The sequence below is a fragment of the Ochotona curzoniae genome, unplaced genomic scaffold (genome assembly GCF_017591425.1).
Source record: "Ochotona curzoniae isolate NIBS_2020 unplaced genomic scaffold, NIBS_Ocur_1.0 contig_1482, whole genome shotgun sequence".
Classification (NCBI taxonomy): Eukaryota; Metazoa; Chordata; class Mammalia; order Lagomorpha; family Ochotonidae; genus Ochotona; species Ochotona curzoniae.
The window spans coordinates 2703955-2844968 of NW_024465100.1; the positions used below are offsets into that span (position 1 = coordinate 2703955).

Genomic DNA, 141014 nt, shown 5'->3' on the forward strand with positions numbered 1-141014 from the left:
GAGCACCTCGGCTGTAGCTGTATCCGGTCAGCTCCTAGTCAAAACAAGGCCGCAGCTGCTGGCCCTGGCAGTGGCCGCCGACAGGAGTTGCTTTTCCCTTTCTCAGCAGCTAAGGAAATAGGGGCGGCCTGGCTGTGGATGCCGGCGCCCTTGCCTGTAACTAACCATCAGGCAAAAGGAGCTGCCTCTCTTGCAGTGGTTTAGGTCCACTTGTTTGTACTTCCAGTGTAGAGACCCCTTAACTACAATCGGCTTGTTTGCATGCTGATCAAGGAACCGTTTCTCTTGAATTGATCTTTTCCTGTGTGTCTTCATAGGGCAAGAATGTTGTGTAACTTATGATTTCTTGCATTCTGAATAATAAACCATACTTGAAATTTGTCTTGTATTTGCATATAGTTAACATAAATTTTACATGCCTGAACTCATGTATTGATAAATACCATGATCACACCTGCCCTTCTTCCAAATTCCTGTCTCCCATCACCCAGACTAAATGAAAGACAAAGGCAAGAAAAGTCTGTGATGTGGTCTTTTCAGTGGAGCCCCCTGATCCTAGAGCTGGACAAACACCAAGTGCTAAGAAGGGATTTGGAGGGACCGACTTGTTAGCTGTTCGGATATAATGTGAGCAGGTGCCCACTGCCTTGGGGGAAGAATGTCATTGGACCTGTCATGGCATGTCAAATGCAACTCCTTTTTAAAAGATATATTTATTTATTTCAGATTTATTTATTTTTACTGAAAAGGTTTATATACAGAGGAGGAGAGAGAGAGGAAGATCTCTGGTCCAATGGTTCACTCCCCAAGTGGTCGCAATCTGAGCTAATCTGAAGCCAGGAACCAGGAGCTTTTTCCGGGTCTCCTACATGGGTGCAGGGTCCCAAGGCTTTGGGCCGCCCTTGACTGCTTTCCCAGGCCACAAGCAGGGAGCTGGATGGGAAACGGGACCACTGGGATTAGAACTGGAGCCATATGGGATCCTGGCATATTCAAGTCGAGGACTTAGCCGCTACGCTATCACACCAGGCACTACAAGTTGTATTTATTTTTATTGGAAAGGCAGGTTTGCAGAGTTTTAGCAAGAGAAAACCTAGCAGATGGAATTTCGATGGTTCCTGAAATTTTCTTAAAAGCATTGCTTAAATAGAGTCTGTGCAGGTTATGGAATCCAGCCTGTTTGCCTGCGGATCCTGCAGGAGACGCCTTGTGAGCGATACAAAACTGTCTCCCGGCTCTTCCGGCCGCAAGAATAGGAGCATGGAGGGTTCGCCCCAACTTTTCTTAAGTCTACTGACTGGTCCTAGCTCATCCTTACTGTAACTGCAAAGCACACTGGGAAATGCGGGAGAGTAGATGAAACATTTTGGCGAGTGCACTGTTGGTGTTCCTGGGAGCACTGTTGCTTAGCTCTTATTCTTAGCTTCGCTTTATTTAACCAGCTTCTAACATAGAGCCTGCCAATCAAGCAAGGTTCTTTTGAGTACAAGAACGACGCACAGAAGGCACAAATGCTTATCCTGGTTAGCGCATACGCGCGAGGGGCTCCTAATGCTCCCGGGCCGAGAACTTTATAGTTTTTGCCAAAGGAATCTTGTGGGTTGCGATAGGGAATGAAAATGGAATATTTCTGTCGTCTTGTAACAGTTAGGAGTTTATTGCTTTGAAACTCTAAATTCAGTCTTCAGCACCTGTGCTGACAGCAGAACTGTTGTAGGCATCTTTCTATTGTAGAAGACCTGAGGCTGCGTTTTCTCAGTGTTGGGGGGCACTGCAGGAACAGGTGTCTTTCCACTGGGTATCAGGTAAAAGGAGTCATTTTTCACCTTTTCATAGTAACTCAAGATTTTTAAAAATCACTATCTGGTAAAAGAACTCTCCAGTACAAATATGGATTTAAAATACCTTCTACTGTGATCTGCTTAGAGTGCATTTAAGAAGTCTTTGGAGTAGGCCCAGCACAGTAGCCTAGCGGTTAAAAGTCCTCACCTTGCATATGCCAGGGAACCCAAACGGGTGCTGGCTGCTCACGTCCTTTCCAGCTCCCTGCCTGTGGCCTGGGAGAGCATTCGAGCACAGCCCAAGTCTGGGGACCCTGCACCAACATGGGAGACCCAAAAGAAGCTCCTAACTCCTGGTTCTTGGGCTTCGGATCAGCTCTGCTCTGGCCATTGCAGTCACTTGGGGAGGAAACAAGCTTTGTGTCTTTCCTTCTCTCTGTAAAATCTGACTAATAAAAATAAGTACATCTTTTAACAAAAAAAAAGTTTTAGGAGCAGGATTTGGATTTGTTCTTGACCCGTGTCCTATTTCCTTCTCATTCAGGACATTGAACAGGATTCTTCATTTTAGATTTGTTTTTATTGGAAAGGCAGATCAGATTTACAGAGAGAGGAGACAAAGAGAAAAGATCTAACATCTGTTCACTCTTCAGTTGCCAGAGCTAAGCCAATCTGAAACCGGGAGCCAGGAGCCTCTTCCAGGTCTCCACACGGCTGCAGCGTGTCCAAGGGTAGAAGCAGGGAGCTGGTTGGTAGTGGAGCAGCTGGGACACAAACTGGTGCCTATATTGGATCCCAGCATATGCAAGGTAAGGATTTAAACAATGCGCCATCATGCCAGACCTGACGGGCATTTTTTGAAAGTGTTTTCTTTACTTTGGAGCTACACTTCTTCCTTCTGTATGCACAAACTTTGGCTGTCACCTTTTCTCTATTCCATTTTCTAGTATCGTGGTTGCTTTGGCCAGTTCTATAATACTATAGCTAATTCTCTTTATCCTTGAATTCTTATTTTTGAGATTCTATGGATGAAATATATTTTTTCCTTCAGAATAGTTATAAAACCAAAACTTTCTTTTTTTAAAGATTTTATTTATTTTTACTGGAAAGGCAGATATACAGAGAGGAGGAGAGATAGGAAGATCTTCTGTCTGATGGTTCACTTCCCAAGTAACCGCAACGGCTGGAGCTGAGCCAATCCGGAGTCAGGAGCTTTTTCTGGGTCTCCCTCAACATGGGTGCAGGGTCAAAAGGCTTTGGGCCATCCTCGACTGCTTTCCCAGGCCACGAGCAGGGAGCTGGATGGGAAGTGGGGCTGCCAGGACATGAACTGGTGCCTATATGGGATCCTAGGTGTGCAAGGCGAGGACTTTAGCCACTAGGCAACTGTGCCGGGCCCACCTTGCTTATTTTTAAGGTCAGGATATCTAATAAGGGAAGCACAGTGAACAGAGGGTCAAGGAAAAACTGTTGATGCATTGTGTCCTCTAAGTAGGCCTCTTATTGCTGTAGGGCCATCAATCCAATAGTACATATTTTAATATGCTACAAAAACAGGTTAAAAAAAGGGTTTTTTTTTTTAACAGGCTTATGACAGTTGTCAGATTATATTCCAATTACCAACTAAAAATGTCAGCATTGCGAAGGATAGTATTTAAGATTTCTACAGATTATAATTAGACTGGGCATTTCCGACAGAAAACCTCCCATGAGGCGAGATGGGTGTTTCAGCACCCCGCCCACAGTGGGTCCTCAGTTACCACCTGCAGAATTCACCTTATCCCGCTCCTGCCCCTCAACCTTCAGGTGCCTGCTCCATCAGTTACCCTCTCCTCCTCCACCTTCCCCTTCTCTTGTCGGCTAATGCCCCTCGTTTACCAAGAGGCTGATCAGTCCTGTCACCCCGTCCTGAGCCTCCTGCCCCGGCCTTTGTGTTCCACTGAACTCTCCCAGAATGCACATCGGAAGAAGCTAGAATCAGAAAGGGGCTTGAATCCAGACTTGAACCCCAACACTGGATGTGGGTGTCCCGAGCAGCGTCTTATTGCTACACCAATCGCCAGTCCCCAGCACCTGCTGCTTTTCTGCCAAGAAACAGGTATCATATTTCTGCATTAACAGTAACACAGACCATTTTGGTGTAGAACATGTATTTATTTGTTTTCCTCGAAACACTCAAGTTTAAGTCAGTGGGAAATATTTTTAATCAAAGAATTGTACATTTTCTTCCCACATATCCTGCTTTGTATTAGGAAATGACATTGTGACCCATTTCACTACAAGTAAAATATTACAAAATATTTACAGGAAAATATTAAAAATAAACACAAAGGGCAAGATGAGATAAACTGGTTTTCTGGGAATCTCTATTCCAGTGCCCACAGCACGCAACAGTCAGAACAAATAATAACTACGATTCCCTTGATCACACATTTCCAAAGAGCTGGAGAAAGGGAAAGACGGGGTGACGTGGTGGCGTGCCAGGGAACGGGTGCCAGCAGCACTGCTTTGACAGCCCGTTATTCTGAGCGCAGTACCCTCTCTTACATACGCAGCAAATTCTGAAGAAGGCTAAATTTCAGGATATTCCTTGTACTCAAATTAGAAAATACCCTGACAGTGGAAGCAGCTCTTTACCCCAAGTCTAATAAGAGCATCTTTCTTCATGAGCCTCTGTCGTGAAGAAGTCCACTCTGGCATGAGGCTGTCACAGCAGCCCTTCCATCTCTTTCATGAAAGCCTCATAAACATCATCTTTAGTTTGTACAGAAACAGGAGCAGCAGGGCCAGACTTGGGGGCTGCTTTGGCGAGGGGCACAGCAGAATCCTCCTCTGACTTTCTTTGGGGAGCAGAAGCCCCTTTATTCTCCCGACGTACTCTCAGTGCGGTGGGAACAAATCGAGTAATCTCTGCCTTGGGATTAGTGATTTGAGGCTTGGCACTGATGGTTGCTGTGGCTTTCTTCTCAATGGTGGCTGCACTTGTATCATCCGCCTTGGGTCGCTGAATCAAGTTGGGTGGGGCACTCAAAACCCCTGGGTTGGGCAAGGGAGCTGGTGGGAAAAGCCCAGGTGGAGCAGGTCCGAGTGGAGGCACCAGAGGTGGCCGCATCATGCCAGGACGAGGTGGAGGGATGCCTGATGCCGAAGAGAACAGGCAGGATGAGTACCGTAAGAGCTAACACATTGTCACTGGTATCAACTTGCAGAAAATGAGCTGCACCCACAGTGCCTGCTATTTGGAACTGTCCTGATACTTTTACCCATTTCTAAATAATGTCCTATTTTAAAATATAAAGTAAAATCGGTGACACCAACTGGCTCCAAACAGCAATTCAGATCTGACAGCTCAAGACTGCCCTAGCTGTACAGTGCTGATTCCACCAAGACCAAGGTCAGGAAGCTGAGCCCCACTTACTTATTTCCCTTTGCAAAACAAAAAAAAAAAAAAAAAAAAAAAAAAAGAAGAAAAAAAAGAAAGAAAAGGAAATTCAACGGACAGAAAATAAAATTTTGACACTGGTCTCCAACTACAAATACAATGAGTGGTTACTTACACTCTATCATCATGGGAAAATACCTCCTATGTGCTACTGACAGTTTAGACAAAGAGTTGAACATCTACATTGGCTTTCTCAGACTGAATATTATGCACCATGTTTTACCCTACCCAAGATGTACTGACTCTGCATCTGAACTACTAAGAAAGAAAAAACATCTGAGCGGAGGCACAGCTTCACGTTAAATTCGGACCTTCCATGTAACAAACAAGAACTGCTTGCCATAAAGACCAGTCCACAGGGGACTCTGCATGTGTTTGTTTCCCTAAAAAAACTTCCCTGTGATTTTGAACTTTAGGTTAGAACTCAAGCCAATGCCTAGAACAAATTTCCTAATTACAATTATGCTTCTAGAAGCACACAAATACATAAAGCCTCACCTGGAGGTGCAGGGGGAGGTAATCTTGGTGGGGGTCCCCGAGGCGGAGGGCCAGGAGGAAGACCTGGAGGTGGACCTGGGGGAGGACCAGGAGGACGGCCTGGTGGGGGTCCTGGAGGTAAAAGTCTCGGTAAAGGCCCTCGGAGTCCTGGCATTCCAGGTGGTCTCAGGAATGGAGGAGCCCCTGAAAAGAGAACAATGACAAATATAAAACACAATAGAATAGTAGATAATAAGTTATTATCCACAGTAATAAAAGCAATATTTGTGGCATAAAAGTAACTCAAATGTGACTTACCATTTACACTTACACCTGAAGTCAAATAACTTCAGTAACTTACTGAAACATGTATGATAGAATTCATTCAACAAACACCTGAACACTATGAAAAGGGCATTAGATTTACCTTACATCATTTCTCTTTATTTACTAGCACTGAAAAAGGCATACTCCAGATCTGCTGGATTGGAAATATAAAAATATAAGAATTCTTAAGTAATTCCATTAGAAGCTGAAACTAGAACTGAAAGGTCAACACTTTAAGGACTCGCTGTAATCCAGTGAGAGTTAAGAATCACTGAGAAAGACAGACAGGTAATTTTGCTTTGTACCACTCAGAAAAGGGTTCATTCAACTGAAAGAAATCTGACTATAGGATGAAAAACTAAACTTTTACATTCTGAAGTTGAATACTTTGATAAACAGACTGATCACATTGGTCTCTATGAAGGAACTAAATGATCCAGATTGCACTGGCATTTATCAACCCCTAACCGAAGAACAACATGAGTTATTATTAATACATTTCAAAATATCCACGGAAAATGGAGTTAAAGGATGTTTCAATGCACTATTTTCTGAAATCTGTGCATACATAGGGCATTCAAAAAGTTCATGGAAGATGTTTCATAAAAAACACAAGATGGGTTTAAAACTCAGTGAACAAGCTTGTCTTTCAATTCCACTTTCTGCATACTTTTTGAAATACATATAACTGTGCTCTAGTGTCACTCGTTTCCAGTTTAGAACTAGGTCAACCAATCAAATTAAAAATACTAAGAAAAGCACAGTCATATGTTCAAGTTTCTGCCTGCTATAATCAGAAGTCAGAACCCTGAATAGGGCAGAGCTGTGCAGAAAAATAAGTGGCTATCAAAAGAACTCAGAACTGCAGAGTGTTTTAGGAACAAATTTGACATATGATCTGAGAATCTTGATTACCTTAGGGAATTTCATCAGGAACAAAGAAAAAATATTACTGCTAGCAACGCACAATATTTTTGGAATGGTTTCACTCCAGCTTCATTTACTGTTAAATACTTCTTTGTATTACAGAGTGCTAACCTGGAGGTGGACCCGGAGGAAGGCCAGTAGGTGGTCCAGGAGGTCGTAAGGGTGGAGCAGGTGGTGGTCCAAGAGGAGGGGGTCCTGGCATGGGGGGTGCTTGTATCTGAGAGGGAGGAACAGACTGGGGAGGAGCCTGCTGCTGCGAAGATGCAGACGTGCCATCAGAGTGGGAATCTTCTTTATGCTGCTTTTGTGACTGCTTTTCTGCTGCAGAATCTTCAGAATCATCATCATCGTCGTCCTCGGAAAATTCCTCTACTTCTCTACCCTCCTCAGGGATTTCCTGACCTGAAACACATTTTAAACCAGGTAGGGCCCGGCGTGGTTGCCTAGTGGCTCAAGTCCTAGCCTTGAACGTGCCAGGATCCCATATGGGTGCTGGTTCTAATCCTGGTAGCCCCACTTCCCATCCAGCTCCCTGCTTTGTGGCCTGGGAGAACAGTCGAGAACAGCCCAAACCCTTGTTACCCTGCACCCATGTGGGAGACCCCGAAGAGCTCCTGGCTTCGTATTGGCACAGCACCGGCCATTATGGTTACTCTGGGAGTGAGTCATTAGATGGAAGACATTTCTCCCTGTCTTTCCTCCTCTCTCTATAGATCTGCCTTTCCAATAAAAATGAATAAATCTTTAAAAAAATAATAAACCAGGTAAAGAAAAGCATTCTGAAAATTAATAAGCAGACTCCGATCATCTATTCTCCTGGATTCTAGTGGAATAAACCCAGGCATTGGAATCAGATGGACTTGGATTTAACCAGGAACTGAAATTAGAGAAAAGCTGTGCAACTCTGGGCAGACCACCTAATGCTGTCCACCCTCAACTTTGTAGAACATGGATTTAAATGCACTGCTTACTTTGGTAAGGATTGTTTTGTTAAATGGAAAAATCTACGCAAAGATACTGTGATGACGAAGTGGCAGGAGGCAACTGTCTATTCACTCCCAGTCGTACCTGCCATCCGGAGCATCATGGCTTGGACCGGCGTCAGCTCCTTCATGTTCTTCTTTTTCTTCCTCGATTTTCCAGGCATATCAGCAAACCGCACACTCAGACCTAGGAGAGAATACATGCTTATCACATAGTAAACACTAAAAGCATGAGATGTGGCCATCTTCCATTAGTACGCATTAGAATTTGTGAGGACTGTTAAGAACTAGCTGGAGGGCCTGTTTGTGCACAGCCAAGTGGAGCCATTCCATGTAGAAGTGACGAATAGAGTGCTGGCTCCCCACTGCAGTCGGGGAAAAGCAGCAGATGATGTCCCAGACACGCGGCCCCCGACGCCCAGGCCTGGCCACTGAAGGCACTGAAGGCACTGAAGGCACTGAAGGCACTGAAGCCGCTGAAGCCGTGTTCTCCTTGGCTCTCCCTCCAACTCTGCCTCCCAAACAAATAAATCCTTCAAAAAAAGCAACAGAACTTGCCATCCCTATAAATATTCATTATGAATAAATCTGCATGGGTTTCAACATTTTTCACACCAAAATATTCTTTTAATTCCTTTCACAAGTTCTTTTTTTTTTTTTTTAAATACTTTCATACTGTTCTGTAGGATACGGAAATGGTGCCAAAAGAAGTTCTAGAACTGGAGGTCTGACAGATCTGGTATACTTTTTGCTTTATTCAGAATCTATTTCACTATGCTGAAAATTTTTAAATGTCAAAAATTACTTTTTTCCAAAGAGTACATATTAGCTCATTCTAAATATGTGATAGACAAAAAGCATACAAGTTGGATTAAACACGGTCTCATGACTCTATTCATGGGCCACCTGAGTTACAATTACAGTTCTGGTTCATGTAAAAGACTCATGAACAGGAAGGCAAAGAGTTTTAAATGCAGACATTTAAATGCCTGTTTAAAAAACAACAGCATAAACATGGTTTTCTAAGTATGGTTATGTGATTTCCTTTCCTTTCTGTAACACAGCCATAATAACCTATCTTTTAAAAGATTTATTTATTTATTGGAAAAGCAGATATATATAGAGGAGGACAGACAGAGAGGAAGATCTTCCCTTCGCTGATTCATTCCCCAAGCGGGCACAATGGTTGGAGCTAAGCTGATCTGAAGCCAGGAGCCTAGAGCCTCTTCTGGGTCTCCCACACGGGTCCCAACCCGTTTGGCCATCCTCCACTGCTTTCCCAGGCCACAAGCAGGGAGCTGGATGGGAAGTGGAGCCATAGGAATTAGAAACGGTGCTCATATGAGATCCTGGTGCGTGCAAGGTGAGAACTTTAGCCACTAGGCTACCGCGCCAGGCCCACACTAACCTATCTTTTTATGCTGTTGACAAGCTACTGTTTGCTCAGAGGTGGATCTTACAATATAGATGTCTTCATTATGCATGCTATTCTTGAGGCTGGCTATATGGTGCAGTGGGTTGGAAGCTGTCCCCTGTGATGCCAGATCCCATGGGCGTGCTGTTGAGTCCTGGTGCCTCTGCCACCTGCATGGGAGACCCCAGTGGAGGTTCCAGCTCCTGGATTTGGCCTGGCTTGGTCTCAGCTATTTTATTTGGGGAATGAATCAGCAGAAGATACTCGTTCCCCCATAATTCTGCCTTTTAAATAAACAAACAAAAAAACACCATGCAACCGTCCTTTGCACAGACCTGATTTTTTTTCTTCATTGTTGTCTCGGTCATTGTCGTCACGATGCGCAAATTCATCCCCCTCACTCTCTCCATCTGATCTGTCGGTGTCACTGTCATCAGAGCTGTCATCGTGCTTCTCCTGGTCCATGTCCTCAGGATAGCCATCATCCTCACTCGTGCTGGAGACATCGTCGTCATGACCCCGCTGAGCTGAGGAGGAGGAGGGACAGAGCAAGCAAGGGCATTACACCTTCCACTGCGGAGCACACAAGATACGCTTTGAACCCAGAATGTTTTTAAAAAATTGTATGATCTCAGCTATTTAGAGTCTGACAATATTTTCTTTTGGCCATGATTTTAAATAGTTCTTTTTGGTAATTTAAGATTGTCCTTTTCTAAAAAAAAATTCAAATCTGAAAGCACATTCTAGTTAAAAACAGTTACTGCACGTACAATCGCAGTGACTGCACAGCAAGGCTCTGGTCTGATCACAACCACATGGCTCATAGACAGACAGTGTTCAAGCCACCGCCAGTATTCATCTGGGAGAGCCCAATGCAAAGCAACGAAACAGTCACCCTCACCAAGCTCAGGACTATACAGCATGTCTTCATCGCGCCTGCGAGGGGGGAGATCCAGGGCAAAGCCCACTTTGCGGCCATACATCTGTAGGACCTGAGGCGGCGGGGGGCCTGGTGGAGGGCCGGGGGGTTTTCTGCCAGGGGGCAAACGTGGTACACTATGTCCAAGAAGAGGAAATATAGAAACTGCCCGGGTTGTAGGTCTGAAAAACAGACACACAAACAAACGAAAAAAAAAAAAAACAAAAAAAGCAGCAATGAGATATTTCATTCCATTTACTACAGAATTTTTCAAGCATTTCATTTAACCAACAACAACGCTGCTTACATCTGCGTTGGGTTTTATTTTCCACCATTTAATCGTGGTACTTGTCAGGAAGTGTGTTTACCAAATGCTCTCTGTGCTACTGCTTCCTTACCCATAGGCTGAAGTTTTCTTTAGGATGGAGGGTGGCTGGGCACCAGGAAGTGGAATGTCCTGGATCAAGATGTTGGAAGGAGCATGTGGCATATCCGGCAGGGGAATACTCTCCACTTCCACATGCTGAGCATTCTGAAATGGAGAGAAGCTTTCAATAGCAGGATAAACATGAAATCTACAAAAGTTAACATAACAACGTCTATGTCATGTTGCACAACTTGGATTTGTTTTCCAATTAACAGAAATGCATGAAAACAAAAAGATTAGCGAAACAAGTCAGTGCTTCCAAGCTAACACATGTCTAACCTCTAAGAGAGTCCAGACTGGCTCATGCTGCCCTCCCTCATCGCCTGCTGCTGTTCTGAGTACGATCTGAAACAGCTGCAGTTTAGAAAAAAGCGAGCTGCTAAGAGCCAGCACCAAAGCGATTCTACTTAATTGTAGGTGACAAAATTATATCAACAAAACACACCCCGTGATACAGAGTGCTCCAAGTTTAAAATTAGTTTGCTTTTGTTCCTTTGTGCCCTTTATTAGCTGTCTAAGCAAGTTGCCTAAGGTTCCAGATCTATCTACAAAGGGAACCCAAACTAATTTGTCAAAAATGTAACATTTACTTATTCCGTTTAATTCTGAAGTTTACAATGAAAAATTTAAATTAAGTGAGTTTTGACAAATGCACATTCCTCACACCAGTCAATCCCTAATACTACCTCAAGGCAACTACTGTTGGAGCATTTTCCTCTCACAGAGCAGTTTCACCTGTTGTAGCATGGTTCCTAGGGTAGGTATTTATTTTCCTAAGAAACTGTTTAACACAAGAGGTCTAATGCAAATTCTCTCAGTAACTTAAAAACCTAAATATAAAGTTTTATTTCCAAAAAAAACACACAAAAACCCCTTGATTACCTTAACAGCATCAAAATACTGGCTAAGTTGAGCCCGTTTTTGTTCATATTCTACTTCTAGTTTTCTCAGTTCTTTATAAATATCTGGGTTCTCTTTTTCATAAAGTCGGAGAATACGTTCAAAGGTTTCACGCAGCTTTTTACGCTTGTCTTTCAGTACTTTCTCGTTTAACTGTGGCTGTTGCACTGGGTTAAACTCTGAGGAAAAGCAGATCATAACACAAAAGATGGTTCAACTTAGGATTTTTTTTTAGTTATACAGTAGTATGATAGCAATGTGTGCTCACTATGTGCTGAGCATGTCTAAAGTGTGCTAGGCTGGGCTAGGCTGCATATATCAAATATATTTAGACTATAATGATGTTTTTCAACTTAGGATGATTGGTTTTTTTGAAGTATAACCTATTTCAAGTTGAAAAGCATTTGATGATTTTACATCTTTGTTGAATGGCTAAGTATCTTTTTCGAACTTCTCACTAAATAAATAGGAACTACTTTATATTCATGATGGCTCAATACTGAAATTTAAATGGTAGTTGCCAACATTAAAAGATGTATCAAAGTTTCCCAAGTGGGTGTGGGTATCTGGCCCAACAGTCTAGCAGCCTGTGTCTCATCCCGTGAGGGTGCCTGGGCCCCAGCCCTCCAACCCCATCCTGATCCAGTTCACCTAGCATGCATCCTGAGAGGCAGCAGGTTATGGCCCAAGTGACCGAGTCCCTGCCACCCAGGGGGAAGATTTGGAATGAGTTTCTGGATTCTGGCTTCACCTTAGCTTTTGGGAAGTAAAGCAGCGGAGGGGAGATCTCTGTCTCCGCCTTAAAACAGCAAACCAATCCCACCATATTTCATAAACTTATTTGTTTTCTCCCCCCAAGAATGAACCGAGCACACTGGGCCTCATCATAACTAGCTTGAAAATCTATCCAAGCCACCTAGCTGATCCAGCCCAAACAGGAAGCTTCCTGGCTTCAATGCATCAAGACACTCCTCTTCACCTTATGTCACAATGCCTAATATTTTGAAACAGAATCCTTTCCTTTTTTTAGGATTCAAGTAACTAATTTACTCACTCAATGAATTACTATTGAGTGAGGTACTAGGCAATGTGGAGAGTTCCAATGGTAATTCCTACCCTTATAAAGTCTGAAAACAGTGAGCATATAAAGCAAGCTAAGGCACTTAATGTGTAGGGGTGGGGATTTGGAATATAAATGAAAAGCTAAATAATGGTTTCCCTCCTAACTCAGGCTATGAAAGGTCCAATATGCAATAGCCCTCCAATACTCCATTTTGTATCACTGATAATAAAACTAACCAAGCTCAAACTGCCATCATGCTGGTCTACCTTTCATAGGCTTAAGGTTCTTCTGCCTGCCTCATTGTCAGATTACTATAGCTGCTATAGAATCCATCCTTTATATATGTAAATTCATACCCATTTCATCCAATTTTTCCATGTCCCGGATAATCTGCTTGGGATCCTTCATCTTCAGAACCGCAGCTCGCACCATCATGCGTTGTTTCTTGTTCTTAGAGAAATGAATGATGGCACAATATTAAGAAGCTGGACACCCATGAGTTTTAACGGAAATCTGTTTCAAGAATTTAAACTGAAAATGTCCTTGTTGCAGATCACTTGTTTCGGCCACTAAGGAGAATTATCTGACAACCTGCTCTACAACTGTCTAGAGGTCAATGTCATTACATGTGCTTTCTTTGAAAAGCACTGTTTTCAGTCTTGTGAAATCTTCACCACTTACTCAAAAAACAATCATGTTTCTTTTTAAAACTGCAGATAAAATTTTAAGTTACATAGTAAAAATTTGCAGATTTAATGCTAACCAATAAAATAATTGAGCATTACTGAAATTTTGAATTCCCTCAGTCTCTTAAAATCTGAAACTTAAAAACAAATAAATAAATAATTCTTTCTTCTGTTTCACATGTTTTGTTACAGTAAACTTACTAGGAAAATGTATATACAAAGCTATGCATTATGTTTATTCCCAGGTACTAATTCAGACCTTTTTAACAAAGCAGATTAATAAGTAAATTACCTTCAAAAGTATTTTTACTCTCATAAGCCAAAAATGTTACTATAACTCATCATAAATGTATATGCCAAGATTTTTAGTTTGGCTTCTAAGCAGAGGAAGTTTTATTTTAGCAAATTTTACAGTTTTTATTTATAAAAAAGGAAGTGACTGTCCTGGTAAATAACTGGAGGTGTTATCTTGAAATCTATTAATCCTGAATAATAAGATTCAGCAAAACATGGAAATGCATGGAATACCTCTGAAATCTTACCTTTTTTAATTCTCTCTTCCGGGCTTCCTTTCCTTGAGAGAGAGAGAGAGAGAGAGAAATGAGATAACTTTCAAATCTTCAACATGAGCCCTGTCCAACTTAATACAGGTAATTCTTATGTGTGGGAGGCAAAGCTGTGCGTTACAAGCTGCTTAGTAGCACTGCTGGCCTCTACCAGACCCCAACAGTATCTTTTCAATCACAACAGCCAAAAGTGACAAGACATTTTTTTAAGTTTTTAATAACCATAAATTTTAAGGAAAGAGATATGAGAAAATGCTAATTAAGAGCATACAAAATTATTCAATTGCTCAAAACTCCCAACATTCAAGCCAAGTATACTTTGTGAGCCAATTAATTCTGAAAAAAAAAAAATAGTGATACTAATTTCTTTGTATATTTAAAGTTTTAATGATGCAAATACTGCAAAACTTTAGATGGTTTATATTCCTCCCATCATTGCTGATCTTGTAATTAAATCACGACGAAAGTTTCCCTGTCATCCCACACTAATGGGCACTTACGGGCTTGGTCTGTGGGGTTCATAAACTTTCCACTCTTGGTGGATGATGTAGATCTTCGTCCCATCTTGACAGTATGTGTGTTTCACTATCATTAAGAAAAAAAAAAAAAACCTGCAAAGACAAAGAAATAGCTCACTTCACCTTTGCAACATTTTCTCCTTTTTTAGTGTCAGTTTTGAAAAGAAATATTCTTTGATTAATTTTGCAAAACCTTAGTCTTCCTTAGTTTTTTAAGATTTACTTATTTGTTGGAATGGTAGAGTGACAGTATGAGAGAAGGGGAGGGATGAAGGGAGATAGTGAGAAAAACAGAGATCTTTTTTCTATTGGTTCACTCCTCAAATTATCAAAACAGCTGGGGCTGGGCAGGTGAAAGCCAGAACCAGGAACAATGTCTTTTTGTCCTCACTCGGGCCTCCCAGCAGTATTAGGGTGAACCTGGACTGGAAGCAGAGGCAGAAGCTGATCCCACAGGCATTTTAACCAACGATGTTGGTAACATGGGTACATCCAAGCAACAGGGTCTTAACTTTTCTTGGCCACGAAAATTTAATCTCTACTATTCTTTTTTAAAAACATTTTTAAAGATTTATTTATTCTTATTGGAAAGAGAGATTTACAGAGACAGATCTTCCATCCGTTGATCCACTCCCTAAGTGGCCACAACAGCTACAGCAGAGTCCATATGAAGCCAGGAGCCAGGAGCCTCCTCCAGGTCTCCCCATGTGGGTACAGGATCCCAAGTCCTTGGGCTCTTCTCCACTGCTTTCTCAGACCACAAGCAGACAGAAAGTGGACAGAAAGTGGACAGAGCTGGACAGAAAGTGGAGCAGCCAGGATGCGAACTGGCTCCCATCTGGGATCCCAGCATGTGCAAGGGGAGGACTTTAGCTGCTAGGCTAACATGCCAGGCCCATTTAGAAGACTAATCAGCTTGAAGATCATTTTGAGCATCATTAAGTTGTTGTTCATTTGACTTTTTCTCTAATGGATCACAGCACTGAGTTTATCAATTGAGAAAATCAGCTATAATGAAATTTGAAATAAGAGTGCTAATTTCATCTTGGCACATCATTATGAGAAACTGTTAGGTCTTGGTCATTCTTTACTTTCATATAGGATGGAAGCAAAGGGAACGGACATCTATTCTCACAAATACCTCACTTCTTTCTCCAGCCTTCCTTGACATTTGTGCCTTACTTTTCCATCTCCACAAACAGAACAAAGAGCATTAATTTAAGTATACTCAATTTGCATTCAGTTCTAATGCTGAAGAGCTTAAAAATATATAACTAAAGACGTAGTATCCAAAATTAGTATTGAATCCATCCAAAACACCGATATTTTCAGTATTAAGACATACTGTCTTACTACTGTCTTCCTGACACCTGGCTTGTATTTCCTAAGGCAATAGTAAGAGATAATTAACGTTTTGCTGTACTTTGCAAACATCCTTTTGCTATCATTTCTACTTCCCAGGTGCAATCTTTTGAAAGAATCTTTCCGAAATAAAAGCTGGAAAAAAAATTTGCTTCTTCTGGAAAGCAAACACTTTTTAAAAAGAGAAGGCCACGTGAGGAAGTTTTCAGGATGGCATACAACTGTATCTTTCTTGCAGGAAAATTTGGTCAGACCTGTTTAAGGAAATGACTGTACCCCGTCAAGTGCTCCCTTTTCAGGAGACGGACGGGCAAAATTAGGACAAAGTCTCCCAACTCGCATCGCCTGCATCTTTGGGGCTCTCCTTTCTCCATTTTCCTCAGGGTCACGTTATGACTCTCCTCTCTCATAACCGTAACCATCAAACCAGTAACAATTACAGAGAATTAAAAAAAAAAAAAAAGCCAGAAGACAGCGGAGATCTCGACTACACAAACTACTTATCTTCCCCACCACCACCCCACTTTTTGTAGCAGAGGCGATAGGGAAATCGCACCGAAAAAACTAGGAGGAACTCTCAGCAACCAAACAGGTTTCAGGGTGACAGGGTCCACCAGAACAGCAACTGCCGAAACCATAGCGACGGTTGATCCCGATTCGAGGGGACCAGAAGACGTCAAACCCAGAGCAACCGACCAACCTCTAGGGGAAGCGGCGCTAACTGACCCGATGGACGCCGCGCCCCCCTGGGCCCCGGCAGTCCCCCTAATCCGCGACCCGGAGACCCCCCAATCGCAGGAAGAACGAGGCTAAAGGGCCTGGATGTCCCAGAGGAAATCGCGCCGACTCTGGGAAGGGAGATGAGGGAACCGAATAAAGCAATCCCGCATACTCACACTTCCGCTGGGCTCCGAGGATTGCTTGAGGCGGGGGAGGGACGATTCCTGGCCTCTTTTACTTTAGAGGGGCCTTCACCTCTGGCTCCCGGTCAACCACACAGCCCCGCCATCTTGAAACCTCGCGCCCCTCCGCCATCCGTACGTCACATCCGCTCTGCCGGCTCCTAGATGAAGCAGCGTTGCCCCATTGCGGAATTACAAAGAGCAGCCAAGAACTTCGAGACAGAGTGGCTTCCGCTCCAATTCACTACCCGATTGGTTGGCTGTTGGTTAAGAGCCCGCCTCATGACGCAATACCACGTCGATTGACATTTACCTTCTCCAGTAGAAACAAAAGACAGGAAGCGACTCTCTGATTGGCCGGCCGCGCCTCTGGGGCCGGGACTTTGTGACCTAACTTCCGGCCGCTGCTCCTCTGGAGCCAGTCCCTAGCGGTGCTTTGGAGACACTGGGATGTGTTTTGCGTGGTCGGTTCCCTTGGGTTGGTGTTTTTGGATTTTTACGTTCTTTTTGACGTGAACGGATACCAGCCTTTGGGAATGTCTCCTTTTGAAAATAGGTCTCACTCGAGTCATTAAGCTAGAGTTGCTGGAGTTCTTCACGTGCCTCGCCGGCCTGAGGTACCTCGCGTGGGCGCCCAGTGCCCGTGGAGTGTCCCTAGGGGTTTTACACACGAGTGACCGCTCCTAGCCCCGAACACACACAACAGTGCCCCTGAAATCCCGAACTGTGAAATCCGCAGAGGATTCGCTTTCTTGAGGAGGATAGGTGAGGATAACGCAGTTTTCAATTTATGAGTGGTGTCGTTGAGGAAGAGGAGTTATTTCAACTATTAGGAGTAGTATTTTGAAAGGGCTGTAGGTGTGTATGTAGCAGGCAGGCACCCACGCGTGCCCTGGCCGACTGGTGTGTTCCCCCGCCCGAGTCCTCTGTGATGTCACTTTGTGCCCACGGTTTATTCGCTCACCTCTAGTCTTCACCCTTTACTTTCCCGCGGGGTCCCCTTTCCCTAGTTCCTCCCCCATCGTCTCCCCTTAAAGGTAAGTTTAAATGTTTTTAAAGTGGGACGAATTTGGTGACTTCTTATTCCAATGTGAATATCCCTTCTGGGAAAACCAGCTGAACAGTTCTATCAGTTGTAAATATTTCAAAGTAAGACGGGGATACCTACCAATGTTAACAATATTTAAATGATGTTACGGCTTCTAAGCCAGATCATAAGGCAGAAAAGATAAAGTGGAATAATTATGAATGGTGAGACAAAGAGAAAATGAGTCTGTTAGAAAAGTCCCTAGTCTTTCCCAAGCTGTGTATAAGTAGACATCACAAGTCTAAATGAGAATTTATTCCATGGGGAAAGATGTAGAAACACCCACCCACAGAGATCTAGCTGAATGCATAATTAGGCCTTGAGCTCCTCTGGGTTTGTGTGAAGTCAGGTGATGAGTGAAATTAGCCACCTAACGCTGCATTCTCTCTGGTGGTTTGAAATGAAACTCTTAAAAACAAGCCGTGTAAATAAGGTTTCTCTTCCCTTTAAGCCAAATCCTTTAAATCATTGACTTCTGCATCATAAATGCATTTTGTGTGGATATTACTGGGGTTTGCTGCTGCAAGTGACATGAATGTCCCAGAAATGGTAGCTGAATCATCACAGCTGGTCAGTCGGTTGAAATCACACTCTTTATGTTTTATATCTTTGAAAAGCCCATCCAGATGACGTTATGCAATTAGTAGAAATTGACAGATCCATTGCCACTTTTCATAATCAAAGCAGATTGTTATGGGTTTTTGTTGTCTTCAGTTTTAGAAAATTGTATTGAATCTGATGGTCAAAAAATAAGGTGGTATAAAAAAATATCAGTTGAAAGTTCAAGGTGTGTTTGGTGCAGTTACCACAAATGCTGCCTATAAACTAAGTGATGCTTGATTCCAGTGGTGAGAGTGAGCGTCTCTGCATCAGATGTGTTAAGAATTTTGATGGCAGATTAGAAAGGGAATATTGGTCATCTCTACACCTGCTATTGTCACTACACTTCCAGTGTTTACCTGGTTAAGCAGTGTAAGGAAAACGTCCTGGGATGTAATCTTGTACCTCAGAGGACCTGGCACTACGTCACCCAGTGTTAATTAAAACAAAAACTCAAGAATTGTCTAATTTCATACCTCCAGTTGTTTCCAAATGGTTTGTCCTATTTATGTACAAATTGGCAGCATATGAAACATGAGCCAGGAAGCAAATATGATGATGGAAAATGTAATAGAAAAGCTACCCCGGGGGGCAAGTCAAAGGGTCGTTCATTTCATCTGGCGTTTCACTGCATTGGTCACCTCTGTAATGGCGTGATGATATTTTTCTGAGGCTGACTTGAACTCCACCAGATGCTTCTCGTAGCTTTTGATGGCTGCCTCAAGTTGGGTTTTCTCCACTGCTCCCAGGATAGCACGGAAAACCATGTCTATGCCAAGGCCAAGAACAGCAACCCCGATACTGCCAAGAAGAGAGGCGCCAATTTGAGTTAGCACGTTGACCAACTTATTAATTATGCCAGTTGTGAGGTTGGAGCCCACAAGTTTCACAGCCACTGCACTGGCTGCAGATGTGGCTTCTCCCAGGATGACGGAAATAATCTTTTGTACCATTGCAATCTTTACCGTTTCCCTTTCCTTAATATCCTGCAGTTTCCTGTACAGGGTGGGCTCTAGTTTGTCTTTGAGTGCTTCGTCAACCTTTTGCAGTACCGATTGGATTTTTGTCATGGCTCGGATGATGATATCGCAGTTTTCTTTGATGGTCCCATCTTTCTTCATCTCAATGGAATCCAGTCTGCACCCCAAGTGCATATTTAGAACCTCGATCAGCTTATTGGTGGCCTGGAAGCTGTCATATAAGCAGTCAAGGAGCTGCTGGTGGAGGCGATTCACTTCCTGCCGTCGCCTCGGGTTCTCTGGGTAGAGGAAGTCGCTCTGAGCCATATTTCAGTTATGAACTCTGAAAAGTAAAATGATAAATCTTCATTAAGAGTTGTAAAATCTATGTTTATAGGTCTGACTAGGAAATTTTTTTTTTGTATGCATATGAGGGTGGCAGAATTGAATTCCTCAGAAAATTGGCCTCTTTTTCAGTGATGATTTTTATAAAATTTGGAGTCAGTGTGCAAAAGTGTAGGTAGCTACAGTTATTGATGCATAAATTTTGAGGTTTTCCTAAAGCAACTCTAGCTCTAAAAAGATACACAAAATTGAGATTCCTCCTTCAGCTTCAAAGAGCTCCGAGGCTAAGCGCTGTTACTTCAAAACAAAACCTTTTCTATTGAAAAACACATACACTTCACAAAAAGACAAGACAGACATGTGGCCACACAATCCAGAAACCAGATGTTGGGAATCCAAAATTTGAACACCCAAACCAGATGGACAGTACCATGTCTCGTATGGTTCGGACTCAGAAGTTAAGCCGCGTGCAGCCTTCTTGACGAGTCCCACATGAGTACTCCTAGAAATGGAATCAAGTCAGATGGTGAGCCCCAGTTATGGGTGAAACTCACCTGTGACCTGTCATGCTGAACTAGGTGACTCCTCCTAAGGATCAGTGTGAATCTGTGAGCCAGGAAGCCAAGATCAGGTGCTGGGGCCGTGTTGACCATCACAGTGGCCTCCCCAGACTACCGAGCCTGGTTCCTGATCACAGGACGGCCACTGCCCTCTGAATTGGGATCTCTAATCTCGCTGGGGCCTCCAGATGTTACGGGGTGCGAGCGAGATCACACCAGACAGATCTAAGGTTTATTAAGGAGTCTTTATTAATCAAGCTTGGTGATAATAAAGCAAATTAGAAATAGCAAGTCACAAGTCCCTGTGGGCATCCAACCAAAGGTAATCCAGCCATAACCCAACCAAGCATAACCCCAAGAGGAACAAATGGTCATTACCCTGAAGTCCGTCCGTTAAGCTGAAGACCTATGTCCCAGCTTCCCCAACAGTATAAGTTATCCTAAGAGACATGCAATGAATAACCTGGACACACTTACAAAGCTTCAGACATTCACCTTTCCCTGGCTTCTCTGCCCACATTCCATCACTGCTAGGCCTCACCTCTCCTGGAACTCCTACTCCTGATAGTACACAAACCAGAAGTGATATTGCTATATCCATTGTCCCATCTAAGCAGTACACAGGGACCATGCTCAGGGAACCACCTGTCCTGGGTCAGCCAAGAGTCAAGGTGCCAGAGCAACAGAAGCACCTGACCAGAAAGAGCGTGATGAGTATATATTTGAGACTCGAGTTTCATTTAGAGAGAAGGTGGGCAGCATACAGGGGGCTGTGCAGTTACGGACCTAAAGCATCTGAAAGAAGAAAGTGCCAGTTTGTGAAAGTTTTATTAAGTATCAAGAGTATACCATAAAAAGAATAAAATGTACCTGACAGGAAACTTCTTGTGTTGGAACTGTGGCTTACATTATTGTTTAGAGAAAAAAGGAACAGTTATGCTTTTCTGAGTTCATCTGTATAAATATGATTGCTTCAGTAACAATAATATATTTTTTTTCCAAGAGATTTTTAAATTTTTATTCAAAAGTCAGATTTACAGAGAGGAGAGATGGAAAGATCTTCAATCTGATCTGGACCACACTTGGCCCAAAAATGTATTTGTTAATATTCAAAAGTTGATTCAGCTTATCATATTCCTGCTGCTTTTACTTTTCTATTAAGCACTTGGGAGAAAATGGAATCTTCTGTTCTTATTTGTGTAGGATCCAATATATTTCATACTGGAATAAATACTTACTTGTTCTAGTGCTGTGATTCTTAGTCTGCAAATGAGGATTTCAAAAATATAGGATAGGGCCTGGCGCAGAAGCCTGGTGGCTAAAGTCCTCACCTTGCATGCGCCGGAATCCCGTCTGGGCGCCAGTTCTAATCCTGGCGGTCCCGCTTCCCATCCAGCTCCCTGCTTGTGGCCTGGGAGATCAGTGGAGATCAGTCCAGTGGCTTGGGACCCTGCACCCATGTGAGAGACCTGGAAGAGGCTCCTGGCTTCGGATTGGCTCAGCTCTGGCCATTGTGGCCACTTGGGGAGTGAATCAGCAGATGGAAGATCTTCCTCTCTGTCTCTTCTCTCTGTGTATCTCACTTTCCAATAAAAAATTTAAAAATAGGGCCTGGTGCTGTGGCTTAGCAGCTAAGGTCCTTACCTTGAACACGCTGGGATCCCATATGGGTGCTGGTTCTAATCCCAGCAGCAGCGCTTTCCATCCAGCTTTTCCTGCTTGTGGCCTGGAAAAGCAGTCGTGGACGGCCCAAAGCCTTGGGACCCTGCACCTGCATGGGAGACCTGGAAGAAGTTCCTGGCTCCTGGCTTCGGATTGACTCAACACCGGCTATTGCAGTCATTTGGGGAGTGAATCATTGGACAGAAGATATTTCTGTCTCTTCTCTCTGTATATATCTGACTTTGCAATAAAAATAAATCCTTTTAAAAAATTAAAATCTTTAAAAAAAGTAGGATAAATTAATGAAGATGTTTTTCTCTTGATAAACATGAAAACTATTCTGCTTGTCATAGATATGTACTTTGCAAATGGATAGGAGTTTGAATGAGGCACATAACTATGTTACACTAAGGAAAAACGTACTGGAACTTCTTGGTGTAGCAAGCTGCCACTGTCAGTAATGGACTTTATCCTTGAGTTAGATTGAGGACACACCCGCACAGATGATAGTCACACATTTCACTTTCCAATTCTGTCTCACTTAAAGAAATTTCATGTAGAGGTTCTACTAAATACCCCCCAAACTCACCGAAATGTCCTGCAGAATGCAGTGTTGTAGTACAAATTTAGATATTTTTTTCTTCTAGAAACTTTCTATTGAACTTGTTTTTATTCCTGATTTTCAGATCTTATCATGAAGTGCAGACTCTAGTTCCCACACTGCAGAAGACAACCAGCTTCATCACTATATGGATATTTAGGTGAGAAGAAGGATGTGGATTTTTTTTCTCAGAAAAAGTGGAGACTCTAGTGGTTGTTAGGCATAGCTTTCATGAATGGAGTGTGATTCTGACCACCTCAAGATACACGCATGGGGGCATGGGGATCTAACTTTTTTTTTTTTTGAAGGTATGATTTAGTTAATTGAAAGAGTTAGAGAGGGATCTTCCATGTGCTGATTCATTCCCCAAATGGCCACAACAGTTAAGGCTGGCTCAGGTCGGAACCGGTTTTCCGCCAGGTCTCCTGCAGGGTGCAGGGGTCGGAGCCTGCGGGCCATCCTGCACTGTCCTCAGGCACGTTAGCAGGGAGCTGTTCTGAAAACAGAGCGGCCATATGGGATGCTGACATCACAGTTAGCAGCTCCCAGAACTCGAATTCTTCAGTGCTTCCAAGTGAACAGTTGCTTTTAGGTCAATCTATTTGCTGTATCACAATATATAAATTTATTATAAACTGTATCTGAAACATGATAGGATATGTGTTTTCTTTGGGGAAAGTAATGATAGAGTGACTCCGCCATGTTAGAGCACCACAAAAGCACAGTGGTAGATAGTACTATTCAGGTACAAAAGTAATTGGACTCATGGAACAAAATTTTTCTCAAAGCTTTCTGCCTATTTAATAGTAAATATGGAACCTCCAGTTAGTATGGATGGTTAAGATGGCTTGAGTTGCGCTCATTTTCTGTTAAAGAACCTGGGTTTATACCCAGCTCTACTCCCTGGTCCCTGACTCTGTTTGTGGCTCCTATGGTCAGATTCCTGCCATCCAGGTGAGAGACTGAGTGCCTGGCTTTGGTCTCTACCCATCATGGGTATCTGGGGAGAAAACCAGTGGGGACTCACTTTTGGTCCTATCCGCCTCAAAATTATTCTGGTGTAATGTACTGGTCTTTGGAGTTAAAAGTTAATATTTATTGATGTATAAAATCAAGTTTTTTTTTTTAATGTGAAACGTTCTATACTTTTAAAATAAAGATTTATTAATGTTTCTTGGAATGGCAGATATACAGAGAAAAGGACACAAAGATCTTTTGTCTGTTGGTTCACTCCCCAAATGGCAGCAGTGGTGTGAACTGGGCCAGTTTGAAGCCAGGATCCAGGAGCTTCTGGGTCTCCCACACAGGTGCAGGCTCATAGGACTTGGGCTGTCATAGGACACACGCTGGATGGGAAGCAGGGCTGCCTGGGTTACTACTGGTTTCCATATGGGATTCTGGCATGTACAAGGCAAGAATTTTAGCCACTAGGCTACCACACCGGGCCCTCCAGTGATTTTTTACAAAGCCTAGGTAGTTTTGAAATGTGTATGGAGGGACTTTGCACAATTAAAACCTAGGAGGATAAATAGCCTGGAAAAATTTGGTATGCAAGGATGACTAAGTTAAAGAGGATTGAAAAATAGGGAGTTAAAAGAAAAATTAGTTAAAAAGTAGTGCCGTTGTTAAAGAAATCTAACAAAGCCAAATGAAGAATTCTAAACAGAATAGAATTTGTAATACAGTGTCTGATCAGAAAAGCACATGGTGAATTTTCAAAATGAAAATAATTTTTAAATTTCCCTTTAAACATCCAAGCCCTTACCATTGCAGTATAATTAACTTTCTTTTTCTGGCGTGCTGTAGACAGCAATCCACGATTTGTACCAATAACAAATTTGAGTGAGATTCATCATAATGTGCTCAGAATTACTTTCCCCTTTAATGAAAAGGGATTTGTGTTTTTTCCTGTCAGGTTTACCTTCCTAGCTGTGAGTAGGGAATAGGGAATGTTTCTCTGCAAACAGCTTCAACAGATTGGCCTCCATGCCTGCGCAGAGGCACCTGACCTCCACAGAGTACAGCTCATGCTACTTGCGGATTTCCATCCCTAAATGTAGTAAGAAGTACTAGAAAATTAAGAAGGAAAGAGGTGAGGATTGAAGGCAAAACCTCTGAGTTATTTTGGTACAGATAAAGAAGCAATTTATTCAGTCAGTAACAATTGTTGAAAATTTTAGGAAGCTATTAATTGAGCTAAGCTCCTATACTGGGGCTTCGTCCAGACCAGACTGGAAAAAATGGAAGTAGAATTACTCGTACTATAACATGCTAACTAACTGAAACTAAGATGTTTTTTTCTGCTCTTCTGTCAAGTCAGGAGCAAGATAGTAGCCGAATTGGCTAAACAGGTCAGTTTCTGTAGCCTGACTTTACTTGTCAGACACACGTACAGTGCCCAGAAGTAACCTGATGTTAACCATTCAGATATTCTTCTGTTGCTTTAGTTTTATAACCTTGCCTGATAGTGAAAGTGACTTCTACTCGACAGACTCACTTTTTCTGTTTTTGGTTTCTTCAGCTTTCTTTTTCTGTGTACAAAACCAATTTTTTTGTGCTAATTGAAATGTTTTATAGAATGAGATTTGTCCTATTCTAGGATTGCAGATAAACCAGTTAATATTTCTGAAAGCTAAATTTGTTGTAATTTTGTCTTGGGACAATTTGTCTTCTAGGGTAGTACTTTCTTGTGTGTGATGGCGTATTCTGGGTTCTGTAAAGCATACAGACATAAAAAAGCATGATCCCTGTTCTTTTGAAATTTAAAAATTTAAGACAGCTTTGTAATTTGGAAGTATGATTTCACGTAACATGAGGGAAGCTGTTGGTATTTGGAGGATGTCCGAGTGTCGGGCAGTCTCCATCTTAGTGTGTGTTGATGCTGTGGTCACATGTGGCATCTGTAAATCCTGGGAAGGGGAAGAATCTGCTCCTTCAAATTAGTACTCCCAGGTGTGTGCTTTATAGTGAACGAAGAGCTTCAACACCTCATGGAAACGTCCTTCACGGAAATATGCAGTGTCTCCACTCTTGTTCTGCATCTCTGAGTATTCCACTCAGCAAATTGAAAGTTCTGTGATGAATAGGAGTTACCCTTCTTAAGGAGCATATTTGTCACTCAGGCAAACTCCAAGTGATGTCTTACTAATAAGAGGTGCCAAGAGGAGTTCTGACTTGTATATTTTCCTTTGTCCAGCTGTGTTTTCTGTTGAGAGTAGGACATTAATTGCAGTAAATGTAATCTTACTCCAATTAACTCTGCTCTTGCTTGGCAAATTTGAGTAAGCACATGATGGTGTTTCCTGTCAGCAAACATTTCCACTTGAGAAGTCACCCATTTCCATACAGTTTGTACCATTTATATGTTTTATTGTGCAATCTCTGATGTAAAAATGCCCTGATGGAGAATTACTGACCAGCAGGTGGCAATCTTGGTCTCTGGGACTCAAATTCACCTAAGCTTTGGATGAAATAGTTTTGCCTTCTCTTGCTTTTTGCACGTTTGAGCTTTTGGGTGGGTAAAATTTATCTGATGGGAGAATTCTGTTGCTTTAAAAAAAAATCTGGGGGACAGTGCTGTGATTCAACAAGCTGATCCTCTACTTTAAGTGCTGGCATTCCTTATGGATGACAGTTCATGTCCTGGCTGTTCTGCTTCCCATCCAGCTCCCTGCTTATGGCCCGAGAAAGCAGTGGAGGAACCCCAAAGCCTTGGGCTTCTGCACCCATATGGGAGACTTCAGAGACACTCCTGGCTTCTGGCTTTGGAATGGCCCAGCTCCAGCTGCTGCAGCCATTTGGGGAATGAGTCAGTGGATGGAAGATGTTTCTGTGTCTCCTCTCCAGGTCTGCCTTTCAAATAAAAAAAGTTAAATAAAGTAAAAAAAAAAAAAGTAAAACGAAGTCTAGAGATTTCTGACTCCCGATCTTAAACAAAAGTAGCAGAAAATAAATTTGGAAGTGCTGACATGGAATCTGGAGTTGATCAGATCTCCCTGGGAAATGGAAATGAAAATGGGGTAAGCATGATTTGAACCTAGAAGTAAATTCAGTTGATGAATTGTGAAGTAAACACTCAAGGTGAAAGGTCACCTAAGAAACCGTGAGAGTGTGAGAGTTCTTCCAAGTTTGGAAAAGTAGAACTGAAAGATGAATTTATTTGCTGCAAATATTTTTTTAAATCGATTGGTTTTTATAATGTACATTTTTGAGACATTTGGTTTATTGATGATTTAATCTCAAAGCTATCATTTATTAAGCGATAAATTGTATAGTTAGTTTTTCCAGAGATGAACTACCTAACACAATGGAAAAGTATTGATTGTCACCTATACAAATAAAAATTTTTACGAAGTTTTTGTGAATAACAGTAGTCTGTTACTGCCATGTACTAAAGGAATTTAAATACAGAAACTAATATTAAGGTGATAAGATGTTTCAGAACCTTTTGACTTGTATTTTGATGGTAGAATTGTGACAAGGAAATGAAAGTGAAAATTTGATAAAGTGTTTTAAAATATGAAGCCATTATCATTTACATGTAAACTTTGTAAAACAGAGCAAGAAAACATCTATAAACTTGCCCTCTTAATTTTTTTTTGCTCTCCAGAATTTAAGTGTTTGTAAAGTTAATTAAGTTGGTTTTATATTAACTCAGATGTTTATCCATATTGTTAATTTTGAACACATTTGATTGGTTACATAAAGTGCTCCACATACCCTTGCCCTAATTTACCAAACCCTACTTATTTCATCACCACAACACTCTAATGAGCACCTCGATACGCAGATTTATTTCTTCCTCCCTCATCTGGACTGTTTCTTTAGGATAAGTAGAATTAAATAAGTAATGGGAAATAAAGTTTTTATGACTCTGGGCACATGTTACAAACCATATTTCAAGGGCTTTTACCCTGCCACCAAAATATTATAGCGGAATAATGGCTCTCTTTGAAAGTAAAAGATGGGGCCCGGCACAATAGCATAGTAGCTAAAGTCCTCACCTTGCACATGCCAGGATCCCATATGGGCCGCCAGTTCTAATCCTGGCAACCCCACATAGATACGGACACCATATATATGGGAAGGGGGTGACGGGGAGAGAGAGCAAGAGTGGGAGAGAGAAAGAGTTTTGGTTCCGCTGATTTGCTTTCCAAACAACTATTGTGGCTGGGACCAAAGTTAGAAGCTGGGGATGCAATCAAGGTGTCTGGTTCAGCAGCCAGAGCCCAGTTGTTGGAGGCACACCACTGCCTCCTTGGGTCTGCATTGTCAGGAGCTGAGGACAGGAATCCAACCCAGACGCATTGCTGCGCATTGAGGACATCACAAACACCTACTTCATTCTGATAACTTGCATAACTGAGTTACAGGTACATGGGAGTCTGTAAGATTGTTGTCTTTCTCTGTATGAATTTTCCCCATAATAACAAAAAGGAAAAATCACAAGACCCTGTGTAAATGTGGTGTTTAGTTCCTAATGTTCTTTGATGCTCATGTTTTCTCTTGCTTTTCTTCACTGTCCAAATTGGGGCCTTGTGTCAGGCTAAGTTTTTTTTATTTGGGATTGTGGAAATAATGGGGGTACGCTTAAGTCAGAAGACATACAAAAGAAACATGACAGCTACTAAGTAGAAATAGTAAAGTCCTGAGCTTTATTTTTTTTTTCAAGAATGTAAGTCTGAGCTTTCCTTAATTTAAATAAAATCATGACCTATAATTAAAAGAGAAGTTTATCGTGATGTAAATTCTTTGAAGGGCTATGTGCTAAGAATCCAATAATAAGACTAGGCTGACGGTAAAATACCAAGGTCATTCATCAGTGTTTTCAAATGCTTTCTTGTAAAGTCTCTACTGTAAGCCTTGAGGAATTAAAAAAAAAAAAATGTTTCATGCTTTCAAAAGATAATTGTCTCTTTGGAAACATACAGCAAAATTCCAGTATATTTAAATGTAACCTACAAAGGGAGTATACGCTCTACACATGAGCTAGTGTTAGAGTTCCCTGTTCTGTCTTCCCTTAGATTCTGAGTGCCAATGCTAATGTTAACAACACGCAAGGAAATGTTACCATCCAGATAAGCAGCCACATTCACCTAGGTTTCACTGCATCCTTAATCCTTACTGATTGGTTATCCTTACTGATTCTCTTCCCCCTCTTAGTCCTAGCAGTTGTGAATTTTTTCCCTTCTTGTTTTCAGAGGAATACTCATAGGAACATGCCATAGGACCTTCTAATAAAAAAGCTGTTTCACTACTTCACGGCTAAAATTCCAGATTGATAGCCTTAATTCTATCTCCCTTTAATACTGAAAATCAGAGTATTTTATCAGTACTAATAAATCCGTATTGCTTACCTTGTCGTGTCTGCGTGTGTGGGCCCAGCGCTTGTTGAGCAGCACTGTTGTGCTCTTTCATCTGGTTTCGTCTGGATGCTTCTGATGGAATGTGATGACTTTACAGGCTTTACTAGTGACTGCTGGGTCCCTCTGCCTGTCTGCTTTCCAGGCTATTTGTGTATCAGTTGGTCTTCAGAATTCTTCTGTTTCCTATATTTGTGTAAATTTGATATGTACTGGGCCTGTTACAGTAGCCTAGTGGCTAAGGTCCACAGCTTGCACACGCCCGGAATCCTGTATGGATGCTGGTTCTAATCCCAGTGACCCCGTTTCCCATCCAGCTCCCTGCTTGTGGCCTGGGAGATCAGTGGAGATCAGCCCCAAAGCCTTGGAAGCCTGCACCCACATGAGAGACCTGGAAGAGGCTCCTGGCTTCAGATGGGCTCAGCCCTGGCCGTTGTGGTCACTTGGGGAGTGAAATCAGTGGATAGAAGATCTTTCTCTCTGTGTCTCCTCTTCTCTCTATATATCTGAGTTTGCAATAAAAGTAATTTTTTTTTTAAAAAAAACAACTTTTAAATTTTATTTTATTTTGGAGAGGCAGACAGGAGAGGTCGAGAAAGAGAGATTCCCATCTGTTGATTTGTTCTCCGGCTGAGAAACACCAGGCACCTGCCTGAACTCAGAGTCAGGTGCTGGAAACAGTCCAGGTCTTCCACGAGGTCCACAGGCACCGGTTACTAAAGCTTTCCTGCTGTCTTCCAGGGCCTGTGCTGGTGAGAAGCTGAAGCCAGAAACCGCGCAGGTCATTAAACCCTGCGTCGCCCAAGTTACGTAGTTATTTAATTCTTTGATAGATGATTGAATTCCCTAGTGAAATCATCTTGGGCTTAAGGTTTTTCTTTTTGAAAGATTTTTAGTTATACTTTACCTAAAAAGGGTTAGGTTTATTTAAGTTTTCCATTTTTTTCTTGAATGTGTTATATTTGTGCCTCTTATGAAATAAGTTTTATTCAGAATGTTAAATTTATGTGTGAAGAATTGTTAATAGTGTCCTATCATTGTCCCTTTTAATGCCTTTGGGTTAGTAGTAATATTGTTCACTTTTGTCTTGGTTAATGTGGCCCAGTATTTTGCAGTTTTGTTGATTGTTTCAAAAAAAGTTTGGTTTTGTTGATTTTGCCTTTTTCTGTTTTCTGGTTTTTTTTATTTCTATGTTTTGTTATTTTGATCTTTAGTTTGCTCTTCTCTAATTTCATAAGATATGGGCTTAAATTATCCATTCTCCATTTTTCTTCTACTGTAAGAATTTTTTTTAAAGATTTATTTATTTATTGGAAAGTCAGATATACAGAGAGGAGGAGAGACAGAGAGGAAGATCTTCCATCCGATGATTCACTCCCCAAGTGAGTGCAATGGCTGATGCTACGCCAATCCGAAGCCAGGATCCAGGAACTTCTTCGGGTATCCCACATGGGTACAGAGTCCCAAAGCTTTGGGCCGTCCTCGACTGCTTTCCCAGGCCACAAGCAGGGAGCTGTATGGGAAGTGGAGCTGCTGGGATTAGAACCAGCACCCATATGGGATCCCGGCGCATTCAAGGCGAGGACTTTTAGCTGCTAGGCCACGCCGCCGGGCCCTATTTAGATAATTTTTAAAATTTCATTTTAATTTGTCCATTTATCAAAATCTGTGTTAGTTTCTTAGAGCTGTTGTCATAGACCAGAAGAAGCTTAGCACGTTGTGAAACAGCAGTTCATCCTCTCAGGGTTTAGAGCTGGAAAAAGTGTGGCACCCAGCAGACCACCTTTCCGGGGATCCAGGAGGAGCCTCCTGCCTTGCGTTCCTAGAGTCTGGTGGCTGTCAGCATCCCTTGCCTGTGGCTGCTTCTCTGCAGTCATTGCCTGCCTCATCGCATTGCCTCCCACTCTTTAATGGTTACTAGAGAGATTGTAATATCCTATAGCCCTTCATACCATTTACCTAGAATTAATATTTTATCATGTCAGGGAAGATAAAGGAGGCTTATAACTGTGGATCTGCTCACGCCCTCTTGTTCGGCATATAATTACCATATGTATTGAGTCAATATGTTAAAATACCATCACTGCTATTTTTTTCCTCTTGTAATCTTCTCTTCCCTCTGTTGTCCAGTTGTCATTTATTTCACAGTATGCCCTTTCCTAGTGCTGTGGTTGAAATGTGAGGGGTTTAGCTCACAAGCTGTATACTTGACTGTGGTTTGGTGTTCAGGGCAAAAGCAGTGAGAGGAAAGTGACTGAAGTTATCAGCACTTTCCCTGCTTCTTGGGAAGAGAGAAACAAGGTTCAGTGGCAAGACACATCCTCTTCAGTGGCCCATCGCTGGGAGCCCTCCGGGCAGACTCAAGAAAGTCAGGACTGTGAATTTCCCCTCAGATAGAATCACCCAGGTGTGCATGATACTTAAAGAAACTTGCACTCTCCTTAGCAAGCTTGTCCCTCCTCCCTACTAGTTGCCAGGAGTCCTTGTCAGGGGTGCGGAGAGGGGACAGGTGGACTCAGAGTCAGAGTGGACTGCCACAGGATTCTTCCTCAGGCAGTATTAACAGTGACACTGGTTGCTGCGTTCTCTCACTTCTCTCAGTGCAGATGGCATCTCCTCCTTATGCTGAGTATGGTGCTGGTAGTAGTGGAACAGAGGAAAATATGGTGCTCTACAGGAGTGAGGAAAGGGGAGGAAGGAAGGTGGCTTCCCTGCTCCAGGGTGGCGAAGCTGCCAGGCTGAAGTAAAAGGCAGTAGAATACCGTGGACTTCACTCTCAGCTGAAAGTGGGAGTGCTGGGCTATGCAGCAGTTTTCCTACCTTGAGGTGGTATGATGGTGGTTCTCAGCCAGCAGCTCTAACCACACAGTTAGATCTTCTTTTCAATCCCTGTGGGTGCCGTATCTTGTAGGTTTCATTATTATTGCTTTGCTTTGCAGTGCCGAAACATATTTGTTGGAGAAATGTCTTCAGAGTTAGAAAAGGATAAACAAAGACTGGCTCAAGCTGCCAGAACATTCTTCTATTACATGAGAGATCTTTCTTCCTCCATGAACACATTTATTGAGTTATACAACCAAAGTATGCATACCCAGATCCCCCCAGTAGCTGTGAAAGAAGATATTAACATCAAGGATGTATGTGGACAGATGTTCAGCGTATTGAAAGAGGTACAGTCTGTAGTGGATGCACAGCATAGTAATACACAGAAGGAGCCTATCTGCTCCAGGATTGCAACACCCATGTGTTGCTTGGCTGAGAAGAGTACCAACCTGCAAGAGTTGCAGCGGTCAGCTAAAGAGATGTTGCAGAATGTCCACTCACCAGTCCTTATCTCTGCACTGAAGAATAGTAATGTCCTGGGGAGCTTGGAGTCTTCTCTGGCCCTCCTGATGAAATCCCCCATCATGGATCTTCAGTTAAGTGACTTCCATAGAGAAGACACCAAGGGGCAAGAAGATGCCACAGTTTCTGGAAAAATGATGACTCCAGATCCTTCTAAAGGCACTGCAATAGACACTTTGAAAAAACTACAGGATGCACTAAAAACTGAGAACACCGACAATCCCGTAGGATCAGCAGCCGATCATTTGGAACAAATTGTCAAGGCCATGGAACCAACCTTAGATGTCCTTCAAAAGTGTAGAAACACTATGGAAATGAGTACTTGCGTATTTAAGAAAGTGGATGGCAAGTAGGGGTATGACAAAAGAATTTTCATTTCTGTCAGATACCTCATGAGTTTTCATACTACTTTGAAAGATGGCCTTTGTGCTAGACATGGGGTATGTTAGAACATAAGTGCAGACAGTAGTCAATTGGCAACCACTTGTAGTTTTTGCAGTGTTAAAAATAAAAAGAAAGAATGAAAGTCAGCATGGTTAAAAAATGACAGTTACAATTTCATTGTGTTAACTCCTTTCTCAGGGAGGTAGCATCTCCTGTCTCGGTAGCAAGATAGCTGTGTTAGGAGCTAATACTGCGCTCTCATTCTACTGCCAATTCAAATTCCAGAAAAGTACCTTGAGTATATCCCATGTGCCTTCCAAGAATCATTTTCCTTTCTTTGAGTCCCCATGTCCCTGGGGAAGAAATACCCTGACTGGCTAAGGAAGTGGGTTGAGCCAGCTCTGTATCAGTGGTTAGCGAGGCAGGAATAATAGCTGGGCAGATACATTCCCATTTGTAGCCAAAAAGCCAATGAAGTATTCATATTTAAATTTTTTTAGACAAAGAGACACAAATTCCTTTATTTTATGCTCCCATTTTTTCTTTTTTTAAAATTTTAGATAATGTTTACATAGTTGATGAGGTTGGGAAGGAATCAAAGTTAGGGAAAGTGGGTGTGATCATTGTTTCCAAACTTTCTATTTCTTCTCATTTCTGGGGGAGAGGAGAGATAAGGTAGGAAGCCATACCCAGCCTCCCAGCCACCACAGTACTCAGGGATGGGAAAAGGCTACCCAGTATTAACCCAGGGTCACAATGTGGCACACACTCTGAGGATTCTGCCCAGATGAATGTGATAGTTCTTAAATACTGTTGATCTTGCCAATCTGTGCATGAGGATACACTTCCAATGTCTGACTGGTTTTGACTGTTGGGTGTTGCAGCCCGGCCACACCTGGTCCATGCCTTGACATAGCTCTCACGTAATTCAGTGGGAGCTGAGACCTAGCCCAGCCCATTGTACACCCAGCTTGGCTCACTTGAGTACCAGTGGATGTGTTGGAGTCTAGCCCAGTATGACACTCCCCAGACCTAGTCCTCAACCTTGCTGGGGGAGACTGCAGCCACATGTAGCCCAGTGTCCCATTCTGGCTCTTGTGCTTGCCAGTGGGAACCCTGACCCAGCCAGGGCATTTCTTAGCTCCCCAACCAGGTCTGTTCCTAGCCACATATCTTGCATGTACCAATGGAGGTTACTGTTCCACATGGGTGAACCCACATAGTCCTGCACAGATTGTAACCCCAGAACAGATTGCCACATACTGGTTGGCGTCATGGCCCATCTTCACATTACCTATTCCCCTGTTCCAATGCTTGCTGGTGGGTTCCATGATCTAGCCTTGTAAGTACAGTGGCCTTGTCCATGGAAGAGGCTGTTGAGTCATTCCCTACTTGACATGAACCCTTAAATCCCTGCTTGTTGTACCTGTGCCACTCTGGACTTCTTGCAACCCCATATCCCCAAGTTCTCAGAGCATGCTGCCTGGCCTGAGTTTGCCAGTCACAGCAATGCAGTCTGTGGACCACAGATTCCTTTATATCCTGTTTTAGACATAGACAATGGCACTGGTAAAAAAGAAAAGCAAAGCAATAACTGTAGGAGCAGGGTTGTACTTCTTGCTGAAATCTGCAAAACAAAAAAAGCAAATCCGATGTTTTAGCTAGCAGAGATTAATGAATTCATTTCTCCTTTAGTGTCCACTTATTTAAAGAAAATTATAAATAAAAACATTTGAAATGCTGCGTGTCTTGAAATGCTACTTTAAAGTATTTCTGTTAGAATTTAACTTGTTTATTTTTTTAAGATTTATTTAATTTTTATTGCAAAGTCAGATATACCAAGAGGAGGAGAGACAGAGAGGAAGATCTTCCGTCCGATGATTCGTTCCCTAAGTGAGCACAATGGCTGGTGCTGTACCAATCCAAAGCAAGCATCTCTTTCAGGTCTCTCACACAGGTGCAGGGTACCAAGGCTTTGGGCCATCCTTGACTGCTTTCCCAGGCCACAAGCAGGGAGTTGGATGGGAAGTGGGGCTGCCAGGATTAAAACTGATGCCCATATGGGATCGGAGCATTCCAGGCAGGGACTTCAGCCACTAGGCAACCATGCTGGGCCCCATTTTCCTCATCTTAATGATGTTTATTACCGTGATGAAGGCTAACATTAAATTTGTTTTGAGCTCTTGTCTGATATTAACTCATTTAATCCTTACAACAAATCTATGAGCTATTTATTTTCATTGCCCTCATTTAAAACATTGTTTACTCTTATTTAGAAATCAGAGAGAGACAGATGGTCAGAAGTCAGAGAGGATTTCCATTTGCTTGTTCACGCCCCTCAAACCTGCAACAGACAGCTGGGGCTGACCAAAGTCAGGAAGGAGCCCTGAACTCAGTTTGGGTGTCTTTTGTGTGGCAGGGCCTTGAGCTATCACCTGTTGCCTTCCAGGGTGCACATTAGCAGGTAACTGGAATTATGAATGGAGCCAGTATGCAGGGTTCACAAGTGGCATCCTCACTACTGTGCCAAATGCCCACATATTGATGAAACTGTGACAGATGTGAAGAAACTGGCCAGAAGTCACACATCTAGTAAATAGTGTAGGTAACACTCGCATTCAGGTACTTTGACTCCACTCTATTCTTACGCATGCATTGCCAGTCCAAAAATCAGATATTCATTCACACATCTTTTTTTTTTTGTATTGCAAAATACAAGAAGCATTCACAGTGCTGACCTGCTGTATTTTGAATGTGGGTGTATGTGCACTGCCTATATATGCGCATCTCTCACAGGAAGTATGGGAAAGATTAACAGGCAGTGAGTATTGACTGTTGAAAATAAAGCTAGAAAACAAAGCATTACTGCCAGGTGTAAGCCCTGATTGAGAACACTTTGGGATGGAGAGAAGAGATGGAAACCTACAAATGGTCCACATAATGATTAGATATCCTCTTCAGCCAGTCCTCCTTGTATGTTTAGGGTAGAAAAGATGTTTGTGAGCAAAAAAGACTGCAATCTGATTGTCTTAATAACTGCTCATAGTTTTTGACAGGATTAACAGATGAATTAGAAATGTTTTCATTATTTTTATATGATGTATAAAATATTTGAGTTTCTTGGAATTTAAGTTTGGGCTTAGAATCTGTATCTATACCCATCTCTGTATCTTTAGCAATGTTCAAAACCCTGATTTTTACCAACAAGAAGGAAATTAGTAGTGGATATATCGTTTTATTTGGGATTTTGGGGAGCAAAGGTTGTGTTAAAGCTGTACAGAGTCCTGGACGCATTAATACCACTCTAGCTTGTTAGTAGAATGATTCTCAAATGTTTTTTTGGTTTTGTTTTGTTTTCTCCTCATGGAGGTTAGAGATTGCAGAGCCTTCCATATCCACCCTTTCAACTTTCCAGTAGATTAAGACTCTACTGAAGGGAATTGTCAGAAAAAAGTGATAGAAGAACAACAGTAAAAGCAGAAAAATGGCTGGGTTTGGAGGTGATTAGCTTCAGTTTTGAAGGTCTGTCCCTAGCAGTTTGAACTTGACCTTGATATTTGCTTTCATTGAGTCTCAGCATTCTCATCTATAAAACAAAAACATTTCATGGATTTTGGAAGTAGTGTTAATACTGCCACAGTTGCTACTACCTCATCCACCTCTTAACTCGTAGTTACATATAACTTACTATGTATTAAATGTGAGTACAGATATCCAGTGTTATTCTCAAGCCCCCCCCCCCAAATGAAATTAACACTATAATCTCTAATTCCCAAATGAGGAAAGTAAGGCCAAGGAGAGCTTAAGAATCTGTGTGCCCGCACAGTGACACAAAATCATGTTGAACTTCAGCAACTTAACTGTCAATTTTCATTCCTCATGGAGCTTAGGAAATTTAATAGCTTTACCACTCTTTCATCCCTGACACTTTTCACTTTGCTCCAAGGAGACCAACTCTGTTGGTTTTTCTCTTCTTGTCAGCCACTCCTCCTAAGGATTCGTTGCTTGTTTCCTCTCATCCTAGCTTATATAATTGGAGTATCCTGAGAAATGGTCATTGGGCAGCTTCTCTTTGTACTCCCCATGCAGAGCTCATCTCATCACAGGGCTTTGACTATCATCCATATTCCACTGACTCCAAATTTGTATTTCTAGTCCAAGTCATTTTAACTTTTAGGCTTATACATCCCTACTTCAACTGACTATTTCATATGTCCGATACATCTTACACTAAACCCCTATACCAAATCAGTGTTCACATCAGTACAGCAAGATCACTACACAAACTTTACATCCAGGTCTCTGCCATCCACAAGCCTCTGAACCTCAGTACATGCCAGCTCCATGTTTTTAGTTACTCAAGCCAAAACTTTGCAGCCATCTTGTACTCCTCTTTCTCTCTCTCTCCACATCCAGCATGTCAAGAAGTTCTCTTGCTTTAATCTTCACAATGTATACTGAACCAAATTATACTGCCAGTTCCACTGCCACCACCTTCATCTCTCATTGGATTATTTTTTTAAGAACTTAGGTACATAAAAGGCAGAGAGAGGATCTTCCAATGTCTGGTGCACTCCTCAAATGGCTGCAACAGCTTAGGCCGATCTGAGGCTAGGATAGTCCAACCGGGTCTTCTCCATGGATGGTAGAGATCCAAGCACTTGTTCATCTTGCACTGCTTATATATATTAGCAGGGAGCTGGATCGTAAGTGGAGCTTGAACCCATGCTAATACCGAATGCCAGGATCTCAGGAGATGCTCAAGGCACTGTGCCACAATACTGGCCCTCTTGTTTTGACTAAGTAGCCTCCTAATTGGAGACTCTTCTTTAACTTTGCAGTTTATTCTTAATGGAGATCTCAGACCAATTCTAATAAAATCTAAATGAAATCTTCTATATCCTCACCCAAAACAGTTCAGTAGCTCCCCATGTGATTAATAGGAAAAGTCAAAACAATCTTGCATTTGAGGCAAATTCTAACCATAATCTTTTTCTAGGAAACATATAGCAAGTAATGAGTATTCAACTTTTAGGATTTTACCTGGTAAAAAGTTGTCACCATGTTTAAAATACTTTCACAGAGTTTTTCGGTTTTATGGATAATGGTGGTTGAGTGCCAAGCACTGTCACATTTCTGCAAGGCAAGCACTGTTTCCATTTTATGAATGAAGAATGAGGTTCCGGTGTTGAGTCATTTACATAATGCCCCATTGCTACTCCTATATACCCAGGTCTTTATGGCTCCAAAGTCTGTACATTTTCCACATGCCATGTATTCTCCCAGTTTAGTTGTTGCTTATTCTTTCATGTGTTTATTTGAGACAGACACGTCTTCAAGGTCAATGTGATGTCACAGATAGGCAAAATTAATTTTAGAGATTTGAAGCCAATAATTAAACAGGTAGGTAGTAAACTAATGTTAGTAGTAATAACAGTTAAGATATTTTGGGTACTTAGTGTGTCACACATTGTTCTAAGGGCTTTCACATGCATTAATTTTGTCCACACTAGAATCTTAAAAAGTAATGTTTAAAAACGTGGTGTGTGTGTGAAGAAACTGGCACAGAGACTGAGCCACTGGAGTACGTTGTTATTATTTGTAATTGGCAAAGTTTACATGGAAAACAAGGCTTATTAGAAACAGTTGGTTGTATTTCTCTAGAAACATGTTAAGAATTTTGATTATGTGAAACATTTCAGCAAATAAAACTTTTCTTTATGAAGCCAACGATGCAGAACAGAGCATGTGTTTGTGGGTCTGCAGATTTTTGGCATAGATATGTTGCTGAAAGAAGCAGCAGTAAAGGGCAAATGACTAATTAACATTCTGTTAACATATTTTAAGTCTTCCAGTGTGCAAGGGCACATGTGTTTCTTTGGTAACAGGTATAGGTCATGTAGGGGTGATGGAAGAGTCAGAGGGGAAAGCCTTTAGCTTTAGATGATTTAATTTTTTCTTTTGCAAATGTACTCCTGATTTGACCTCTTGACTCTGAAGGTGAAGATTCCTGGGAGTATTTTGAATTTGATTTACAAATCCCCAGGACCAATTTTGACATAGATTGAAGCACAGGCATGCCAGCGCTCTTTAATGCACTTATCTTCTCTGGGAGAGTTACAGTCTCTGGACAGGCTGATTTAAAGGCTCACTGGTGCCTTTCTTGTGTTCTGCCTGTCAGATCCAGAGGAGAGGAAGCACAGTTCACCTGTCTTAGAGGGACTTTGAGGGACATTGCATACCTTTTGGCTTATGCTAGTGAAAAAAGAAAAAAAAGAAAAAAAGAAAAAAACAAAATTGACGAGTTGAGCAGTGGTCTGCTGAGAGGGCTAGTGTTTCAAGTCGAATGTGAGAATGTGTTAGTAGGACCAATAGCCACTAACTTGAAAATCAGGTCTGGGGATTCTACTGATCTTATTTACAGGAAATGTAACCAGGCATGAAATTATAAGCCAACATAAAGCTGGGAAGCTGGCTTCTTGCTTGCCCATGTCCTAAGGCACAGATTGCCTTATTCCTTGTCTTTACCAGGTCAGGTCAGACCATTCTCAGCACTCATGGCTTTCAAGAACCACATGGCTAAAACAGAAGCAATTCATTGTGTATGATCTAGTGACAAGCCTGGCCCCTGAAACCAGAGAACTGTAGTCCTTTTTGGCTTTACCAAACCAGAGACCCTTCCTTATAGCCCCCTTTTAAAACCCCAAAACGCCTTCATTCAACAAAATGGTAGCCCTTGAGACCTGAAAGTTGGCTATGCTCTTAGCTGTTGACAGATTGAATGTTCTCTTGCCTTCACCCCAAAACCTTGTCTTCATCATTTTGATTGGATACTAAGGACAGGGACTGAACTTTTAGTAACAAGGAGTGTTCACTTATGAGACAGACACACTACCACCTCTTCTCCGTGGTTCATACTCACTATTCCAAAGTGTTGGAATATGTTTACCCATTAATAAAAACGTTCCTTAGTTTCCTGAGAGGGGGGAGTGTAAATATTGTAGCAAGTTACAGGAAATGTTCTGAAGCCAGCAGACTTTTTGTTTTTAATTGTAGACATGAGTGGGTATTGACTGGGTCCAATAAAATGACTGTGCTAACAACCAGTCATTGAGGTTTTAGGGAAGCAAAACCCAGTCAGAGAATAGACCAGACTTCTCTGCAACTTTCAGAGTCCAGGGACAAAGACTTCCCTCCTTTAGATAATTTTGTAGCTGTTGTGCCTAGGAAAATGCTCCCGTTCCATCTCTGGGTGGATGATGTGATACATCTGATCTTTTACTTCCCGTTTCAATTTATAAAGAAAACACCAGCTTCTATGACCAGTGGTATTTTTTTTATGCTGTTTACAAGTTTTTCTCCAAAGGTTGCAGAGCTTCTAATTAGTGAATTTTCAAAATGAAAGTTTAGTCTGGTCATTTTCATTGCAAGTGACCATATTCCTGATCATCTGATGACTAAAGTGCCTAACTCTTGACTAGGGACTGAAATTGCTAGGAGATCTGCCGTCTCTAGGTCTTCAAATATTGGAATTCCTTCTAGGTATCTGATTCAAGTCCAAGTCACTTAGGGGTGTTAAAGAGAATGCTTCATTTATTATTGACCACATGGCATGAATTAACTCATGTGGCTAGAGACATGCTTTGTCCTTCTAAAACAGGGTACAGCATTTGCTACAGAACTCTTTTTCTGTGAAATCACTTGTTGGCAATATAGAAGGATAAAAGTAAATCTCCCTCTGCCTTTCTCAAGTGCCCTCCATCTGTAATTCTGCCTTTCAAATAAATAATAAACAAACATATTTTTAAGAGCCCTTATTGTAAAGTTGCCTTACTTCCCCTCAGGGAGAATGAGATCCTCGCTGCACACAGCAGCTCACTGAGTATAATGATTTTAACTATCTTGTATTGGCAAGGCCTCCTGTGACAATAGAAGATGGTTTAAGTGGGAACTTTGTAAGTCTTGGTTCCTGTTTTACTTTTAGAACCCCTTATCCTTGTAATAATGATGACAACATTGAGTTTTAGGGAGAAACAATTTTTTGTGAGTCTGGCATGATGGCTCAACGGCTAAATCCTCACCTTGCAAGTGCTTGGGTCCCAAATGGATGCCAGTTCTTGTCCCAGATGCTTCATGCCCAGCTCCCTGCTTGTGGCCTGGGAAAGCAGTAGAGGATGGCCCAAAGCCTTGGGACCACCTATACCTGTGTGGAGACCTGGAAGAAGCTCCTGGCTCCATATATATATATATGTACATATATATAAATGAAAAACATGGTATCTCTATAGTTTAATGCTCTTAAAGTATAAGATAAATAGGAGTCTTGTAATATATCCCCCCAATTTAAGGAGGAGCTACTGTAGTTCTATTACAGAAACTCATTTTCCTAGAAATAGATGAGGAGAAAGAGAGGGAAAACCAAGAAATGAAGCACATGTTCTCTAACCTGTCGGTTTCAACACTGGTGGAGACTGAGTTCCCTATTTTGAGCATTTTCCCCCTAACTACCCATCAGAAAAAAGTAACTTTTATAAAAGATTCATGGTTTATGATTCTGACAAAAGTAGATTCAATTTGGCTTAAGAATACCTTTTAGCAGCTGGCAGTTGTATGTGCTCTGGTTCCCAGCTGACTGCAGTTGCACCCAGTATCCTCTTGGGTAGTAGCTCATGTTTATGACCTCAAAGAACTCATAAGGAGGGATTAAAACTTCTTTCTTGAGGGAGAAGTCTTGCACAGGTGCACCGAGGCAGGTCTGTATGGTAAATAGTGTTTGGTTCCCAAACCTCTCTGCTTCTTCTCTTATGAGGGAGGCGGGGAGAAACTGACCAAATCGAATGGTAGCCCCTTTGTAGGCCTTGAAGGAGACATCCTTGGTGCCATGATGCACCTCGAAACACAGACTGTTGTTCTTCCCATCAGTGTTTTTCCTCAGCAACTGGATTGCTGAGGTCAGGTAGTAGTGTAGATACTTAAAAGGGAATGAATGCTCATACTGCTGTGGGGACCTGACCATCCTGGTCATGGCACTCATAAAGTCAGAGCGAACATTGCTGTTCAGTGTATAAATCAGGATGGCTACTGCATGGGAAATAGTCATGCTCTTGGGAAGAGCTTTTGCATGGTTCAACCAGGTCAAGTGGGCATTCTGCCATATCTTGGAGTAGTTCTTAAGGGCTTGTAGTTCTTTCATGAAATAATCTCCTTGTTTTAGCTCCTCCATGACCTCTTTGCTACAGCCTTGATACTGATCATCAAAAGAATCTGGTGCCAAGTCAAAGTTCATTTTAATTGCAATCTGGAAATAAAAAAAGAATCCCCATTTAAACATTCCAATTCAGACGGTCAAGATAGTAGCAACTTTGCTAGACTCTATGTAGCCAAATTTCCCTAAAACAAAGATTCGTTGATTGCACTGTATCTGTTTCTTTCTACATCACTATTAGCTAAACATGGACAAAAGGTGAACATACTCACCAAAAGGTCATCTCCTCTGGGAAGAAGTAACCCTGTTGATATCACTGAAATCACAATGCTTTTTGCATATTGAGTACATTAAATATAATTCTTCACAATTCATAGAAAAAAGAATTTTAAAAATGTTTGTGTTGGTGCAAAGAACCTGAAGTGCATAAATACAAAGGATCCTCCAAAATTCAAGGAGAGTATGTTATGAAAAACTATTCTGGATTTAATTTTTTCAGCAATAAACTTGCTTTTAAAAATGTTTATTCTTATTTCTATGAAAGGCATAGTCTTTCAAACACACACAACCAAGAGTCTTTCACCTGCTTGTTCATCTCCCAGATGCCTGCAACAGTGGTTTTGAGCTAACTGAAACCAAGAGGAACAGGAGCTCCATCCAGGTGCCCTAGGTGGATGGTAGGGATCCAAGTACTTGATCTGCCATTTCTTAACTCCCAAGGTCCGCATTAACAGAAAGCTAGATTGGAAGTGAAGACAGGGGCCAGGCATGATAGCCTAGTGGCTAAATTCTCACCTTAGAACCAACCGCTGGGATCCCATATAAGTGCCAGTTTGTGTCCTGGCTGCTTCACCTGCCATCCAGCTCCTTGCGTGTGGTCTGGGAAAGCAGTAGAGGATGGGCCAAAGCCTTAGGACCTGCAACTACATGGGAGACCTGAAGAAGCTCCTGGCTCTTGGCTTCAGATTGGTTCAGCTCTGGCTGTTGCAGCCACTTGGGGATTAAGCCAGTGGATGGAAGATGTCTCTCTCTCTCTCTGCCTTTTCTCTGTAAATCTGCCTTTCCAATAAATATCAATAAATATTAAAAAAATAATAATAAAAAGTGAAAACAGGGCTTGAATCCAGGAGCTCTGATGTAGAACGTGGGCATCCAAAGCAGTAGCTTAAGTTACTGCATCACAGTGGCCCAAACTTACCTTTTAATTCCATCTTTCCGTAGGTATTTAAATTGCATTCACGGTTTGGGTTTTCTTTCCCTTCCTTCCCCTTCATACTTTGTCATGAATATTATAGAGGTTATCTCTTTTATAAATTCATAGCATCTACATAAAATGTTTGAGTTTAATTTTAGAAAAATCTTAATGGATGTGTGTGTTAGGTTTTCCAAAGGGACTACTATTAAATTGCAACCCTCTAGTCTTCACAGATTGCTAAAAAACTGAGAACATAAGTGAAGGTTAATTGTCATTTTTATTATTGAATGAGGCTATGTAGGAGCACACATCTGCAGATTCAATATCAGGTGGGCCTGTTAGGAGTAAATTTCGGGGGCCAGTGTTGTGGCTTGTGGGTTAAGATGACTCCTGCAATGCAAGCATCCTATATAGGTGCTAGTTCATGTCCCAGCTTCTCTGCTTCCAATCTACCTTGCTGCCAGTGCTCCTGGGAAAGCAGCAGAGTACTTTGAGCAAAGCAGCAGAGTACTTGGGCCCCTGGAAACATGCGGAAAACAGAGAGAAAACTCCTGGTTCCTGACTTCAGACTAGTCCAGCCCAGGTTATTGTGGCTATTTGGGAAGTAAACCAATGGATGAAGATTTCACTCCATCTCTCTGTTCTATGTAAAAAACAAAAAAGGAAATTCCAGAATGAGGCCAACTTGCCCCTAGTTACAGGCCGTATTAGACTGTGACCTGGCCAGGTGACACTTTTACAAGAGGAATGGAGGACAAATGCCCTTTGCCATCAGATTGATGCCCATGAGGAAAAAGGAGCCCACCCCAGTGTACCCAGTTATTCCTACTGGTGCTATTCACTGAGTGCATGTCACCACATCCAAGGGAGCAGGTGAGTAAAAAGTGGATAAAGGTGCCTTCTTGGAAAGCAGGAAGGGGAAAAATATACTCTTTTCTAATAGACAGCAAGCTGAATATTAGTTGTTGACAGTACTGCTACATTGGTGTTAGGAATTTGAAAAGAAGTCCATGAAGTTTTCACATTATTTAGAGCCTTGGTTGAATTATCTAAATCCAAATAGTTACTCTTTCTTAGTAACAAAATGATGCTTTTTAGATAAACAGTGCTCACTGTAGTTAGGTTAAAAGATTCCACCTAGTCAATGTTAAGGATGTTGAGAATGAAACTCAAAAAGGATACCATTGGATGTTATTCCTGTATTGTTTATGAAACATCTTTTTGTTGTTTGACAAATTTTTAAGACAGATACATTTTAACCAGGGCTGGTATTATGGTATGGTTGGGTTACGTGAGTGCTGGCAGGAGTCCTGGCTGTTGCATTGCTGCACCAGTGCTCTGCAGATGCACCTGGGAAACTTCTTGGACCCCTGTGCCTGCATGAGAGATAAGAATGAAGCTTCTGGCTATTTGAGGAGTAAACAGCAGATGGAATTTCTCTCTGTCACTCTGTCTCTATCTGTAGCTCTGCCTTTCAAATAACTAAGTAAGCCTGTGTAAATAAATAAACTTAACCCATAATTCCCTTTAGTAGATTGTAAAATAGGTCTACCGAATCTATTAAGCCAAACCAAATGAAACCAGTCGTATCCTTTGCTATCACGTCCCATGATAAACTTCAACATTTTGTTAATGTATTATTAGATCAAAATATATTCTGTCATCTTTAATCTCAGAATATTTTTATAGAGAGCTTTAAATTAGCATACTTAAAACAAGTTGATCTCTATAGTTTAAAGAAAGATAGATCAAATTTATTTTGTGTTATTTGCTTTATGGAACCAGTATTTAACTTTAAATGAGAACCAAGAAAATAACTATATGCCACTGACTTTCATAATTACATATTTATAAATAAGAAATTTATAATTTTGATAATTGCTTTCTATTCTCACTAGTAATAATGAGGATATGTCAAAAAGTTTGTGAAAAGTGAAATTAAAATATTAATTTGGTGCAAAAAAATTTGAAATCCATACCTTCAAGGATCTTTTCTTGGAAAATGTCGTAATATTGAAAGAAAATGTATGGATTTCAAAATTCTTCTGCATCACAGTATACTTATCTTTTAATTCCATTTCCTGTGAACTTTTGCAAGCACCCTTGTATTTATTAAAATGTTTCAATGAAGTTAGATCCCAAGTGCATAAATTTGGGTCACTACAAGTTTGTTGACAGGTGAGTGCTCCATTGGAGCACTGAGCATAAAAAGATTAGACCCCCTCTTTTCCCTCCCCCACCTGCATCAGCCCCTACCTCAGAACTCTCCGTGCGACTCTGCAGGCCAGAGAGCAGCAGCAGGAGGGGCAGCTGTCCCCTAAGAAGAAAGCTTCTCATGGCTCGAGCTGCAGTGATCCCAGGAAGAATCCTCCAGCTCCTTTTGGTCAACAGGCGGCAGTGGGTTGCACTGAAAGCACTTCTTTGCTCTTGCCACTTCATCTTCTCTTGGGTTTTCTTTGAGTGAATCTCAGCCAGAACTCTGAGTGATCCTTTCTAGGTAGGAACTTCTGTTGGCCACCACCGCCAACCAGCAGCTTTTCCAGGGACTCAAAATTAACTCCAACTTCTTTGCTCGGCTAAAATTCCTGTGGAAGAGCCAGATGTGTGCACCAAATAAGGGTTTTGAAGGAGAACTCATTAGTTTGCAGTTAAACACACACACACACACCCTGTATCTGGTTTGTATTCAGGGGATTGCCAAAGGCCAGTTAAGGGTCAGGCTCTGCAGTCCAGCCTTAATTTTCTAGCACTGCAGGAAGAATGATCTGCCCAGTGTTTGGGGCCAGATCCATTATCGTTAGCCCCAGGCTTCCATTGTGAGTAACAAGATTAGAGCATGCAAGGTAGCTGGCACGATTCCATGTCAAGGTGGGACTCTGTCAGGCGCAGCTGGTACTGCTGATAGGCCCTGCCCTGAATGAACTGCCATGCCTTTTAGAGTGATTCTCAGGAAATAGGCTGTATTTGCTGCTTTTCCATGGCACATTTAAAACTCTGGTAGATTGCACCTGTTCTCTTCTGAAAATATTAGGTTCTTGCTCCACACTGTGCTAAATGAATTCTGACAGAAGGCTGGTTAGGCACCAGTACAACTGACAAGAACTGAAAGTAGGATTTGGCATGCGAAGTTAACCCAGTACAGGGTTCAACACTTGCCTTCAGGCACTTCTCTTTCTGAACATCCTTCCCCATTCCTAACTCCTGTGATAGTTGTTTTTCTTGCTAGTATTTTCCATCTCAACTTCCTGATTCATCATCTGATTGTTCAGGGAAACTGAATCCTATTTGGAAATGCTGCTACTCATTTTTTTTTTCTCAGCATGGTAAATATTTTTTAATCTAATTTTTTTAGTAATGATAGTAGTTCTGTGATACTAGCAAATATTTTAGATAGTGGATATTTTTAGAGTATCTAGAAAGCCTCAAATGAGGAAACAAAGCTTCCCATGACTCCTGACCTAGAGAAACTACCATATAGTGTTGAACCACTATAAAAAGAATGAGAATTACAATTAAAAAATTGGGATTGCGAGTGCAGTTCTATTCATAATTCTGGCCGTATTAATCTAAAGAGGAATCTGCTGAGCCTCAATTTTCACAACTTTATAGAATCACCAGAATGAACAGGCAATAGTAATTTCCTTCTGTTGGGAGAACACTGTGTTTCAAGATCCTTTTGCCTATTATCTGAAACCACGAGACACCTCACAAAGTAGCATCTTAATCTCTATGTCATAGATGTGGTTGCTGCGGCCCTTTAAAATTTGATGTCAGTTTGCATAGACATTTTTCTCTCCTTTCCAGCCCATCATTTCCAAAAGTTCTAGACAGATGGGTCCCTTTATTGTCTGTAAAGCATTTGCTTTTCCTAATGTGACTGGCACTTCCAGAGGAAGAGCACTGGAGGGCAGTAAGAACTTTTGTATGCTTGCCATTCCTTTGTTTACATCGTCAGCTAGTGGTTCTGGTGCAGAGCAGAGAAGGTGCCATACCTTTCTTCTCTCTAATACTGCTAATACCAATCCATCCACACCAAATCAGCCATTCCTAAAGCTAGTCTGCAGATAATTTCATAAATTCTTTGTCAAATTATGAAAGTTAGAGTGCAATAATGTTTGAAGACTAAGAAAAAATGGTACTAGGAACTTCTACATGCCAGATCCATATTCATCGGTTGCTGACATTTTGCCATGACTCTATCATTCTCTCTTCTTCCTAAACCACTTTAGAGTAAGTTACAGACATCATGAACCCCTAGATTCCTCAGCATTTATTTCATAAACCAAAGACCTACTCATACAGCACCATTGCCAATGTCACTTATATAATCCTGTTCTCTAATTCATAGGCTACTTTCAAAGTTCATTAACTGTTGCTCTAAAGTCATTTGTATCTCTTTTCTAGATCAGAATTTATACCCAGTGGCTTCAGTTCTTTAGCTTGCTGAACTGGAATATTTGCTCAGCATTTATTTTGCCTTTTGAACTTTACATGTTCAAAAAGTATCAGTTTGGGAGTGTCTCTCACTCAAGGCTTGTCTGTTAGTGTCTCATGATTAGATTCAGATTATGTAGTTTTGGCCAAAGAGATGTCCTGTTCTCGGGAGATACTTGCATTAATCCTTTCAGTTCGTGTTGCAACATTTAGTTGTCAGGTCAATCACTTCATTATTGTAACTGGCTCGTTAGCAATACGCTGGTCATCTCATGTGTTGCCTCACCTTTCCTATTTTCAGTTCTTTTTTAAACACGGGCTCTTAGTGCCAGGAACGAGTTCTGTCTTCCTCTGCTGACTGTGACTTACCCTCTCAGCCCTGATGACGGAACAGCTTCTGCTGCATGTGCCTCACCTACAGCATTGGCATTCAATAAATATGTTTTGTATATATGAGCACATTCATGTTTCCAGATTTTAGGACCTGGGAATTTCCATCTCAGAAAATCTATTCATTCTGAGATCGACTAGACAGAATTCCTAGTAGCTCATAAGAGACTTTGTCTCACAGGCAAGATACATGTCCAAGTCTGTGCATAGCTCTGGAGACGCAGTGGAGAGGCAAAGATCCAACTGAACTCTGGGACCACCTCAACACTTCGCTGGAGCAGAGTGATTGAGAATGCCGAGGAAGATGGCAACCATATATCTTGGCTTGTTTTCTGTTACAGACTACCATAGACTGGGCAATAAAGAAAGAATACGATTTGTTTAACTCACTGTTCTGAGCCTGGGAAGTTGGTGAGTGTAGCCGTGAACATGGTGAGAGTCTTCTTTCTGCACGCTAACGTAGTAAAGGGGCTTTCCATGGCAAGATAGAACAAGTGTTAACAGCTCCAGGTTTCTATCTGTATCCTGTGTGGATTGCCACTGCCCTTTTTTTCTGCATGGTTTCTGATTAGTCTGCTCAGAGGGTGTAATTTAGAAAGGCCAAATTTTTGATGGGTCATAGTAAATAATTTCTGTGTCTCAGAAGTCTTTTACTTGGAGCAGTCTCCTGCTAGGGGTGCCTGGGTTCACTGAGTCCTGGCTCTAGTTCTGGATTCCAGCTTTCTACTAATTAACGATGATGGCTCAAGTGGTGAGATTTCCTGTTCTCGTGAGGAGCCCTGGATTTGCCCAGTTCTTGGCCTCCGTTGGCTGTGTCCTGTTCTTGGTGGGCATTTGGGGACTAACTTTGGAGCTCTTTCTGCTTCTTGAATAAGTAAGAAGCTTTCCGTTTGAAACTTTCTTTTAAACTGTCACTCCACTCAAAATAATGGCTCTGACCCAATTCTCTACTTTCCCTGAATTCCAAACCACTCCCCTGAAATGTGAGAGTGAGCTAGTTTCTCATATCCTCATTCATGGCCCTACCTTGAGCTTCTGTCCTCTGCTGAAACCCAATGGCCTTTCTTGTCAAAGTAGGTATTATGAGCTTTGTTGTCACTGTCACTATGCCTGTAGTGGTGGCAAGAGTGAGCTGTTTCTTCGTGGATGAAAAACAGAAAAATGATTAATTCAAGCTGCAGCTATTTTCCTTAGATGTTGTATCTGAAGTAAAGTCCATTTCACCAATTTAAAACTTAATTTTCTTTAAAAAATGATATCATCTATTTGAGAAATTAGTACTCTTCTCATGAATAGAACATTTGTTTTATTCTTAAAAAAATTTAAAAACCTGGCAAGATACCACTTTTGCTCTCAGAGACATGTTGTGAATCTTACATTCAGAGTGAATCATATCACATGACTCACATTTCTTTAATCACTTGGTTTTTTTTTGTTTTTTCTTCTCACCAGAGGAGAAACTATATCAGTCTACCTAACTCTAAAGGTAGCAATACATCAAATGACAGTTACATCAGTTTCGTGTAGTCCTAGTTCACTCACTGTTAGAATAATCCCCAGCCCATGATGATCAGATCTCTCCACTGCCCTTCCCTGATACTTGAAGACTGTTCTGTTCATTCTGATTTTCCTTTTGGAGACTCAGCAGCGTGACTCAGCCGCTCCACAGAGGAATGCGACTTCCAGACTGTCAGCCTGGCCATCTTCCTTCTTCTGGGTCTCAGCAAGTCAGTGACCTTGTGAAGTGTGTGCTAAATGTTGTTTGTGTTTGCTCTTATTTAATTTTCTGACCACCTTTTTTGATAACAGTATAAACGTCACTTTGAGTTTACTAATGAGCTGAGGTTTCAGGTAACTAAAATAGCTCTGAATCCGCTTACCTAGTTTCTGTTCTCTTATTGCCCAGGTGAGTGCAGAGGAATTGGCCTTTGGTCTTCACCCCTGTGACCAGTGCCTATGACCTTTCCACCCTGGGTTTTGCTTCTCTGTTTTATTCTTGGTTATATGGAACGGTAGTACCTAATGATTCCTTGGATTTAGCTTCCTCTGAACTTGCCACATTTGCTGAGTTCACAACTACTCATTTGTAGTGTTTGTGACTATGCTCTCGCCCAAATGGTTCTAAATCCAGCTTTAGCATCTCTTGATCTATTAGCACTATTTCCTGTTGGGGTTTGCTCTCTGAAGTCCCTGCATGACTAAAAGATGCAGTTGTTTAAGAGACAAATATATCTGGACTTGAATCTGATTTTGCTTTCTGTAGTTGGATGACCTTGAGCATATAACTTAACCTCTTTGAGTCTCAGCTTACACTTCAAGAAACGGGGATGATACTGCCCATCACAGATGGCCACTATCAGCACTGATGTGACAAAAGTTTGTTTAGGATAATGTCTATTACACAAAGTATATTCAATTAATGGCAATCATTGCCATTGTTTTGTTGCTATAATTATTACCGCTTACAAAGTTGGTAACCCTAAATGGATATCTTTGATATTCTTAGTCCTATCTGCTATCACTACCCAGTCACAACCATATCTGTGCATTAACAGTTTCTTGACAAATGGACCTCACATGTCCATGTTATCTGCTCTGTTCAGTCAGTTGAGTGACTGCTTAGCTAAGACCTTGGGGAATAGGGAAGAGTGAAATAAAATTTAAGTGTTAGATGGCAGGCCTTTAGAGTTCTTTTCAATTGTAATTATATAATTCCTTTAGGTAACAACTGCTCAACATTTTTTAATTACTCAGTTTTTTTTTTCCTTTTAAGCAATCATGTAGGTTTAAGGATTATTATTTCCTCATGCAAGGAAACTACATATAGCATGCCTCACATGTTTTTGAAGAGAGCCTTTGTGAATCTGCATGTTTAATATGTTAAATTATAAAAGTGTTAATTGAAAGACAACATTTTATAAATATAGAGAACAATGAGAGTGATATTTTAGCTAAAGTGTAATAGATTTCTAGATCTGGTATATGGCTTAATTGCTTCATTAATAGTATTTATTTTCCTTAGTTTTAAAAATATGCCTTGAAATGTTATTTCAGGCTGGAACATCTTTGAGTAAAACCCTAATTGCTGTCAAGGAAAACACAGTTTTCCAGCCAATGTAATGTAACCACACAGTTGTACATTCACGCAAGTTGTGTACAGAGCTGTACTGTAATATTGAGGGGGGGGAATTTCAGTGAAGCTGGGGCTCTTGACTGTATCTCCATAAACACTGACATTTTGTGACTAATGGCAAGAAAACGGCACTCACACTCAAAGTTCGGCTCTCGCGTTGTTTATATGCTGGTCTTGCAGAACACTTTACCATACTCTGAATTCTCTCAGTGATTTAAATCATGAAGTTCCAGAAGACGCAGGGGCTGAGTGGTGGGCAACTAGGCATGTCATCTTCCTGACTTCCTTATATTCCTTAGAATAACCAGAGGCTGGGATTTTAGGCTAGCTGTGGATAAATCCTAAAGGGCAAATATCCATGGAAAACTCTGTATCATGATACACATAGTTGATTGCAGATTGTTTCCTAATGGGTGGTTGTTGATTGGGGTATGGGCTATGGAGCTTGACCCAGAAGTAACTTTTTCCTAAAAGTAAAGGTTGAAGAAACAAACCCATTTCTGTATTTTACCCTGAATTAATCCTTTATGTGATGAAGACATTAGTCAAACTTAGCTAAAAAGAATTGAATTTTCAGAAAATTCAGAGATCTGTAAATTAATGTTTTTATATCTTTGTGATATAATACAAGAAACTACTGTTTTTGAAGATTGGTGCTAAAAGTGAAAAGGATAAGTAAGTGATTTATAATTTGCTAATGGGTGGTTGACATGTATATTTTTATAAGTTCTATATTGAGAAGTATGTAATAATGTAGATAAAAGTATCTAACATGTGTCAGGAATTCTTACTATGCATATTCTATTCCCTCACATATTAAATACTCACTTAGTTCAATTTTTTTTTTTTGCTTTTCAAGTGTGGAGATTTAGCCTAACGAATTAGAAATTGGTTGGGATGCAGGTGTCCCCACATCGCAGTGCTGGCTGCTGAATCCAGTCTCCTGCTAATGCAGATCCTGGCAGGCAGCAGTTTTAACTCAAATAACTGGGTTCTTGCCACCCACATGTCCCCCATTGGAGACTCGATTGAGTTTTGAGTTTTTGGCTCCTCCCAGCCTTGGTTTTTTGAGGGCATTTGGGGTATGAACTCATGGATGGAAGCCTGTTCTCTCTGTCACTGTCTTTCTGGTTCTCAAATAAGTAAATAAATAAAATTGAGAAAGAAAATTATTTCATAATTCTCACATTAACTATAAAGTAGGTAGACTAAACATCATCGGTCCCCTCGGTGAGAAAAGAAATCTAAGAGGGTTCTGACTGCTCCACTTCTCATCCAGCTCCCTGCTTGTAGCCTGGGAAAGCAGCAAAAGATGGCCCAGGGCCGTGGGCACCTGTACCCACGTGGGAAGCTGGAAAGGAGTTCCTGACTCCCAGCTTTGATCAGCTCAGCTCTGGCTGTTGCCACCCTTTGGGGAGTGAACCAGCAGATTGAAGAGCTCTCTTTCTGTGACCCTCTTCCTCTCTCTCTAAAAGTCTGCCTTTCCTATAAAAAATTAATCTAAAAAGAGAAAAGTAATCTGAGAGCAGACAGCCCAAGTGACTTTGTTAGGCAACATATAATCCATATGTGTTAGGCCTAGACAGAAGACTTACATCTATTATCTTTGAGCCAGCTTTAATTTCTGTATATTAAAGTTTTCAGCCAAGTTTAATGCTCAGAGAGTAACAGAAATTCTTTGCTTCCTTCATTGTCAAACTCATGGTTTTGAGCATGTTAGTTTACGATCCATGACTACAGTTACAACAACATCTAAAGAATCAAGTGAGTTGTGGTCTATGCATGTTAAGGAAAAATCAAGATATTGTCCCCAAATTCTAGATAGTTGCTACTTACTTCTTCAAATATCTGTGACTATTCATTCACCTAATAACACAAGATTAATAATTTTGTTGTTTATCTACCTGTTCTCTCGGGTGCATTGTATCTGTCCTACAGTACTTAGCTTTCTCAGCCTCTTTTTGCCTGTTAAAGTACCGTAGCATCTTCTCCCAGTTTGGTGTGGAAGAGAGTTGACAGCTAATTTTGTATATAGAAGTATTAGCTCCATGTGTTTTTTTCCCCCATCAGCATCTCTAAGAATCATAAGATTTTAATGTTTCAAGGTTCTAATGATCTGAAAGACCAATCCAAGACTTTTTGTTTCTCCTTTTTTTAATCCCTTTATTCATAGTTCTGCCTTTAGGAAAACATAAACTATTTTTCTTTTCCACATGTCAGACTATTGCAGGTTTGTATTTAGAAAGCCTTATCTTCTGTGCCCGGGACCAGACACTACTAATTTTATTAACTATTGATCACGGTGCATAATTTTGAATCCCTTTTTGTGTTTATTCTTTTCCAAATGCTGTGACTGTGATCTTAAGGGTTCATTTCAGTGCTGTGAACTGGAGATATGAAATTAGCAGGATATAGATAGTTATTCTGCTTCAGGAGACACATACACCTGACCTTTCTGAAGAGGATAAGATAATAGTATGAGGTGAGCCTTCCAAACTAGCCTTCCATAAATCATATGCCAAGTAAAATCTGAGCCAGTGATGAGCCTTGGACAGAAAGCAGAGTGTCACCAACAGATAGGCACCATCTAGAAGGCTTCACACACCCAACCATCTCCTAACATTGCAGTTCCTTTTGCAGTTGAGGCATTATCAGTTCTGTTTGAACACCAACATCAACAGAGCCAAGATTACTTCTTGGAAGATGAACTATACTGTGGGGAGGTCTCTTGTGAAAGGTCTTGGAAATCTGGGGGTATGAATATGGATGCAGAAAAAGCATTGTAGAACAAATAGGGTCAGTTCTAGATCCTAAGTATTTAAAAATTTCTTCTGTCAAGCTCTTATGTAGCCTTTGCAAGTAATGCATGATCACTTTTAAAATGAAACAAATAAATCTCAGTGTTGTTTAAAATGGTAAAGTATGTGTATACCAGGCAGCCACAGATCTGAATTATGACTTTGAAGCTTTCTAACTGTAACATTTATAAGTCTAGCTCAGCCTGTGGAAAAACCATGGACATATTTTGGTTTGGCTAGGGGCCTTCTCTTCATCTTCTGGCTCACTGAGTGCAAAGGGAAAGAATTGTAAATATTTTTTGAAGAACAGGTTTATTTTTCCCTCTTGCAAAATTATTTGATTTTCTCCAAAGGACTAATTTTGTTTTAGACAAGAGACAGATTCCCTATCATGGTAAAAAAAATGTTTTTTAGACTGATTTCACCATGTGACCTTGTTATTCCAAAAAAAGTCTTATCAAAAGCTGAACATAACTGAAAAGTGAGTTTTTTTAAAGATTTATTTATTTATTTTTATTTTGATTGGAAAGGCAGATATACAGAGAGGAGGGTCTTCCGTCCAATGATTCGCTCCCCAAGTGAGTGCAACGGCTGATGCTATGCCGATCCGAAGCCAGGGGCCTCTTCCAGGTCTCCCACGTGGGTGCAGGGTGGGCTGTCTTCAACTGTTTTCCTGGGCCACAGGCAGGGAGCTGGATGGGAAGCAGGGCTGCCGGGATTAGAACCAGCACCCATATGGGATCCCGGGTGTGCAAGGCGAGGACCTTAACCACTGCGCCATCGTGCTGGGCCCCTGAAAAGTGAGTTTTACATACAGTTCAAAGACTGGCTATTTTGTACAGATCACTGACCATCTCTCATCTTATCTTTGCAAAAAAGACCCTTCAAGCTTCTCACCTATTCCTGGCTAAAAAGATGTTCAGGTATTGAGAGCTAAATTCCAGTGCTGATTTTGCTTTTATTCTATCTGTGGCTTTAATGTAGCTGACTTTCAGTTTCCACACCTCTGCACTGTTCACAATACGTGCTTTGCCTTCTCCCCACAGATGCTTTTAGAATTGCTGGGAATGACTATGTGGAATAGCACTTTAAGTACATCAGAACAGGAGTGTGTTGAACTACCACTCAGCATATCCACATCCCATTTTGGAGTGCCTGGGCCTGAGTCCTGCCTCTGCTTCTGACCTAGTTTCCTTCTAATATGCTTGAGAGGCAGCAGATGGTGGCCCATATATTTAGGTTCCTGCCACCCATATTGGAAATGAAGCTGGAATTCCTAATTCCTGGTTTTGGTATTATGCAGGCATAACTGTTGTGTTTATTTGGGTATTGAAGCAACAGATGGAAGACAGTCTATATGTCTGTCTGTCTCTCTCTCCTCTCCCCTCTCTGTTATTCTGCCTTTCAAACAAGTAAGACTTTAAAAATGCATTTATAAAAATTGGACAGTAGTAACATACGTCCAGGACACCTAGTGGAGTCGTGAGGGAAGAGTGTTAGGTTGTGTTACACTCAGATGTGTCTCCTTGTCTTCCCATCTTTCCTTCTCTCTTCACACATGCTTACACACAGAATTTCTGTTCCATGTTACGCCTGCAGTTGACATTCTAAGGTTAGACCTGATGCTTCTCTAAATCAGTCTTGATTTCTTAGGAATATTTGGTAAATAAATACAGGTGCCCTAGAAACTAGTAATTGTGGAGGGTCCAGATAATGCTTCTGATTTGTTCTTAAATAGTCTCTCAGAGACTAGTCTTGATCTAGGCTTGTTTTCCCTTTATACTCATATTAACTATTTCCTTCACCGTCAACAATTCTTGGTTTGAAGACTTGAGTCTCAGTGAAGGAATCTCTGGAGCTCCTGAGAGAAACGAGATGATTTGGCTTGCATAAGTGCCTCTGAGTCTTGGAGTTGGCCTGGGACTGACACTGTCCTTTGCCATTTGCACATTGCACGTCTGTTTCCTAAACAAATTCTGGAAGTCAGTTCAGCAAAATGAGTGTATCACTAACACAACTCCAAGATTCTGTGATGACCAATGGTCTTCTAAATTTTCAATGATGAAGCATCAAGTAAGAATGAATAATTAACATAAAAATTACATATAATGGTTATGAGAGGCTGTTCCTCATGTTTTAAAGTTCCTCGCTCTGATGTTAAAAGAACTTAAGCATTTCTTGGAAAAATGAAAGGTATTATGAAAAAATGTGCCCATAAGGATGAGATGGAGAAGATGTGACTTGCTAACAGTATGTGTTTAAAATGCCTGAAAGTTTTAATAGACCACTAGTGAGAAACGTTTATGCCAGAAACAAATGTGTTTTTAACCTCTCCATGGGTAGTGACAGTGTGTTGCACTCTAAGATCTTTGGACAAGGTGCTGTGCTTCATATTGAGTCCTGTAGGGAACACATTGATAAAGCAGAATGTTCTTAGCAAAAGATGCAGGGAAATGTGAAAATGTCTAAGCAACATACCAAGCATGGAATATTGAGAAAACAGAGGTGAATCCATAGAGTGGCCTCTTTTCTGTTGTGTTTGAGAGAGCATAATGAAGAAGAATTAAGCCCAAAATGTCTGAAATGATTGTTTAAGAAATATAACACTTAATATGTCATCAAGAAAAGTAGAACACAGAAATGAAGAATAAGAGTAATCATGAATGGGATGATCATCTTACAGTGATTTTATTTTCTGATATAACAGGTGTATATGATAAATGCTTGTTAAATGTTGTTTATATACTAGGATTGATATAGAAATAAAGATTGGTGACTCTAAGTAATATTCAGCAGGAAGTTAATCGGTGTCCCTTGAAAGGAACCTACTATTGTCCGATTATCTACCTAACCCTTGTGTAATAAGCAGGTTTCTGTACTAACAAACCCCATGGGAGAACTTGATATGTTGTCTCTATATATTACATTTATTACTTTTAGTTAAATATATTTACAAGAGTGTTGTTTAATATATTTAGTATACTGTTCAAATAGTATATATGCTTTTCAAGTTTTATATCTGCACATATTTATACATATATGTATGCATATATACATATGTATAATGAATGAAAGAATTACCAAGAGAAAATATATGAAGACCTTGCAGCTTGCATGGGTGCAGAAGTTTACAACAACGTTTGATGGGATGCTGACCAGAACATTGTTTCTAGAATGATTCTGTTGAAAACGTTATCTAGATGTGCTTTATGTATGTTTTCAAGGAGATAGATACAGATTGCCCGTATGTTTCTACTATATCATTTTGATCCCATTCTCTGGATATTATACTCTTCTCTAGAATTTTATTTTCCAATAAGTAATATCTCCCTTTTCTTATACCTATACTTTCTCCTCATGTTTAAGGTCTAATTCACTCCTAAAAGTAAGTCACAGCACTTACCATTTTCTTTGAATAATCTTATAATAATATAAAACTCTTTATCCGATAGGAACCTTTCCAAGACCCGTTGTAAAGAGGAAAGCTCTGTCTCAGCTTGATCTGAATGTATCCAGATTACTTACCTTCATTATCTGTGGTCAAAAGGAGTGGTCATTATCCTCCGATGAGATAGATAGTGAATAATTTTGTGTATTATTCTATGCAAAGTGAAGGAGTTCTGTTTTAACTAAGTGGGCAAGGAGCATATTTCTTAAACAGTGTTTTTTCAAAGCTTAACTTCATGCTTTCACAACCCTGGGTGACTTATGTTTCTGGCTTTCTTGCTCGTTGGTTAGCTTTCAATGCTTGAATTCAGAAAAGTAAAAGGTGAGGGGAAAAATCCAAGAGGTCACCAGTTTGCTTTTTAAAAGCTTTATTTTGTCTATCTGAAGGGCAGAGTTACAGAGGTGGTTAGTTCATTTCTAGGGGCAAGTAGAACACTTAATGAAAGTCAAGGAGGCAAATGAAATGTGTAAATTCATAGGATGTTCAAATATATAAATGAAACTATAAATTCATCCTGTGGGTTATAAATCATGGTAAATAGAGCTCTCTTTGCTTTCACACGTTAGTTCTCAGACCTATGTATTCTGCCTGCTGGGACGTAACACTATACAGTGAGTGGCAGTTTAAGGTGTTTAACATTCTGGTACTTTGGTCTTGAAGGGAAGGTAGAATGTATTAACCCATTTTGTTTTGAACTGACATCAAAGGGGAGTGATTCTTAATGGTGGGCATGGCAGAAAATATATCTAGCAGTGCTGATGCCATGATGTTGTAAGCTAAGCTTCTGTGGTGCCAGCATCCCACGTGAGAACTGTTTCAAGTCATGGCTGCTCTTCCCTGCTTGTGGCCTGGGAAAACAGCAGAGGATGACTCAGGTTCCTTATAAACATTTGGTAATGTAGTTTTTCTAACTTTACCTATTTGGTGGTTATGTGGTAATATTTCATTATTTTTTTTTTTTAAATTGTGTGTGTGTGTGTGTGTGTGTATGTGTGTGTGTGTGTGTGTGTGTGTGTTGGAAAGGCAGATTTACAGAGGCAAGGAGAGATAGAGGGAAGATCCGGAGCTGAGCTGAACCAAAGCCAGGAGCCAGGAGCTTCTCCCAGGTTCTCCTGGGTTTCCCATACTGGTGCAGGGTCCACCCTTGACTGCTTTCCCAGGCTGCAAGCAGGGGGCTGGATTGGAAATGGAGCAGCCAGGACTTGAGTCCGTACCCATCTGGGATCTTGGTGCGTGCAAGGCGAGGACTTTAGCCACTAGGCTACTGTGCCGGGCCCTGATCTGTTAACTTTTTAGCACCAACAGACTGACTTGCCAATGGGATGGTGACTTACTCCCTCTGTCTTGTAATCTGTTTAATAGAAAGGCTTTTGCTGCTTCTGTCATTCTCTTGGGGTAGCCTACTGCCCTCCTTTCTGTTCAATTTGGGTAAATCGACCAGTGATGGCTAGAGTCGTGTTGATGAAGTGGTCCACACAGATAGAGAGACAACTTTCAGTGCAAGAGTCCAGGCAGTGCCCTGGCTTCTCCACCCATTTATTCCAGCACAGCTCCATGAAGTGATGCCCCCGTGTGGTGAATTGCGCCTTCTGCTGTTCTGTGGCCGCTAAGCGCTGCAACTTCCCTACATCAGCCTCCCCCAGCTCAGCCGCCGTCAGCACTAGGTAAAGTTCGTTTTAATTCTGTCACCTTGACATTTATTTTCCATTTGTCTCTGCTGTTTTCTCCCCTTGCTTCTTTCTTATTTATTTATTAATTTTATTTTTGCCTTTGCTGGTCTTTTTGACCTTAATGTATGAGAGATGAGAAATAAGCGCATAGAATCTAATAATGACATTAAGTTAGAGTGGAACAACACTGGATGACTCATGGTTGAAGCAGTCATTCCCTGTGCCGGGTAACATGACAGATTCTAGCTGAGCGAGCGCATTGTAAGTTTCATGCATTGTCCAGTTAGGCTTTCAGTCAACACAAGACACAAGATTAACAGAATCTCGTATTCTGTATTAGAGAGCCATTGTTTAAATAGCTCAGCATTCCCAGGAAAAAAAAAATTAGAATCACAAAATGAAAGTACCAAATCAGAAGTTTATTATGTAATAATCATACAACCTAACACATGGTACTTTCAGTACTTATTCCTGGGGGCAGGAAGGAAGGGCGCAGCCCAGCTGAAGAGTATATTGGAAAGAAGCGCTGTGTATGTGTCTGTATATTTCAGTAATGCTATGCAAAGGGATACAAAATCAGGCACCAGACTCCAACAAAAGAGGATTCTCCTGCTCTCATTCGGCCCCTCGGCGCTGCCTGAAATAGCGATTGTAGGCAGCATTGTATCCATAAACCATGGCGTAGCGCTCACAAAGTTTGAAGTCATCACAGGCTTCCCGATTGAGCTCATAGGCAGGCTTGCTGCGTTCTCTGATCCTAGCAAGTGGAAAGGAAGGCCAACATTATGAAGTGTTGAAAGGTGAAAAAACAAGAAAAAGGAAAAAAGAGTATAATAAAATATTGGCAAAGGTTCCCTTCATTATCCACATTTGAAGAATGGGGCAGGCCAGTGAGTGGATGGGAGGAAGAACAAGAGGTATTTTTTTGAAAAATGAAAACAAGTTTTCTTTCTGTCTTACCCTCCTCCAACTCTATGTTTCTTGAGGTCTTCACTGAATGACCTTCTAAATATTGAGTAGCATTTTAAAATATTGTCTGTAAGGTCTTTATCATCAAATACGTGATGGACGCGTGTCCCTCGCTGCAGTCACATCTGTGATGCCACAGTGGAAAAACGACCCCCTCTCACCAAGTCCTGTCACCTACCTCTCTTGGGCCTTAGCCCTCCATCTCTGCTGCGGCGAAATAAAGGTGTTTGCATTTCTCCTGTTAGTGAAGGGATCTTCAAACAGAAAAGAAGGAAAGGCAGTGTTAGGGAAACAGGAGCCGGAAAGGTTTTCATGAATATCCTTTGATACAGATCTATCTGAAAGCCCCTTCATTCATGCCTTTGATGTAACCAGAGATGGTAGGCATTAAAGGGAAACATGTTTGACAAATTTCTTGATCACAAGAAACCAGTAGTAGCCTGTGTGAGTATCTTACAGGTCTGTCGTGTGGGCTGCCACCATTTTGGTTTGTTCCTTTGCCTTTGGGCAGTCCCTTTGCTTTCTCTGTTTGGAATTCCTGCTTGGTTTGTATCTGAGGAAGAATTTTCTGTCCTGAGGATTTACAAAGCATTCCTAAAAGCTTACTGCTAGTAAATGAACAGTTTAAACTTTCTTAAAAAATAATGAAGAAATAGAAACTCAAAAGAATATGCTATTTCCTGCTGTACTCCAGTTTTGTAAATCCAGATATTCAACATCATTCAACTTAATGCTGACGCCTGTGGTCTCCCAGCTGACTTGGCCTCTGTGTTTTGCGGATTTGTCATTACTCCTCGTTTTCCATCTGTGTGGTTGACGTGAGGCCAACTTCAAGTTTCCATATGAGATTTTATGACTTCTGTGTCTACTGAATGCAGCTTAAACGTTAAATTGTAGTACTCCAAACTTTAAGAGTTGTTCATTTGGCGATTCTTGCAGTCACTGGATTTAAAATTTCCTTTGATTTTCCAAAAGAAGCCCCCTTTCCCTTCCTGTCATATATTCTACCATTTTCTTTTCTTAGACATAGTGAGAAAATCGTTAATGCAAGAGATTTAAATTAGAAAGTCAAATTTTCACTTACTAATTTCATAGGATTCCATGCTCTCATGAGATTCTGGAATTAAAAAAAAAATCAGTTATATTGTCATTTACCACACACTGCAGTTGTCTAAATGTAGGGATAGAGGGAAATGAAAGTATTAAAAATATGGGCTGTATATATTTGGCATGTGGTTATTATAAATTTTAGGAATGTAGGGTCTCTTTATTTTAACTCTAGCCTCATTATAGTTGTTTCTACACTTTATCCAATGCGGGAGGAGGTAGCTGCTAGCTTTGGCTGTGACTGTTTCAAATGAGAGAATTTAGACATTTTCAGTGTTTCTTTGTAAAGTCCCTGGAGAGCTGCTTTCTTGGATGTATGGCCTGTTGGGGAGCACAGGGGAGGAGGCCACAGGAGCCTTTGAGTAGGAGAGCCCCAAAGTGGTTTCCCTGCTGCACTTCACCAGCACAGATTTCCAAGAGGGGGCTTGGAAACCTCTTAACAACGGGTGTCATCTTGGGAGCCGCAGAAGCCACTGGCTCCAGCTGATGACGCGTGCTGGGCACAAGACCAGCTCAGAGAAAGAGCTGCAAGGCATGAGTCTTCTTTGCATGTGAATTTGGGAAACAGAGACTTATGTTTGTTAGCAAGTGAGTTTGCCTGAAAAGCTAAAAAGGAGGCAAATAAATAAGATTCTCTGATACCTGAAGCTTGTGACTAATTTCAGGAATGAGAAGCAAAAGACTTGGGCTGTTAATAGAATTTAGGCTCAAACACAGCTAAAATATTCAGGCAGTGGAAGGGTAATGTTGACTTTGTTTTAAATTACCTTTTATAAGTTTGAAGAAACAACTTTTGATTAAACTGTAGAAGTCATGTAAAATTTTTTTGACAGTAGAAATTATGAAATCAGATTTTTTTCTGAAGTTATTTAAATGTAGAATTTTATTTAAAAATTAATTCGTGGACCTGATATAGTAACTTCATTATATCATCCAGTTCTTAGGATGGATATTTAATATGTCACGTGAAAACTAATTTTCTTAAAGGTAGGAGATATAATCAACATTTAAAATTTTTAGCTAAAGTCTAAATAAACATCTTCAAAAATTGCAATGCAGGGACTAGGAATTTGAGCTCTTCCTTCGGAAATGCCTACGTTTCTACTAGGTGTGTAGAGACTTACCACTGAAAGGACTTCCTGTTAAGTTGTGTCCAAGGTTCTCCAAAGTTCAAACATCAGAAAAGAAGGATGGGACAGATCAGTGTGAATGGACACTGGGAAAAGTGAAAAGCATGGCATCTCTAAGATTGTAAAAGAGAAAGGGCGAAGATGAGGAGGGGATTGGGTGAAAATACAAATAAAAGAAGCAGCCAAGCACAGAAACCCAGAGGAAGGGCAGGGAGAAAAGTTCTCTCACCATAGCACAGAACTGCCACTGCCAAGGCAGCCAGAATGGTGAAAAGAAGCAGGCTCCTCATGGTCTCTCGCTGGTCCCCTGGCTGGGTGGCAGTATCTCCTGCAGCAGCAATAGGGAGAGGCTCCTACAGGCTGTCAGTGGAAAGCTTTGGGGTTTTTATTAGAGCCAGAGCAGCTGGAAGGGGAGGAACCAGTGGGAGGGGGCTGGAGAAGGTGGGGACGGGTTGGCACACAAGAAGCGCTGGGACTTCTCCCAAATATTCATTCCTTCCAGATAAAATCGACTGCAGCTGGGCAGTTCTCCCTGACTCTTCGACCTGCCTGTGCTACAGCAGGATGCTGCCCTAAGTTGTGACGGCCCTATGTTCTGAGCCAGACCTGGGCCCATGTCCACAGAGAAGGGAGTTGCCACAGACGTATTTGCTAGTCTGATTACTGCTGTGATCTACCCTTCTGGTCCTGATCATGAGCCTTTTGGGTTTGGTCCACAGACAGAGCCAGGATGTTCTGCTTGCTCCTCCGATGATGGCTGGAAGGTTCAAGGGGAGAAACATTCTTTTTCTGCACTGGCTGTAATTTGGACATCTTTGCAGAAGGGCTGACCTCTCAATCCTCACAGGATTTCAGTTTCCTGTGCCTAGTTATCAGGTAGAGAAAGTGCTCAGTGAAAGTTTGTTTCTACCAGATGGGTCTCTGTTTGTTGGGTACCAGACTCTTCCTTGCAAACAAATAGACCTGAGCCTCAGAGCAGCACAGTGGGTCGCTGCCAGGGTGAACAGCAGAGTGTATGCCAGGGTGAAGTAGCACAAGGAGCGGGCAATTCAATTGACAATTTCAAGCAGCTAGGTGGAGCCTTCCCTATTCCTGTGTATAGGGAGGAAATTTTGCTTGTACCACCCTCTGGTGGACAGATTTTATAAATACCAAAAGGAGTCCCAATAAAGCAAGTTAGTAGCTCCTTCATAATGAATGAGTTCTGGGGGACCAGTTCAAGTTTTTTTTTTTTTTTCATGTTAAGAGATTATCCGTGATACGTACCTGGCAGGGGAGATACCATGATCACGAAGAGATTATCTGTGATAAAAATCTTAAAAACACCAGAAAAAGAATAGTGTATGTTCCTTCTTGATACATTTAAATTATAATTTCTATTAATAAAATTGATGGTCACTTTCTTTGTAATTGATTTTGTTTTTTGTAATGATTGCATGGTTGATCAGGGTGGGAAGGCTTGAGGTTTAGAGAAAAGTGAGTGAACTCATTGCTATTTCTTGTTGTTTCTGGTGGCAGGGGAAAGACAGAAGGGCAAGCTAGACACAACTTTCCAAATGTCCCAGTACCCAGGGATGAGGGACTGCTCCCTCTTATCAACCCAGAGTCTCCATGTGTACATATTCCGAGGGTTCTGCCCAAGTGGTTTGGATATTTCTGGAGTGCTGTTGCTTTTATTACTGCAAGGAGGAGGAAATCCTTCCAAGGTCCACTGGCTGACAGAGTCCACCTTCAGAGTCTTGGTTCGCCCAGATATTTGCTGACAACCCTTGGCTGGGGTAGTTGACCGATTTGTTCTGCCCTCCATCCTCTGCTATAGTACCAGATGTTCTCTATAGGCACCAATGGACAGCCGTATCCTTCATGCTCATCTGGGCATGCCATCCACTGCTGTGTCTTAGCCACTTAGGAGGCCCAGCTCTGACACATGCACTCTACGGCCAGATCACAGATGCTCTGATTTTCCCTGCGGCTGGAGTTCTGAATACAGGGATGCAGTTGGCGCGGGGTAGTCCCCTAAAAAAATCTCACTAGAGATGACCCCAGACCTCACTCTTGTCTCAGCCATCCAGTACAGGGTCCAATCCACTTTGCCACCCACATCAGTCTCTACACGTACTGGTGGTTGCAGAACTCCTCAAATTAACCTTGTAACAAAACAGTTACTTCCACTATGCAGTATTTATGTGACTAAAATACTGGCATAGGATAAATAAAGTTAGTATATTTTCCTTCCTTTTATTTATTTTACTTGAAAGTCAGGATTACTAAAGAGGGAGAAAGAAAAAAAAAGGCAGAGATCTTCCATATGATGGTTCACTTCTCACATTGCTGTTACGGCCAGAGCTGGGCTGATTTGAAGCTTGGAGCCATGAGTATCTTCTAGGTCTCCCATATGGGTACAGGGTCCCAAGGATTTGGGCCTTTTCTGCTGCTTTCCAAGGCTCGTTAGCAGAATTAAATCAGAATTGGATCAGCCAGTGCTCAAGTGGGCACTTGCAAAGGCTGCCCATGCCACGGGCAGAGGGTTAGCATGCCACAGCACTGCACCAGCCCCTATATTTTCTTTCTGATTTTGCCTTCCTCTCTCTAAAAACTCTAAGATGGCTAACCATTTTGTCTCTTTGAGGAATTTTCCTGGCTCTACTTTTTTTTTCTTTTTTTTCTTTTTGCTGTTCTGTGAGATTCAGCTTTATTTACAAAATGTTAGTTTTATGAGTTCATATCTTTAAAAAAAAATTTTTTTTTTACTGGAAGCTCTAAAACCCTTACCCTTGCCAGTAAAGGAAAAAGACAAACAAGAGAAGATTTAGAAAGCAGCAGTCCTGAAGGAAAAAAAGAGAAATCTCTTTCTAGGACATCAAAGGACAATTAACCGAGAGAGTGAAAGAAACCTTGTCCACTTTCGTGGTACAGGACTAACCTGTTAGCCTGATTGTTTTAAAGGAAGATTCTTTAATTACTTATGCATCTCCATTTTCTTAATTGACATACTTCCCAGGCATAGAAGTCATGTCCTTGGTTAATTTTTTCTTAAATGAACTGCACAAAAATAAATGTCTGTTAGATGTAGGTGTAGGAAGAATGTCTGGTGAATCATGATCAAAAATTTCGGAGGAGGTGTGGAACATCCTGAATGTTAAATACGTGGAGCTACTGGCTATGAACAGTTGTGATTTATTCCCACCCACAGATAATGTTATTTTCACCCTTTTCTTTATTATTACAAAAGTTCATTTGTATAGAAGAAAATTACACACCTATCCAAGAAGTGCCAGCTCATGTCAAGTTCTTGCTACATGCTAGGTAGTCTGGTTCTGATAATCACTTTCTCATAATGATTTTATAAATGATATAATTGCTCATTCCTCTTTTTTAAAAAAAGATTTATTCGTTTTCATTGGAAAGTCATATACAGAGTAAAGGAGATACAGAAAGATCTGTCCGCTGATTCACTCCCCAAGTAGCCTAATCGAAGCCAAGAGCGAGGGGCTTCTTCCAGGTCTCCCATGTGGGTGCAGGGTCCAAAGGCTTTGGGCCGTCCTCTACTGTTTTCCCAGGCCACAAGCAGGGAGCTGGATGGGAAGTGGAGCAGCTTGAATTAGAACCAGCACCCAAATGGGATCTGGAATGTGCAAGGCAAAGACTTTAGCTACTAAGCTACCATGCTGGGCCCAATTACTCACATCTTACACATAAGGAAATGAAGGACCAAAAAAGCTCAATAGTTTATCCAAAGTCATATGGCAAGTAAATGGCCAACATAGGATCAAAATGCAATGTCGTTTGATGTAAGAGAATATTGGTTTCATAACTAATATGCATATCACACAATATTGCTAGGGTTCTGGCATTTGTTTAAATAGGTTTGTGATTGTATCTACAAGGTTCGTTGAGTTCACTTGCACAGTTAAAGATGAAATTAAAGAAAGTATGCACATTTAAAAAGGTAATTTCTTCAATGCCCTTTAAAATAAGACAACAGAAATTAAAGACTTGTGCATTGCCATTTAAGCTTGGAAAGCTGAATGACTTGTATAGATAGAAAAAGGAATGAATTCACTGTTGGAAGCTAAGTCTTCCATTTCTATCTCCAGTTCTCTGCACACAAAATTGTCTGCCTGGACACACTCCAGCTTGTATGTATCACTTTCCAAAACCTTTCGGCTTACTTACATCTTACTTACAACTACGATTTCTACAACTATTTGGATCGCACACAGCAGAGGAAATCTAGGTTCAATTTATAAAATGCTGTTTCATCTCAAAGGAAAACAGAGAGCAGGTTCTATGTCTCCTGTCTTCCAGGAGATTCCATTTTCTGTTATTTCCCATTTATATTCAGACAACTTCATTCGAGTTTCACATCGACTTGCCTTGCAATCCTTCAGAGAAAAAGGGTAATCTTTTTAATGTAATTCGGGTCAGTGAGACAAAAGTTTCCTTATGTAACAAATCTGAAGCTGCTGTTTTATTTGTTGCATCCTCTAGTGATTACAAACTGTATAAATTGGATAGAATTCAGAAAAGGAAGTTTAGAGGGACCCTAAATATTTTCAGGCATTATTGGAGACAATATAGTGCAAAAGTATGCCTTTGCTGATCAAACTAAGAAGTGACCAGACTATGAAAGATTCTTTCCACCTCTGTCTCTCACTGATAGAACTATGTTGGGGGGAAAAAAGGCGTTGAAATGTGGGTTGGACTGACTTGCGCCCATTTATGCCAGCTCTGCCTGGTGGGATTTGTTCAAGCAGTCTTGTATAATTGATATTAGTCTGTTGGTGGCCTTACCTCTAACTCCGATTCTTGAAATTTATTCTCTCTGTTTACTGTTTTCTCATACTTCTACATTATTTATTATAGGCCTTTATGAAATTTTAAAAGAGACATTTTATCCATTATGGATACGAAAAGTTCGGTGGAGAGCTCAGCATGATAGCTCAGTGACTAAATTCTTGCCTTGTAAGTGCTGAGATCCTGAATGGGTGCTGGTTTGTGTCCTAGCTGCTCCACTTCCCATGCAGCTCCCTGCTTCTGGCCTGAGAAAGCAGTTGGGGGACCCTGCACCCCTGTGGGAGACTCAGAAGAAGCTCCTAGCTCCTGGCTTTCAATCAGCTGTGCTCCAGCCATTGCATCTACTTGGGGAGTGAACCAGCAGACAGATCTTTCCTTCTATCTTTCCTTCTCTCTGTAAATCTGACTTTCCAATAAAAATTAATAAATCTTTTTAAAAAAGTGGAAAGAAAAAAAAAGAAAAAAGTGGAAAGAAACAGGAATGCATGAAAGATTTTCTTTTTTTTATGAAAAATTTTCAAAGGACATGTTTAGTTATCTTTATTCTCACTACATTCATATGAATAATATTTATTATATAGTGTAATAATTTTTTCTATATTTCTTTCTGGTCCATCAATATAAGACTTTCATTAGTGCCCAATAGCTAAACGAAAACACAAGTCTTAGCTTGAAAAGAGAAATGAATTTATTATCTATTCATAATATCAAAAAGTGAATTCATGGGTCTAGGACAGTGACTCAACAGGCTAGTCTTCTACCTGCAGTGCTGACATCCCATGTGGTGCTGGTTCTAGTCCTGACTGCTCCATTTCTAACCCAGCTCTCTGCTTATGGAAAGCAGCAGAGGATGGCTGAAGTCCTCAGGCCCCTGTACCAATGTGGAAGACCCGGAAGAGACTACTGAATCCTGGCTTCAAAGTTGCTTGGCTCTGGCCTTTGCAGCCATTTGGGGAGTGAACCAGTGGATGGAAGATCTCATTCTCTTTTTGTAAATCTGACTTTCAAATAAAAATAAATGAATCTTTTTTTTTTTATAAAAGTTAATTTATCATTAAGAGGATGATTATCTTAAAGTCTCTCTATAGATTTTTCCTTTTCTTTCTCTATCTTCCTGCCCTCTCTTTCTTCTCTTTTTAAACATTCATAGGATATTTACTGAACAGCTGAAAGGAAGAAAATTTTGTATCACTTTCCCTTTTCCAAGAAATCATGCTGTGTTTGTTGGAATGAGTTTCAGTACTGTCTTCCCATCCACAGCTGCTGATGATGTATGAACTTTGTCTTAAGGTCAGCAGCCGGAGCTGGAGGGTTCCTGGGGATACGCATTTTGAAGCCCGAGATTCTTGAGCGTGAGTGGGAACTCCGACACGGATACTGGCAGTTCTTTCTGCCACGGACTCTGGAAAAGTGCAGCGTTAAAACACTTGAACATTTAGTTGTCAGCTATAAATCAAGCAGACAATGGCACAGAAATGAAAATGTTCCTGGAACAACTGAAAGTTGGTTTTGACTTGAACTAAATCTGGCAACTTTACTCGTAGTTCTCAGCCTCCCCGTATTTGGTCTTTGTATTGTGCTTTGTCCTAGGACTCAACCCTTCCAGAGGGGCCAGTTCAGGGTCAACTGGCTGAGCTTTTTCCTGTGTAGGCTCAAAGATAAGTAAAAACAAAACAAAACAAAATAAACAAACAACAAAAAAACACCCCAAATCATTGCTCATTTTGCCTGTGTGTCTGCGTTGCATAAAAAGGCAGCAAAAACAGGCTCTTCTGAAGAGGTTTGGCAAAGCTGATGTGTAGGAATGGTTTCTAGGTGGTGCAGGATTAGAGAAGCGATTCAAAGGGCAGTTAAGGATCCTGAGGCATCTTCAGTGCCCTTAAAGATCTTGACAAAGATAGGAAACCATCACTAGACCTCTAAGTCGATTTATATAGGTCATGGCACATGTCCTGTTATTTAAATTATCCAGACTTAAGCAAAATATTCTTACTGACAGTAATGCTAACAATCTAAAAATAAAATTATATATATATATGTGTGTGTGTGTGTGTGTGATGAGGAAGCATTTCTTATTATCCTTCTATCAGAATGGTTATAGGCATCTTTGAAGAGAGACCCAGGAATAAAAGGTGTGTTAATATAACTGAACGCATCTATAGTGAATATTCACATATGTCTAGGAATACAAGACATAGTGAAAATACCATCTTGATATAGAAAATACATTTCATTTTTATAAAATTTTGATGGGCAGATAGGGGGCTCAAAATTGTCACCTGACCTTGTGCTGAGTGACACTGTGAGTTTCTATGCTCTGGATTTTTCTACGTGTATAGAGTCGTCCTCTGTGTCAATATTTATATATGTTTCTGTGTATGTCATTTGTATTGTATTACCGATCATTGTATTGTAGATATCAGGAAAGTGAACATTATGTTCAAATCTCCTTATGTGCCTGGCAAAAAATTTAAATTTAATAATTAGTTGTCAAGTTGAATTTATAAAGGAGCACATATATTACTGATGGAACAATTTCTAAGCGTAACAGTGATATTTCATTCATTTGCTAAATTATCCTACAACTATGTATAAACTGTTTGTTGTATGCCAGATTCTTTGTTAATTAAAATGGCTTTCTGTCCTCAAGAAAATTTTGATGAGATAGGGGAAATAGGAAGGCATCTAAGCAAGGACTTAAATATACTGTGAAAAAAAATCTCTAATTGAGTAATAATGTGAAAAGCATTGTAAAAAATTATTATAATATAGTAGTAATTCTAATTAACACAAGTGTACCAAACTTACTAGCCTATTTAGAGTATATTTTTAAAAAGAAGTCTAATATGTGATCTCCAAGAAACATTTTTAAGACAAAGTATGAACATTTGAAAGAGCAGAAAAATTATATCCAGCAAAAATGAGCAAAAATCAAAATGTGGAGTATGAATCTCAGTGGTTGGAAACACATAAATTGAGGAGAAATGTTACAAAGTTAGTGGGATATGGTTTTTTTTTATTTGAAAATTTTCCATTTTATTAGAAAGCAGAAAGACAGCGGGACACGGAGATCTCCCCTTCTGTCGGCTGTCTCGACAAACGCCCACAAGAGCCAGGGGAGGGCAAACCAAAGCCAGGAGCCAGAGACTGAATTCCGGTCTCTGATGGGGGTGGCAGAAAGCCGACCTCCTGACACGCCCCCTGCCATCTCCCGGTATGTACATCAGCAGGAGGTGGCATGGGATGTGAAGCAGCTGGGACTGGAACCAGGCACTCACATACGGGATGCTTGTATTCCAAGCCACATGTTAACCTTTCCAAGCACCCATCCTGGTGTGTGTTTTATACTTGAATAGAAAAATATTGCCACAATGAACGTGAATTTACCTAAAATTTCAGTATGTGTGCATTTAACCTTTCAGTCTGTGTGTAGATCAGGCAATAAATGATACAACTTCGTGGCTAAACAAGTTCTCAAGCTGGACACTTTATCTTTCCTTGAAACTCAAACTGTGCCCCAAAGAGAATACCCACTGTTTTTCACTTTTTTTTTTTTAAAAAAAGACCTTATTGCGACACAAATGAAGTTTGTCCAAGGTGTCAATATCACATAGGCTACATATTCAGACCATGATGTAATAAGATCATAGTCTAAAGTAAAAATAATAGCTAAAGTACTGAAAGCACTAATATATATGAAGGATGAAAACATGAAAGGATACAAAGGAATGCTTGGCTTTGAATAATAACGAGTGCACTGCATAGCAGTTTGAGTGTTAATTCAATAATGCTGAAAGAAAAACCCAAGCAGCTTTACATACGTTGACTGAGAAGCAACACAGGTTGAAAACCAGTGATATAGACATGCAGCTTCTGAAGTGTGAAAAAGAGCAGAATCCAAGAAAAGAAAAAGAAATAGTAAGGATACAGAAAAATATCAGTGAAAGAGATATGTGATTTAGAAAATATTTGTAGAAGCAGTATTTAAAAGATAAACCAAAGACAACCTAAGTATTACATCCAAAATTGGCAGGAGAAACAGAAAATTCAGATAAATTAGTGATTGTGAAAGAAACAAAGGATAAAAATATAAAGACCATATATCTGATCAACAAGCAATAAAGCTAAAGATAAATATCAAAAAATTTAAAGCCACATATTTAGCAAATTTTAAACTGGATAAATTTTTGCCATGAAACAATACTTGAAATATTTTTTAAATAAAAAACTGCTTATTTTTGTAAATTGTACCAGAGAATGAGTAAAAAGACAACCTCTGTCTCATAAGACAAATGTAACTTTTCTACCAAAGCACCCAAAACAGTGCAAATTAAGTACACATAAAAGACTATTTGGAACTCAAATGTAAGACACCAAAATCAAATATTAGCAAGACATAACTAAAATGTAGCAAAGTATGCTGTAAAAATATTTTAAAATATGATGAATCAGAAACAAGACATTTTCAGTTGTTCAAGGCTAGTTTAACACTAAAAAAATCTATTATTTTAAACTGCCACTTTGAGAGTTAATTGGGAAGAAAAACCTATTTTATTAATAAAGAAGCATCCGATAAAATTCAATGCCTTTTGATGGATTTTTACAACAATTATTTTTTAATGTCTTGTTTATTTTTTAACTTGCATTTTTGATGATGTTTACATAGTTGATTTAGGTGGGAAGGGTTGCGGATTAGGGGAAGTGAGTGAGGCCATTATTTCCAATTTTCTTTTTTCTTCTTTCTCTATCCAGGAGAAGGGGAGAGAAAAAGGGAGAAGGCCCATCCAGCCTCCCAACTGCCTCAGTACCCAGGGATGGGGAACAGCCACCCAATGTCATCCCAGGGTCCCCAATGTGGAGCATACTCTGAGGGTTCTGCTCAAGTAGTTTTGATAGTTCTGAAATGCTGTTGATCTCTCAGATCCAAGAATGAAGTTCTTCCAAGGTCCACCCACTGACACAATCCACTTTAGAGTCTCCATTTGCCCAGATATTTGCTGACATGTTTCTTCTGATACTTAACCTGTGTTACATTTGCTTTATCACTTCTTTCACTTGGAGCAGCTGGCATTGGACCTTCTCCCCTCTTCTTCCACATGTCCTTAAATATGTTTCATGCTGAGCATTTATCTCTTCGCAGAATTCTGAATAGCTGCCTATTAATTCACTTATTTTCCACCTTTGGTTATTCTGTCTGCTGATTCATGTTCTTGATGGCCAATTTCGTCCAGTATTCTGTGATTTTAGATACTGAGTCTATCTTATTTGGGTTGTTATTTGCAAAACTCCTAAGCAACCAAGTCATTACGATATCTTTCCAGAACTTTTTGGTCTTTTCTGCAAAGTCCCAGGGAGTCAGAGTTTTATGTTAATTTGCCAACTTGGTGTTCTTGGACACAAAGTTAGTATAACACATGTTATACATCTGCAGAGAGGATCCAACTTTTTGATTCTTGTGGGATTAAAAAAATATTTTTTAGTTATGTATTAGCTTATTTATACATACTGCGTAACAAACACGTAAATCTGACAGATGATTTTTTTTTCTTTTTTTTTATTTACTTGCTTATTTAACAATGTCTGTGACCCACCAACTTTGTGCTATAAACTTGATGGTAGTTGAAGCGGTTTTTCAGACGAGATCAGGCGCATTCAGGGTGGTATGGCCTTAGACTGAAGCTGTTTTTCAATACAGAGATGTATCTGACACAGATCTCAAGAGTGTATGCATACCAAGCCCAGCTGGTTCCTGTACAACAAAGGCTTTTGTGTCTCATGGCAGCAGAGCCTCCTTGATGATTAGTTAGTAGGCTCTCTCTGGGTCTGGGTCTAAATTGTGCTTTCCTCTTAGGACTCTAGAGCCAGAAAGCGTTCTTTATTTTTAGCTCATACCTGGAAAGGTTGAGGTTATTTCCTTGAATAACTCTTGTTCATCTTCGTTTCCAGTTGCCAAAAAGCCGCTCTGCTCGGTTAAACCTACAGTAGATTCCGCCCCTTTCTCCCAGTTCATAGGACTGCTGCAGTGGGATTTTAAACTCAGGCTGTTTATGAGCCCTGGGGTAGTAGCCTAGCACCGAAAGTCTTTGCCTTGAACACTCTGGTATCTCATATAGGTGCTGGTTCTAATCCCAGCAGCCCTGCTTCCCATCCAGCTCCCTGCTTGTGTCTGGGAAGGCAGTCAAGGATGGCTCAAAGCCTTGGCACCTAGCACCCCTGTGGGAGATGCAGAAGAAGCTCTTGGCTCCTGGCTTTGGTTGGGTTCAGCTCCGGCCATTGCGTCCACTTGGGGAATGAATTACCAATCAGAAGATGGTTCTTTCTGCGTCTCATCCTTTCTGTATATCTGAGTTTCCAATAAAAATAAAATTTTTAAAAAGACTCAGGCTGCTTAGAATATACAAAAAGAACACAGAAGGTAGACATGGTTATAGGGGGTAAGTTCAGAAAAAGATGTGAATTAATTTCTCTAATAGTTGTTGGTTTCATCTAACAACTTAGTAATAATCAGAATCATTCAACTCTAATAGTGTAGCCACCTATTTTGCCACTGCTTCCTGTGTCCAGTAGCTATTGTAGATCATTCTAACTAGGCATATTCATTTCCTAGTTATAGACTTTCATTTCCTTTTGCTTACTCATTTTATTTATTTATTTTTGGCTCCTTACTAATGTTAATAAAAAGAAATAATGTATTTCACAATTGTGGCAAAACTGAGTTATATATAGCATTTAAAACTGCCTAAGTCCATTGGAATGGTTTGCACAAAGTAGGCAGTCACTATATGTTTGTTATTTGGACCAAGTCACACAAAAAGCATTAGTAAATCACTTTCTTAGTGATGATTTCTCCTTGGATTTGTTGTAAGATATAGGATTGTTGTCATACATATTTTTTTGCTTCCTTTTAGGAAGACAAGAGAGAGCCCTTCCCACTCTGGCTCAGTTCAGTGACCTGACATGACCTCATCTCCAAAGCTTTAGTCTTCACTTGGCCTGTGGTTGGACATAGGCCATCTCGGCTAACATAATTTGGCCAACAAGTGTTTTATTAGAGAAACCATGTGGAAAGAGCTCTGTAATTTTGAAGAAGATTTCATTAATATTTTTAACTACTCACCTTCCCAAATACCCTATTCAGGCAAATTAATTTGCAAATATCTTGTATTGCCCATGTCATTTTTCATTCTTTTTCTAGGGACTGATGGCCCATCATGAACCCTCAGTTAGTACTGCCTCATGGGATTCGAGTGAGTCATTTATAGGAACCAGAAACAGTTTCAGGGGCAAGTTCAAGTGACTATCAAGGAAAGGAATCTAGGTTTAGGACCTGAGGAACAGTGAGTGCTCTTCAAAAAGTTTATGGAAAATAGAATTAAAAGATTAAGTTACTTTGATGAAAAAACGTTTGAAAACCATTAATTGATTTTCAGGAAATCATTACCTATGATGTTGTAGGCATATATTTAAGATCTATTTATTTTTATTGGAAAGGCAGATTTACAGGTAGAGAAAGACCTTCTACCTGCTATTTCATTCCCTAGTGACCACAATGGCCAGAGCTGAGCCAATCTGAAGCCAGGAACCAGGAGTTTCTTCTGAGTCTAGTACTGCTTTGGACAAGCAGAGCTGGATGGGAAGTGTAAGCAGCCTGAACACAAACCATATGGGATGTTGGTACTCGCAGGTGGAGGATTAGCCAATTGAGCCATCACCCTGGCTACTATAGACATAATTTTAAGTTTAGGACATAACTTACCAACTGAAAGTTAGGATTCACATTTTACTTGCATGGCTTTATATACTTTCTTGGCCTAAGAATAAGATGTACAATAATCATAATATATTTTAGATATCAAATGCCCATATTCTATATACTTCACCTATGTTAATTAATATTTTCATAGGAATTCATCCAAGTGTAGTAATTATCCTCATTTTGGACTTTGGAAGGGTGATTTATTCAGCTATTGAACCAATAAACACTGAAGTTGAAGTAAGAACTCAGATTTGAACTCTCTTTACTGTTTCATGCTCCTTTAAAATACTTGCTGATTTGATTAATCTGGTTATCACTTGCACAATTTATGACCTTCATCTTCCAGAACTTCTGGGACCATATGCAGAGCCCAACCACACAGGAACCAACAAGACACAGGGAGACAGACAGACACACATTTCGTGCTCACATTTCACAAAGGGGGAAAAAGGGAGGTGGGGAAAGGCTCTGGTGTCTTATGTCTTTGTTCAGTTTTATGTGGCCCTTTTTGCTTTTATTATTCTTGGTCTTTTCCTTTGTTTATAAGCATTCCTTCACAGAAAAATATTTTTTCATGGAGTATCATACTTATAGTATTTTGTCTCAGTTCCTGGATGAAATTTTCCATCAGTGAATGCCTGATCTAAAGTTTGCTTATGATTTCCTTAAAGCTGTTTAGCTCACTAGCTAAATTTCAGAAGGTTCATTTGCTCAGAGATGGCTAATTTGTGTGGGTTTCCTGGTCCTTGGCTTTATTATTCAGGAAGGGATCAGGTATGGCACATAAATCTGGAATGATGATCATTTGTTGATTCCTCCCCATTCCGAGGGCTTTTTGGAGCAGATTGTGAGAAAAGACTGATTAGGAAGTACAAGGGAGGATGTTTGCTTTTAATAAAGAGATCCTGCCCTCACTTCCTGAACTAAAACCAGTCTAGACTTGTTTTTTCCATTTCACACAATGTCCGCAACAACAGAATTAATTTATTAAAACTAAACAAGCTGGGGGTGAGTTTTGGCCAAGAAGATCAGACAGAAATAGTATCAGCTGCTCTAAGTTGAGGCTGATGACTGATTTACAAAGCAACAGTAGATTAAGGCTACATTGGCCTTAACTAAACCAAACTTATTTTCATTATGAGGAGACAATGAGAATCAAAATGTCTGGCCTGGTGTCCAGGACATGAACCAGTTGGGCCATCAGGCTGTCGCTTCTTCAATTTACTAAGTTCGAATGTTTTTTAAAGAAAAAATCCTTAGAATCAGTTTCTTAGTCTTTGTAGGGGAAACTGGAACTCAAGAGAAGTGAAATGTCTTCCCCTCCCAATTCCCAGCATCAGATTAGAATAGTCGTTCAGTTAGACAGTGCCCATGAACGAGGGGATGCTGTGGTGGCTCCAACAGGTTGGGCAAATCACTGTGGGAACAGGTCAATATGTACACAGTGGGGAATATACGCATGGAGTCAAGGCTTTATTAGTTGGTATGCTAGGAATTATCCGGTCTCCGCTTTCTGCTTCTTAGCCATTTTAGGCTGTCTTCAGTATTTAAACACAGAGGAGTGTATGTTTACGGAGTGTTTTCTCAAAGGAGTCTCTGAGTCTAGGCCAAAGTCAATGTGTATTTTTACATTTCAGAATGCTTTCCATTCCTCATCTCATTCTTATCCATACTATATACTTGTGAAGAGATAGAAAGCTAATTTTAACCCCATTCCACATGCAAGGAAAATGAGACATGCTGATGTTCGCAGGGTTACCTACCGAGCTTCCTGGGGAAATCAGGATAGCCGATCCCTACTGTCCCCTCATTTCAGCCTCTTTGCAGCAGGCCACACCTCTCCACAAATGTCTGCCATTAACATGAATTAGAGAAATTCTACCACAAATGTATAAGAAGGATACAGGGGTTCCTATGCTTGCTTTTATGAATGATGTTTCTAGTTTATTTGCCCTGACACATGCTACTACACTTAAAGACATGTGTTATACCTGGGACTATGCCAACTCCTTCTTTTCTGGGCCCCTTACTTGAAAATGTAACTCTCCATGTCTAAAATGACATATCTTGTCAGTACCCCATCGTTATCTTTTCTAATGAACAATCAATTTTGTATGAAGGATTATTATAAAACATCTTAAAAGCAACTTTATTGTGATCTTTTAATAGTAATAGTAACTCAGGTAGAGTGACATCATTTTGGGGAAGTGACTTTATTCTTAGGAGATTTCCCCATTTCCTTGAAATTTTTTTCCTTTTTGTTCAAATGCAATTTCTTTGCTCAGATCTTGAAAGTTAAATTTCTTCATATGAAAAATAAAACCATTTATCAGGAAGGATTTTTTTTTCTGTTTTGCCAAAGAGTGTGTCCCATTTGGAAACAGGCTCAGGAATTTGTAGAGGGACATGAGAAGTTCATGTTATTTCCACAAACAAAGTAGCTTTGCTGTGGTTTAGATTCTGTTTTGTTTTTGGTGACTAAGAGCTGTAACTGATATATATGGTCTTTTTCAAGTGTGTTTCATTATGATTTTGCCTGCTGGTTATTACAGACTTTCTCCCAATTTATTAGTTGTCTAGTATCAGAGTTGTTTTAAGTTTATTTCTGAAAATATCTCTGCTAAGGATCTGAAAACACTGAGCCATGTTGAAATTTTGTGTTGTGACTTCAGCATCTTGACAATGGCTTTGTTAGGGTAGTAAATTTTAATGAGAATCACACGAATTGGGGAGTGGTGGATGTCTCCGGAAGGAAACTCTGCAGAGTTCCAGTGAACTGTAATTTGGCGGCTTGAAGAACTAGAGGGTCATAAGATGATGACAGCTCTCAAACTGCAGCCCTAGGTGCATTGCCATTTGGACACTTGCTCTGGCTTTCCTACTGATATCCGGCCTCCACCTTGATGACTGCCAGTCTTCCCACTGTCAGCTGTCCTCAGCTGGGTCATGATTCTCTTACCCCTTAGCTCCTGCTTTACAAATCAACAGCACAATATTGGCCACTGCCATTCTTTCATTTCACAGTCATGCAAACAGCTCCCCACAAACCACCCTGCCTTTCCACAAACACCTAACATTTCCACTTGTTAGCTGACTTAACTTCTTTCCTTACCCAGTTTTGGTATATCATTAGTGGTGTTAAGGGAAAAGCATGTATGTGGTGTGACTAGTCAATCCAAGGGAGGTTTCAGATCTGAAAGAATGGATCACAAGTATTTATTTTTCATTTTCACTTTTGTGTTATTTGTCAAAAAGTGTGGTGGAAGGCAGGCTGCATGTATCACAAACAAGTACCTTTTGGGTCCTGTACCATTCTGGTGATCATAATGTAAAACAAATTGCAGAACGAATGAATTTCAAAGGTTCATAGAACTTTTAAAAATGGGATTAAATTTAATTTTTTAAAAATGGAATTAAAATATACAACTCTTCTGAGGCAAAAATTCTGAATTGTATGCAATTTTCTGTTAGTATTTGTGGATTCTTAGAAAATTGCTTGTATTTGTTTTACATTATGGAATCAGATGCCTGAAGAAGGGAACGGATGACATCAACAGCATGCTTCCCAGGGTTTGATTTATTTCCTGCTACATTTTTATCTTGGTTAGGTATTCATTAAATGCTTGATGAAGGAATAATGAATGAATGAACATGGCAATGAACATTTGTACTTCCCCTGGAAGTCTACTATTCTTTTTATAAACACACACTCATCTCTAACTCAATGAGAATGCTACCATCTTTTTCTCATTCTCTTGCATATTATTGGCACAATCATTATGGTAGTTTGAACAAAGCCACTGTTGTAGGCATGTGTTGTGAAGCTGTGGCGAGTCACACAGGATACTCTGACTCTTAGCCAGTCAAGCTTGCTTAACTGACAGCTAGCAGTTCTTAGCTGAATCACAGCTCTCTGCCTCCAACCTAGAGACTGTTTTCTGCCACAGCGAACCATCTTGTCCTTGAGCATGTGCCCATGCCATGTGCAGCCCTCATCAAATGACCAACATTGGTGGGCGAAAGCCTTTGGCTTCCACTCTCCCATGTGGGGCAACTCTATCAGCTCATCTCAGCACCATATCCCCATGAAATTGAGCCTTTTTCGCTGTGACTCCATCGCAGCCCAACTTTTCCTTTGTCGCCGTCTTTCTGTCCTCATTTATCCAGTTTCTGAGAGCATTCCCTAGTGAAGTGTGTAGAAAGATTTTAGTCTCATAGTCTACGTCCTGGGAAACATGACCTATAATACAACATGTTTGTTATTTTAAAAAATTCTTATTTCACCACAGTTTGAGTTATATCAGAAGTATTCTAGCTTTTCTTCCTTAGGCAAATGTCATGTTACCATATTAAGGTCAGTAAACCCAATGTAGAAATTTAATCCTGCTAGTAAGATTCAGTACAGTTGTTTACAGAGTTAAACATTAAAGTCTGGAGTCTGCACAACTTTCCATAACCCATGTAAGTTCTTTAAGACCCTAATCCTTCTTCTTTTTTATTTATTTATTTTTTAGTTTTGAATTTTATGGTACAATTCCATAGGGTCTGCAATTTCCCTATCCCCTCCCCAGATTCCTACTCGCTCCTAAACCTTCTTACCCATTGTCTCCCACTCCTAACACAATAACTATTTTACTGTTAACTCTGCAAAATAATTGACCTCTGGTTCCAGAGTGGAAAGCTAAGAAGGAGTTATCCTTCAAGTGCTTTGAAGGAGGGAGACTTATTTTCAGATTTGTAAAGGTATGATTTTAACATCAATTTATTCAGATTATAGAGGGTCATTCAGGAAGTGTTTTGTTTCTTAATTTCCTCTTTTCTCTAGCCTCTGTGTCTCCCATATAAAGGTTTTCCAATTAGGGGCCAGGGTCAGTTCAATCCTATTACCTGTTTTAATTTTCTATGCTTAGAAAATCAGCTGTTTTTTTTTTTTTTTTGTACAAAGGTGAAATAAATAAAACTAGTTCCACAGTCAGTTGTGAAGCACAGACTATCTGTGATGAGCCTCTTTCCTTCTGTGATAGAATCCGTTCCTTGGTGGCTCCTCTTGTCCCAACTCTGGGTCTCCCCAGCCTACTTCCAGATCCAGCCCCACCAAACAACTTTTATTCTTTATCCAGGTTTCCCTGTTTTGCTGCTGTCTGTCCATGTCCCAGAGCCAGCTGGGTGGTTTCCATGTTGTTCTTGCCAGTAGAACTGAAACTTCTCCATTCTAAAGCTTACTATCTTAAGGCCTACTTTACCCTGCTTTCTTAGAAGGTAATACTGATTAATATATTCATAGTTCCGTAACAAATATTTAAAGGAATGAGTGAACATGTGAATAAATAAACAACTTTCTCACAGTATGTTACCTGGCACCCATTCTACTGCTGTTAAACAAAAGCTTGATATGAAGACCTAACTGAACGAGTCAGGAGAAGAATTCTGTGACAGGTAGGTTAATGAATTATGGTATTAACCAAGTGTTCCAGAAGTTTTGATATGCAGTGGCTTGCCCTTCCCAGGGATAACTAATTTATAGAAATAGTGAACACCTTGCTTTCTAACACATCTTTCACATACAGATAACTAATCCGGAAAGCATATTCTAACTACTCCTGCACTGGACCATGTTTCACCACCGGCCACCTGCTGCAGTCATCCAGGAAGCTGAGGAAAGCACCTATGGCCCAGAGCCTGGTGCGATTCCTCAAACCAGCTACTTCTAAACCTCCCTGCCTTCCTCATCCATCTTTCCCATGAAAACCACAATAAGGCTCTTTGTGCACACTTTCTGCTTGGTCCGTCTGCCTTCCAACTGGTGCAGGTGCTTTCCTTTGAGGTTGTGTGTGCCAGCATTCTTCCTCATTTTGAGAACTGTGAATGAATAGCTAGTTTTTCAATGGCAATTGTGTCCTGATCTGTTGACCTCATTATACTGGAATAATAGTGAGACTTGATGTTTTAAAAATAGTTACCTCAACTCTTTCTTTAGTCTCAAGTGCTAATTTATTTAAGAAATGCCGTAATGGTATCCTCTTCAAGATTTCTGATAGAGAAATAACTATTACTCATGGAAAGTGATTGGAAAAGCAAATAATGATGACTTTATTCAGTATGTATTATCACCCTAAAATCTAAAAATAAATTCTGTAAAGTATTGTGTTGTCCTTATTGAGCTGAAGTGAAGTTCAACGATAGAAAGTGGTTTTCCCAAGATTATAGAGCCACATACTCAGTAAAGGTGATGTTCACAGCCAGATTTCCCCATTATTCCTTTGAGTTCTGCCAGCTCTCATTTCTTCATTCTGTCTCTAAAAATGACTGAGATGTATGTAGATACTTTAATAATAATATATTCTTGTGGAAATGAAAGCACAAACTTAGGAAGAGATTGCCCAGAGTTAAGATTTAGAAATGGTGAAAGTGTTTGGGTCTGACCTTTAGTGAATGGTTGAGAACCTTTAGAAATCTCTACTCTCTAAAGAAAGAAACCTTACTGTTTGGACTTCAGTTTCTAGAATAATAAAGAAAAGGATCTCTACTGAAAAGCCAAGCAAAAGTATCGGGCAGTTTTGGAGAGCCACAAGATGAGAGAGAATAATTCAACTAGCACTATAAACATATGAATAAGCATAAAACAGAGTCTACAATAAAGTTGCAATTGAATTGCTATAGGAGTTGAAGTTCCAGTGTTTTAAGAAAAAAGAGATAAATGTTGGGAAAGAAGGAAGAAAGACAAATAATGAAGTGTATGGTAAAGACTAACTGTTATAGGGCCTAAAAGCAGTTCACCAGGAGGAGAGTTCATCATTTGGGGATGGGACTGGCAGGTGCTCCTGATTTTTATGAAGGGAAATGAAGAAGGAAGAGATTCCATGTCCAGAGGACCTCTGCTTGAAATCAGGAGGCATTTCTTGATTGCAAGTTTCAAGGGTCCTCATTTATCAGACCAAAGGTAGCCTTCTGGGATGGACCAGTCTTAGGGATATTTTTCATCTTCAGGCAATTCTGTGAAGCCGTGAGATGGACTGGATGACCTGCCCAGAACCTCTGGGTCTCATATTGCTGTGCATTTCTGCTTTTTGCCTTATTCTTGCCAGCAACTGGTTCTTAGCCCAGAGCCTGTGGAGTTTTTCCCATTTACAGGAACAACCAATCTTTTCACTCTCTGTTCTTCATTTGGACCAGTCCTTAGTTGCACATCTGTGGTTTTTCAGCTCTTCAGCACTTTTCCTCGGGGTCAAGGGCCTCCTGGGCACAATGTAGCATTTGTGTGTTGACAGTAAGAGTCTGTGAGCCAGGGACATGCAGCCAGACTCTCCCTTCACGCCACATGAGCTGGTTATACACCTCACCTGCAATAATCTGCTGCTTTGTCTGCCCAAACCTGCCCCAGTGCCAAGGGCTCCCTGTCTCCTATTTGTTTGTCGCCAGTTTACCTGATTTACTTCCCAGATCCTTCACCATAGTTGGATCCATCCTCAGGCAAGATGGTCTCTACCCATCACCCATCCCACCCACAGAGTGAACAATAACAGATTAGTGGCTTATGAGCTGATACTTAACAGGGGCACTAAAGGGCAAGGTACAAACTGTTTAGTTGGGCAGCTAGGTATTTACAAAAGGTTTGGCCTGCAAAGAGATGCAGTCTTTTTCTAAAATGTTCTTGGTTTTTAATTATTACATGGGTCATTGAGTTACAAGGGAAGTTAGGAATGCTAAATAGGCATACAGTTTTTATGTGTTGTGTGTCTGTTGGGTTCACAGTTTTGGAGATATCATTCAACTTCTTGTAAGAAGACAAACTCAGTAAGAGGTTTAAAACTAACTTTTTGTTCTTGTCCTTGAGTCAGAGAGAGACATGTGCATATAAGGAAAGAATTTCAATCCTTAGATAACCCTGAAAGAGCAGAAACTATGTTATGTAAATTGCATTTAGTATACAGGCTCAATACTTTCTACAAGTCAGAACAATCCAATAATACCTCTTCGTCATAGCACTGCATTACAGATGGACCTACACAATATAATTGCATAATAGGAAGTTGGGTGTACAGTGAAAGAATATAAAAATTGGAAGAAAAGAGAATGGTTGTAAATGAGATTTCAAGGAACAAGATGGAGTTTGGTGTGTGTGGTGGGAGAAGAACTGGAATTCTGGAGATGTTATGTTTCTGAAGTTTAAGTTATCCCTTTTTATTTGGCATATAAAGACACTTTGTGGCATTCCAAAGTATCAGGGAGAAATCAGAGTTCCACCTTTGAAGTCTTTTCTTCTGATTTATGATTTTCGCTCTGAAAGACATTGTAGCACTTGAAATTAAGATTTGGAATCCATGCTTGTTTACAAATTCCAAGCCTAGACAATAGAACTCATTTCATTATTCCTGGAAGCCCTAAAGCAGTCTTCAGTTACTGATCTCAAGACTCTTATGTAGAATTAGGTATTCCTTGCCCACCCCAGGAACCTTAAACAAAAGGGAAAAACCCCAAATCCAGCTCCTTTGAATATATCAAATCTTTTCAATGGCACTTTTCTATAATTTGAGTTCCATGACCATATTCTAATAAGAAACCTGCCTTTGACCAAAGTATCTTCATCTGCTCTTGATAAAACATCTTAAGAATCTTTACTGAGCCACAAATAAGAGAGAAAGCAGCTCATTTAGTCTCATGCTTACCAGCAATTTTCCTTCCAGGAATCCTTCATAAAAGTTTTGCACACGCTCAACAGAAACCTCTGATACAGGGAGAGCATCCCACTTATCATCCACAGTCCGGTAAATAGTCAGAGCAGGCAGTTGAGACTTCTTTAGTTTGAAATATGACACCGCTTTCTCATTCTCCTTCTTCCCACTGTCCACCAGAACAAAGAGAGCCTGTGGTTGGAAGAGTTTGGGAAAAAGGGAGACAGATCTGAGGTACTAGGAATGAAGAGATGGCTTGCATTAAAATGAGTTTCTTATGTTATCACTAGTGTTTTTATCTTTGATCAGATTTATCCAATTTGAGGAGAAGGACTTGTTAGTGATTGTACAAGGAAGTATGGCTTCTAGTTAAAAGCAAAGAGACAATTTAAAAATTTTACCTCTTGGTGTTTTTAAGCTGTGTGACATTGAGCGCATTCCTCCACCTCTGTAAGATCCAATTCTCCCGACATAATGAACTTTATTGGATGGGGAGATGAAGTGAAATGATACACTTACTAATTTTAGTGCAGTTTTTGGCACATAGTAAGTACTTCATGAATGTTAGTTTTGTTTCCTTTTATTCCAAGATCCCTGAATATCTGACATCACAGATAGTATTGAAACCAACCTAAGTGTGAGTACTAGAAAAAGCTGCTGAAGGGCAGTATTTGGTTGAGGGGTTAAGATGTTGCTCTGAGTACTTGGGTTCAATGTTTGGGCCTGGCTCCTACTTCAGCTTCCTACCATGGCAGACCCTAGGAGTTAGTGATTCTGGCTCAAGTAATTGTGCTCCAACACCCACCTGGGACACCCAGAATGTGTTTTTGAGTCTAAGATTTGGCCCAGCCTGTCCCTACTGCTATGGGCCTTTAGAGCATGAACCAGTGAACTGCAGACTTATGTATCCCAAATAACTAGCTGCCTAAAAATTGTCATGGAAAATTAAAAGATAAGCTTATTGTGGTGCTAAAAATTTTCAATTCAGTGCAGCTTTTTCTTCATAGTATACATTTTCACAAACTGTTTAAACATACAATGTGTGAGGTGCTTTTTCTATGCATAAATATTTATAATATAATAGCTAATTAGAAAATAGAACAATGATAATTATATAATAAAACAATATAATATAATGTACAGTAAAATAACAATAATATATAATTATGATTATATAATACATGCAATATATAAAATATAATAATAAAATAACAAATAATAAAAAAAGTAATAATAGAACAATGATAACAATGATATAATAAAAGTTTTTTAATGTAAGACATATTTCTTGAATTTTCTAAATAATGCTTTTAAATTGTGGTTGACTGAAGGTAATATCTAGTTAATGGGGGAATACTAAGTCAAAAATATTAAGTCAAAATTTCTACCTAACATGGAAATATTCTTCAAAATATTTCTATGCAACAACTATGAATTCTTCTAGAGTTAGGGATCCATCCATCAGAAAGGCAGCTGGCTTTTAACTTCAGACAGTTCTTTTAATCAAGATCTCTCTAGTTCAATGAAGCTGCCTGAATGTAGTTGGAATTTTACTGCTTCAATAACATCAGACAAAAATTCACAAAGGAGAGGATAGAAGAAAATATTCGTTGGACATCTAGGTTCTTGAGAAGTGCTTGATATGAAAAAGTAAAGTCTGAATCTTAAAGTTCTATTACAGCAAATGATGTCTCTAATGTTATAAAACATATACTTTTTACTTTCAAATAATATGATTTATTATGCCCCGATCCATATTTTATCTTCTAACCAAACCCATGTCTCTTTCTTTTTGTGTCCTGGTGGTAGCATTCCAAGGAACTCTCCCATTCATGACTTACCTTCCCCCGGAGGTGTTTAGCTGCCTTCTGGAATCTGTGCATGTTCTCTTTATACTCAGGGGAGGCTTTGTTTATCACCAGGAGAAGATGAATTTGAATATTGCTGCTAAACAGGCCAACTGCAGTCTGGCAAGTTGAAATGTGTTAGCAATACAATGAGAGAGGGAGAGGAAACATGAACAGCAACTCAGTAAATAGACTGAAACATGGTTGACAGCTGCTCCCCCATGAAACAAATAGGACTAGTTTCCATGAGGATTCTCAGTCAGTCTCATTTTGTGATTTTGTTGTGTAGCTTCTTCCTTCTCACACTGAACAGGGGCTAAACTGTGTTGCCAGGAGGATATTACAGAAATGACAGAGGATGACCTCCAAGGCCTAGTCATAAAAGACGTCTTGGCTTCTGTCTTGTTATTTATATCCCTCATTTAATGAAAAGCCAGATGCAGTGTAGGAGGACTCTCAGGAAACCCTATGGGTGGAATTATATAGCAAGAAACGAAAGCCTCCTAAGAACAGGTAGGACTGACTTGCCAGCCATGCATGACTGTGCACACTTAGAGCAGAAGTTCTGTCTGCAATCAGCTCTGCCCAATGATTGCACTCTCAAAAGAGGCCCCAGACTTGAGGCGCCTAGCTTAGCCATTCTCAAGTGGTTGACTCACAAAAACTGCGTGACGTAAGCAATGATTACTGTTTTAAGTTGTTAACTTTTGGAGTTCTCTTTTTAGCAGTAGATAACTAATAACATGTAATATATTGATAGCTCATCTTCACACCTCTTCATGTTGAAAGACTTCTCAGAGACACTTTAAATGTCTTGGACTACATATTGTCATATATACCTATTAACTGTTATTATATACAGGATTCTGTTTTCAGTTATTTTCATATAATAGCTAGTTTAAGACTTAAGGCCCAGTTCTTAAATAGGGAGACTGTGGAGCAGATAGACTCGGTAATTCCCCCAAAGTTACAGAAATGGTAGACTGGGCGTCACTGCTCTAGTGTCCATGAGTTTGACCCTCAGATGGAACTGTCTTGTGAATATCTGATGTCAAAACCTCATGTGCCCAATTCAACCATAAGTGTGACTGAGTCTTTATAGCTTGGGGCAGTAAGAAGCTGAGCTCTAAGAGATTAGAAGTACTGACTTTTACTTGCTGGTCAGAAATGGTTGTTCCCATGAAGCTGCCAGTTATTTAGCAGAGGACCACTATAGGCAGGTTCAGACAGCATCATTTTAAAGCCAGTGAGTACACAGAAAGCAAGAATATGGTGGTTGGGGAAATCAATAGGCAGAGTCACAGGATGATGGGAGTGGAGAAAGCTAGGAGGGATTCTTCCTGAATCTACACAATGCTCTCTAGGGAGTCTCCCATTCCATTAAGTGTAGGGGACCAACATGTGGACAAGAAGAGGCCAGTGGGATCTTTTCCAAACCATTGTCCTTGAAATTTAGAACTAGGGCTTAACTTTTACATTTATGAGGTGGGATGCTAAATAATTTGGCTCTTGTTATGCCAGATTTTGTTACTTACATTGAAGGCCTGCATCGCCCTTGTGAAGTAGAGATGGAGGATAATTTTTGGGATGTCACACAATAAAGCTAAGTAGCCAAGGTCCAGTTCTCTTAGCAAAGGGATTGATTTAGTCCTAGCAGACTGCAACTTTCAAGCTATGTACAACGTGTGTAACATTTGGTAGGCTAAGTACATTATGATTTCTACCCAGGTGCCCATGATGCAAGCCTCTGCACAAGCAGAGTTGAATGATCAGCCCTCCAAATGAAGAAAGTGTCATTGATGGGAAATTTTTAAAAGATCACTATAAAAATGGAACTTGTTTCTTTGAAAAAGTCACTGCCTAATTTGGTAATGTGATTTGCCTCCGTTAATAATATAGAGCTTAAAATAGGTGGGTCATTGTTCTGTAAGATGAGAGATGAACAAAACCTAAGGACTTGGATAGATCATTTCTTGTTCCTGGCATCACTGGCCTGCAGAATTCAGGGATTCTGGGAGGAGATAATCATTCCAGGAGCCATGAGATCTTTTGTGGTCCCATATGTATCCCCAGCAGCTTCATACACACAGTGACCAGAATGAAATTGATGTACAAGAAAAATGTCTTCTGGGTCACTGGTACCAACACCTCAGGAGTGTGTGTGCTTAGAATCCACTGGCAGAAGTGGAAATGCAGTGAATATTCCATAGAGATAAATGTGGTGTGTGGGATGCACAGGAATTTAGTCAACAGGAAAAGGGAATGTTTTGGCTGAGGGTAGTGTGGTGCAATGGAATAACCACAGGATTCAGTCATATGGACAACTCAAGAAAACAGCAGGAGTCAAGAGCATAATTCTCTATGAAACTCCAGTTTCCAGCCATGTGGCCTTGAGGAAGTTACTTTTTTGAACTTTCATTTTCTCCACTGTAAAGTAGAACTAGAGATATATGAGCAAATGCATTGTCAGTTGTGTTTTCTGCCTTGAATTGTACCTTTTCTGTTTCACTATGTGACTTTGAATCATATTACATGGATCTTTGATCTTGTCCACCACAAAATGAATGTCATAATTTCTGGTCTTCTACTTAAAAAAATGTGAGGATTAAATGTGCACATGAGGGTGCAAGAGCATTGTAAATTGTAAAAATCACAACATGCATGTAAAATGCTGTTTTTAAAGAATGCAAAACAGTTCTGAGCTGATGTAGATCATTAGAATTAAAACTCCATCACTCCATTGTCTATGTCTGGCAATGGAAAGTGAGACATATAATTCTGTAGACTGTAAAGCATCATGAGGCCAGGAGACGATTGAGGCTGTTGTACCAACACCTGTACCCGATTGCATACAGCATACAATACAAGAGGAAGGGAAATCTAGAGGCAAGGTGGGGACATCCTCAGGGTCTAGACACGTGCTAGTGAAAGTGGTGTTTGCAGCTGATACCAGATCAGGAACTGTTGTTAGCAAAGAGGCATATCCAGAACACAGAAATAGGTTTAGAAACTTTTATGGAAATTTGATGTTACTATACCATATGTGTGACTGACATGTGATCAGTTTGCTTTGCTTTTAAAATATGTCTAATGAATCACTTTTCTTGAACTGATCAAGGCCTTGGTCATAGTACCATAGGGGAAGCAATGCATCTTCTCAGAGGATCTCAGTGTATTCTGGAAAGTGTAGTGTGGAGTGCTAAGTGAGTGGCCCTCAGTAGGCACTCCCAGGCTGCAAAGCTCACACGTGTTCGAATCTGCTTCTTTAACTTTGCATTCTTTCTTTCTGACTAGCAGTGCAATGTATCATTTAAGTCTTCTGCTTGTGTGTCATGTTTTGTTTAATGGGGCAGATAAATCTATCTTAAAGAGTTGTAGAAAGAACAACATAAACAGCACATTAAGCATTTAGTCATAACCCCAGGAGGGCAGAAACCCTCTAGGAAGACCCGCTCCCTCCCTGACACCCAGGGCTGAGAGCAAGGTGATTGTTTACCACAGCATTGTATTCCGTCACCAGGTGGAGGTTGTTGGTCTCAATGAACTGGCTTAGTTTGTCAGCATTAAGGCTTTCAATGACTTCACCCTCTAAATTCACTTGTTCATTATCCGCCTGTGTCATACAAAAAAAGGATAAAATTGTCATTATTTCATTCATTGATGAATGTTGCTAGATTATCACATGGCCAAGTGCAAAATACAAAAAGGAATATTTTTTTAAAATGTTCCATGCCTGTGAGAAGCATTCAGTCCCATAGATAAGGAGAGGTGAAGTGGCATTCAACATGATGTGGCAGGTGATACTGCGGGGAGAATCACAGACCCCTGTGTCACTCAAGGAAGAATCCTATGGCTTCCAAGTGGAAGAAGTTCCTAAGACTGGACATGACTTGGTCAGAAAAATGAAACTGGGAAGGGAGCTTTAGATAGAAAATAGTATTTGCTAAAGATCAAAGATGTGAAATGGCATGTTCTAGAAGCTGCAGTTGGTTTACCACGGCTATAGCAAAAGCTGTGACATGAGGCTAACGGAGTACGTTGGTAAGCAAGAGCGAGGTTCTGAGGAGCCTTGAAGTCAAGGTTACTAAATTAAATTAACCCGAGAACAAAGGTTAATATCGTCAGACTTGTGTTACATTTCCGTGCTCAAAGTACACCACAGAGAAAAGTGCCAAACAGAAAATGTAAAGCTCAAGAAATTATCAAAGAGCAAGTAGTTATATGTTACTGGAAGCCCTGAAGCTTCCTATATACCTTAAACATAAACAAAAGCTTTCAAAACTTTATTTGAGAGGTAGAGAGATCAAGACAGAGAGACTGAGAGAGAGAGATCCCATTGTTAGTATGTTCCCCAAATGCCCACCGTAACCAGGAGTGGGCTTCACTCCTCAACCAGGAGTGGGCACTAACCCAGGAGTGGGCACTAACTCAATTCAGATCTCTCACATGGTTGATGAGACCCAAGCACTTGAGCCACAGTGTTCAGTTTACCAGAGTGTGCACCAGCAGGAAGCACACTGGTTGTAAACAGAGCCAGGGCTTGAATCCAGGCACTGCACTATGAGTTGTGGGCACAACTATCACATCTAAAAATTACGCCTGATGCCTCCCTTCCATATCCCTTTGTAACTGATAACTTGTGCCTCCTTTTTTTTTCTGCCAAGTCTAGTATTCTTGTATGTTAAAAATGTTCATCTTTTTCCATCTGCTAATGCTATAGCTTTGTGTTGTTTTTGAAAATATTACATAAGTTTAAAGAAATTTATTTTTGATCTGTGTATTTCATTTCTTTCACTTTAAATTTTGTTTGTCCGTTATATTGGCACATACCTGTAGTTTGATGAATTTCCTTGCTGTATAATATTCCGTTGTCTTATGCATTATTCATTTTACTGTTGATAAACACTTCAGTTGTTTCTTCTTAAAATTACACTAAAATGAACATTCTTGTTCTTGTCTCTTAGTACATACATGCCTCTCTTTTGTGTATATACCTCAGACTGAAACTCTTGATTTAGGATATGCATCTATTTAGCAAGTAGAAAATCCTAAGCTGTTATTCAAAGTGCATAATGACTTATTCTGGTACCAATACTATTTGAAATTTCCCATTGGCTTATATCCTTAAAAACATTTGGTATTGTAGTTTATCTAACTTTATCTATTTGGTGGTTATGTGGCAATATTTAATTGTATTTTTATTTTTAAGATTTATTTATTTGTGTTGGAAAGGCAGATTTACAGAGGCAAGGAGAGACAGAGAGAAGATCCGGAGCTGAGTTGATCCGAAGCCAGGATCCAGGAGCTTCTCCCAGATTCTCCTGGGTTTGCCATATTGGTGCAGGGTCCCAAGTCTTTGGGCTACCCCTTGACTGCTTTCCCAGGCCACAAGCAGGGAGCTGGATTGGAAATGGAGCAGCCAGGACTTGAGCCGGCACCCATCTGGAATTTTGGTGCATGCAAAGTGAGGACTTTAGCCGCTAGGTTACCATGCTGGGCCCTTCATTGTGGTTTTAATCACATTTCCCTTATTAACCGTTGTACATTCTTTTCTTGATGTATGTATTCAAGTCACTTGACTAATTTTTATTGTTGAATTATCCTTTTCTTTTGATTTAGAAGCATTTAAATATATTCTGGATTATGGGCCTTAACTAAATTCTTAACTATATCCCCTCTTTAAGGGATTTCCTTCTAAAAGTGACTACTTAGGAACAAAAGGTAATCTCAGTGGACTAAAGGTGGTACCCTTCCTTTATAGGTGGTCTGTGACGTTGTCCTTGTATTTTGTAAAAAGCCTTGACTATACAGCAGTCATAAAGATATTCTCATATTTTGGCCTCTGGAAAGATCTACCTGGAATTCACTTTCTTGCTTCTTCAAATGGACTCTTAGATCCTTGAGTATAGGGTTACTGTTACCAAAAACATATGTTAAAGGATCCATCTGCCTGTTTTCTTGAACTGGGACTTGGGCTTCTCCTGCTCTGGGCACTTCTGATTATCAGGCCTTCAGACTTGGCATGGGAATTGAAGCATTTGGTACTTTCGTTCATGGGCTTTCAGACTACACTGTTGGTTCCCTGGGTCTGCACCATGCAGACAGCCGGTGGTGTCTCCACAATCATATGTGCTGGTATTTCAGAATGTATTTCTTTATATGTGCATGTATAGCCTGTGTAATTTACAGTTCCCTTTTGATCATTTGTATGTGTTATATCTTCTGCTTCCTTATCATCTAGTACCTATGCATCTTCACATCATCTGTATCTATCGCCCGTCAGTTCTACTACTATGGGGAATCCTATTATGGTCTAGAATTTGTTTATTGTGAATAATGTTGCTGTGCTAGTATGCTTATTCCTATTATTGCTGTTATTGATAAATCGGTAAGTGAAAACTTTCTTAGTTGTTCCCCCCCCATGTTTAACTTTTACCTTTAACCTACTGTTTGGACTTATTAAAATTACAGACTTTTTTTTTTTTGTATATTTTGTTGGTTTTGAAACCTCACTAAATTCTGAGTAGAAAGCTTGGGAAAGAAATAGAAAATGGAGGGAAAGTTTTAGAAGTCATTGCCAACCCATCTACTGCCCCCACCTCCTTGCCCTATTCAAATCGATGACAGTGAGCAGAAGAATAAAATGAGCGTAGGCCCAAGTGGGTGTTTGCCATAAAGATGTGGTTTTCCAGTTGGCCTGTCTCTTTCATACTTAAGGGTTTGCTATTGCAACCCCAAAATCATCATTATTATAACAACAATCTAGTGTTTAATATGTCTAAATGTTTCCTGATTATTTTTCTAGAAACTCTTAGTCTTGGAGCCTGTGTGCTGCAGCTGACAGAACTGTACTATGGGCCAGAAGGCCCCTCCCTCCGTGTCTGCTTTTCCAGGCAGTCCTCACATTTCCCAGAACTGGGAGAACAGGAAACGCCACTTATTCCAGGTGTTTCTGGACTTGAGGAATGCAGCACACTTTGGGCGATAACATTCTCTAAGAAGCAACAGAGCTTTAGTGGAAACTGTGCTTCTGCAGGGTCTCCAGTGCTGTGTGCTTCATTCAACAAAACATGCCCGATCACTTCATTATTTCTTAAACTAACAAACCCTGGAACATTCATGCATATGGTTCCTGGAAGCAGCACTGAACAGGAAATCTCCCGTCTGCAAGAGGAATTACTTGGATAATGCAGCAGAAAGAGAATCTGACTCTGGAAACAAGAATTGGGAACATTTTGTTTTTTAAAATGCTATTATCAACTCATTTTAAAAAAGTTATTTATTTATTTGAAAAACAAAGTGACAGTGTGTGAGAGAGATTTTCTATTTGCTGGCTCACTCCTCAAGTGTCCACCGCAGTCAGGAACACACAATTCTGCCTGGGTCTTCCAGGTGGGTCAAATTCTTGAGTCAGTAGCTACTGCTTCCCAAAGTGCATGTTAGCAGGAGTCTGTATCAGAAGAGATACTTAGAAATGGGATGAGGGTGTTCAGAAAGCAGCTTGCCACAGTGTACACAATGTCCTCCTCAGGAACACGTTTTTAAAAACAATGTTTTTTTCTAGTTATTGGAGTGAATTTTACTTATTTATCTCCACAGAGAAGAGGCACCAGAAGGAAAGCAGAAACAATAAACTACAAGTTCTGTCATTTTAAAATATGACTTTGAGTTTCTTCCAAGAGTACATTATTCTGGTTAGACACATTTTGTATGATAAAATAAGGTTTGATCATGCAGTTCCTGTTAACTACTGTAAGTTTCTGTGGAGTTCTTCAACAATTAAGCTTTTCATAAAGTAACCTTAAATTATTAGTTTACATCACAGTTCAATATTGTTTGTGATGTAAATATCCTCATATCCTTGACTTAGTTTTTGTAAGATGCTCAGCTTATTTTCTTTCGTAAACACATGCTTGAGAAATAATGGTTAATAATTTGACAGATACTGCTGACTTAATGTGTAAAAAAAGCTGACATATCCCTCAAGCATGGATTTTTTTTGGTAACAAAATAGATTTACCTTTTAATTTTATTTTCTATGAACTTTTAAAAAGTTCTCTCATGTAATAGAAGGATATGATCTGGGGGTCTGCATGTGGAGTATAAATCAGACCTCTGTTGCTTTAATTGTATAAATTTGGGGAACTGAGTTGTGGAAATGTAGTTTCCATATTGAAAATGCAATGATGATAATTATTATTTCATCAAATTCCTGTAAGAATTAAATGGTAGAACATTGTAATAATGTCTGTTATCAGTTAGGTACTAAAGACAATCAGTCAAACAAGCAAGCAAACAAACCAGAACAAACTATGGATTTAAGATAAAAGAAAGTGGGTCTGATGTGAAGGCCTAGTGGCTATCGTCCTCACCTTGTATGCATCGGTATCCCATATGGGTGCCAATTCATGTCCCAGCTGCCCCACCTCCCATCACACTCCCTACTTGGGGCCAGGGAAAACAGTAGAGGATGGCCCAAAGCCTTGGGCAACCATCTGCACCCACATGGGAAACCTGGAAGAAGCTCCTGTCTCCTATACTTGCGGGGAGTGACCCAGTGGGCGAAAGGTCTTTCTGTGTCTCCTTCTCTCCATAAAATCTGACTTTCCAATGAAAACAAGTAAAAATTTACTGAAAAAAGTATCAGAAATTTTGCAATAGGGTCACCTTATCCAAGAATAATCTGGGCTGATGTTCCCTTTAAATGTTATTTCAAACTCCTGAATAATAGCTCTTTTAAAACTGTTGAAAGTGTAAACAGAAAAAAAATATTTATCTGCAAGTTGGCATGTCATAAGCTGAGATTCTCCCTGAAGCAGGGTAGGAGTTTGTGTGTGTGTTTTTGGTATGGTGCATAAACAGTCTTTCCCACAGAGGTCCCAAGAGTTCATTCACATTGGATTTGTCACCATTTGGTAAACAAATCGCAGATGCAGAGGAAGAGTGCAAAGCTCTGAGAGAGTCTCAACAAAGATTTATAAAGAGTAAATTGTTGGCAAAGATCATTATCCCGTTAGAGGTTATTGAACCTGTAGATGTTGGAAGCAAGAGCTCTTGTTTCTTTCCCATGTGTCTATCTTGGTAGTGTCTTTTTTTTCAGTTGTTCTTTCTCTCTCTATATATTTTTTTTCAGATTTAACACACCATTAGTATCATTTTAACCCTCAAACACTTTATAGATAATTATATTTTTTGTATTATGGATACTTGAATATTCTTTCTACAATCTTTATACGAGGGTGCTGGGTAAAGTTCTTGGAAACAGGCTGGTGGTATGGTATAGTGGTTTAAGCCAGTGCTTGCAATGCTGACATCCCATATTAGAGCACAAGATTACATCCAAGTAGTTCTGCTTTCTGTTTAGCTCTGGCTGATGCACCCAGGAAAGGAATTCAAGTTGATCTAAGTACCCTACCACTCCAAAGGGAGATCCAGATGGACTTCCAGGCTGTTGGACTTGACCAATCCCCTGCTACTGTGGCCACTTGGAAAGTAAACCAGCAGATGGAAGATTTCTTTCTCTATTTCTCACCTTCTCTTTCTGTCATTCTGCTTTTTACAGAAAAAGAAAATAAATCTTTAAAACAATTCTTGAAAAGTCATTAAAAGCTAAGTTTATTTTGATGCCAAAAAAAATCTGAAACCCATGTTAATGAGGGGTCTTAAAGTACATAGAAAATGTTCTTCCTGGAAGAATTGAGTAGGGATTTCAATAATTTTTGGCACCAAACTAAGTTTATCTTTTAATGCCATTTTGTATGAATTTCTTGAAGTACTCTCATATACTTTAACACCTATGAGAGTGGATAATATGTTTAACTTGTTTTTGTTATTAGTGTCTTGCATAGAACATAACAGTTGTCTAACAAATGGTTGATAAACAGAAATTGAGTCCAGGAGCAAGCAGTTAAGATGCTGCTTGTGCTATCAGTATCCCGTATTGGAATGTTTGGTTTTGAGCCTTGGCTCCACTTCTGATCCTGGGTCCTGATAATATGCATCCTGGGAGGCAGCAGATAATGGCTCCTCTAGTATTTAAGTCTGTTTTGCCTATATGGAAGACTGAGATTAAGTTCCAGGTTCCTTGACTTTAGCCTGAACAGGTCCTGGTTGTGGCAGACATTTGGTGAATTAACCAGTGGATGGAAAGTCCTGTTTGCTCTGTCTCTCTGTTTTACAAATAAAAAACAACAGCAAAGCTTCTAAAGCTGATTTTACGTTCAAAAATATACAATTCTAGAACTCAAACTTAAAGAGGATAGGGTGTAGTATTTTTATTTTACAGATGAATTGAAATTAAAAAATGTTAAGCAACTTGCCAAAGTCATGTGATTGGCAAAGAACAAAACAAAACAATATTATAAATCCCATTTCTTGCCTCCCAGTTCAGTCCTTTTTCAATTTTTATTACAGCATCTGCTAGGAAAGCTTGAACTGAGTCATCTTCCTTGTCTACATTGTCTCTGAATTTGGCACTTTGTCACTAATGTCTTAATGTCAAAGACAGAGTTCCTTCCAGTCTCACGAGTTTGTGAGTCTACAACCTAAGGAAAAACTAGGATACAACTGAAACCACCCACCAACTTACCAGACGAAAGAGGGAAATGGTATTGCCAGTAATGTTGTAGTGGGTCAGAACCTCAGAATTATTGCTGATTCCAAAGGATACATCTTGGAAGTTTTGCACCATATCACGGAATATGGACACTACTGGTAATTCTAAGTCCTAAAAAGAGAATAAATGCCCATTGAGGTTATATTGGAGGAGTGAGACCTACAAAGGGAAGAGAAAAATATTCACTGATGCCAGAAATCATAGACTTCATTTGATTTCCAGTGAAACATCTACCTCTAAGAATGAATGTCAAACTGGCAGTGACATTCTTGAAATTTCCACGCTGTGTGAGTTAGTATGTATCTGCCGAAATTATAGCTGATTATGAAGAACAGAAGAAATTAAAGTAGAGGGCTAGAAGGTTGTGTACATGTGTGTTTGTGTGTCTGTTTTGTGTTTTAAATGGTTGTGTTGGGGGCAAGCATTTGGCCTAGTGGTTAAGCTGCTTGGTTCTGATATGCTCCTCCTATACTGTGGGGTCTGGGTTTCATGCTTGGCTCCAGCACACCATTCTCTTTTCCTGGTTTTGACCCTGGCCCAGTCCTGGCCATTTTGGGCATATGGAAAGTGAGCCAGCAGGTGAGAATTCTTTCTGTTTAAATGTCTTTATGTCTCTCTCACTGTAGCTCTCTCTAGTGATGGATGTGGAAGAACAGTCCTTCTCCCAGTCTAAAGAAGCCTGCTCTTTGCACTTGAAAGTACTGTTCATGCATGCAGTGCTGCAGCTCAGAACTGCAGGAGGAACCAGGGAAGCCACTATACACATGCAGTATACAAAACATCACCCCTTTTCAAACAATTCCTGTCCTTTCGTGGATGCTGGTGCCATTTTCCTGCTGTGGTAGGATCTTTGCTGCTGGCAACTCTGGGAAATAACAGAAACCAACCCTGTCTCCCGTGCATGCTCTTGGCTAAAGAAGAGGATGTGCAAGGAGCGAAGATGATGACCTCTAGGGTCAGGCAAAGGGTCTTGCTGTCTGGAAAGGAGGAGTGGAGTTCAAAGAATTGCTAATTGAGACTTGCGCTTTTTAAATTCTGCTCCTTCTAATGAAATCGCTTCAGGATCCAATGAGGACATCTGGTGGCTGTTGAAGTTATTGTACATTCTTCCTCTTCCTTTTCTCCCATCCCTGTCTTTCTGAGGATGGCTGTTTCTGTCTGCAGCTTGCAATTTACATTACCGAAAATGTGCTCCCTGTCTTCCTCTTCCACTTGCCTTTCATTGTGGTTGTTTCCAGCTGTGTACAGTGTGTTGACAGGGTGAGTTAATGAACAGAAACAGACTAGAAGGTTGGCAATGAAAAAAGAGGAGTTGATCAGCTGTGAGAATGGCCAGATGTTACCAGCAAAGAAAGATGAAAACGCTGGAATGATGCTTTTCCTAGGCAGATAATCTGGAAGATGAAGGTTGACATATGCAGTATACAAAACATCATCCCTTTTCAAACATTTCAAAGAAGGCCTACCATTAGGGGAAAGACTTTAAACAGAGACACCCCCAGACTAATACTTAAGGGCTTTGACACACCATAAAACAGTGTTGCTCAGATCATAAATAGGCTTTCTCACTATTCTTCCAGTATCAGGAGACTGCAAACTAAGGACATTTAGGACGATAGTTGTGTTCAGTGGAGATTTTCATCCTGGAGATATTGGACTAGGATTTGAAGTGTCTGTAGTTGAGGAGACACAACCAGCACACACAGAACACAAGAAAAAAAATAATTCAGATACTGGGAATGTTTTGAAATTAAGAGTTCAGTTATCAAGATGTTAGCAGATGTTACTGCCCCTGCTTCTGATGTAATGTTCCTTGGTCAGTGGAGAACCATCAGGGCTCACTTGAGATAGACAATTTCTGACTCTAGGGGGACTAGCAGGTGGGGTACTTGGACAAACCTGGAAGAAGCCTATGAGGGCCACCTCAGCAGCAGCAATGAACGCCGTGGCAGCCGGGACATCTGTGAGCCACATGAGTTCCTGGGTGGCAGCAGGACCATCTAGAGTGAGAGAAGGGACCAGGAAAAGCAGCTCTAAATAGTAGGTACACCTCATAGATCTTTGCTGTCCATACCAGGGCCAAAGAGATCACAGTTACCGAAAGAGCTGTAATCATTGCAAACTTTCATATTTTATAGAACATCTGGAGGGTGACCCCACCTTCCAGTCTCTCTCTGAAGGATATCAGAGACTTCTTTTCTCTCTAGTAGCAGATCAAACATTTTCTGGAAAAGTTTCCAGGTTGAAAGAAAAGTCCCCAGAGTCTTGTCATGTTCCCATCCTATCTCCCAACCTCACTTTGATTGCATATCACCAAAGTTCCCTCTCCCATTACCTGAAGGTTCCTCCACTTCTGTGGCGACTTCTAGGGCCAGCACACACATGAGAAAGAACAGACACAGGCGACTGGGATAGGACGTGTCCATTGTTCTCTTGTTCCTGCGCCAACCCTGGACTTGGTGTTCTGTGATGCTGTTTCAGGGCAGCCTGCTCTGTGGTTAATTGCTTGTGGGTTTGTTAGTGCCCTGGGAACTTTGCAGCTGCTTCCAGGGTGGACCTTAAGCTTGTGAGATAAAAGACCAAATCTAGGGCCAAGGCCTCAGATCATAACCAACCAGAAAAAAAGTTAGGTTGACTTCATTGAAATCATTAAAATATTCTGTCCCAGGTGTTGACTTAAGCACTAGGGACACAGAGATAACTCTAACTTTCTTCAGATTGTCAGCAAGAAAAACAGATCATTCAAATATGAAAAGTGAGAAAGTCACAGGGCTTTGCAGGGTTTGGTGAGGATTTGGACTAGGGATACTGAGAGCCATGTTCACGTTCTATGAAGGCTTTCTTCCTACAGAGGAAGCAGAAAAAGAGCCCCTAGGGAAATAAGATTTTGCCAGACAAGAAAAGACAAAGTTTTATTATTTTTAAAAAGATTTATTTGTTGTTATTTATTGGAAAGAAGGAGAGACAAAGATCTCCCACCTGCTGTTTCACTACCCAAGTGACTGCAGTGGCCGGAGCTGAGCCAATCTGAGGCCAGGAACCAGGAACTTCTTCCAGGTCTCCCATGTGGGTGCAGGGTCCCAAGGCTTTGGGGCCATTCTCGACTGCTTTCCCAGGCCTCAAGCAGGGAGCTGGATGGGAAGTGAAGCAGCCAGGACTCCAACCGGTGCTCATATGGGATCTGCAGTGCATGCAAGGTGAGGATTTAGCCACTATGCTTTCACGCTGGGACCCAAAAGACAAGTTTTTATATGAAAGACATTCATAGAAGAAGCCAAAGTACAGAGATGGAAATAAAATAAATGAGAATATTGTTAGTCATTAAGAATTATGAAAAGGGTAATGCATGTGAACAAAAAGGCAGCTGGAGGCCAGTTCGAAATGAGTTTTTTACGTTAAGTAAGGTTATGATAGCCAACTTTATTCTGTAGGTGATAGGGACCCACTGAAAGGTCTTAAGTAGGAGCAAGACAATGTTTGTTGAGAATCCAAGGTGAGATTTCCACAGGCTCTGGGATACAAAGGCCTCAAACTTAGGAGGAATACTATATGGAAATTGACTATATTATAGTTTTCTACTGTATTTTGAAAGCTGTTGGCTCAATGCATCCTAATAAAGGCACTCATTGTTCCCATGGGAAAAATATCTTTGTGTATGTGTGTGTGTGTGTGTGTGTGTGTGTGTGTGTGTGTGTAAACTGTCTTACTCCTGCCCAGGGAACTTACCAGTGTGAACTATTTGTTTACCATATTTGTTCAAAGGAAAAATAAGGGAAATGAGAGTCTCAGGCAGAACATAACCGTTATTGTTTTATTCTTACTCTTTTGAATTGTTTACAGTGTGTCCCACAGAGAGCTCCAATGGCAAGGGGTGTGACAGGGAATTCATTGAGCCAGCAGCAACCAAAACAGAATCCACGGGTAGGAATGAACTACTGCAGCCTTTAGCAAAAGGCCTGCTAGTGATCAACCTGCCCATTCCTGGCCATTAGTTGATCAAATGGGAATAGGAAGAGGAAACATGAAAGGATTCTGTGTTAAGGAGGTGAACTTGGTAACTCTGACCTTGACTGGGGATCAGGGTGGTCAGAGGGAGCAGGCAAGGTTAAAGCCTAGGTTTTCAGCAGCTTGTGCTAGGGGCCACTCTGAGAGGGATGGGGATGTGGCAGTTGGTGGGGGTATTGGAGAAGGGACACGATTGTAAACAGGGAGGAAAGGAGGGCGATGAACATGGTGGGAAGAGTCCTTCCAAGTGGCCAGAGAGTGGAGAGGGACAGGCAGGTGCACTCATTCTGTCCAGTCCTTCTTAATGGACAGGTTCCATTCCCAGGTGAGGTGGTCCTGCTTGTCATCATCAGTGAAGAAGGACTTGGTGTGGTAGGTGCCTCGTGCCAGCATGCCCTTGGGAGCCTCCTCGATGGGGGTAAGAAACTCGTACTCTTCTGGCCGAGGCCCGTAGCTGCCAACCATAAAGGTTACTTTATCCACTAGGAAGAAAGAAAAGCTTATTAGGGAAGGAGTCCGATAGAGGAAATAGATGCCGTGAACTGCAGAGTTTGTGTTGCAACTTAGGACAGTCAGAGTCAAGAGCAATAGTTTTCCAGTCTAGATAAACATCAGTTTTACCTGAACAATTTCTTTTCTTAGTTAAAAAAAAAAGAAGTTAAAAAAAATGCCAAGGGTTTCCCCAAATCAATATTTTTAAGAAGCATTGCATTTTATTTTGACTCAGAAAAATTGGGGATCTGTACCCTAAATCAATAGGGACCATGACCCCTTGGAGGAGATGTAGTAGAATCAACCACTAAAAAATCCCAAATACACTGAGACCTGAGTTCTAATTTCAGCCCTGCAAAATATAAGCCCATATTTTTGTTGTCAAACAGCATGTATTTTTTAAATTGTTTTTTTTAAATAATTGTGCATATTTATGTGGCAGCGTGGTAATTTGAAGCATGGTATAATGATCAAATCAGGCTAATAAACACTTAATTTTCTATATTTATTAATTCTTTGTGTTATAAACCCTTGAACTCCTTTCTCCTAGTTCTTTATAAAATATACAAGGAATTGCTATAATTATTGCACCTTCAGCAGTATAGAAGAGAGGCGCTCATTCTTCCCATCTAAGTGTGTTTGGGTATTTATTATTAGATCTCTGTGCATTCCCTTCCTTTTTCAGCCTACAGTGACCACTGTTCTACTCCAGAAACCAACTTTCTATGTCTCCACTTGAGCAGCACATGTAGTATTCTTCTTACTGCGTCTGCCTTAATTTACTTGGCATATTGTCTTACATATGTTGTTGCAAATGACAGGATTTCATTTTTTCCAAAGTCACATGGCATTTCTGGGCCTCCATTTCTTTCTCTGCATAACAAACTCCACATATTTTATATCCATAAGCTGTCATTCTATGAACATGTCAATTGGGAGAGATATGGTAACAATTTATGGTCAGAATAGGCACAATTTGTAGGTGAAATAAGGTAATAAGAGAGGAAAAGAAATAACTTGATAAACAGTGAAAAACTATGAAAATGGTGTAAATAGCCAACCAAATCTACCTAAGGGCAAGAAATTTGAATAAATTTATATATTAAGAGTGGTATAGAACACAGCAGGTCAAGCTGGCTTCCATGACACGGGCATTTGATATAATCGCCAGCGGAGTCCCTGATGTTCCACTTTGGGTCAGGTTCCTGTGCCTAGCAAAGTAATGGGAAATGGGGAATGGCCTGTGTTATTGGGCTTCTGCCTGTGGGCCCCTACTTGTCAAGGCTCCTGGCTTGGTCTGACCTAACCCCAGGTATTGTGGCCATTTGAAGAATGAACAAGTGGATGAAAGTTCTCTGTCTCTAACTCTGGCTTTCAAGTAAATAAATATTTTTTTAAGTAGTGTAAAATAAAGGGGAGAGGTAGAGTAGTAATATTTAGTTGACCTCTAAATGGTAAGTTTGAAGTTATAGCTGCAGAAATAGAATTCTCTTGCCTATGTGAGTCAATTTAGTCTGGACATGCAAAAGGCCAATTAAAATGGAGCTGATTTTTCTCGAAACTGGGTGTTGGGAAGGCCAATCAGTATCTTTCAGGTCAACTGTCTTCCCAAGGATTTAAATGAATTGGTTCTGTAGGTCATACATGTTTATCAGACTTCTTCCACCTTGTGCTTTGTTTATAAATTTGGTGAAATTGGCCCCTGCTTTTCTTTTTCCTGTGCCTAGGGAAGAGAGTCCTGAAGATGAATAGAAACTGTGAAAGTGCTTCTGTCACCTCTCTGCCTTATGTTAATGGAAGAAGACGGAAGGAGGTTCCCAAAGCAGGATGCCAACACCAGCAGAGTAAGCAGGGCTGTGACGTTACTAAATTATCAAACGGGCCTTTACTGTGTTGTATTCGGTATTACACCTGTGATCGCCTTTTTTTTTTTCTGTTGAGGGTGTATTTATGTGCTTTATTGTGTCCCAAATTGCCTCGGTTGCTCTTCTTCTTTGTGAATAATGATGTTGGATTCCAGAAGCTGAAGGCTAGAGGTCAGTGGATGATGCCATCTCAACTAGAGCTCCTGAATGCTGGCCTGGCATTCATATCTGTGTGGGCCTTTTCCTAGAACGAGCATCCATAGCTTTTATCAGATTCTTCTGTGAGTCTGGTTGTCAGTGATTCAGTTTCAGTATCAGAGAGAAGCCGTTTTTGGGGTGCTAAGAATATGAAGTGTGAGATCCCTTACCTTTCATCCCGGTCCGGTAGGTGTGCTGAACATACTTCAGGCCCGACACGATGTCCTTGTTCACCTATAGAGGGGATAGATCCAAGCAAGTGACATGACAGAGATACCTTGATTTCCTTCATCTATCATGGCGGTCCTACCTGGCTGACTCTTCTCTGAGGAAGAAAAGGCTGAAGACTTACTTCAGGATAAATGTCCCTGTAAACAGCTGGGAGGGTAGTGAAGCACAATTGGAGAGAGGAGATCATAAGGCTCAACATTGCCAATCTGGTTTTAATTGTTGATCATGGTGATTTTTATTGTTTTAGAGGAGATGGGCATTCAACGAAGACATTGTCTCAGCGTTCTTTAGTGTAACTCTCTCTTGAGTTCCACCTTCCGGAATCCTATAGGGAGAACCTTTTTGTCTTAGGGAATATTTTAAAAATACCAATGGAACATATTGTGTAAATATCTAAAAACATCAGAGATGATCTACCTACCATGTGAAAAACAAATAACAAGGAGAAAACTTGTAATGGAAAATCAGATCTAGAATGTTCCTGTGCCTGCAGTGTAACTGTGACCAGAGGCTGGAGGTGAACAGATGGTCACTACCAAAGCACCTTTTCCCGAAAACCATGGGGGAAGCTGCTTGCGTCTCGCAAGCATTTTAGACTTGTCATTTTTAGATGTTGTCTGAGATTTTGCTACTTTCCCAAGCCTTTTAAAGAAAATTCACTAACGCACAATGAAAATATAAACAGTCTGAGAACTTTGTTGTTCCATGATTCATTTCACCTGGGACTGAACTGGGTTGTCTATTAATTTCAGAGTGGTCATGTCTGTGCAAACAAATTAAACTGAAAATTGCGTCATGAGCTGAAGGTCTTGGTTAACTATTCAGCAATATGAATCAAAACAATTTCCAATAGTTTTCCCTAACAAGTAACTAGGGCTCCCTTTTTTGTTTCAGAGGCAACATTTAAACTAGTAAACCAGAACTATCATGCAACCAGCTCAGGTTCTAGATAGTCTAGATGAACCTGTATTGTGAGCCTACCAAAACAGAGAAAATAGCTCCATTAAAGAGACTGTGACAAAATGAAATCCAGACTTTCTAGCTACTCTCAGATGTAGGTCATAGGAACAGGGAAAATAAATGCTTTCCGAAGTCCCTTAGCTATCCCCTTGTCTGATGGGAAATACAGTCTGATAGAAAAGATGCAAAGATTTGTGTCCTTTTTCTGCCACTCCATAGATAGTTCATTTAATTCAAATGCTTGGGGGGGGAGGAGTAAAATAAAATCATGAATATTCATAGTGTCCTCTTCTGCCATACCTCCCCACTGACTCCTATCCTGGGAGGACCAAGTCTTGTTGACAGACATGAAGGAAAGAGCGGCAGAAGTTTGTGATTGCACAGTTCCCTGAGAGAGAGAAGAGAAGGGTGGAGTTTGAGAAACTTAAAGAACTATCTTGTTAGAGTGGGTTTTTAGAGAGCATTATAAAATTTGGGAGAACGAGCAGAAACTTGAGAGATGCTGACAGAGAATGAAAGAGAGCTTTAGGATATGTCACTGGTATTATAAATACAGATTTTACTGGACATTTTCCACATGTTATCTGTGGAGAGATTGCTCTTCAGTCATTTTCAATTTTCATCTGGCATTCCTTGCCACTAAAGCTCCATACTGGGGCAGTCCACAAGGTTGTTGAGCTTTACTGGGGTTACACGCACGGCAGCCTTTCTCTTGTTAGAGACAGGTTAGATGTCTGCCATCGGTGAGATTTGGAGTACCATGGCTTCCTTCTCCTGAACCCCGTTGTGTAACCCTGACCAAGGGAACCACACCTCTATGCTCCCATTCAACCTCCCCACCCATGCAAAACACATGTGTTCTGGAATTTCCTTATCTTGTTCTCATCATTGTACCCGTTACCTTTCATTTGATAAAAATTGGCTTGCCATGGCATTTTAAAACATAAAAACTGAGCAGATGTGTAACACATTTGAGAAATAATTAGATACAATGCCTTATTAGCCTCCTTGATGATTCAGTAATAAATGACAGGAAACAAGTAAGTGAGCCGTGGTTCAGTGCCAGTTACAGAGTAGGTGTCACCAAGTATTTCCAGGCTGAGATTATTTTGAGACCTATCTGTATGTGGTGGGGAGGGATCATCTCACAACACTGAGTCACATCCTGCCATCTAGGGACCAGGGCACAGGGAGTTCCCCTGGAGGGAGCTGAGGCCCTGGGGGAAATAGCTGAGTGGGAATTGGGACAGCCAAAGCAGACGGAAACCAGGAAGCACAAACAGTGCTTTTCTGACTTATTTGTTTTCAGACTTGAGATATTATTTTTTTTTCTTGTAATTTCAGTCACTCATTGGGATATATATACCCATTCATCACAAATGAGTGTATTCCTTACTTAGTTTTGTGTCAGCCCAGTCACACCTGCTCCACTACTATAATAGAAAGTTCTAGTTATTTAGCAAACACCACATTTCCTGAGCAAGTCCCTGTTTTTTTTTTCTATTGAATGTTTTATTCACGTCTCTACTTCTTGACATACATTCACTAACTAGCTGCCATTTGCAAAGTTTGTGTGAAATTTGGGAAGAGGTGTGCAGGATGTCTAAATAAGGAAGAATGCATCCAAATGGCACAATAAGGAAGCAATGTGTGCCTCAGGAGAGGTAATATGAGTCCACAGAAGGAGGTACTCCTTTGCCTTTAGTAATCCTTGGGGAGTTTAAGATGTCGTGACTGTGAAAAAGCCTAAGGCTAGAGTGTGTCTCAACATGTAGAACTCAGAGTTGGAAAGAGAGCATTCCAGGTGCTGCTGACTGGATAGAAAGAAAGAAAGCAAACAAAAAGTGTGCTAAGGTCATTATCCAAAAAAGCCAGTCATTTATGATAGGGAAGATTTCACTTCATAAAACACACAGGGCAAAAATACTTACTTTGAAGTTAATCTTGACTCTATATTCAGCACCTTCCTTTAGCACAAAAACTTTTTTTTTGAGAGCTTCAAGGTCACCTGTAGCAGAGAATTTGAAAAACATATAGGTTCTCAGAAGCAAAAACGCAGGGACGTGACGAAAATCTTAGAGCCAGAGCCACTTTTGGGGCCTATATGAACAGCACGGTCTACCAGGCCCTCAATTCAGAATTTTTACTAGTAGTCCTTGAACACACACACACACACACACACACACACACACACCTCTTTCTTGTAATGCCTGTAATCTTGTAGATTATAAAATATTTTATTAAAGTAACATGATATTCTTCCCTAAATTTTATAGCAGTATTAGCAATGAGTTGTGAATATCAATCTTTTATAACTGTCAATCTTAAAAAACAAGAGAGTCTGAGCTATCTTTTTATTCTGTCAGATATGGGATCAAATGGAGAAGTGATTAAAACATGTACTCCCAGCTCTCAAAGAAAGAAATATAAGAAAATGATTAGGTAGGAATCGCAGCTTTTTTTTTTAAAGATTTATTTTTATTATTTTTTCATTGGAAAGGCGGATATACAGAGAGGAGAGACAGAGAGGAAGATCTTCCGTCCGATGATTCACTCCCCAAGTGAGCGCAACGGGCCGATACTATGCCGATCCGAAGCCAGGAGCCTCTTCCGGGTCTCCCACGCGGGTGCAGGTTCCCAAAGCCTTGGGCCGTCCTCGACTGCTTTCCCAGGCCACAGGCAGGGAGCTGGAAGGGAAGCGGGGCTGCCGGGATTAGAACCGGCGCCCATATGGGATCCCGGGCGTGCAAGGCGAGGACCTTTAACCACTTGCGCCACCGCGCCGGGCCCCGCAGCTATTTGTTTTTATGGACTTGGTAATGTCTGTGATATTTTCTAAGCTTTTAAAAATATACTATATGCGTCCTTTTCATGATTATAGCTAAATATTCTTTCATGTGCTTTTGTGTTTGTGTTTGCAATTTTATTTTTCTTAAGGAAGATCACTTATGTTACAAAAGCTTCAAGATTCATAAAATTGGAAATGGTAATGCCTTTCAGTTTTTTTTTTCCCCTCAATGGAACTCCTCGTCATTTGACGTCAAGCAGTGTGTGCATGCATGGGTGCATATACACAGCACAGTCGTGAACATAGTTGCCACCAGTGTTTATGCCAATTGGCTCTGGTTTCACACAGTTGAGCTCTGAGTCTGAGCTCTCCTGGTGAGAGCACATGCGTCCCTCCTAGGGAGATGCTCGAATGTGCGGGTAGCCAGGTGTGTATGTCTGCTCTAATGATTTCAGTTGAACAGGAAATGTATCTTCTCAGCTTCTGATTTCCTCATTCTGAAAGAAGTCTATATAAGGTAAAGAGTGGCTATGCTCTGAGAAGGGAACTGCCTTCTGCTAAGTCTACTGTTGTCAAGTCATGCTTCGCGGTCTCTGAAGAGTCCAATGTTTGAATTTGGCAACAACCTGTTTCCACTAAAGACCTGTTTTTCATGCCAGCAGCTTAGGTGCCCTGTTGCTCATTTCTTAAAGATGCCCTCTTAAGGCCAACATCCACTTTCCAGTCTCAACACGTAACTCTTAGGACAAAGCTTTTAAGGTGAAACAAAAATCATGTTAATGGGCATGCCTTTAGTAGGGGAAATCTGCTGTTTAACAGAACCCAGTGCTTTAGGCGAAAACAGTAAGCATTTAGTACTGGAATTAGTAGTCTTATAGTAGTAATTAATTAGCTAATTAATTAGTAATTAATCAGTTAGTTACTGATCTAAGACTTGGACTGCTTCTCACCTTCAAGTGTTCTATAGCTAATATGCAACTCTGACTTTCTCTCATGTCAGAGTGTATGGATAGCAGCATTTAAAAACCCATAGCTTGTTTCTCAGTATTTCTTTCTACAATCTTTATAACATGGATAGCAATTCTATTATGTGGAGATAAAAATTTGATCTAAACATGGTACAAGCAAATGTATCAAATATATATGTCCCTTCTCCAATGAGATAATCCTAGAAAATGGGCTTTTCATTAAACATGATGAATACTATACACTCTAAGAATAATAATGTGTGAATTGGTCCCAGCATATGTAAGAATATGTTTCAAATGTTCACGCAAAAACAGAATAAAAGGTTTTGACTTTGGCGTATTTAGAAATAATGTATAATTTTTCATAATATGCATTTTCCATGATTTTTTAAAGGCTCCTTGACTGTGTCTTCTATCTGCTGAGTCACTCCCCACCCCCAGATGATTACAGCAACCAGGGCTGGGCCTCACAGAAGCCAGGAGCCTGGAGCTCTTCATGAATCTCTTGTGCAGATGTATCTTTAGCTGCTTTCCTAGGCACATTAAAAGAGAGCTGGCTTGGAAGTGCAGCATCCAGGACTATAACTGGCACTATAACTGGGATGCCAGTGTTTCAGGCAGCAGCTTATCCTGCTGTACCACAATGTTGGCCCCTATATATCTATATATATAGAATATATATATCTATATATATATAGAATATATATATTCTTTTTTTAAAAATTAAGAATTATGACTAATTTTTCAGGCTGGGTCAAGTTAAACCCAGGAGCTAGGAAAACTGTGAGGAGTCTCCCACAGTGATGACAGGGACTCAAGTACTTGACCCATCATTTGCTGCCTCCTAGGGTATGCAACAGCACAAGCTGGGCGGGACCTCAGTCCAGCCAGGCATTCTTACATGGGAGGAGGACATTCCCCAGCAGAAGCATCATCTGTTGCACCACAAACTGCTGTTTCAAACTTGTCATTCCATCTCTCACAAACTCCCTTGTAGCTCTCGGAATTAACCTTTCTAGAATTTCCTTTTGCTAGGACAAGGGAGAGAAATCCCACTCTCCATGGAATATCTTGGGCTTCCTCTGAATAAGAAAGATGTATCCACTTACCAGTAAGGTCCATGGTGATTGGTCCTGGAGCACTCTCACAAACAAGGGTCAGCCGGGTGACAGTGACGTTGGGGGCTGTTGGGTCTGCAGGATTAAAAGGGAAAGTAAGTACAGGGAGGATGTGTGTGTGTGTGTGTGTGTGTGTGTGTGTGTGTGTGTGTGTGTGTTGTGTGTTGTGTGAGTGTAATGCATGCACCTTGAATGGGAGAAGAGGGGTATATCAACATAAATGTGACACACTATCTTGAACAGAAATGGAAATACCTGCAGAAGTATCAGATTCACCTGGTTTTGTGGGGGATGATATTGTAAATGATGATTCCCTTGCAAGTGATGTTGACCTTAATGATCAACATCAAATATTTTAGGGTAAGATACTCTACTAGGTAGACATTGTCTATTCATCTCTTTGGGCCATGTCTTGTTATCCCATTGTGTATATGGGGCAGGTGAATGCATAGGGTGAGACAGAGAAGAGGAAAGGGAAGCCAGAGAAAAATGTGAGAGAATATGGAGAGACGGGCATACCGTTCTAAGTGGTAGTCTAGAATTCTTTCTCATGCCCATGACTTGCATCTTAATTCCAAAGTAGATTTAATAACAGAAACCATAACCTGATTCAGCATATATACATCGTGCCATGCCCTCTTAATTCAGGAAGTATTTAGAACTCTTTTCTGTTGCATGGATGAAATAAATGTCTTATCTGAAGCCTGCCACTTGCCACCAACCCCGCACACACACACACACCTGCTACCACAGGGCCATCTCCCAGCAGTGTTTTCTTGTACTTAGTTAAACTTTCGTCATCTTTGTCCATCTCCTGCAGTTCCTTCAGAGACTTCTGCGGCGGAGGCTTGTAGTTGAGCTTGCTGTCCAGCTCATCATCATCCTCCACCACCTGGGGCTCTGGGTCATTCTCAGTCATTGTCAATCTGTTTCAGAGAAAGCAAAGATGATAGTCCTTTAGCCAACAGTCAGTGGATACGAAGTGAGGCTAATACTATACTAAGTGGATACTTAGTGAGGCTGCTATTGGTGCCGCTCTTGCCCTAGTGGACTTTTATAATCATCTCTGAGGGTTTATGTTTTTCCTTAACTCGGCCTCATTGTGTTTCATGAACTAATGGTGTAATGTATTCCAGTCATTTCTCTGAACTGCCTGGATTTCTCTGTACTCGATGGGTATTTCTTAGTCAATATAATAGACAAGAAAAGGAAAAAAAAAAAACTCAGCTGTGAATCATATTCTGTGAAGAAGAAATATTCTATTTATTGTGAAGCAACACAAGAAATCCCAAATAGCCAAGATCAAATAGTTAGAGAAGTTGTCTGAGTCCTTCAAAGTTAGCCAGTAGTCCAGTGTCAGAGATTTCAGTGTGTACTATCTCAGTTACTTCGTATAGAAATGGACAGAGCAACAGGCAAAGGGGGTAGCTCTTTGCATTAACGGAAACACCTGGGAATGTTCTCACCTCAGGAAGAGAGGTGGAACTCTGAGAGCTGCCTGAGAGTCAGAATGGTGTGCAGACCCACCCAGCCAGCACTGTGAAAAACTCTTTGGGCGTGCACAACAGATTCCTCTTTTTTTTTTTTTCAATGTCCCACAACGCCTGGATAGTTCAAACATTTGGTAATTTTCATTCGACTGATTTGTTTAAAGATCAGTTCGTATGAAATACAGCAAAATAGCTAAGGACTCTTCACGCTGCTCTCAACAAAATTGCAAAGTTTTGTCCTTTGCAGTCTTCCTTTTATCTTCTCTTTCTGGACTCACTTCCCTCTGAAACTGTACCTTGTCTTCTGAGGCTTTTAAGGCCACACCCAGGTGAGACCTAGAGTTTTCTTTCTTCCATCATCATCTACGCTTGCTTTGGTTGAAGCATTGAGAGGAAAATCTCAAAAAACAAAATCTTTATATAATTATTAATGATTGAATAGTAGATACACGCCCCCCCCCCTTTGGACATGTATAGTCACAGCTTCACAGAGCTGATATGAACCCTTAGAGGTGATAGGTTCTTATTGTTGCCTCTCAGTGAAAAAAATTGAAATCCACAGGCTGAGAGTGTTGTCCAAATTCACACAACTGGATGAGATGTAGTATGCTAACCAAGAGGAAGAAATCCCTGCTGGAAATCCCAGGCTGTATTCCTGTAATCCTGGGAGGGGGTTCCAAGGAATTATCCAGGCCAAGAGATCATTTTGTGATTTCCCTTAGTTCTAATTTAGGAGTAACTCTCTTCCTTGCTTTCATTCCTCCTAAGACAGTATTCCTCTCCTATGATCCTGAGTGACTTGGCAAAACTCTATCAAGTCCCCTGAGAACGATGATATCTCCAGCCAAGTCACTATTATTGACAATAGGTAGAAAATGATTTGGAAATGAAGTCAAAACAAAACAATTTCAACAGAACCCAAAATAGCAATAATAAACAAAGGAATAAATGAAATCCCTTGGCTCATCAGTTCTCTTCCAGGTAAATAGCAAGCCAATTAACTGACTCCGAAGAGTGTTGCAATGTCCAGGTCCCAGGTCTGCTTCCTGAACAGGAAGGAAACACGTAGGCCGGTGCCATGGCAACTTTTGCTTATGATGAAAACCTAGCACCATGCAAACTGGCAACAGCAGAATAAATTCAGTGACTAACTCAGCTCATGTTCCAAACCACACTCAGAGAAAGTGAATGAACTGGCTGGAAAAAAAATAAATCAAAGGAAGCAATGGGTGGATGTTGTGAAAACATTAGATGTAAACCAGATAAAACCAGTCAGAGAAGACTGGGCCTCCTCTGTGACCTCAGGAGCCCAAGGAGGTAACTAATGCGGTGATCACATAAAAAACATTCCAAACAGATCATCAATCAGGAAGGCTATTGATGGATGAGTGCATCTGATCCCCAGGGGCAGCTCTTCCTGGTGTATCTTGATGCCAACAAGTCACCCTGCTTGATTTTTGGTCATCGAAGAGTCAAATCACACCAGAACACTGGCGCAGGGTGATTGCATTAATCTGCTGGGAATTATAATTATGCAGCTTCATATCTCAACTTTGAGAAGAAGGAATGAGGAGATAGATATATGGAGATGATAAATATAGAAAGGTGATCTAGGTAGATAGGCAAGTTGATAGTTGATACAGAAAATCCAGTCTAAGAAAATTGCTAACTTTATGTGACCATCAGCAAATCATTTTAACTATCATCTAGGTCTTCTTCTCATTTCACATCTGGGATTTTTGTCCATTCTAAGTTCTCTTGATTCACTGAAAATAGATTAACAGTTGCTTCATAAAGTGACATTGAAGGGTGGAAAAGAGTGCAGTATGAAATTGATTATATCAAGAGCAAGACATTCAGGACTATATTAAAATGACTTGGCCTAATTGCAGCCTAAAGAAAAGAAATCTGAGTCCAGCTAATCCCAAAATAGCTTACCCTGAAAGTTAATTTTAAAAAGACAAAAAATGTATTAACACAAAAAGTAAAGGACTGGAAAGTGGTTCTCCAGGAAAGCCTTTTAAGGCAACAGTAAGATCATAGCTATTTGATTAGCACCTACTCTGTATGAGACTGTCTGCTTCATTGCACACTGATGTTTAAGTTCCTCTTTAGAGTGGAGAAGGGGCTGAAAGTCAGGTAATACAGTCGTAATAAATCAGTGGCTCCTAATCTTTCTTGGAGATTACAGGTCTTTAAAAAAATCTGTTAAGTGGGGCCCAGCATGCTACCCTAGTGGCTAAAGTTCTTGCCTTGCATGCACCAGGACCACATATGGGTGCTGGTTTGTATCCTGGCTGCTCCACTTCTCTTCCAGTTCCCTGCCTGTGGCCTGGGAAAGCAATTGAGGATGGCCCAACGCCTTGGGACCTGGAAGAAGCTCCTGGCTCTTGGTTTCGGATTGGTTGAGCTTCAGGTGTTGTGGTCACTTGGGGAGTGAACCAGCGAATGGAAGATCTTTCTCTGTGTGTCTCTCTCTCTGTGTAAATCTGACTTTCCAATAAATAAATCTTAAAAAAAATTTGCTAAGTATCATGGTCCTTAGCTTAAGAAAAGCAAGGAATAAATCCATGAAATGTGTGCTCCACAATTTCTGAAGTCCTTCATGGACTTTATTGGAATCCTTGGTCTCCATCTTAGGACTGCAACCATGAAGCAACTTCTGGAAATATGAAGCCAAGTTAGGTGTTGTGGAAAGAGGTTATTTCTCCATTAAGCATGGTCAGGTTAGTGTGACACAACTTAGCTGCCAGCTCAGGATCATGTCCCTCTATCCCAAATGCAGACTATGTAAAAACAGAGGGAATCAGGTAACATCTGGCAGAGGTAAGAGAGGTGTGTGTGTGTGTGTGTGTGTGTGTGTGTGTGTGTGTGTGTGTGTGTGTGATACAGCCTTACAGAAGAGGAGCCTGGGTGCATAGCGAACAGTCCCTTAGGGACTGTCTATCTAATTTTATCAATCTATCTAGTTTTGGATAATTATCCCTTCCCAGTGCTTAGCCATGCATGCAATTTGCTTCTAGCTCTCCTAACTAAGCTGTGCCTCCCCTCCTCCCCTGAGTAAATGTTGCAACCATTGTGGGTCTTGCTCTTCTCATAGTGGTCACCAAAGATGAGAGGATATTATCTCTAGATACTGTGCTTGTCTAAGACTTCTATCTGAAGATTTCTCCTGACTCACAGTCACATGGCACCTAAGTTACTAGATGTCTATTAATCTTTTTTCATTGGTGAGTATGAGAGTATCTTGCATAACATCTATCTCTTTTACTACTTAAAATGTATGTGAGGGATAGGTGTTCAGTGCAGCAATTAAAATGCCACTTGAAACCTACAAATCAGAGTGTCTAGGTTCTGGTTCTTTCTGGCTCTTCTCTATATTCTAGTTTCCTGTTAACATTTACTGTGGGAGACTGTAGGTCATCGCTCAAATACTTGGGAACCTACGACCTATGTAGGAGGCTTGGATTGAGTTCCTGGCTCCTCACTTCCTATTGTGGCCATGTGTGTACTGAATCAGTGGAAGGCAGATCTCCGTTTTTCGCTTTTCAATTAAATAAATAAAAATTTTGAAAATAAAATGCATGTGAATTCCCAAAGTTCTGCATTTTGATTTTTTCCCATAGTTATTTTTTTCTACTCCATCAGCTTTTTTTAAGTAACAAAGGATATAATAAAGATGGTTACTGAACCACCGTGAAAACAAACCTTAGCAATTATGTGCTACATACTTTATAGGCACTGTGGCACTAGATATTTATGATATTATAAGGAGGCTATCACTTTTGCAAATGCAGGATCAGCTCAATATGGAAAATTTCAGCTACACAGGCACTTAAAGTTTCTATTCACAATATGATCCTATACATAGTGAGAAGGGAATGGTTTACACTATAAGGACGAAGTATTTTTTTTTTAAGATTTATTTATTGTTATTGGAAAGTCAGATATACAGAGAGGAGGAGAGATAGAGATGAGGATCTTCCATCTGATGATTTAACTCCTCAAATGGTCACAATGGCCAGAGCTGAGCTAATCTGAAGCCAGGAACCAGGAGCCTCTTCTGGGACTCCCACTCGGATGCGGGTTCCCAAGGCTTTGGGCCATCCTTGACTGCTTTCCTAGGTCATAAGCAGGGAGCTGGATGGGAAGTAGGGGCTGCGGGGATTAGAACCAGCACCCATATGGGATCCTGGTGTGTGCAAGGTGAGGACTTAGCTGCTAGGCTACCACGCCAGGCCCAGGACCAAGTATTTTGAAGGCATATATTTAGCAAGAGAATAACATTCATAATATAAAAATGCCTTCAGTGAATCAATTTAAAACATTTTCTTGCATACATGTAATCTGTAAAATGTTTTGATTCACATATAGAGGGTTGAAAGATCTCTATGATTAAAAAAAAAAAGACAAAACATGTTTGTCATTCAGTTACCACCTCTTTAAAAAAAACAAAAACAAACAAACAAACAGACCAAAAAAAAAAAAAAACCCAGAAGTTGGGGCTGGTATAATGGCTTAGCCAGCTACTCCTCCACCTCCAAACACTGGTATCTCATATGGGAGTTGGTTCATGTCCCAGATGCTCCACTTCCCATCCAGCTCCCTGGTTATGACCCAGGAAAAGCAGAGCAGTATGGCGCAAAGCTTTAGGACCCTACACCCATGTGGGAGACCTGAAAGAAGCTCCTGGCTTCAGATTGACTCAGCCTGGTGCTTGCAGCAATTTGGTTAGTATCAGTAGCTGGAAGATCTTTCTCTCTGTCTCTCCTTATCTATATAAATTAACCTTTCCAATGGAAAGAAAAAATCTACTCTTTAAGCACAAATACCAAGTAGAATATTATTGAATATTTTACTGAACTTTTTCAAAATTTACCTCTGGGTAACCTCAGATTCTTTCAAAGCCCTAGTCATAAACAGTGTAGAGTTTTACAATAATTTCTCAAACTATATGGATAGGTATGCATACATATGTATATATGTGTTTATATATAAGGTTTCATATATCAGTTTTCTTGTTTTATCCTCCCATTTTCTGGGTGTTGCAGAAGAGAGAATAAGAACTTTAAGTGAAATTCTAGGGTGTCTTCTAATCCCGTCATCTAAAGAAGGACTGATTTTATTACTGATACTAATTATAAAAGCAGGTGCATATCGAGTGCCTTCTTTTAGTTTTCCAGACAACTTTCTGGTCAGGCATTGCCATCACTCCCTTTTTACAACTCACATTCAGCAACTATCATAAAAGGACATGTCCTGGGGAAGGGGAACAATCCATGTCTGAGCCCAGGTGGTCTGACTTGGAGGCATCCTGCTCTATGCTTCAGTCAGCAGTTATGATGACATCAAAGCGTGTTTATCATCTTGGGACTCCACCTGGAGCTGCACAATCGCAGGCACATGCTTCCTTGTAGTCTACAGGGCCAGCTTTAGCAAAGCAGGGAAATGTCACTGACATTTGTCACAGGACAATTGCAGGACAACTCTGTCCTGGGTTGCCTTGTACAAGTTGCTTAACTTCTCTGGGCTTCAGTTTCATCCTCTGAAAGGAAATCATTACACTCAATCACTGAAGCCCCATGTTAACCCAACACTGTTCATGCAGTTTGAAGAAAATGGTGATGTGAGAAAGAAGAGGAAGTGAAGGTTGGGGAGAAGCCAACGCATCTGCACAGAACATTGTGGCCAGGCTTTTCTCACCTCCCTCTGCTCTAACAGAGATGGTTTGTTTTTGATTGTGGGTTTCTTCTTGATTTTCTCAGAACCAAAGGAAAGGTGAGAATGGAGGATTATGACTGTCACGTACACAGCAAGATGAATGTGGAGCCTCCCTCTTGGGCTCCAAAACACACATTGCTCTATTTTCATGTACTTAGTGGTCCATCTACCTCTATATTTTACTTCATCTCTATATTTTACTTCTCCCACCCGCATGTTTGCTCTTTAGCAAAGCTTTGTTGAGCATTTAGGTGCTCTGAGATGGGAATTTAATTTTCTCAGGCCCAATTAAGATGCCAAAGCAAATTAAGGTGGTTACTCACTGCATGCACAGGACACGGGACAAGTCAGGATTTTGGCTTGAAAATTTAGTGACATTTTCAAGACTCTGAAAGTGAAAGACACTGGAGATATAACACACCTGTCTGGTTCATTAACACGGTTCCAAGTGAGCTGAGGGGAAGAACAGACAAAACTCTAGTGTTTCAAATGAAAATCAGATGGATTGAGTCACCTGGCTATAATTCAGACATAAATAATTTTCTGTCTTCTGGAAAATAAACAATGAGTCAAATGAACCAGGTTTTAAAATCTTCTGAGCAATAAATTTACTACAAGCCTTGAGCAATTTATTTACCTTGTTGGGTCTCAGTTTTACCAACAGTGAAGTGGGAATGAAGATTCCTTAAAGGGCTGAAGGGTTGGCGAACACATACAAAAATTCATGGACTGTAATGCTCAATAGTAGATGTTCAATAAATGCTCACTCCTGTTCCTTTTACTCTTCTCTGCTTCAACACTGTTCTGCAGCACAGACTCAGAGGATCTAGGCAGCTGGCCACCTAGATACAAATGCTTTCTCCAAGATAAGACCTACCTACGATCACTCCTTCCTTCTCAAAATAGGTTCTACCTCTTTAGGAGTATGAAGAGACAAGAAGTTCTGGGAATTGCAAGATTTTTTTTTTTTTATAAATCAACTCAATCCTAAAGGGAACTATCGCTATTATATTTATTTTTAAAACTTCCACAGAAACAATTTGAGTTTAGATTTTATTTATTGCTCCCTTTCAGGATGGAATCCAGATAGTTACTTTGTGACTGATGAGGCATATCATATAGGAATATATTGTAGGAATATCTCTGGCAAAATGCTGTGGACACTTCACTCTGATCCCCAAGCTCAAGCTCAGAGACGATGCTCTATGGTGTATGTGGACACACAGCCCTGAGTATCAGACTACGAGATAGAAGTGGGAAAGGGGAGCGAAAGAGAAGCAAGGGCAGGGAGAAGACAGGAGGGTAGGGGGACAATAAAAAGAGAAGGAAGGAAGAGAAAAAAAGAGGGGAAGACACAGTGATTACAGGGGATGAAGGAGTAGAAAAAGAGAGGAAAAGAGGAAGAGAGAGAGGGAAGGAAAAAGAAGGAGGAAGAAATGTAGAAGGAACACAGTAGTGGGATTTCCCAATCAATAGTACCTTAGAAGCATCAGCATTCGCTGTCTCCTCATTCCACCCTATTATCTTTTGTCCTGTCCTATTGGCCGGTCCAGGGCAGATCACAAGGAACTCTGAAAGTCTGGTGATATCTCAAGGTCATTTGAAACTTGAGTCTGCTTTGTTGCCTGCCAGATGCTGTGGAGCATATGAGCACTCCAGGTTGATCTTTCAAGAGAGCAGAAGATGTCCTGGTACAGTCCTCTTTGTACCCAATACTGCCCAGCGGCAGTGCAGCTCTTTTTGGGCTGCTCAAGGCTGCTCCCTTCCACCACGGCACCAAGAAGAACATCCACACTTCAACTGTGGCAGGGAAAGACCTAACCAGTACTTGAGACCACAGTATCTTGTTAGGTGCAACAGACACAGTCATCAAATCCAGCGTCAATCCAGCAGAGGATACAAATCATTCCAAGCGTAATTTCAACATTTTCCCCTTTGTTGCGAGAAAATCCTTTCTTGCCTGTGCATTCACAGTGTACCCTTCTAACCAAACTCTTTTGCAAATAATCCTAAGGAAGAGTGTGTGAAGGAAACTAGCACTAGGCAAAAACAAAACAAACAAAAAACAAAACAAAAACCCCAAAACTACAATTCAAGAACTCAGTGCAGTTATAAAAGCTTTATTTTAGCTTGAGACCTTAGACAGAAGTTAAAGATAATTTTTAGGATCACTTGTGATCTTAGAGAATCAGAGTTTGAAAGTCCAAGTGAATTTTACCAGCCCTGGCGGTGAAATGCACAGTATAACACATCAGAGTGACTCAATGTACTGTACTGAATGAATTAATTAATGAATGAATTAATGCTATTGAAGTTTCCAGGAGCAATAAGAGACTTATCTCTGGTTATGCCAGTACAGACTTTAGTTCAAAATCCAGGAAAAAATATTTGTCCAGGCACAAGGACACTCAACATGTGTTATTGGAGAAAATTATTTCCATGAGACATTTCCTAAAAATGCCATCCTGTGGTATTATAACTGTTGATGCTCTTTTTTTTTTGTATTTATCTCCTTTTGCTGGGTCTAATCAAATCACTTAACACTTCTGAGCTTTGATGTTTTCTGTTTTTTCTTTGATTTTTCTTCATGTTAATTTGAGAGGCAGATGGAGGGGAAGAGAGAGTGAGGAGAGAGCAAGCTACCCTATCTGCTGGTTCACTCTTCCAATATCCATAGCAGCCAGAATAGAAACCAATAGCCATGGAAGCCAGGAACTTAATCTAGGTTTCCTCTAAGGGCATCAGGAATGTAACTACTGGAGCCATCATCTCCTGTCTCTCTCAGGATCTGCATCGGCAGAACGCTGGAGGAGGAGCAGAGCCAGGACTCCAACCCAGGCACTCTGAGAGCAGACACTGTGGCCCAGGGGGCATTTTAACCACTGGGTCAAATGCCTGCCCCATGATTACAGTTTAAAAGCTTCAAATGGCAACCCTGACACAGACACTCTACCAAGGTGTCTCTCTGCTTAATTATATTCCCTAGGGCTTCTCCTTTCCTGCTAGTTGGACTCTGTAATATATCATATTGCCCGTAAAATTTTTTTTTTCCCCAGAATGACTTGGTTGTGCTGAGCTTCAGTGAAAACAGACCCTTTATGATGCTCCGTGCTCCTCCCTAGGGACCAACTCATGATCTCTATAATAAAGGAAAGAATCCAATGCGGTATCTGGAAGATGCCTGCCAGTGTTTGGCTGGCATGGTAGTTCGACATGTGTTGAATGTATACAATACAGATATAGACTGAGTTTAGCTTATTTAAAAATTCCACGCATTTCCCGAAAGAATGAGACACTGTCTTTAGGGAATTTGTTCTGTGCTTGGTATTACGAGGGATATCTTCCAAATGAAACAAAACAGAACAATGAATGGATTAATGTCACCTGCAGGTGACTGGACACCCCAAGCCAACAGATCAACAGCAATTTGTTGATTTTCCTGGCTTGATTTCCCTTGTTGATCATTCCTGCAGTAAGAATGCAACAAACTGACCCTAATTCCAATGCTTCTGAAGCTTTGTGACAGATACGTATGTCAGCAAGTCACTGAAATATAATATACATAACCTTGTAAACTTGCATAAAGGACTGTCTAAATGTTTCAGACTTTTGCTGCAAGTTGCTCTGGGTGTATAGTTACACTACAAACCATCGTTGTAGAATTACTGGCTGAGTACTCTCAAAGGGAAGAAAGTATTTCAAGTCACTTCTGAAGCATGTCTCCAAATGGCCAACATCCAGCATGTCTTAGCTATGCCCTCTTGATTTTTTCCATCACATGCCTCTTTCAGACATGATTCCTTTTCTGCCATGTTTGCTTTTAGTTCTCGGAGATGCAAAGGATTACTTGTTGGCGACAACAACGATTGTCTTTCTTCCCATCCCACTTTAGGAATTCAATGCGCAGTTTGTGTTGAAGATAGAAATCCCATCGCGTTTGGCACTCCCCCCTTGATAATCAAGTCCATTTTACTCTAAGGGAGAGCTTCATTATGCAACTCCATTATACCACCAGTCGTTCTTTAGCAGAAAACAGTTTAATGTTTGACAGCTCTGAACTACTTTTTCACCCACTCTTTAAACAGCCTGCTGCAAAACAGGAAACCACACATCACCACCCCAGCAAAAGCCACCATCTACCAACGCCTCCCCTATCAGTTGGGATCTGCAGCGTCTCTGCTTCTGAGCCTAGCCAGATGCCTGCTCCCACCTTGTAGGAAACCCCTCGAGGCACTCCCTAGTGGCTATGTTCCCAATCTTTCTGTAAAGCATTCAGAATTTCAGCTACGGCAGCTCGGTGTGGACCGTGCCCTCTTTCTTGGAACTGTCTGCCTGAGTCATCGCGACCACTCCTTGCTCTGACTTCCTCTTCTCTCTTCTCTGCAGTTTTAGTACATTCTTATCACAAAGTTTGCTTAAAAATAAACTGGAGAAGGCAGCTGCCTCATACACAGATTCCCCGCATTGCTCCTGCCCACCAGGAGCTTCCCTGACCCCAAATGTGTCTCAACTTACATGTTCAGGACTTCGCGTCTCTGTCCGGGATGCTTCTGTCTCTCAACTCTGACTTCTGAGTGCTGGCAGTTAGAACAGGAAGGAAGTTAGAGAAAAAAAAAAACTGTTATAAACCTACTTGAAGAGGAAGCCCTGGACTGTCTCAAATCCTGTTCGTTTGTACTGCCTATCTCTTCATCAGCCAATTCAGAACAGCGTTCTTGTCAATTAATGGCACATGTGGTAGCATGGCAGCCCATGTGACATGGGTAGGCATGAATGTGCCTGCTCGGGTATGGGGCCTCTAGCCATGAGGATTATGAATAATTGTACAGCTATGTCTCTGATTCAAGTTCTTTCAGTGCATAAGGCTAGGAGGGCAAGCAATCTCAAACTAGTAGCGAATATTCACGTGGGTTCTATTTTGTATCACTGACTTCTGTGCCTGCTGGGCTCCCGCCAGCTTCTTTATCAGCCAGATATGTTGAAAGTTTGCTGGCAGAGAATGTGACGTGAAAATGAGTGTGAACTGCATATACTTGCTCCTAAATTTAGGAATTTGTCCTCAAAACAGATTTTTTTTTTCTTTTGAGTTTTGTTGGTTATAATTTCAAGATGAAGTTCTTTATTGTGCCACAAACAACCCATGTTGTTTGTTAGTGTTTGGGTTTTTTTTTTCTTTCAAATGAAAGAGAAACAAAAAGCTAACGTGCTTAGAAATGTGGATTGCAAAATAAAGTAAAATTTCATTAACTTACAGTTCTCTCAGAATTGGAGCTAAAATTGATTTTTGTATCACATTTGAGGAAATGGCATATGATGTGACTTAAATGGGAACAAGTTACAAGGGCCATATTTAAACCTTTTGAGGAAACTAAGAATTTTTAATGCCCAAATCACATTTACTCTATAAATTTTATTCTGTATTGCTGTTGCCAATAAGAAGTCATTATTTGTACTAATAGATGATATTTGCACTGTACTGATGCATGAAAGTATGTGGAAAATGCAAATTACGAAAAGAACAACTCAGCATGGATTTTGAAATTTTTTGCACCAAAATAACTTATCTTTAATTCCCTTTCCCATAGACTTCTTGGAGTTAAACCTCTGAAATATTTCCTTGCTTTTCTTTGCCATTATTATAGATTTAAGTGAGGGGCCTGGTGTGGTAGCCTGGCAACAAAAGTCCTCACCTCGCATGTGCCAGCATCCCACGTGGGCGCTGGTTCGTGTCCTGGCTTCTTCACTTCCCATCCAGCTCCCTGCCTGTGTCTTGGGAAGGCAGTAGAGGACGGCCCAAAGCCTTGGGACCCTGCACCTGCATGGGAGACCCGGAAGAGTCTCCTGGATTTGGATTGACTCAGCTCTGGCTGTTGAGGTTTCTTTGGGAGTGAACCAGTGGATGGAGGATCTTTCTCTCTGTCTTTTCTCTCTCTGTAAATCTAACTTTCCAATAAAAGTAAATAAATCTTAAAAAAAAAAATAGAAGTGAGGCTGGTACAATGGCAGTGTATTAAGTCTCTGTGTACTGTGCCAGCAGCCCCCTGTGGGCACTGGTTCCAGTTCCAGCTGCTCTACTTCTGATTCAGCTCTCTGCTAATGTGTCTGGGCCCTTGCACTCACATGGGAGACTTGCAAGAAGCTCCTGGTTTTGGCCTGGCCCTGCCCTGGCTGTTGTGGCCATTTGTAGGGTGAACCAGTAGATGGATGATCTCTGGAAAGTTAGAGAGAGAGAGAGCAGAGAGAGAGAGAGGGAAAGTGAATGGCAAATTCTAAGTAAATCTTTGGCAATAGCTGGAAAAAGGAACAAGTGACAGCCGATTGTTGAGACTTCCCTTTTTTGCATAGACATATTTTGTAGAGGCTACAAATAGACAGTCCATGCTCAAAGAAGGTGTTCTTCCCTGAATGCTATCCATTCTGAAATGTATCCACACTGGATTCACAGTGGCCTTGGGTGGGTGAGAGACCTGCTGCTCAGAAACGCACCCTGGTGCAGGCAGTGTATTCGTGGACCTGTGGTCTTAGTTCTTAGAATTCTCTCTTCCAGACAAGGTGACTTTAGCATTCAACCTTGCTGGATGGATTGGAGAAAACGTTGAATAAAGAACTCAGCAAGGAATATGCTTAATAAGTGCTTCAGGCTGAAAAATGTCAACATCATAATTATTTTCATGTTGTATTTTGTTTTTTTAAATTGCAGGTTAAATATTAGAAGGGTTGATTAGAGTCCGTTTTCACCTGAGTTCTCACAATAAGGTCACATATGGAGGTATCTCCAAAAATTTTATAGAAAAATGAAATTAAAATGTTGGCCTATCTTGGTACAAATTTTTTTGAGATCTGTGCATGTATGAGCATCTTCAAAAAGTACATGGAGATAAGTATTTATTATAAATGTATATTTAGTCATGATAACACCTTACATGGATTTCAAAAATGTTTTTACCTGAAATGAGCTCATGTTTTTAAGTCCATATTTTCGCCACAAACCTTTGTTTGTTTGTTAACATTTATTATCTAGTTGAAAGATAGAGTTGCTGGAAGAAAGGAAAAGATAGTGATAGAAATTTTCTATTGGTCAGTTCAAGCACTAAATGACCATAATGGCTGGGGCTATGCCAGACTAAACCCAGGAGCCTGAAACTTAATTATGGCCTTGGCAATGGATGCAGGGACCAAAGGCCGCAACCCATCTTCTGTCACTTTGCCAGGCTTATTTTGCAGGTGACTGGATCAGAAATGGAGCATCACCGACTTGAACTGGTGTCGATATTGGGTTTCAGTGGTGCAGATTGCAGGTTAACTTACTGTGTCACAATACTGACTTGCCATAGCCTTTTGCAATACTCTGCTATTTCAAAACGTATTTGAAATACTCTGATATCACCTTCTCCTTTTTCCTTTCTTCTTCATATTCTCATGTATACAGCATATATTGGAGCATATTTTGCTCTATTTCATAGGCTTGGATAAGAGTTTAGTATTAAATTCAACAGACATGTATAAACTTCTGGTTACATGCTATGATCTTTGCACAAGTGCAGATTTAGACATGACACTACTGAAGACCTTAAGTTTCTAGAATGTAAAAGAGGGAAGGTGGAAACAGAGTTAAAACTTCTTATAAACATAGGAAGAGAAAATATTCCCAGTGTATTGTGAAAGCACCAGTAAGATTATCAGGAAAGCTTCCTGGAAAAAGTGAGTACAGTGCTCAATCTCAAGAGACAGTGGGTTATTGGGTAGTCGCAGTGGGCAGGGTGGGAGTGAGAGAGAAACCATGAGAGGTGGGGAAGCGTGAGCAATAGTATGGCAGGCTAAAATGTTGTGGCATGCGCAAGGTGGTATATGGGCACGCTCCAAGTTTACAGGAATGTGACGTGCACATTGCTTAAAAGTGAAGAGGGTGCTTGATGAAGGACCCAGGGTAACATTAAAAAGGAACTCACTTTTGATCCCATTTGCATTGAAAATTACTGAAAGTAAAGGAAGGACATATCCAGTTCCATCTTTTCCATAATTTATTATGGTAAGTAAGTATGGATAAATTTTATGTGTACAAAATCAATTAGGAAACACTTTCAGCCTCACCTAGACTAAGTAAAATACAGGGAGACAGAATTGGTTAGGTTTGGGAAATCTTTGGTGAGAGTGTCATGATGTGGGGAATGATAGTAGACACGGGGTGAGAATGACGAAAAATGAGGAACAGCAAATGACCTGTGGATTTCTTGTTAGAATGACTGTGTCGTTAGTGGCACCACCCCCTGAGCTAGAGAATAGGAAAGAGGGAACAGATGGATTGGGGGAAATAATGACATCAGTTTACAAATGTTGAATTTGGAAAAAAGGTCAGTTCTAGGAAGTAATTTCTGATAGAGAAGACATACAAGTCTGGCATTCAATCCTAGACTAATGATTCATACCTGACCATGCTATAGATGATACTTTTGTAAAAATGTATTTATTATTATTATTGGAAAGGCAGATCAGATTTAAGGAGGGAAAGAGAGACAGAAAGATCTTCCATGCTCTGATCCACTCCCCAAATGTCCACAATGACCAGAGCCGAGCATATCTGAAGCCAGGAGCCGGGAGCTTCCTGCAGGTCTCCCACGCAGGAGCAGGGTCCCAAGGCTTTGAGCCAGGTTACCCAAAGCATAGTCTGTGCATTGGCAGATAAATACCATCTAAGAACTTGCTAGAAATATGAAGTCTCAAGGCCAACTCTAAGCCTGCTATTTCAGAATCTCTGTTGTCAGAACCATGATATATGCTTTTTCTAAAAGCTGCCTGGTAAACAGTGAAGTTGGATAAACATTGATTTAAACCATATGAATGCGTGAGATCATACAGAGCGGGTATAAAGGGAAGTTAGGCACGCGTAGGGAAATCTTTCTAGCTCTACTTTCTATGTCAAATCTGATGAATACTTCTCTCCTCCTGCGCTAAAGCCCTGGTCCTACTATCACTGAGCTTCTTCCTCACTTGTGCAGCAGCCTCCGCGTAGGTTTGGTAACTTCTCTAACACTATTCCTCTTGTGGCAATCACAGCGAGAAGCATACCATTAATCATTTCATTTCTTGACTTTCAACTCCTTAGGGCTCATTCATGTTTTTAGCATAAAATGGATAAATATCTTACATAAATAATTATTTCAAAACAACAATAGGCTCACAAGAAGTTGAAAGGAAATATACAGAAAGCTTTCTTCTTTGCCCACTCTCTCCCAATGTCAACATGTTTCTCAATTCTTTACAGTATCAACCCAAAAAAGAGAAATTGGTCAGTTGACAGAGCTTACTTAGAGTTAAAAGTACTGTGACAGAGCTTACACACTTGTGTGTGTGTGTGTGTGTTTGTGTGTGCATGTGTGTGTAGTTAAGTCCATAAAACGTCTTATAAATACCAATGCAATCAAGATTCAGAACTGTATTGTTATCAAAAGCCTTTTTTATTCTACTGTTGTATGGCTGCATTCGTGTCCTTCCACGTCCACCTCTAAACCTGGCAGCCACCAGTGTGCTCACCTGCTTTGTAATTGCTGTCAAATTTCAAGAATGTTATACAGATGGAATAAATATATATTCTTGAGATTTGTTTGAAATTCATCATAGTTGTGTGGATACTTTCATGGCTATGCAGTATTTGTGATACAAATATATCATAGCCTGTTTGCATTTACTCATTCTGTTCTCTCCATTCTACAGGTCAGCCCATCCATTTTTAACAGTTTGGGTATTAAATTTTCAAGTTCTAAAAAAATCTTCATTTTGTTTGCCTTTAAATTTCCTATTCTTGTTGAATAGAGATGAAAATTTATACTTTCCTCTTTGGTTTTTCTGATCCCTCTCTTGGCAGGGAAGAGGAGGGACACCTCAATATTGCTATTTGGAAATAAAACTTCAGGCTCCCAGGTATTGTATTCTCTAATGTTAACCAGATGGAAGAGGAGAGATTTGCATAATTATAGTCGGGCCAAGATGAAAGTGAGGATTCCATATTCAGTTTTTGCTAAATTGGGACTTTTTTTTCTCGTTTTGATTTGAATAACTGGAATAGTGTGGTTTTGATGTAAGGTTTTTTGTTTGATTGTTTATTTATTTGTTTGGTCTTTCTTGCTTGAATCTTTCCAGTCATTTTTTATAGTGGTGAATTTATTCTCTATATCTTTCTCCAAAATTAAAAATTGGCGGTGGTGGAGGCAGGCCTGTGCACAGCAAGGTAATCTGCCACCTGTAGAGGTGGCACCTCATGTGAGCCCCAGTTTGAGGCTCAGCTGTCCCATTTCTTTTTTGGCGTATCTTTTTAATTTATTATTATTTTATAATACAGTTCCATAGGCTCTGGAATTTCTCCCTCCCCCTCTCTAAATTCTTTTCCCTACTGGCTCTCCCTATATTATACAATACTATACCCCTTCATAAACAGTCATAAGTCCATCATTCTGCTGTTTAAGTGTATCCTGACATTGTAGGCATATACAGTGGCAGAAAGTCCAGCATCCTATTGTCAAGATGCATTTAACAGTTTCATTGGGAGTCCATTTTTAATTTGGAAGTGGAGATACACACTGCATTGTATCTTCACATCTGGATATGGCAATATCTATTACACAGTTACTATACAATTCACGCTCATAAGTACAAAGATTTTCAGTGCAATTATTGTCAACACTGGAGGAAGAGTGTTGTGTCAAAAATCTCTCTCCAAACAGTCATAAGAATGAGGAGTAAGAAATGGAAAGTAAGGAGACATTACAACTATATAACTTGAAAAAGATGCTTTAGAATGATTGTAATCTGGCTCTTAATTTAAAACTGAGAAAATTTTTTGTTGAGAGATAAAAGTCTATGTTTCTTCTAGTTCTGGAGTTGGGATAGAATAAGTTAAGACCCCTGGCACTCTTAAGTCATTTGTTTTCCATATGGTGAAACATTCTCAGAGAAATAGTAATCTTTCCACAATGTAGCCTGCTTATGATCTAGAATAGCACTTAAGCATTAAGATGCAAAAAACAATTTCATGGGTCTGGTTAAAGTGCAAATTTTTATTCAATGAGTCTTGAGCAAAGCTTGAGATCCTGCATTTTCTTTCTTTTTCTTTTTTTAAATACTTATTTTTTATCGGAAAGGCAGATCACATTTACAAAATGAAGACTCAGAATGGAAGATCTTCCATCAGCTGAAGCTGAGCTGATCTGAGGCCAGCAGCCAGGAGCTTATTCTGGATCTACCTGGTAGGAACAGGGTTCTAAGGCTTTGGGATATCCTCTGCTGCTTTCCCAAGCCATAAGCAGGGAGCTGGATGGGAAGTGGAGCAGCTGTGGCATGAACTGGCACCCATATGGAATCATGGTGCTTGGAAAGTGAGGATTAAACCACTGAGCCATCATACCAGGCTCAAAGTCCTGTAATTTCAACAAATGAGCAGGTGGTGATGATTCCCCTAGCTCTTCCAGTAACAGCATTCTAGAACATTGTCTCAAGTTAGAACTTTTCAGAAATTGCCCTTAGGAACTGTAGCATTTCACCAAGAAAAGGGAGAATTAAGTTTTGACAAGTGAGTGCCAAAACATGCACATGGCTGTGTAGGGGAACACTGAGAAGATGTGAACGTGAAGTCAAAGAGGAGAGTGTTTTAGGGGCCATCTGGAAGCCAAGCACGTTTCTGGCTTTGCAAGGTATTTGCTCCCTTCAGAACTGCTCTAGTTTTGTTAAAGGCCACAAGAAAGCACATAAACAAGTCTTAAGCTGTTTAGCTGCTTGTGTAATCTGCTTGAAGCTTCAGGTTAAGAATCTTTCCCTGCCAAATAAGGATAAATTGACGTGCCTGCTTCCTAGCTGGATTGCTATTCTGTAATGAGTGACACCATGGAAAAGGCACACAGTATTTCACTGGCAAGGCATGAAAGTTATCAGAAATCATGGGTCTTTGTCTATGTCTGCTTTAGACAAACGTAGATCTGCATTAGTAGAAATATAGTCAAATATGTAACTGTCCCCAGGCTCAGCCCCTGCTCCTAGCTCCACTTTCTTCACAGCCTGGAATAAGTCAGTTATTTTCTCTGATAAATTTGTCATCAGAACTTAATGACATTGGCATGTGTACTAAGATCTATTTAAAATCACCTCGAGTGATATGCAAATTAATACTAGGGGTTCAATGCAATTAGAAGATGGAGCCAAAATGTCTCAGTTGGATTTTAGCCTAGATTCTGCACCCTGGAACCTTTGGGTACAGAAAATAAAGCCATCCATTCTCAAATAAATGTCATCACTTTTAAATTCCTAGTTGTCACTTGGACCCTCGCTCTGCCAAATATCATCTGCCTTTGAGGTTCCTTCTCTCTAAGAAAATACACGTAATATTGATTAGAAAGCGATATTACGTGTTTCTCTGTATCACTGCTCCCACACAATCAGCATTCCACTTCTGTTCTCTAGAGTTCCAAGGCAACTATATCACTGAGAGATTGCATGAGTAGCTGTGTGTCAGGGAAAGGGAAGGAGTGAGGGCTAGCAAGAATTAAAGATGGGAATGCCAAGGGACAACAGACATGAAATCACACACTACGACTTGGCCCTTGGATCTCAACGTTTTGTATGGGTTTCTGAATTCAGTGCTTATTTACTGACAGTGGGGAGCCTATGTCCCTTTTGTAAGAGGATCCAATTATTGGAAAACTAGGCTGTCCCAGTCTCACCGCCCCCCCCATCTCCTTCAACTTCTCTGCTCTAAGATTATGACGGTGAGATTAAGGAGCATGAGGGGATTGCAGAGGGATAAATCAGGATGCAAAGATCCTTCTTCGTTGTGCGAAGAAGGCAGCTGCACAGCTTATAGACAACATTCAGCTCTGCTTTTCTCAGCTTTCGGTGAGTATGGGCAGGATATAATGGATGGGCATTGAAAGGTTAATCTGACTGTAAAACAAGGAATAATAGAAAGAACCTGCTGGGTCAGAGGGTCTGAACTGGGGCTGGAGAGGAACATGGGCAGGAACATAAAGGAAAGACACCCAAACCTCCTGGTAATGCCAAGGACCAGGGGAAGTTGGTTATTGCAAGGTCATTGCTGAAATGGGACCTCCCCTTTTGTGGCTTCACAGCAAACAGTTTTCTGGGAAAGGAGGGTCCTGGGGGAACTGAATGACCACAGAGGAAATATTACTGTTTGTTCCCACATGTGCTTGAAAACTCAGCCCAGGCACCCAGAAACTGAGAAACTAATGTGAGAGTGAGGATAAGGGGGAAGGAAGGAAGGAAAGAAGGAAGGAAGGAAGGAACGAAGGAAGGAAAGAAGGAAGGAAAACCCAGCTGAGTTTGAGCTCAGTGAGTATGAGGACTGACTCGAAGAATATTAGCATAATGCCATGTTGGTGCAATCAGAGTCCTTGGGCATGAGATTATGGAAGGGGTTGCATCACGGTTAGTGTTTAAGGCTATTGGGAAGCTCTCCAAATCTTTCCAAAATTTTCTTTCCCAACTGGTATCAAAGAAAGGGAGAAAAGAAAAAATATTAATGCTTAGTACATTTACTTTAAAATGTGTGTGTGTGTTGGAGGGGTTGTGTTTGGAGAATCACAATGTACATTCAGTAGCCATACATTTAGGGGACACTATACTACACAGGGTCATGATTTGGATAAGAGAAATTGCGAAAGACTTCTGAAAAATGAATGGCAGAGAAATGGAGATACAGGACAAACTTAGGACTTTATCGTCCTGCATGAGGTTCTCCATTTGCACGTGAGGATATGTATTAGGAGGTATTGAAGCTATTCTTAAGTGTTGTAACCCTGGACCACCGGATCATTCAGCTACGCAGGTGACTATGCTAATTACCCCATGGAACTCTTTTCTCGCTGTCCTAGGAGTCGGGCAGGGGAACGTCAGCCACCCAAGGACCTCAAAATGAGTGACAACAACACAGCCTTGGCTCCTCCAGCTTCCAGCCAGGGGCCCACCACGCCACGCAAAGGCCCTCCCAAGTTCAAGCAGAGGCAGACTCGCCAGTTCAAGAGCAAACCTCCTAAGAAAGGTGTAAAAGGGTAAGGCCAAGGGGGAAAACGGCATTATTTCTTTACCACAAGACGGCCTTGGCTTTGAGAGAGTAAAGCTCACCATAGTGAGCAATTTCACGAATATTTCTACCCCCACTGACTTCCTTCCAGGCTAGCTCAGTGTTTGCCAAATCATATTTGACCTGGTTGTCTTTTCCGTCTCAGTTTCAGGTCTGTCGCTTAGTTTCATGTGGCAACAATGGCCTTGGTGTTGGTCATCGTCGTGTGTGTGTGTGTGTGTGAGAGAGAGACTTCTTGTCAATATACTCTGTCTATCCTTTATCTGGTAAACTGAATTACTAACTTTTTCCAGATCATAGTTTATTTTTTATCACTTTGAATCTTATATTTTTCAATTCTTCAGGTTTCTCTTCCTCTCCTTATCAAAATCCTAATCATTTTTCAACACACAGCTCACATTTTAATTTTTTTGGAGCCACTGCTGACTTTCTTTCATGCTTGCATTCTAACTTGCATTTTTTTATATTACACTTATTTGTTTAGATCTGTTCCCTAAAATTAGTATTCTTCTGAGATTTTTTTTTTTTTTTGCAGTTAACCCTCTATGCCTCATCCAGTACATGACACACGGCAGCTGCTTAGTTAATACTTTTGAACAAGTGGCAAAATGGTTAAGATGGACAAACTAATTACTTTTATCCCTTTCTTATCAAGCTTCTCATTTCAATTTATATTTTACAAAGTAAAGGTTGACTATAAAGTTCCATTGCTATTTTTTTCTGGTTCTCAATAGTCTCCAGCTAGATTTCTACAAGAGAAGAGTATTTGTCTGGTAAACCATGATAAAAATTGCCTAAGTGACACTTTTAATGTTCTCCTTCATTTCAAATAAAGGGAACTTCCCTAATACTTACATTTAAACCTTTTCTTCTTTGAACCAAGAAACTCTCAGGGACTCCAGAATCTTTGCTCTGATCTCAATTCACTTTCTTCCTTCTTCTTTTCTTTTTCCCCCATAGGTTTGGAGATGACATTCCAGGCATGGAGGGTCTGGGAACAGGTGAGCCACTCGCAGATTTAAGTGAGAACTTTGGAGTTTTTGTCTTTTTGCATGGGGACTGTGACAGCCACAAGAAATACCGAAGGCAGCAGATCCTTTGAAAACATAGAAAGTGGGGGTTTGGTTTATATGCCTAATGAAGTACCTGGGTACCCAGGGGAAGAGCTCTGAAAGAAATCAGGATGTGTCCCGACGTGTACTGAACCTGCCTAGAGAACAGCTGGCGGTGATCTGTAAGATGTTATGGCAGTAAGGCTCTCATAGCTTGTCTAGCTCAATTTTACTTTTCAGAGGAGAACTCTGAGACTTAGAGGAATCAAGTGACAACCTGAGGCCGCAGAGTGAGGTATTGGAAATAAGAGTGGGGCCGAAAAACATTTCCCTCCTCCCAGACAAACCACATCCTCACTGATTTCCTCTTTGTAGACATGTTCAGGCTCAGACTAGAGGCCTCTACTGTGCGCACGCAATATAACTTCTTTTCGTAGGCTAGATGCTTTCATTTCTTGGATAAGGAGTGCAGTAACTGTATACTACTTTTTTCTATTTAAAAAATCCATTTTATTTCTTCAGATAGTTTTAGATTTACAGAAAAATTAAGCAGAAGATAAAGTTCCTGTTGTCTTCCTCTCTTTGCATACAATTTCTTTTATTAATAATGCCTTGGCAACGCTAAAGTAGAATATTTGTTATTTTTTAAATATATAATATTATATATTAATATGTAACATTGATATATTATTATATTAACTAAATTCATAGTTTGCATTAAAGTTTATTCTTTGTATGTATAACCAAGAGTTTTAAAAATGTATAATGCAATCGAATTGTGGTTTATGCACCATTACAGAATTGTACAGAATAATTTCACTGCCTCCTGAACTTAAGTTCTCCCCTGCCCCAACCACTGAATTTTTTTTTTTATTTCAATTGCCTCTACAGTTTTGTGTTTTCCAAAATGCCATATAGTTAGTTTCAGTTCATCTGTTACATTCATAGTAATCAACATCTTTACCGGGTGGTTTCAGTGAATTTGCTTTTTCAAGTTGAATGTGATCCCTTGGAGCTCAAGTAAGTTTTCAAGCCTCTTTGTACAGCTTATTTGCACCACTCTCTGGAAGATAGGCTTGCCTTTGCCAGTGTCTTTGGAATGATGTAAAGAGGTTTAAACAAGTATTGAGGGAGGATTTGATGACGTTGACCTGGTTCTGTCCTATCTCAAAACTCTGTGGCTTTCGTCAGTGGTTTAATCACTCTGGGTGTCAAATAGCTTCTCTGTAACTTGGGGATTAATGTGTTAATAATTAAAACAAGGGTTGGATTTGGTGATACCTAGAGATATCTCCTCCACCTGCAATTAGATATGAGTATTTTGAAGTGTATAAAAAGTCTGAGAAACATGATGAACTCATCTGAACATGAAGGGAGGGGAAAGATCACAGATTCCCAGACCAGGGGAACCCAAAGCACTCCTAGTTCTCATTTAAGTCTTGGGCCAGACTAGAATTCCACTTCCGTTTTATGCTTAGTGGTCATATTTTGGGGAGACTCTGTGGTCAGTGAGCTGTATCCCAAAGGAGAGCCCAGTCAAAAACTATGACTAACCACCCAAAGAGGAGGTGGAATGAAGACCACAGGTGCCTGGGGTCAATAATGAAGCAACTGATAATGAATGCCCCAGTCATGAGACCAAGGAAGAGGAGCCAGGAACGTCTGCCTGAGGGTGTCCTTGTGAGATGAGGCAGGTCTGCTGGTCTGCTTACGTGTTCTTCTGTCTCTTGCTCTCTGTCCCTCACAGACATCACGGTGATTTGTCCCTGGGAGGCATTCAGCCACCTGGAGTTGCATGAGCTCGCTCAGTTCGGGATTATCTGAGCCACAACAGGTTCCACTGCTTAACTGCGTCTGCTGTAGCTTCGACTACTTTTGTCCTATTGATCCTGGAATTCAGTATTGGGAAGATTGGGTAGAAGTTTCTTGGGCTCACATGATCATTTCCCATATGTGACTTCTCTATGGTTTGCAGTTTAGGACAGCTCGGAATAGTCCATCAAAATCTGCTTTTATTAGGGCACCTAAGACGTAACATTTTCCCCTATCAGTTGTTTAGAACTCATCAGTGTTTTCTCTGTGTGTGTGTATGTGTGTGTGTGTGTGTGAATCCTTTAAACCTTTTTGCTAAACATTCGTAAGAATTCATGGGAAACATTCGAGATAATATTCTTGTCACTCCCTTCCCCTTCTTAATTGATAAAGGAGAGATGTCTGCTTCTAATCTTACAGTGCAGTTGTATTAAATGCCAGATGCAAATATGTGATGGTTAGAGACCAGTAAGATAAGGAAGTCAGAGCCATATAGAAATTTGTGTTCTAATTTTGATTTGTAAAGTTGTAGATCATACACTTTCTAAGTTTTGTTGAGCTAGGTTATCCTGAAGCATCTTCCAGCTTTACATTGTACAGTTCTTAGCGGGTAGATTTAGATTGAACCTTAAAACGTTAACAATGTGAGCCTTCTTTTCAGATCCTTTTCAGACTCAGGGAGTTTCCCTTTCAATGAAATTATTCTACTCCTGGATTAAGCTGAGAGTCACCGGTTATTTGTACATTGACTGGATTTATGAAAATTCCCCCCTCCCCCCCAATCACTTTTAAGCTACAAATTGAAAGGACTCTCGTGCGATAAGATTGAGACTAATGTGAGTTGCAACTTCTCAATAAAATGATGCTTTGCTTCTCTGAAGTTGTGTCAAATGTAACGTGCACACAGCTGTTTTCAATTCATGTACTTCCTCTATCTGAATCAGATGCCTTATTTCTAACAGTCTGAACGTCTTCATTGCAGCTTTGTACTTTGTGGCAAAAAGAATGGTGTAAGTTAACTAGAAGAGCAGGAGACTAGAAAGGAAAGAGATTATAATCTTGGCCCAATTAATACATTTCTCCATTATTTTGAGCATAAAAGCTTGCCCTTAAGCTTACCTGAATTAGATCACCAAATCTTGAGTCTTTTATAAGTCATAAATTCTGTGGCTTTGAGGTCCTTGGAGTCTACGAACCCCATGGAAATTAGAAGAGTTCATCTTGTGAGAGAATTTATTTTACTGTATCTTCTGTGCTAACTGTTTTTGCACAATTGACCAAATGACCTTCTGGCCAGAGCACTGGAAGTACAAGAGTCAGATATAAATTCAGGCGGAAGCAGCATGCAACCAGGCGTGGCGGCCATGTGTGCTAACCTTTCAGCGGGAGTTCCTGCCTCCACCCAGGCACCTGTTTCCCCTCTTGCCCAAGCAGGCCCTGCCCTGTTTTAGATCAGCCGCTGCATTTAACAACTGATGCCTCTCCACTTATCCATCCCAGGCCACTCTTCCGTCAAGTGGTCCAGGTTCTTCTCCACATGGGTGAGTCTCTGGGATGCATTTGGATTTACTTGCAAAGGCTTCCCTGAACAGGAAGCATTACCTTAACAGAATAGAACACACCCAAAGGAACACATCCAGTGGCCAGGATGGAGAAGGATCCAGAATTCATGCAGTATGAGGACCTATGGAAGGGGCTGTTACTGTTTAGCCTTGAGGATAAAATGACAATTTCCAGCAAATATTTGAGAACACTTTCCTCCTAATAATCATTGTTGAGGAGCTCTTGGTAAAAGCACCCTGAACTTTGGCCTCACTCCAGAATCTCCAAAGACAGTGCAGATGCTTACCGTAGAGACTAAGATGTCCATTCAGGCCCCATCCAGGCCCCATTCAGCATAGAATCATAAAAGCAAGTTAGACATGGAAATAATTTCAATCATGAACGCACTCTTTCCCTGAAGGGTGGGGCTTCTGTTTTGAGTCTTCCAGATTCAAAGATGCAGTCCAATTCTGGATAGCACTGCCACCTTCTGTAATGAGCAAGTACTTCACCACTTGGGAGCCAACACTGAAATCCATGCAGCCAGTTCTGAATTTGTTCCCATTCCGAGCCCAATTTAAATTCTCTCAGAGTGCTTGGCTATGGAAAGGTTTTACCTGCACAAGATAAACAATATAAAGGTATGAACATTTGCATGGAATAAGGTAAGCTTTGCTTCCACCCCTTGTAGTGCTTTTGGGTATAGCTGATTTAGGACTTAATATATCTTGTTAACTAATTTCCATGAAATATAACAGTACTCCGTAATTGGTTCTTGTTTTTATACAGAAAAGCTATCCGTTTTTTTTCTAGGTTAATTGCATGCCTAGCTGATTTAATGAGTTCTTGATTATTCTAAAATTTTGATAATTTGTAAGTCTACATATATTATCACATATTAATCATTTTTATGTTGCTGTGCTAGCACACCATTTGAAGATGAACTGAAAATAAACCATTAATTTAATGTTTGACCCCTATTTATTATTTTTTAAATATACTGTCATATGAAATAGCTCCTTTGATTCGGTGAAAGCTACAGAGGATGATCTGTGGCACGGAGAGTTAAACCACCGCCGACGATGCTGGCATCCCACATGTGAGATGATTCGTGTCTCAGCGCTTCACTTGTGATCCAGCTCTCTGTGATTGTACCTGGGAAGGAAGAGGAAGATGGTCTCCTGCACCCACAGCCGAGACCCAAGTGAAGTACCCAGATCCTGGGTTCAGCCTGGCTCAACCCCAATGGTTATAGTCTTTTGGAAAGTGAACCAGTGGATGAAAGATTCTCTCTCCCACTCTTTTTGTCTCCTAATTTGATCTTTCAAATAAATAAGTAGCTTTTTTTTTTAAATGAAGGCTGCAATATCTTTTTATAAAGATCAGACCAAATGAAATGGTGGCAGGAAAAAAAAAAACCTTCAAAATTAGCTGGCACTCACCAAGGAACGAATTATGCATTCTCATTTTTTTCCAATTCTCTTAAATTCATATTACTTCAGTATGTCTGAATCATGGTGGAAAAGGCGAGACACAGACAAGGAAAGCAGTAATCAGAAAGAGAAAAGGAAGCAACGCAAATATTGGATTATATTAATTCAATAAATCTTCCAGATGAATTTTGTAGTCCAAATATGTTTGAGACCCGTGATAAACGATAGAACACTGATGCATCCAATACATACTACGACTAAATGTTGTAATTGCAAGCTAGTAATGATAGTCGTAAGCTATACAAGTCAATACAAGGGATATGCCACGGTAATGGAATGAAGGTTAAAACTCATAGGATCATCTCAATAAATGCAACCAAATTACATGATAAAAGTCAGCCTTCCTTTACAATGAAAGGTTTTCACGAATGAGTTATAGAATGGATGCAGCTCAACAGAATAAAGGTCGCATTGCGCAAAATCACGGCTGGCATCAGATGCAGTGGTTTAAAGATGGAAACTTGGTCTCTGAGGTCAAGAATAAGAGTGGCTACTTTTACCATTGCCATCCAAAAATAACACTCAAGTCCTCATTGAACCAGTTAAACAGGAAAAAGAAATAAAAGGTATTTGAATTGGAGTGTAAGAAATAAAACTTTCTCTGGAGATGATAAAATGTTACACAAGGAGTATTCAGAACATTCATGGAAAGTAATGTTCTACGTCTAGAGTTTCAAACTTTTGAGTCTTCCCTGAGCGTGGTGAAAATCCTACGTGTATTTCAACTTTTTTATACCCAAGTAATTTTTTAATTCCATTTTTTTCCCACGAACTTTTAAAGTATGCTCACATGTTCTCTTTCTTCCTGAAACATTTGGAAATTCATAAACTAGTTTAGAATTCTGTTCCTCCAGGCTTTTGAGAAGCAAAGTGTGTTACACGAATCTTTTTGATTTCTATGAAAGACTAAAGATTTAGAGCATATTAGCGCCTGCCTTTTACTTTCATAACTTACTGCATATAGAAAGAAGGATATTGAGAATAATTCATTGCAGGATTTATTTTCAGTTTCTGGTTTGGTATGTGTTGTGTCAGTTATTTAACATTTCAAATAACACCACCCAGAATGGTTTAAGTCTGACCCAGGACCTGTGTTTGGTGAAAAAATTAAAATGCTGCTGGGGGCCCGGCACAATAGCCTAGTGGGTAAATCCTTGCCTTGCACGTGCCAGGATCCCATAGGGGAGGGTTTGAGTCCCAGCTGCTCCACTTCCCATCCAGCTCCCTGATTGTGGCCTGGGAAAGCAGTCGAGGATAACCCAAAGCGTTGGGACCCTGTACCTACTGTGGGAGATGGGAAGAAGCCTCTGGCTTTGGATCCCCTCACCTGGGGAGTGAACCAGCAGACGGAAGATTCTTCTTTCTCTCCTTCTCTCTGTGAGTCTGCCTTTCCAATAAGATAAATAAATCTTACAAGAAAAAATATAAAGGATGCTGCTTGGGACGCCTGCGTCTCACATCAGAATGTAAGGTGCAAGTGCTTTATTTTCAGTTCCAGTTTCCAGTGCTTGTGCAGCAGGGAGGTAGGTTCCTGACTGGCCTGGCTCAGCCTGTTATTGTGGCTCTTTGGGGGCACGGGTCAGTAGATGGGAGATCTCTCTTTCTGTCTCTCAGCCTTTCGAGTAAATAAAAGTAATGAAATAAAACACAGGAGGCTCATCTGGTCAAATGCATCAATGCTATTATCATTCTTATGCTGATTTTTGCATCCACCCTTCGAACATCTCAGATGCTGCCCGGAGCGGGTGACATCTTCTGAACAAGCTGAGTGTGAGGGAGGAGCAGGGACCCAGAAGGCAATTGACTTCTTGCTTAAGGCTTCAGCTACTGCAACGGATTTTCTCAAGTTCTCCACAGCCAACAGAGCCAAGATAACCCTTCATATATATACAAGAAAAACAGGAACAGTACACATGAAGGTACTTCAGAAAGTTATGGGAAATGATATTCATTGCAGCATAACCAACAATTGCAAAAACATGGAAACAACCTAGATGACCATTGAAAGAGGATTAGATAAAGAAACCGTGGTTCATCTATTTTATGGACTACTACTCAGCTGTTAAAAAGGACGAAATTCTATCATTTGCATCCAAATGGGCCTAACTGGAGACCATTATGCTAGGTGAAATAAGCTAATCCCCAAAGGACACATATGGTATGTTTGCTCTAATATATGAGAACTTCCATCAAAAAATACACAACAAATCAAATAGATGATCCCATTACCAAATCATTGTGTATTTGGAAATAAATTCTTTCCTATATAAAAAAAGTTGATTTTCATGCCAAGAAAATAAAAATATATGCATGACGTTTTTTTGAAATACTGTCCATGAGTAGTTTGAAGGTCCCTTAAATATATGTGTGTGTGTGTGTGTATACATATGTATGATGTACATGTGTATAACTCCGTATTCTGAGATAGGTGGCAGAAAAAAATACTGTATAAGAAAAAAACCCCTAGTATTTATTTAACCAATTTTTGTGACTGTGATTTACATTAATCTTGAGTACTGAGAATAACAACTCAAATATATTTTTACAGATTTATTTGGTTTGAAAGGCACATTTGCAGAAGGACAGAGAAAGAGCTCTTCCATCTGCTAATTTACTCCTCAAATGGCTGCAATGGCTGGCGCTAGGCTAATCTGAAGCCAGGAGATTCTTCAGGGTCTCCCAGGTCCCCCAGGTGTGTACAGTGACCCAAGGACCTGGGCCATCTTTGTGTTGCTTTCCCAGGCACATTGCACTGTATAATTTCTACAGTTAAGATTAGAGCAAAGCAGCTAAGACTCTTTATAGAAATAGTTACACTGCCATCTTGTGGTAGTTCTAACAAAAACATCACAGTAAATCCACATACTATGATCCTATTTTATCTCAGCAGCTAACTGTATACTAAGATAAAAAATAGATTATTTGCCACCATTATGTTGAAAGGAAGGCCATTTGCTGAGATATCTCTGTTGGTTTTAAAGTTTGCCCAAAACTTTTCACTCAATCTCTTTTAAAGGGATTATTGCTGACTCACTTGGCTGTCTGTGACCCAAGGATATTCTGACACCTCAGTGTGTGGGGCTTGAGCTGATACGCATGCATATTCATTAGCTCTCCCCAGAAGTAGTAAATGTTGAGACTTTTTATCGTATTGTTCTTTGACAAACTGTTTATTTATGTATTTATTTGAAAGAGAGCCGGAAAGAAAGAGAGAGAGAGAGAGAGAGAGAGGGAGAGAGAGAGACTGTGGGGGGGAGAGAGAACTTGCTCATATTCATTGCTTTACTTTATAAATGCGACAAGCAACAACCAGGGCTGAGCCAGGCTTGAGCTGAGGTCTGGGAGCTCAATTCAGGTCTCCTGTGTGGGTGGCAGGAACTTCATCCTTGAATGAAGAAGTTGGGGAACAGCACTGGAGAAAGCTAGAGACCTCCCAGGGTCTGCTTTGGAAGAAGCTGGAATTATGACCCGGAGCTAGAAATTAAGCCTTGATAATGAAATACTGCATGTGGGCATCTTAACTGCTAAACTTATCACTGCTCTGCTTCTATTGTTTTAGGGGACGTGATGGCAGCCAGTCTGTTTACTTTGAATCTCTGGCAATGGAAACGATGGTGTGTGAAAGATAGAAAGTCAGTGTAAAGTTGTAGACCACATGGATGTGAATAATAGCTTTCTGTGAGCAATTTGTATGTTTTTCATATTAGGGAAAGAAAGCAGATGGATGGGGTTTTCCTTTATTGCCATTGGCCTTTCGACTTCTCATCTTAGCACTACTGTCATTTTTTTGTATGTCTTTTTGTTTCTCTACCCTGTTAGGACATAATCTCCAGGAAGACTAGGAAGTCGTTAATTCCTCTGCTATTAACAACCTTTCCCAGCATGTAGAGAAGTGTTTGGAAATATAAGGAATCTAAGAAATGCTTCCTGGGCAAATGAAGACATGTGTCAATGAATGAGATGATCTTTATGGAAAGGCAGGAGTGTCAAAGATCAATATGGTATAAGCGAGGACTTCCCTCTGTTAGTTTTTAACATCACTGCTCTTTATTCACAAAGGGCCTTTTCCAACTGAAGCACCTGCTGTCATCAGTTTCAGTCCACTCCGCTTTACTTGAAGGGTTGGTTAATTTACGCTGATTTACGTCCGTATGCCTAGCCCATCTTTGTAGACTAAGCCTGGCGATGATGGGACTGGGATGATAAGGGTATGCATGCTGTATTTTCTTAAAGAGGGCTGGGAGACTGAGAGGATTAGGGTTACGGAAGCCATATGTGGTTCCTGAAGGCAGTGACTCCCTTTTTTTGGCAGCAGTAACAGCTCTAGTGTTCTTCCCCAACTTCTCTCTGCCCCTTCCTGTTGTCTGCAGGCAGATCAGAAGCAGCTAAGCAGTGCCCTGTTCTCAGAGATCTGGTTCAGATCAAATCCAACGCCAGTTTCATTTTTCTCCTGCCTTCCCCAGGGTTTGTAACTGACATTGGAAGTTTAGCTTTGCATCACATCAATGTCTCCTTCTTACATTTTTAGCTCTCTAACACCCATTTGGTTAATCCCTTTTTTATTGACTCTAATTAATTTTTAATAAATCCCATCTGTTAGAATAATTAGTATGCTTCCTAGTTTCCTGTTCCGAATCCTGTTGAATAAAGACTCTCATGATGTTCTTCATCTTACATCTGTGTGTGTTTCTACAAATTCTGTGTGTTTCAAAGCTCTAAGATCTTGCCACAGACTTGTGGAGTTTTTTTTTTTTTTTTTTTACTTATTTAAAAAATATTTATTTGAGAGGTAGAGTTATAGGGAGAAGGAGAGAGAGGACACGAGAGAAAGATTGCATCCACTGGCTCACTTCCTAAATGGCTTCAAGAGCCAATGCTGGGTGAGGCCAGACCAGGGACCAAGAGCTTCTTCCACGTTTCCTCATGTGGATTAAGGGGCTCCAACAGTCGGCCACCCTCTTCTGGTTTCCTAGGCTATTAGCAGGGAGCTGCATCAGACATGGAACCATTGACACTCAGATGGCGTTGCAAGCAGCAGGTTAATGTGCTGAGCTAAACAGCCAGTTCCTCCTTATATTAGTTTTTTTTTTTTAAAAAAAGCTTATTTGTTGTTATTGCAAAGTCAAACATACAAAAGGGGAGACAAAGAGAAAGATCTTTCTTCTGATGATTCACTCCCCAGTGGCTGCAATAACGAGCTGAACTGATCTGAAGCCAGGAGACTGGAGCTTCTTCTGGGTCTCCCTCATGAGTGCAGGGTCCCAAGGCTTTGGGCCATCCTTGTCTGCTTTCCCAGGCCATAAGCAGGGAGCTGTATGGTAATTGGGGCTGCCAGGGCTAGACCCAGCATCCATATGGGATCCTGGCATGTGCAAGCAAGGACTTTAGGTGCTAGGCTACTGGGCCAGGTCCTATGTTAAAAAACAAG

At 40.5% G+C, this 141014-nt stretch overlaps 9 protein-coding genes across 15 annotated transcripts; 2 read left to right on the forward strand and 7 right to left on the reverse strand.

Moving 5' to 3' along the window:
- Nucleotides 1–3914: 3914 nt before the first annotated feature.
- Nucleotides 3915–16836, reverse strand: WBP11 (WW domain binding protein 11). Of its 2 annotated transcripts, none has more exons than XM_040967354.1 (12): nucleotides 16689–16836; nucleotides 14413–14523; nucleotides 13889–13920; nucleotides 13017–13110; nucleotides 11580–11776; nucleotides 10669–10802; nucleotides 10253–10452; nucleotides 9687–9878; nucleotides 8023–8124; nucleotides 7066–7356; nucleotides 5722–5904; nucleotides 3915–4919 (listed from the first exon to the last, which is right to left on the reverse strand). In XM_040967354.1, the coding sequence occupies exons 2-12, from the start codon at nucleotides 14474–14476 to the stop codon at nucleotides 4489–4491; spliced, it is 1920 nt and encodes a 639-aa protein (XP_040823288.1). In that variant the 5' UTR covers nucleotides 14477–14523; nucleotides 16689–16836; the 3' UTR covers nucleotides 3915–4488. The 2 variants fall into 2 exon arrangements, with proteins under 2 accessions (XP_040823288.1, XP_040823297.1); XM_040967363.1 differs by having other exon boundaries at nucleotides 14413–14518; nucleotides 16688–16835.
- Nucleotides 16837–18355: 1519 nt separating this feature from the next.
- On the reverse strand, nucleotides 18356–32285 carry SMCO3 (single-pass membrane protein with coiled-coil domains 3). Of its 2 annotated transcripts, XM_040967388.1 has the most exons (4): nucleotides 32195–32285; nucleotides 31691–31837; nucleotides 28865–29056; nucleotides 18356–19683 (listed from the first exon to the last, which is right to left on the reverse strand). In XM_040967388.1, exon 4 carries the CDS (start codon nucleotides 19665–19667, stop codon nucleotides 18990–18992), a length of 678 nt encoding a protein of 225 aa, XP_040823322.1. In that variant the 5' UTR covers nucleotides 19668–19683; nucleotides 28865–29056; nucleotides 31691–31837; nucleotides 32195–32285; the 3' UTR covers nucleotides 18356–18989. The 2 variants fall into 2 exon arrangements, with proteins under 2 accessions (XP_040823322.1, XP_040823327.1); XM_040967393.1 differs by lacking the exons at nucleotides 31691–31837; nucleotides 32195–32285 and adding an exon at nucleotides 24274–24387 and having other exon boundaries at nucleotides 28865–29163.
- CUNH12orf60 (chromosome unknown C12orf60 homolog) lies at nucleotides 31834–33016 on the forward strand. Its single transcript, XM_040967384.1, has one exon. The coding sequence runs from the start codon at nucleotides 31834–31836 to the stop codon at nucleotides 32566–32568; it is 735 nt and encodes a 244-aa protein (XP_040823318.1). The 3' UTR covers nucleotides 32569–33016.
- On the reverse strand, nucleotides 31914–45750 carry ART4 (ADP-ribosyltransferase 4 (inactive) (Dombrock blood group)). 3 transcript variants are annotated; one of them, XR_005882396.1, is made up of 4 exons: nucleotides 45256–45745; nucleotides 41189–41897; nucleotides 34088–34226; nucleotides 31914–32341 (listed from the first exon to the last, which is right to left on the reverse strand). XR_005882396.1 is itself a non-coding variant. In XM_040967377.1 (3 exons), exons 1-3 carry the CDS (start codon nucleotides 45436–45438, stop codon nucleotides 34101–34103), a joined length of 927 nt encoding a protein of 308 aa, XP_040823311.1. In that variant the 5' UTR covers nucleotides 45439–45750; the 3' UTR covers nucleotides 33239–34100. The 3 variants fall into 3 exon arrangements, 2 of the variants coding, with proteins under 2 accessions (XP_040823311.1, XP_040823309.1); XM_040967377.1 differs by lacking the exon at nucleotides 31914–32341 and having other exon boundaries at nucleotides 33239–34226; nucleotides 41280–41897; nucleotides 45256–45750; XM_040967375.1 differs by lacking the exon at nucleotides 31914–32341 and having other exon boundaries at nucleotides 33239–34226.
- A 12852-nt stretch (nucleotides 45751–58602) lies between these two features.
- Nucleotides 58603–59072, reverse strand: LOC121148059 (mitochondrial import inner membrane translocase subunit Tim8 B-like). Its single transcript, XM_040968052.1, has 2 exons — nucleotides 59069–59072; nucleotides 58603–58862 (listed from the first exon to the last, which is right to left on the reverse strand). The coding sequence occupies exons 1-2, from the start codon at nucleotides 59070–59072 to the stop codon at nucleotides 58603–58605; spliced, it is 264 nt and encodes an 87-aa protein (XP_040823986.1).
- Nucleotides 59073–59272: 200 nt separating this feature from the next.
- On the reverse strand, nucleotides 59273–62446 carry LOC121148174 (matrix Gla protein). The gene is made up of 4 exons (XM_040968278.1): nucleotides 62308–62446; nucleotides 60926–60958; nucleotides 60020–60095; nucleotides 59273–59629 (listed from the first exon to the last, which is right to left on the reverse strand). The coding sequence occupies exons 1-4, from the start codon at nucleotides 62366–62368 to the stop codon at nucleotides 59488–59490; spliced, it is 312 nt and encodes a 103-aa protein (XP_040824212.1). The 5' UTR covers nucleotides 62369–62446; the 3' UTR covers nucleotides 59273–59487.
- An 18251-nt stretch (nucleotides 62447–80697) lies between these two features.
- Nucleotides 80698–98711, reverse strand: ERP27 (endoplasmic reticulum protein 27). 2 transcript variants are annotated; one of them, XM_040967398.1, is made up of 7 exons: nucleotides 98101–98711; nucleotides 97665–97765; nucleotides 95739–95876; nucleotides 88647–88763; nucleotides 85145–85270; nucleotides 83298–83495; nucleotides 80698–82911 (listed from the first exon to the last, which is right to left on the reverse strand). In XM_040967398.1, the coding sequence occupies exons 1-7, from the start codon at nucleotides 98189–98191 to the stop codon at nucleotides 82864–82866; spliced, it is 819 nt and encodes a 272-aa protein (XP_040823332.1). In that variant the 5' UTR covers nucleotides 98192–98711; the 3' UTR covers nucleotides 80698–82863. The 2 variants fall into 2 exon arrangements, with proteins under 2 accessions (XP_040823332.1, XP_040823342.1); XM_040967408.1 differs by lacking the exons at nucleotides 95739–95876; nucleotides 97665–97765; nucleotides 98101–98711 and adding an exon at nucleotides 91838–92379 and having other exon boundaries at nucleotides 88647–88770.
- An 851-nt stretch (nucleotides 98712–99562) lies between these two features.
- Nucleotides 99563–120247, reverse strand: ARHGDIB (Rho GDP dissociation inhibitor beta). Of its 2 annotated transcripts, XM_040967432.1 has the most exons (8): nucleotides 120113–120247; nucleotides 113137–113142; nucleotides 111395–111397; nucleotides 109132–109310; nucleotides 108382–108465; nucleotides 105448–105524; nucleotides 102496–102559; nucleotides 99563–100252 (listed from the first exon to the last, which is right to left on the reverse strand). In XM_040967432.1, the coding sequence occupies exons 4-8, from the start codon at nucleotides 109307–109309 to the stop codon at nucleotides 100053–100055; spliced, it is 603 nt and encodes a 200-aa protein (XP_040823366.1). In that variant the 5' UTR covers nucleotide 109310; nucleotides 111395–111397; nucleotides 113137–113142; nucleotides 120113–120247; the 3' UTR covers nucleotides 99563–100052. The 2 variants fall into 2 exon arrangements, with proteins under 2 accessions (XP_040823366.1, XP_040823355.1); XM_040967421.1 differs by lacking the exons at nucleotides 111395–111397; nucleotides 113137–113142 and having other exon boundaries at nucleotides 109132–109316; nucleotides 120117–120219.
- Nucleotides 102251–133485, forward strand: PDE6H (phosphodiesterase 6H). Its single transcript, XM_040967444.1, has 4 exons — nucleotides 102251–102298; nucleotides 129479–129655; nucleotides 130648–130688; nucleotides 132487–133485. The coding sequence occupies exons 2-4, from the start codon at nucleotides 129519–129521 to the stop codon at nucleotides 132561–132563; spliced, it is 255 nt and encodes an 84-aa protein (XP_040823378.1). The 5' UTR covers nucleotides 102251–102298; nucleotides 129479–129518; the 3' UTR covers nucleotides 132564–133485.
- The last annotated feature ends 7529 nt before the right edge of the window (nucleotides 133486–141014 follow it).

What these genes read in the sequence shown, in the direction of transcription:
- ART4 (XM_040967375.1), bottom strand. Translation starts at nt 45,438, where the DNA reads ATGAAGTGGCAAGAGCAAAGAAGTGCTTTCAGTGCAACCCACTGCCGC. An exon ending in GTCGCACGGAGAGTTCTGAG is followed by an intron (nt 41,898 to 45,255) that starts GTAGGGGCTGAT and finishes TTTTATTTCCAG; the next exon opens with ATTGCAATTAAAATGAACTT. An exon ending in CAACTGCCAGCTGCTAAAAG is followed by an intron (nt 34,227 to 41,188) that starts GTATTCTTAAGC and finishes TTTGTTTTGCAG; the next exon opens with ATTTCAGCAAGAAGTACAAC.
- CUNH12orf60 (XM_040967384.1), top strand. Translation starts at nt 31,834, where the DNA reads ATGTCTTCAGAGTTAGAAAAGGATAAACAAAGACTGGCTCAAGCTGCC.
- PDE6H (XM_040967444.1), top strand. Translation starts at nt 129,519, where the DNA reads ATGAGTGACAACAACACAGCCTTGGCTCCTCCAGCTTCCAGCCAGGGG. An exon ending in CCTAAGAAAGGTGTAAAAGG is followed by an intron (nt 129,656 to 130,647) that starts GTAAGGCCAAGG and finishes TTTCCCCCATAG; the next exon opens with GTTTGGAGATGACATTCCAG. An exon ending in CATGGAGGGTCTGGGAACAG is followed by an intron (nt 130,689 to 132,486) that starts GTGAGCCACTCG and finishes TGTCCCTCACAG; the next exon opens with ACATCACGGTGATTTGTCCC.
- WBP11 (XM_040967354.1), bottom strand. Translation starts at nt 14,476, where the DNA reads ATGGGACGAAGATCTACATCATCCACCAAGAGTGGAAAGTTTATGAAC. An exon ending in AAGAAAACTTCAGCCTATGG is followed by an intron (nt 10,453 to 10,668) that starts GTAAGGAAGCAG and finishes TCTGTTTTTCAG; the next exon opens with ACCTACAACCCGGGCAGTTT. An exon ending in ACCTCCCCCTGCACCTCCAG is followed by an intron (nt 4,920 to 5,721) that starts GTGAGGCTTTAT and finishes CTTCGGCATCAG; the next exon opens with GCATCCCTCCACCTCGTCCT.
- ARHGDIB (XM_040967432.1), bottom strand. Translation starts at nt 109,309, where the DNA reads ATGACTGAGAATGACCCAGAGCCCCAGGTGGTGGAGGATGATGATGAG. An exon ending in AATCACCATGGACCTTACTG is followed by an intron (nt 105,525 to 108,381) that starts GTAAGTGGATAC and finishes TCTCTGCTACAG; the next exon opens with GTGACCTTGAAGCTCTCAAA. An exon ending in GAGTCAAGATTAACTTCAAA is followed by an intron (nt 102,560 to 105,447) that starts GTAAGTATTTTT and finishes TCCCCTCTATAG; the next exon opens with GTGAACAAGGACATCGTGTC.
- LOC121148174 (XM_040968278.1), bottom strand. Translation starts at nt 62,368, where the DNA reads ATGAGGAGCCTGCTTCTTTTCACCATTCTGGCTGCCTTGGCAGTGGCA. An exon ending in AGTGGCAGTTCTGTGCTATG is followed by an intron (nt 60,959 to 62,307) that starts GTGAGAGAACTT and finishes TTTTAATTCCAG; the next exon opens with AATCTCATGAGAGCATGGAA. An exon ending in AGGGCTAAGGCCCAAGAGAG is followed by an intron (nt 59,630 to 60,019) that starts GTAGGTGACAGG and finishes TCCACTTGCTAG; the next exon opens with GATCAGAGAACGCAGCAAGC.
- ERP27 (XM_040967398.1), bottom strand. Translation starts at nt 98,191, where the DNA reads ATGGACACGTCCTATCCCAGTCGCCTGTGTCTGTTCTTTCTCATGTGT. An exon ending in CCCTCATAGGCTTCTTCCAG is followed by an intron (nt 95,877 to 97,664) that starts GTTTGTCCAAGT and finishes TTCTCTTTTTAG; the next exon opens with GACTTAGAATTACCAGTAGT. An exon ending in CTAAACACCTCCGGGGGAAG is followed by an intron (nt 83,496 to 85,144) that starts GTAAGTCATGAA and finishes TTCCAACCACAG; the next exon opens with GCTCTCTTTGTTCTGGTGGA.
- SMCO3 (XM_040967388.1), bottom strand. Translation starts at nt 19,667, where the DNA reads ATGGCTCAGAGCGACTTCCTCTACCCAGAGAACCCGAGGCGACGGCAG.